Source organism: Haliotis asinina, chromosome 14 (genome assembly GCF_037392515.1).
Source record: "Haliotis asinina isolate JCU_RB_2024 chromosome 14, JCU_Hal_asi_v2, whole genome shotgun sequence".
NCBI classification, from domain to species: domain Eukaryota; kingdom Metazoa; phylum Mollusca; class Gastropoda; order Lepetellida; family Haliotidae; genus Haliotis; species Haliotis asinina.
This window is the reverse complement of record NC_090293.1, coordinates 21,780,056-21,924,234: the sequence shown is the minus strand read 5'-3', so window position 1 is coordinate 21,924,234 and position 144,179 is coordinate 21,780,056. Positions and strand designations below refer to the sequence as shown.

The 144,179-nt window shown below is 38.3% G+C and overlaps 4 protein-coding genes across 5 annotated transcripts; 1 reads left to right on the top strand and 3 right to left on the bottom strand.

The window, feature by feature from the left end:
- Positions 1-40,980: 40,980 nt before the first annotated feature.
- LOC137261369 (microfibrillar-associated protein 1-like) lies at positions 40,981-49,754 on the bottom strand. The gene is made up of 10 exons (XM_067799110.1): positions 49,372-49,754; positions 47,730-47,964; positions 46,992-47,121; positions 46,194-46,259; positions 45,408-45,538; positions 44,725-44,833; positions 44,180-44,340; positions 43,445-43,604; positions 42,169-42,258; positions 40,981-41,803 (listed from the first exon to the last, which is right to left on the bottom strand). The coding sequence occupies exons 1-10, from the start codon at positions 49,436-49,438 to the stop codon at positions 41,630-41,632; spliced, it is 1,323 nt and encodes a 440-aa protein (XP_067655211.1). The 5' UTR covers positions 49,439-49,754; the 3' UTR covers positions 40,981-41,629.
- A 1,336-nt stretch (positions 49,755-51,090) lies between these two features.
- LOC137261341 (membrane-associated tyrosine- and threonine-specific cdc2-inhibitory kinase-like) lies at positions 51,091-69,816 on the top strand. Its single transcript, XM_067799083.1, has 16 exons — positions 51,091-51,342; positions 52,028-52,157; positions 53,021-53,118; positions 53,706-53,788; positions 53,921-54,046; positions 54,640-54,715; positions 55,956-56,078; positions 56,838-56,932; positions 57,763-57,869; positions 59,554-59,657; positions 60,169-60,210; positions 61,044-61,209; positions 61,354-61,453; positions 65,175-65,279; positions 66,332-66,479; positions 69,316-69,816. Exons 1-16 carry the CDS (start codon positions 51,253-51,255, stop codon positions 69,346-69,348), a joined length of 1,626 nt encoding a protein of 541 aa, XP_067655184.1. The 5' UTR covers positions 51,091-51,252; the 3' UTR covers positions 69,349-69,816.
- A 15,522-nt stretch (positions 69,817-85,338) lies between these two features.
- LOC137261620 (sulfotransferase 1B1-like) lies at positions 85,339-129,887 on the bottom strand. 2 transcript variants are annotated; one of them, XM_067799400.1, is made up of 7 exons: positions 129,675-129,887; positions 93,720-93,799; positions 93,079-93,277; positions 90,730-91,050; positions 88,872-88,975; positions 86,982-87,144; positions 85,339-86,761 (listed from the first exon to the last, which is right to left on the bottom strand). In XM_067799400.1, the coding sequence occupies exons 2-7, from the start codon at positions 93,753-93,755 to the stop codon at positions 86,631-86,633; spliced, it is 954 nt and encodes a 317-aa protein (XP_067655501.1). In that variant the 5' UTR covers positions 93,756-93,799; positions 129,675-129,887; the 3' UTR covers positions 85,339-86,630. The 2 variants fall into 2 exon arrangements, with proteins under 2 accessions (XP_067655501.1, XP_067655500.1); XM_067799399.1 differs by lacking the exon at positions 129,675-129,887 and having other exon boundaries at positions 93,720-94,233.
- Positions 129,888-133,986: 4,099 nt separating this feature from the next.
- On the bottom strand, positions 133,987-141,076 carry LOC137261621 (sulfotransferase 1B1-like). The gene is made up of 6 exons (XM_067799401.1): positions 140,945-141,076; positions 139,472-139,670; positions 138,423-138,743; positions 138,111-138,214; positions 137,315-137,477; positions 133,987-134,634 (listed from the first exon to the last, which is right to left on the bottom strand). The coding sequence occupies exons 1-6, from the start codon at positions 140,969-140,971 to the stop codon at positions 134,516-134,518; spliced, it is 933 nt and encodes a 310-aa protein (XP_067655502.1). The 5' UTR covers positions 140,972-141,076; the 3' UTR covers positions 133,987-134,515.
- Between the last annotated feature and the right edge of the window lie 3,103 nt (positions 141,077-144,179).

Here is a 144,179-nt window from a genome sequence, read left to right as displayed (position 1 = left end):
AAAAAGACAGACGATTGTGACGGCCATGTTGAAAAGTGCATAAACTGCGCATGAGATGACCCATCTTTCTCTAAAGAATGTCCTGTCTGGAAACAACAAATGGCTATTAATAGGAAAAAGTTTATACAAAACATCAGTTTTGCAGATGCAAAAAAATGGTCCAGAGCTCAGTACAAACAGAAAGCTATGCTTCCGTTGCGAGACCAAACCCAGAAGCATCATCCACAATAATGAAATTATCTGCAAGCTCTCAGGCAAACTTGACTTGGGTGAACACGGATTCCCCTTAACCTCTGTCACCTGCCATATCTAGTCAAACTGCAGAATCATTTCCTGGTACATCTCAAATTGAATCAGCAACATTCCCTGATCATGACATATCTTCTCAGTCATTAACAAGGTCTCAACCCAGTGAAACAAAAACTAAACAGCTAAATATTTTTGAAAAAGCTAAGCGGTAGAGCCCCAAAAGGTTTAGAGAATAAAATCCAAATATTTAACAAATATGGATCATGGACGAGTCTGAAAACGCCCACCAAATAAGTGAGGGGTAGATCAACAATAGCGCTTAAAAGAAATCTCCAAGCTGTAGCTGTGCGACTTACATTACAAGTTGCATTTACGCTTTGTTCATTGTATATTCCACCTTCATCCACTGTCCAGTTAACTGACCTACAAGCTCTTTACAATGAACTTCCTAAACTCTGTATAATCATGGGCGATTTAAATGGCCACAACCAACTCTGGGATGGTACTACTACGAACACCAAAGGTAAATTACTTGGGGATTTTCTTTCAAATAATGATCTCTGTATTTACAATGACGGGTCACATACATATTTACATCCTGGCACAGGAACATATTCAGCCCTTGATTTATCAGTTACTGTTTCTAATCTTTTGAATTTGAATAGCTGGTTCACGATGACCTGTGTGAGCGACCATTTCTCTACAATACTACAGCTTATAAACCCATCTGATGTACTTCCATCATCACGATGGAATTTTAAAAAGGTCAACTGGACTCTATTTGAATCTCTCTGTATGCAAACTTAATCCCGAATGTTTTATTACTGTACCTGATGCTATTAAATGTTTTTCAGATGTACTCAGTGACATTGCTGACGAGTGTATCACAAAGTCTTCTGCAGAAAGGAAGGCTAAGAAAAAAACAGAACATTATTTCCGTCGCCATCCTATGGTGCATAATTTAAATAAATTCAAAATGTTAAATGCTAAAGCGCGGCGTACCTCTAAATAGAGCAAACGCCATTCTTGGAAAAAGGTATGTATCTAAAATAAATTCTCGGACAGCCATGTCCAAGGTATGGAACATGGTCCAGAAAATTAAAGGTAAATTTACTAAATGTAGCATCCAACATCTTAAACATGGAGAGCAATTACTTACCGAGGAATCAGATATTGCAAATAAATCGGGTGAACCTCTGGCTAAACGCTCTGCCTCTTCTAATTAAGTGCCTAAATTCCAACAATATCAAAAACAACAAGAAAAGAAAACTATTTGCTTTAATTCAGATAATGGGAAAGATTTTAATAAACTATTTTCTATTCATGAACTCCATACTGTTCTTGGTCAAGCTCATGGTACTGCTACCGGAGCTGATAATATACATTATCAACTCCTGAAGCATTTACCAGAATCCTGCCTTGAAACTCTTCTAAATATTTTTGATGATATTTGGAAATTTGGTAAATTTCCTCCCTCATGGTGTGACGCTATAGTAGTACCAATACCTAAACCTGGACGGGATCATACGGATCCGTCCAATTACCGACCTATTTGACTAACTACCTGTGTTTGCAAGACCATGGAACGCATGATAAATAATCGACTTGTTTGGTACTTGGAAACAAATAACCTTATAACAGATAAACAATGTAGTTTCCGTAAAAACAGAAGTACTGTCGATCACTTAGTGCATTAGGAATCATTTGTAAAATACGCACTAAAAAATAAACAACACGCTGTGTCTATCTTTTTTTATCTTGAAAATGCATATGACACAACCTAGGAACTTTTAACTAAAGAGATTTACATGATTTCAGTGTGCGAGGTCGTTTGCCTGAATTCATAGCGAACTTTTTAAATTACAGACAATTTCAAGTCCGCGTGGGTTCTACCCTGTCTGACCATTACAGTCAGGATCAGGGTGTTCCACAAGGCAGTATTTTGTCTGTCATACTGTATTAAGATAAATAGTTTATCAAAACCTTTAAACGATTTTTAAATCCACTTTATGAGGATTTGTACGACAAGAAGTCTTCTCTTGTTCCACCTCTAGGACACAGAATTAAAGCCTTCCTTTCGTCGCCCGGCATTGAGCTGGAAAACATGGCTCCCTCCCGTCTTCTTTCTTCTCCTTCTTGGCAGTTGGTTAGGCCACAAGTCGACCTAACTACAATATAAACGAGAATATAATCAGTTGAAACATAGATAATGCAATTATAAATCCTTATTTACAGATGGATCCAAGGACGGTAGCGCAGTGGCTTGTGCCACTGTCATTGGATCCAGAACGACATCTTCTAGATTGCCAGATATCAGTTGCAAACGCAATACTAACGGCTCTTAAATATATTCAAAGACACCCTAAACGCAAACAACATATAATCTGTTCAGACTCTCTTTCTTGTCTTCAAGCGATTAGAAATGTATCATGTAGTGTGTAAACATCCACTTTTAATTGAAATCATTGGCAAAGCAGCACTCAACAAATCTGTGACAGCACTTCTTATTCCATACTCTGAGTACAAAACTAGCATTAGAACTTACATCCGTGATCTGATGCAGAAGAAGTGGGAAACCCAAGTGGGTATACATAATTACATGAAATAAAACCGTATACTGGGTATACCAACTTGGGTTTTCAGTCCAGATTTGAAGAGGTTATTTTTCGACGATGTCGTATTGGCCATACACGATATACTCATGCATACCTATTGAAAGGTTAGGATCCTCCGTTTTGTATCCCTTGTGATGAGAGAGTCATGGTCAAGCATATTTTGCTTGACTGTGTTGAATTCTCCATCGCAAGGGGTAAGTATTTTACAGTTAAAACAGTTAAGGATCTTTTTACCAGCGTTAGTTCCCATTTAATCATTGTTTTTTAAAAAGAAATTGATTTTTTGCTTGAATTTTGAATAAAATGTTCTATATTTTAATGATTGGTAGTTGGATTAGTGACTTGAATTGTTGGTGGCTGTACCCTCAAAGGGGGTTTTAGTATTGTACAATTATTGTCCTCCTGAGAGTCCAAAAACTTTCAGGTCTATGTGAACTTTTCGGGCTTTTTAAACGTAGAATTCTTGTTGTTTTAATTTTGGTGAACTTTTCCTACAAACGTCAGCAGCTGAAGGGATGGTGTAAATCCAACTGGGGTCCATGTAGGTATCAAAGGTATTGTAAGTCCCCATGGTCCCTAGTGTGGTTACCTTCTGTTGTTGGCGAACTATGGCCTGTTTTTATATTGTATTGTCTAAATAGTGATATTAGTTTTAACTTTCCATGCTAGATTGAATTCAAATTGTGATATTCTAGTTGTTTTACTGTCCTTCGTTGACAGATTTTACCACATGCATATATTTCATTTAAATGTTAAATGTTGTCGCCACGATATGGCTGGGATATTGCCGGTGTGACGTTAAATATTAACTCACTCACTCACTCACTCACACATTGCATCTGTGTCTGTGACGAACTGTGAATAACAATTTGTCTCTTGGATCAGATGAAAACTTGGGGATAAGTGCATCATAAGTGCATCACTATCACAAAAACAAGACAAATTTCAAATACCACATGCCTCATTTAGACGCGGTGATATGTCTGGCATTAAATGGTATGATAACAGCTTGGGGTAATCTAAAAGGAATCTACACTGAAAACACATACCTTAATTATAATGATGATAAGTCGTCTTTTATGGTGCACAGTGTCCAAACACCAAGTGATTGTTCGCGGCACTTGGCAATTGGGACAAAAATGAAACAAAAATATCTTTATTCGTTCTTTTTGTAATTAGCCTAGCCGTGAGGTTCCTAGTTAGAACTGGTTTACAGTAGAGTCGACTAGTCGTAAGATGCGGTTAATATAATCATGAGGCCAGGCTCCTTGACTTGGCTGATTCATGTAATCGTACCCTACTGACGTAGATCGATTCTCATGATGTAGATTGATTGTTCATGATCTTTGGATCATACAGCCGGAATATTCAGTCTTCCTCAGTGTTCACATTCAGCATAAAAAACGTCAGCTAAAATTCAAAATTTGATGCATTTACGGCTCGTAAGCAGCTTAAATCAGTGTCACGTCATCACTTTCATGCAAATATAACCAATAAAACCCGTAAGAAATTACAGCTGGAATGAAGGTCCGTTTTACAAATGAATTAAGCGGCAAAAGAAAGTAAAAGATGGCATAAAAATGCCTGAAGAAATAAGACACGCGGTGAACAGCAGGTATTCTGTAGGTAAGTACAGATGAGGGGGTGGGGACGGGGTAATAACGTGGCCGAAATGCATAACTCACGATGCCATGTTTGCACTTGAAATTGGTAAAATGGGTTTTGTATCTGCAGAACGAAATGTACATGCCTAGGTGGTGTATAAATATGATCACCGCACATGATGGTAATACAGGTGATAAAGGCACAGACGAGACTTGCCGAGATTGACAGGCGAGGGGAGACAGCGGGAAATTGCTGTGACCGAAATGGAGGCAATACAGGGAGCAGATTGCTAAAAGCCACCCAACGTTGCCAGCAGTCAGAAAGGACCGAGGACAGGCCGAGAACAGGAGGACCACCACCTACAACCCCACGGGAGGACCCAGATGGAGAAGTAGCAAAGGAGTCCCCTAAATGTCTTCAGACGCCTGACGTCATCGATGAGACGACGAGTTGCTGCATTCATTGAGGCACGTGGGGTTCATAAACGGTATTGAGATTATAATTGTTTCTTACATGAACTTCTGGTGACTGTGGCAAACATCGTTGACTATTCACATATCGCAGGAAACAACATTTTCAAACCCATCAATGCTCACACTTCACGTGTTGTCAGTATCTCGTTCAAAATGTCACAAAAGTGTCATCTGAAACAATTCTCCATTTGATAGTATGCTTGAACCCAATATCTTGTTTTGTGTCTTTTTGCGGATCATCACATTGGACCTACACTTTTTTGGCTGCCTAGTTTACATTTTGTATTCAATGAGCAACTACTAGGTATTTACAGTTTTACCATGTGTGTATGTTTATCCGCAAACAAGATGATCGGCGTGGCTTAGACATGATCCAGACAGTATGCATACTGTTTACATAACACAGACGCATGACACACGTTGAGAAGCAAGGGTTCAGCAAATACATCTAACTGGACAAATAATAAAAAATAAGAGGTCTCCCAGTACCTTGCCTAGTCAATGTAGGTTATAGGAAAAACATATCTTATCCCGTCTAGCTCAGGTGCAGCTGCTTTAGTGCAATGATAATGTTTACAAATCATAGATACGGTTGCTGTGACGAGGGCGTTTGTTGTCAATAACGATTTTATGGTGCGATGACAGTTACAATGTAACCTGTTCATTGATGTGTAATGAAGTGTATGATTTGTGGTCTATTAAAACACGCAGTGCATTGCCCTATGTACAAGGTCAAATGCATAATGGATAGTGTGAATGATGGTGGTGATTTACTACCATGTAAACTGATAGGCGTGAGAGGTAATGTCTTGGTGATTCACGTGCAGGTTCGGTGTAAACCAGAGTTTAACACCCGCGAGGTCAAGGGCAGACTGACACATTCAAAAACGAAGTTTAATCAGGCACGATACCTCTCCTCCTCCCGCTCGCCCCCACGGTAAGCCGCATACGTCTACTTGTTGTAATGACAGGATACGCTAAAACAGGTCAGTCAATGTCAGCTAGCCCAACCTGTCTCATTAGCGACAAGATAGACAGGCCAGAATACCTCCCTAAACAGTGAGGGTCCATCGTATCGAAGAACACTCTGGACCTGTTTGGAAAAGAACTCCCAGCTGATGCTGACATTATACGTAACAGTTCTGTGTAACAACAGGAATCCTTTTTTACGAAAACATCAAGGATACAAATACAAGAACTTTCAGATTCTGCGAACACGTTGAATCAACCCCATAAATTCTTAACAAAGGTTCCTATACCTCCATTCATATTTCAGTAAACCTAACCATGAAATATGTACAGAGAGATGGACACGAATAAGGGAACATGAGCAAGTGTTAGTACATTCTTTTTCAGGTTTCCTACCATGATTTGATGTGGGTGGAAATCTGAAAATAGCCAACATGACATATGTACTTTCATGGTTTCCTCATTTAGTATTCGTTCAGGATGTTTAGGGTATTAGCCAACCATAAATCAAGCGTAAACCTTTCACATAATTGTTCATACTTTCTTGTCCAAGCAGTCTCCACATTAAGACTTTAACAAGAACAGATGGCTTGAATCACTATCAAAAACACAGGTCTCAAACATGGATACAAGTAGCTTACCGAAAACGTCATTATGATCGTGAAGCATTTCAAAAGTGGAAGTATTGTGTAAGAAATAAAGCCAAAATAAAAATAAAATTACAGAATGTATCTGTAACAACAGGCGGTAAGGTTTTCTTTGAGGCTTTGTCAATGCGCATTGTGCAACTGCATATGTCATGGAACAGCATCTGTTCACTTTTGTTTGGATCTCTAGTGATCAAAGGACATGTGATATTTACGTGGTATTTCAAACAATCGCACCATTCGGGCGTAATATAACAATCGGATTTATGACATCAAGATATCTTTTTTTATCTTAATTCCTTGTATTTTTAATACTAGGGGATCTGTTACAATCACGTCTCCCTGTACAACGTCATTTGATAGGAGTTTCTGTTTTCAAATAATTGTCATATCATCGTGAGGATATACGAGAATATCGTTCTCTAACAGGTTCATGATATAGTCATCGTTCACTAGTCGTTCAGTTTAACGTACAAGACGATAGCAATTTATATCAATAACCAAATAAAACACTCACTTAAAGCGAAGGCCGAATTAAGAACTTGGTGAAATGGGGGTGTTGTGTGTGTGTATATATATGTATGTATGTATATATCGTGCATAGTGCGAATTTAGTAGTTCTAGTTGACCCGTGCTTGATCATAACCAGTTAAAGAGGGGTCATCTGGCAAACAGTCTTCTTCCTCACATTTAAATAGAAGACGCCCACAGGCGATAACAGAAATTGATTATGTAATATTCATCTACGATACTAAATGCTTCTATGAATGTCATCCGAGATCAAGATGCCGGAAGGCCCCATTATCGACATACCGAGAGACCGGCGACAAAGTGAAAGCGTCCTGTTACAATCAACTCGAGATAATGCATTTAAGATGAATTATGGGCCCGCGATACGCAGTCTGACGAAGTCAATTTGCATCATTTCAGTTACCGTCGCTTTGTAACAATGGCCGCCACAGGCCCTGATTTCCCATGGGGCTTATATCCGCTTCCGGTTCTTGTAGGCAGACATATTTGATGGCCGTTATAGGGCTTGGTTCAGATTTGCGGTAACTCAGTCATCACATTGGAAATCACGATCCCTTATTGCGATTACCTGGTGTAATTCAGCCTGTTGAGGTCTTATTAATGACATTCATTATAATCTCTTCAATGGATAAGGAGTGGCAATAATTAATGCATGTACAAATAGGTTAATCATTGTCCCTGTGTGTCCCTTGCGCATTGGGTGCTTATTTTCGGCATACCTGTTCCAATTTCACTTCATGTAATTAGAAACGACCCTTTCTGTTTGAATCAGTTTGCAATAAACTGTCTTCACGTGAGAATCGTTACTCATAGTCATGTGTCAACAACACTTGCAATATTGAAAATGAACAAGGTGGCTCTGCAAATGTGTCTGTTGTTTTAAGCTGACTCAAATCTAACAAATAAGAAAACCTTCGTCATGATGAAAAATGTTGCATTTAATATTTCATTAAGCGATGTAGAATTTTCTGAATTTTCCGGTAAGACCGGAAGATTGGGTGGGAACATCCTTATCGGGCATCACTTATCGAATTCAAATGACGTGTTGTGATGATACTGACTCAAGTAAAGTCATAAATATCTAACATCGCAAAAACCATAATAACCAAAATATACAGACTGTAACTTCAGTATTCAAACTTTTATATCAGTCTCTCTCTCTCTCTCTCTCTCTCTCTCTATCTATCTATCTATATATATCTCTCTCTCTCTCTCTCACACACACACACACACACAGAGGCAAGATAGAGCTTAACACAGAGCTTATCGTATAAAATAAGAAACTGTTTTGGTCAACACTTTTAACAATTAATATTAAGAAATTGGGAACTGCCCCTCACATATGTATATGTCATACAACAGTTTGTAAACGTCCAATATCTTACAAATATGACAATACTCTGGTGTCATGTCAATTGCTTCGTGGAACTCTTCTTGTTCTGTTAAGTTTCTTTAAATCCTGGATTGTTTAACTTACTGTTTATATATCCATAATGCAAGCATTTGATAAAGACGTTAACACATCTGTAAACTCGGAGTGCTTTGTTACAATCCGTTTGTAACCACGACGCAAACGATTTAAACCGTAACAACACGTTTTTACAAATAACAAAACACGTGTCTTTCCACAGAATCTTATTCGCAGCTTATAGATTCTGAGTGAGGTTTTCAATTTTGATGGTGTTCAGGAAGTCGCCTGCGCTGATACTGTGCACACAGAAGTTAATGTCTTTCTTGGTATAATTCTCGGTACTTTTGCCGACACTTCCTGAACAGTCTCCAGTTGGTATCCTGCTCACCACTAACCCTACTATAAAGCCAGACAGCATCATTCCTGTGACATGTTGTCTCAGTTGCCAGTGTCTCACCGCTAACCCTACTGTAAAGCCAGACAGCATCATTCCTGTGACATGTTGTCTCAGTTGCCAGTGTCTCACCGCTAACCCTACTGTAAAAGTCAGACAGCATCATTCCTGTGACCTGTTGTCTCAGTTGCCAGTGTCTCACCGCTAACCCTACTGTAAAAGACAGACAGCATCATTCCTGTGACCTGTTGCCTCAATTGCCAGTGTCTCACCGCTAACCCTACTGTAAAAGTCAGACAGCATCATTCCTGTGACCTGTTGTCTCAGTTGCCAGTGTCTAACCGCTAACCCTACTGTAAAAGTCAGACAGCATCATTCCTGTGACCTGTTACCTCAATTGCCAGTTTCTCATCACTAACCCTACTGTAAAGCCAGACAGCATCATTCCTGTGACCTGTTGTCTCAGTTGCCAGTGTCTCACCGCTAACCCTACTGTAAAAGTCAGACAGCATCATTCCTGTGACCTGTTGTCTCAGTTGCCAGTGTCTCACCGCTAACCCTACTGTAAAAGTCAGACAGCATCATTCCTGTGACCTGTTGTCTCAGTTGCCAGTGTCTCACCGCTAACCCTACTGTAAAAGTCAGACAGCATCATTCCTGTGACCTGTTGTCTCAGTTGCCAGTGTCTCACCGCCAACCCTACTGTAAAAGTCAGACAGCATCATTCCTGTGACCTGTTGTCTCAGTTGCCAGTGTCTCACCGCTAACCCTACTGTAAAAGTCAGACAGCATCATTCCTGTGACCTGTTGTCTCAGTTGCCAGTGTCTCACCGCTAACCCTACTGTAAAGCCAGACAGCATCATTCCTGTGACATGTTGCCTTAGTTGTCAGTTGTTTATTGAAGCATGCGTGTTCCACATAAAACCCTCAACGAGTGGTTCGTGGTCAGTCTTGCAAATTTCCAGTGTGAAAAAGGTGCAATTAAACATTGCAAAGATGTCGGAAAGGTTAACACCAGTTAAATCCTTTAACTTGTAAACAGCATGCATCTCGCCAGTAGGTGCCATTATAGACTACCTGTTGGAATGGGTTTTTTTCCTTTTGAAATCGTAACGGTCATGTTCATATATTTTGATACAGTTTAACAGTGAGTGTCAACCCCGAACAAGGCCAAATAGCACAGAAATACAATACCTTGTAGCATTTCGAGGCAAACGTTTCAGGTACACATACGTGTGTGTTGCGATATCTTTAGCAACTAAAGAAAAAAATATAGAACATCAGAAGCTATTCAAAAGTAAAACAAATCTGTACTTAGAAGGTTGTGTAAACTCTTCTTTCCTTATGCAAACCTACAAATCCTCTAGGTAAGCAAATACTCTGATGTACCCTCCTATGAATATATGCAGTATGTACATTAATGTTTAACTACAAGAGGCTTAACCAGTAAGAAATGATTGATGGCAAATGCATTCTTGGAAATATATGATAACGAGGTTCAGTGAGGTTCTACGTTGCTTTTGGCAATATGACAGCAATATCCCAATTAGGTACATCAGGAGTAGGCTCCACACATGTTACCCATCTGGTGAATCGAACCCGGGTCTTCGACGTGACGAGCGAACGACCTAACAAATAGACTACTTAACTGCCCCCCACCCTCAACCCCCACCCCACTGGTTTGAAAAGATATCCCATGTGCATGCAAAACTTTTGTGGGTACGAAAGTGTTACATTGGACTGGCGACTAACTTTACCATCAGTGCGGCATGGCCTCGAGAACATAGAAAATGAAGTTATTTCATGATTATCATCAGCTCCTTAATTCCCATTTGCGTTCATAATTAACGTCTTGCATGTGTTGATGACAAAGGTAATGGGTATGCTTATATATATCTATGTCCGGTAACGGATAATTATCACCCTGAATATTTTCCCCTGAGACTTTGAAGTGATGATCGATATCAGTTCATCTCTCTTTGATTGGCTGCGTGGCAAGCCAATATAATTCTATATTTATTGCTAGGTAATGATATCAACTAGGTATGTAGACCACTCATAATTGTCAATAGATTTCTTTTTGCGTAGATCTGGGAGAGAAACACAATGGCAGCCACGAACTGATAGATTAAATACACTGTTATCCCTGTCTGACTAGATTGTCAGTGGAAGAAAGCAAAGCAGCAGGAATAAACAGTACATTGGAGCACCACCTAAAGTTGGAACTTGGTGGTAATTTTAGCTAGATGGGTGAAGAGAGCACTAATCCCAGCTTTTTGGCTTCCGTCTCGAACAGTAATAATCTCCACATTTTGACCACAAACACTCATGCTTCCACATCAACCATAGCTATACCATTCTGTGTAATTCGTGGTGTGCTTCTGAAAACATCCTTCTGGTAGATGAAGTCTGAAAGCGCAGGTTCCTCCTTTCGATCCATTTGTAACTACTCGTCGCTTTCCGCGACCTACAAGAAGACTCGTACCTTTCTCGTACGCATTCATTGTCAAGAATCGTGCCAATCCAATCAAATCGCAAGTAGCTAAAACATTTCAAAACATGAAAATGGCGGAATCGTTGAACTTCGCTGAAGTATGCAAAGCGCAATTTAAACATAAATTTTGGTTTAAAGGATGAACAACTTTCAACTTTCACAACCCACGAGAGGGGTACGAGACGCCATCCGGCTTGCCGAAATAACACGAGTAGTTACGAATGCTCTCCGATCTTATCCGTAAAGATCCGGGGTAGGATAAGTCTTTAGCAACCCTGTTGCTTGTCCTGATCCTTATGTTATATCTCCCGTGAAAATACGACCAAGAATCGGTCGTCAAGAACCCATGCTTGTCAGAGGCGACTAACAGAATCGGGTGGTCAGACTTGCTGACTGGCATGACACACCACATCGGTTCCCAAATGCGCAGATCAATGTTCATGCTGCTGATGACTGGATTGTCTGGTCCAGACTAGAATTACTCATAGAGCACCGCCATGTAGCTGGAATATTGCAGAGTGCGGCGTAAAACTAAACTCACTCACTACAAGCCTGAGGTGGTAAATAGCGAAACAACCAACCTCTATTATCTTGTCCCGCAACGTTTTGATGCGCCTCTCCAACGGACGGTGTGATCCACAATATTACAGTCGCATCTTATCATATCTTGACAACGGCTAATTTCCCTTCATCACAATAATCCGTTTTAAATAACATATGAAAATATAACACTATCTCAGTGCAGATTCTCGTATGTTTGTTTGAATTCAAACCCTCACTTCACAATGACAAAGTGCAATCCCAAATATTACATCCCTTTCTAAATGTCATTGTGTATTCATAAGAAAAATGCAAGCTTTCAGACTTATCCAGAGATCTTTGTGAAAGTTATGAGCCATCGAGAACACTGACGTCATGTAAACAACTTGCATTCTTCGTGGAGCACTGCCGCAAAACACTATTCAAGGATTGGCCTGCGCGCGCACGCGCGAGTGTGTGTGTGTGTGTGTGTGTGTGTGTGTGTGTGTGTGTGTGTGTTCGAATTCAGTGTTTGATTCAAACTAATGTAAACGAAATCCGCACTTTACTGAGTAAGTGTAACCCAAAATGTAACATGCTTTACTTGAGACACAGCCGTTCAATGATGTACATCTCGTTTATGCACAGTCGTGCCGTCTCAGTACTTTGCAATCAGAATTTAAGGCTATGTAAATGTTTAGTTTTTTTGGTTTGTTGTTGACATGAGAATGGGTTCAGAAGGAAATTGACAGTTAAATATTTGCTGAGTTGTGTGATGTCATAAATCTCCACCTAATGGCTGTCATGTCCCATTATCCCCTGTGCCTTTTTAAGTCTGTCACTGTCAAGACCGAGGTAATCTTCAAATTGATTGTTATACTTCTGAATATCGCGTATTCGCGTCTATCTAGATTTCCCGTGAGTGACGATCCAGTGCGCGCCCAGCCAACGAACAAAATGCATAAAATGTGGGGTTATTTATGATCCAGCTCCTATATTATAGTTGATATATGGAATTAACTTACATAACATAAGCTGGATTGTTTGTTGCTTTGCACCGCATTGAGCAATATTCCAGCTTCGTGGCGGGATGTGTAAATAATCGAGTCTGAACCAAACAATCCTGTGATCAACAGCATGAGCATCGATCTACGCAATTAGAATACGATGACATGTGTCAACCAAGTCAGCAAGCCGATGTCGTCAGTCGCCTCTTACTAGCTTAGCATAGAGGATCGAATATATTTACGACCAATCAGGGATGTACTAGTCTTCCAAAGATAGGTGAGAATGTATTATGCAGCTAACGGGAAGGCCTGACAGCGCGGCCTTGTGCAAATCTCGAAAACAAACTCTCAAATGCATTATTTCATATTTAGCAGAAGTGCATCTTTTTCAGAAGAGTTAAATTGTCCTTTTTTCGACCATGCCGAAATAAACCAATAACAGTGATGTAGATAAATAAATAAAGGTGGAAATGAAGTCCTGCTTTGAGACAAAGATAAAATCCTTACAGATTCCATTTTTTCAACTATTAAAACAAAACACAACTGTTGCAGAGTGTTTAAAAGAATCATTCCTGTGATATCAGTATTTTAAAACCTTCTCTGCTGATTTGCATTAGTGAAAATGATTTTTATACAGTGAAAAAAAGTGTTAAGGGATATGTCAAATTATACTTGTTAACATTTTTGGTTGCAAAGTAACTTTTTTTCATTTTTTCTGTTTACACATGACAATACCAGTCGCCAAGACGATGCAGCATTCAAGCAATATTTACATTCATTCCACGTGTAGAGTGATTGTATAGGATATAAAGAGAGACTAGAATGTATATGATACACTAGTACGAGATATGGGCCACGATAAACAGCTGAAGAGAGAGGAACCATTGGGATGGTGCAGATATGGTATACATACATTGTCGTTGCCAGCGCTCTCGGACGTCACTGTTTCAAGGTTATAAAACTTATTCGATGCTACAGACAGACTGGGGTCACCGTAGACAGACCAAGATGTGGACGCCCACGCAACACAACGCTAGATGAAGATAGGTACCTCCTTCATTAAGGAAGGAGGATAACGTTTCTTTTGGCGTTTAGTATATGTTTTGTCAGTGTCTATTTGTGATAGAGCAAACCAGTACAGTGGAAGCTGTCTAAACCGGCACTCATTGGAATTGAAGAAAGAGTCCGGTTTAGACAATGTGCTGGATTGTAGAGCTGATGATAAACGTCCAAGTCGTGGACGGGACTGAGATTTTATGCCGTATTGGACAAATGCAGGTTTTGACAGCTTCCACCGTATATCTGAGGGAATGGCCATGTCGAAAGTTTGCTCCACTTTCATTGTAAAGGTATAACTTTCTTGGCCGTATTTGATTTGTGTAAAAATTAAAAGCGCGCTGAGCTGAAAACCCCCGTGATATTTATTTCTGATGGAAGCAACAAACAGGTGCAAAACAGGTAATAAGTAATTTCATGATTCATTCGATATAAGAGAAATTATTTTAGAAACAGTGTTCGCACCAAACTGTTCTCTCGTCCACTGCTCTTCAGTTATTGTTGACACCCATATGTTTGTCAAAGAAAACACACAAAAGACACCATCTACAAACCATTGCCATGTTTAAAAGGAAACAAATGGTACCAGTGATTCTGTAACTACGAGCAGAATTGAACCCAGGCCTTCCATGTCAAGAACGTGCTAAACAATGGACTACAGCCCCATCTCATTTAAATACAATAGACAAAGGTGTATATTATTGTCCAGGAGTCGTTGACCTTACCATAACACATCATGGCAGCATTGTCATGGTTACACAGAGACAGTCGTGTCGTTGTTGTATGGTCTATGACATCACCGACATACACACAGCTTCTACAGAACCGGAAGTGCGTTTACTGAGGTGGTGTTGTGTGGGCAGTCAGGTCATTCCCACTGTACTTTATGACCCAAACAACTCAAACATTCATTAGCTCATTCCCTGTCATCTATATAGACGACAAAGCACTACAGCAAATCAAAGACCAGGTGTTTCGAAGTGGAATGTTGGCTCCCGCAATTAAACCTAATCCCAAGTCACACACCAATTACGGAAGCCTTCACTCCGCCATATAAACTCAGAACAATTCTCCTTCGTGATGTTTGAACAGGGTCCAGTTAGTTCAGCAATGAGATTGTCAGACTACATTGTTAAAGCCGCACACACTAGCGAAGGATGGAAAGCACTGGAGCAAGCGAAACTATTGCTAGAACAAACATATTCCATGCACTGTGCCTGCGCACTCGGTGCCATCCGGGTCGTTTGCTCCCAAAGCGGCAGTGCGGAAGTTTCGTATTTTTGTATTACCCTGTGCTATTTCGTTCTTGCCATGGAAACAACGAAGGCATGAAGTAGAAACGTATGCCTATTACCCTTTTACTTCCAACCAAATGGATCCTCGACGCATTATACATGTAAAATACACCTGCCATACAACCCGTAACAACTTGTGGATTGTGTGTATAATTAAACGTGGGTGTGCTTTATGCGTTAAGTGTTCAGAATGCAATTTCTCCGTGAACTGTTGATTCATTACGAAACTACTCAGTCTTATAAAAAAAGCCTCGTTCATTAGTAAACCGCTTAGACACAATCCTATTCCGTTTTAGTGGCAATACGTCTGTGATTAAGTTATTGCGTAGGTAGCACACTTGGGGGGTTCTTTCAAATTTTATTAAGTAGTAATAAGGATAAGGACTTTGGGAAATCAATGTGTTGTAAAATATCATGTTATATAAAGGGTTAAGTAGTAATAAACATGACAACACGCCTTACTTAGCGTTCATAACAGAATCAGTAACCTTTGATGCAGCTTAAGATATTTGAGAAAACAATCGCATTTAAATATTAACATCAGTTAATGAGGTTCTAAAGATCTATTTACAGTCATTGATCAAAACTACCAACCGTGAATCTTCTCTCAACGAATAATTGGCTCAGCTAAGCACGGTTAAGGCATAAGAAGGGTTAGCGTAATGGCATCATCCCATACTGGTGAAGGAAATAGTGACTGAGAGAAGAATATCCATTTCAGATCTAATTGAAAATTGAAACCATTGATAGAGATTTTCAGCCATGCCATTTGCATAAAATATAATGCTATTATTTAACAATATGACAATGGGTTGTTTTACCAGCGACAAGATTGGATAATGTATATCGCATTTGCACGTTTACAGGATCATCGCATAATGTTATAATGTTTACGCATTATTCTTCAACTTTATATTTTTGAATTCATTATTTGAGATTTTCTGAGACGTATATAATGAAACACATACATACTGTAAAGTAACAGAAAGACTATGACTGTTTGTTTGTTCGTTTGTCTATTGACGCAATCTAATCTAGTAGCAGCAGCAGCAGTAGTAGTAGTAGTAGTAGTAGTAGTAGCAGCAGCAGCAGCAGCAGCAGCAGCAGTAGTAGTAGTAGTAGTAGTAGTAGTAGTAGTAGTAGTAGTAGTAGTATACTATCTAACAGACAGCGCTGTCATGAAGAACTACATCTGAGCACTTTGCACCCGTGAAAATTCGGGGTAGGATAGGTCCCCTTACATGACGTTACTACAGTGCTCTGGCGACAGTTACGTAACGTGTGTGCGGTTTCTGCGGGCGAGAGTGATGGAAGTGACTTTTGGCAGCCTTTAACCGCTGGGTATTAATTAAAACCCTCAACGAGTGGTTCGTGGTCAGTCTTGCAAATTTCCAGTGTGAAAAAGGTGCAGTTAAATATTGCAAAGATGTCGGAAAGGTTAATACCAGTTAAAGCCTGTAACTTGTAAACAGCATGCATCTCGCCAGTAGGTGCCATTATAGACTACCTATAAAACAAATTACATGTTGGAATGTTGTTTTTTCCTGGTCATGGTCATGTTGATATATTTTGATACAGTTTAACAGTGAGTGTCAACCCCGAATAAGGCCAAATAGCACAAAAATACAATACCTAGTAGCATTTCGAGGCAAACGTTTCAGGTACACATACGTGTGTGTTGCGATAACTTTAGCAAATATAGACAAAAATGATGTCACCATACCTTTGCGTTTTTTCAAACGTGTTAGAACTTCAGAAGCTATTCAAAAGTAAAACAAATCTGTACTTAGAAGGTTGTGTAAACTTTTCTCTCCTTATGCAAACCTACAAATCCTCTAGGTAAGCAAATACTCTGATGTACCCACCTATGAATATATACAGTATATACATAAATGTTTAACTACAAGAGGCTTAACCAGTAAGAAATGATTGATGGCAAATGCATTCTTGGAAATATATGATAACGGGGTTCAGTGAGGTTCTACGTTGCTTTTGGCAATATGACAGCAATATCCCAATTAGGTACATCAGGAGTAGGCTCCACACATGTTACCCATCTGGTGAATCGAACCCGGGTCTTCGACGTGACGAGCGAACGACCTAACCAATAGACTATACTTAACTGCCCCCCATCCTCAACCCCTACCCCACTGGTTTGAAAAGATATCCCATGTGCATGCAAAACTTTTGTGGGTACGAAAGTGTTACATTGGACTGGCGACTAACTTTACCATCAGTGCGGCATGGCCTCGAGAACATAGAAAATGAAGTTATTTCATGACTATCATCAGCTCCTTAATTCCCATTTGCGTTCATAATTAACGTCTTGCATGTGTTGATGACAAAGGTAATGGGTATGCTTATATATATCTATGTCCGGTAACGGATAATTATCACCCTGAATATTTTCCCCTGAGACTTTGAAGTGATGATCGATATCAGTTCATCTCTCTTTGATTGGCTGCGTGGCAAGCCAATATAATTCTATATTCATTGCTAGGTAATGATATCAACTAGGTATGTAGACCACTCATAATTGTCAATAGATTTCTTTTTGCGTAGATCTGGGAGAGAAACACAATGGCAGCCACGAACGGATAGATTAAATACACTGTTATCCCTGTCTGACTAGATTGTCAGTGGAAGAAAGCAAAGCAGCAGGAATAAACAGTACATTGGAGCACCAACTAAAGTTGGAACTTGGTGGTAATTTTAGCTAGATGGGTGAAGAGAGCACTAATCCCAGCTTTTTGGCTTCCGTCTCGAACAGTAATAATCTCCACATTTTGACCACAAACACTCATGCTTCCACATCAACCATAGCTATACCATTCTGTGTAATTCGTGGTGTGCTTCTGAAAACATCCTTCTGGTAGATGAAGTCTGAAAGCGCAGGTTCCTCCTTTCGATCCATTTGTAACTACTCGGCTCTTTCCGTGACCTACAAGAAGACTCGTACCTTTCTCGTACGCATTCATTGTCAAGAATCGTGCCAATCCAATCAAATCGCAAGTAGCTAAAACATTTCAAAACATGAAAATGGCGGAATCGTTGAACTTCGCTGAAGTATGCAAAGCGCAATTTAAACATAAATTTTGGTTTAAAGGATGAACAACTTTCAACTTTCACAACCCACGAGAGGGGTACGAGACGCCATCCGGCTTGCCGAAATAACACGAGTAGTTACGAATGCTCTCCGATCTTATCCGTAAAGATCCGGGGTAGGATAAGTCTTTAGCAACCCTGTTGCTTGTCCTGATCCTTATGTTATATCTCCCGTGAAAATACGACCAAGAATCGGTCGTCAAGAACCCATGCTTGTCAGAGGCGACTAACAGAATCGGGTGGTCAGACTTGCTGACTGGCATGACACACCACATCGGTTCCCAAATGCGCAGATCAATGTTCAAGCTGCTGATCACTGGATTGTCTGGTCCAGACTAGAATTACTCATAGAGCACCGCCATGTAGCTGGAATATTGCAGAGTGCGGCGTAAAACTAAACTCACTCACTACAAGCCTGAGGTGGTAAATAACGAAACAACCAACCTCTATTATCTTGTCCCGCAACGTTTTGATGCGCCTCTCCAACGGACGGTGTGATCCACAATATTACAGTCGCATCTTATCATATCTTGACAACGGCCAATTTCCCTTCATCACAATAATCCGTTTTAAATAACATATGAAAATATAACACTATCTCAGTGCAGATTCTCGTATGTTTGTTTGAATTCAAACCCTCACTTCACAATGACAAAGTGCAATCCCAAATATTACATCCCTTTCTAAATGTCATTGTGTATTCATAAGAAAAATGTAAGCTTTCAGACTTATGAGCCATCGAGAACACTGACGTCATGTAAACAACTTGCATTCTTCGTGGAGCACTGCCGCAAAACACTATTCAAGGATTGGCCTGCGCGCGCGCGCGCGAGTGTGTGTGTGTGTGTGTGTGTGTGTTCGAATTCAGTGTTTGATTCAAACTAATGTAAACGAAATCCGCACTTTACTGAGTAAGTGTAACCCAAAATGTAACATGCTTTACTTGAGACACAGCCGTTCAATGATGTACATCTCGTTTATGCACAGTCGTGCCGTCTCAGTACTTTGCAATCAGAATTTAAGGCTATGTAAATGTTTAGTTTTTTTGGTTTGTTGTTGACATGAGAATGGGTTCAGAAGGAAATTGACAGTTAAATATTTGCTGAGTTGTTTGATGTCATAAATCTCCACCTAATGGCTGTCATGTTCCATTATCCCCTGTGCCTTTTTAAGTCTGTCACTGTCAAGACCGAGGTAATCTTCAAATTGATTGTTATACTTCTGAATATCGCGTATTCGCGTCTATCTAGATTTCCCGTGAGTGACGATCCAGTGCGCGCCCAGCCAACGAACAAAATGTATAAAATGTGGGGTTATTTATGATCCAGCTCCTATATTATAGTTGATATATGGAATTAACTTACATAACATAAGCTGGATTGTTTGTTGCTTTGCACCGCATTGAGCAATATTCCAGCTTCGTGGCGGGATGTGTAAATAACCGAGTCTGAACCAAACAATCCTGTGATCAACAGCATGAGCATCGATCTACGCAATTAGAATACGATGACATGTGTCAACCAAGTCAGCAAGCCGATGTCGTCAGTCGCCTCTTACTAGCTTAGCATAGAGGATCGAATATATTTACGACCAATCAGGGATGTACTAGTCTTCCAAAGATAGGTGAGAATGTATTATGCAGCTAACGGGAAGGCCTGACAGCGCGGCCTTGTGCAAATCTCGAAAACAAACTCTCAAATGCATTATTTCATATTTAGCTGAAGTGCATCTTTTTCAGAAGAGTTAAATTGTCCTTTTTTCGACCATGCCGAAATAAACCAATAACAGTGATGTAGATAAATAAATAAAGGTGGAAATGAAGTCCTGCTTTGAGACAAAGATAAAATCCTTACAGATTCCATTTTTTCAACTATTAAAACAAAACACAACTGTTGCAGAGTGTTTAAAAGAATCATTCCTGTGATATCAGTATTTTAAAACCTTCTCTGCTGATTTGCATTAGTGAAAATGATTTTTATACAGTGAAAAAGTGTTAAGGGATATGTCAAATTATACTTGTTAACATTTTTGGTTGCAAAGTAACTTTTTTCATTTTTTCTGTTTACACATGACAATACCAGTCGCCAAGACGTAGCAACATTCAAGCAATATTTACATTCATTCCACGTGTAGAGTGATTGTATAGGATATAAAGAGAGACTGGAATGTATATGATACACTAGTACGAGATATGGGCCACGATAAACAGCTGAAGAGAGAGGAACCATTGGGATGGTGCAGATATGTGCTGGATTGTAGAGCTGATGATAAACGTACAAGTCGTGGATGGGACTGAGATTTTATGCCGGTGTGGACAACTTGCCGGATTGGACAAATGCAGGTTTTGACAGCTTCCACCATGTCGAAAGTTTGCTCCACTTTCATTGTAAAGGTATAACTTTTTTGGCCGTATTTGATTTGTGTAAAAATAAAAAGCGCGCTGAGCTGAAAACCCCCGTGATATTTATTCTGATGGAAGCAACAAACAGGTGCAAAACAGGTTATAAGTAATTTCATGATTCATTCGATATAAGAGAAATTATTTTAGAAACAGTGTTCGCACCAAACTGTTCTCTCGTCCACTGCTCTTCAGTTATTGTTGACACCCATGTGTTTGTCAAAGAAAACACACAAAAGACACCATCTACAAACCATTGCCATGTTTAAAAGGAAACAAATGGTACAGGGATTCTGTAACTATGAGCAGAATTGAACCCAGGCCTTCCATGTCATGAACGTGCTAAACAATGGACTACAGCCCCATCTCATTTAAATACAATAGACAAAGGTGTACATTATTGTCCAGGAGTCGTTGACCTTACCATAACACATCATGGCAGCATTGTCATGGTTACACAGAGACAGTCGTGTCGTTGTTGTATGGTCTATGACATCACCGACATACACACAGCTTCTACAGAACCGGAAGTGCGTTTACTGAGGTGGTGTTGTGTGGGCAGTCAGGTCATTCCCACTGTACTTTATGACCCAAACAACTCAAACATTCATTAGCTCATTCCCTGTCATCTATATAGACGACAAAGCACTACAGCAAATCAAAGACCAGGTGTTTCGAAGTGGAATATTGGCTCCCGCAATTAAACCTAATCCCAAGTCACACACCAATTACGGAAGCCTTCACTCCGCCATATAAACTCAGAACAATTCTCCTTCGTGATGTTTGAACAGGGTCCAGTTAGTTCAGCAATGAGATTGTCAGACTACATTGTTAAAGCCGCACACACTAGCGAAGGATGGAAAGCACTGGAGCAAGCGAAACTATTGCTAGAACAAACATATTCCATGCACTGTGCCTGCGCACTCGGTGCCATCCGGTTCGTTTGCTCCCAAAGCGGCAGTGCGGAAGTTTCGTATTTTTGTATTACCCTGTGCTATTTCGTTCTTGCCATGGAAACAACGAAGGCATGATGTAGAAACGTATGCCTATTACCCTTTTACTTCCAACCAAATGGATCCTCGACGCATTATACATGTAAAATACACCTGCCATACAACCCGTAACAACTTGTGGATTGTGTGTATAATTAAACGTGGGTGTGCTTTATGCGTTAAGTGTTCAGAATGCAATTTCTCCGTGAACTGTTGATTCATTACGAAACTACTCAGTCTTATAAAAAAAAGCCTCGTTCATTAGTAAACCGCTTAGACACAATCCTATTCCGTTTTAGTGGCAATACGTCTGTGATTAAGTTATTGCGTAGGTAGCACACTTGGGGGTTTCTTTCAAATTTTATTAAGTAGTAATAAGGATAAGGACTTTGGGAAATCAATGTGTTGTAAAATATCATGTTATATAAAGGGTTAAGTAGTAATAAACATGACAACACGCCTTACTTAGCGTTCATAACAGAATCAGTAACCTTTGATGCAGCTTAAGATATTTGAGAAAACAATCGCATTTAAATATTAACATCAGTTAATGAGGTTCTAGAGATCTATTTACAGTCATTGATCAAAACTACCAACCGTGAATCTTCTCTCAACGAATAATTGGCTCAGCTAAGCACGGTTAAGGCATAAGAAGGGTTAGCGTAATGGCATCATCCCATACTGGTGACGGAAATAGTGACTGAGAGAAGAATATCCGTTTCAGATCTAATTGAAAATTGAAACCATTGATAGAGATTTTCAGCCATGCCATTTGCATAAAATATAATGCTATTATTTAACAATATGACAATGGGTTGTTTTACCAGCGACAAGATTGGATAATGTATATCGCATTTGCACGTTTACAGGATCATCGCATAATGTTATAATGTTTACGCATTATTCTTCAACTTTATATTTTTGAATTCATTATTTGAGATTTTCTGAGACGTATATAATGAAACACATACATACTGTAAAGTAACAGAAAGACTATGACTGTTTGTTTGTTCGTTTGTCTATTGACGCAATCTAATCTAGTAGCAGCAGCAGCAGTAGTAGTAGTAGTAGCAGCAGCAGCAGCAGCAGCAGCAGCAGCAGCAGCAGCAGTAGTAGTAGTAGTAGTAGTAGTAGTAGTAGTAGTAGTAGTAGTATACTATCTAACAGACAGCGCTGTCATGAAGAACTACAGCTGAGCACTTTGCACCCGTGAAAATTCGGGGTAGGACAGGTCCCCTTACATGACGTTACTACAGTGCTCTGGCGACAGTTACGTAACGTGTGTGCGGTTTCTGCGGGCGAGAGTGATGGAAGTGACTTTTGGCAGCCTTTAACCGCTGGGTATTAATTACCCACGCGTTTTTAAGAAAGAACTGGTGTTCAGCTTAAGACTAACCACAAGTCTTTCATATGTAGTGGTTAATAGAGCACGAAAATGTGGGTTTATTCGTTCTTTAACTAGAATCGTTTGCGGAGCGGAGGCGTTCTTTCAAAACGCACAGAACACAGACAATGGGTTCTCAGAATACAGACAAATCATTTAATGGCCTTGAAGGCTAAGCCGTAGATGTTTATAGGCAGTCTTTACGTCCGCCCGCCTCCACCCCTACCCCAAATGTATAAAACAAATATGTACAAATTTCTACACTCTACTGTTTGATTCCTGAGATAAGAAAGCCTGCCTCTAAAACAAACAATACAATCTGTGAAGACCATTCCTGGTGTCCCCGCTATGGTATTGCTAAAAAGCGGCATAAAACTAAACATTCACTCACTCTAAAACAGCACTGGCACCAGGCCATATGTGGTAATGGTTTACAACATAGACACCACTATCACTGACACAGTTTCACTATAACAAATCTCAACACATGCTGGGGCTTAACCCACTATTTCCTTTAAGAACTAATAACTGCCTCATCTTGAACATAAAATGTTGTGTTACAGGACAACCGACTGAATGGTGTCAATTCTCTTTATAGTTGGCGGTATCTCGTATCTCGTACACTGACAATGGATGATAAAACTAAACATCTCTCGGGGTCCCACGTCACGGAATGTACGTTTCGTTTAGTTTAATGTTGCATCGTTTTTCATTATACAACTGTTGCACTAACGTTATTGCATGTTACGACAAAATACCGATCAATATTTGTCGTAAGCTACAGCATTCAATAAACAATTTATCAAGCATTTACACTCAGAAGAGCCACTCAAACGATCTCTAACTTTAGCTGTTATATTCTACGACACAGTGATGTAAGTACACTACCGGACTAAAGAAGCATACGCTTCAAAATTGGATTGACCGAAAATCACTAACGTCACAGAAACGTTATGGCGCTGAAGAGAGTTACCAAAATACAGTGTCACTGTGGTTCGACTTACCACACGGGTATAACGTCGGAAGCCCACTTCTGGTGTACCCACACCTCGAAATTGCTTATACATTGCTAAAAACAGCGTACATTCTCACTCACTCACTCACTCACTCACTCACAAGTGTCCACACAAGGTTTAAACACTGACGTCCACGGCATATACATTTCCGATAATTAATTATTCTTTCTTTTTCTCCCATGGTCCCTAGTATGGTGATCTGCCTTCAGTTGTTGGTGAGTTAAAACTTTCTGAAATGCTCTAAGGTTTATACCTGTCAAATTTTGTCATTTTGTAGCTTGACTGGCCTTGTTGTTTCAGCTCAACAATCAATCGTTTCCTAACAGTTCGGGAGGACGCTGTAGTTGTATTTTGAGTCATCTTTCACTTCTTGAGGACGATTTTCGGGGCCGCCCACTTCTCAGCAACAATTAAACGAACCGCGCTCCCGAGAACGCCTTAGAACGTTCTGAAATGTTCTAAGGTTTATACCTCTCAAATCAGTCATTTTGTAGCTTGACTGGCCTTGTTGTTTCAGTTCACCAATCAGATATCTTTGATCAGGTGTCAGTTAGGAGATAAACATTTGGAACCGACGGTGTCAGTCGGAGGTTTCAAATGAAATATTCCCGTGCTTCAAATACTCAATAACACCCGGAAATTCGCCAACACATGATTTTATCGACACTGTAAACAAAAACGTACACCGAAGGGTTCTACTGTCCGCGCTCGTTTACATCGAGTATGGGTACAGCAGTGAAGTGTCATCAGCTGGTTCACATGGTAGCATCTGGAGCTGCTCATTTGTGACGTTATACTGACTTTACGTCACAATATGATTTGAATGACGTCACCACTGTTGATGACACAACAAAACATGGGTTTGCGATCTTTCTACGTATCAATACGCAGCGAACAGTCTTGCATTTTCCAGGTATCAAATCCCATTTGATCATGATTTTCAACCAATCAGACTACAGTACACGGTGACTTTTGGTTTTCAATTCTCGTTTGACAGGTGGCATGATAGCAGACGACGAAAACGTAAACATGAAAAGGGAGGTAACCACGTATTATTGGTTCTAAGCATATTTTGTGACCGGTGAAACTGGTACCCCAAATCACATTACGACTGACACAAAACACTTTCAAAGCCAGCCTTCCGTTCACAACATGGGCATCCTAACATGTTTTGCGAGCAGACCTGTGGCCACTGACTGTAGTCTGACTGCCTGATCTACCATGACGCCTCTTGGATGCTGGGTCCAGTTTTAACCCGTAATGCCCAATGTTGTCTACAGATGAACGTTCCTGAAATGACTCATGACAAGGCAGGTTTATGGAATATGGGATTATCACTATTTGCTGATGTTTTTATTCTATTCCCTGTCATCAACTGTGGGTTTCGAAATCGTATTAATGTTCTCGAACAGCATTACAAGCAATGTGATCTATATTTAATCACAGACAATCGGATTCTTGTGTTTAGAAATGTTAGCATCCTTAGTAAGCACTAGAAATGGTAGTTAGGAGGTAAATTAATTAATTGTGTTTCTTCACATAGATATTTGGAAAAAGTATTTTTACAAACATTGTCCTGGCATAAACATTTGAGAGCTCTACTTTAAAATGCAAAAAGGCTTTCTTTGGTATTGTGAAAAGTTGAACAAAATCGGAACATATTCTTTCAGATTTTGTGACATTAAAGGAACGACTATTTTGTTTCATGGTGTAGAAGTATGAGACCTGCTCATCCATTACGCTGTAAGTATCTACTGTCTTGAACTTTGTAGGCCTACTCACGTTATTCTACAGATTCGGGAGATATCCTGTGTGTGTCTTTGCGAACAAACGCCGCATTCTGTTCTACGCGTTTTTTCTAACTACTTTTATCATTAATTATTGGTACATGCATCGAATAGTAAAATTAACAGGGTATCAGGTTTGAAGAACTCATTGAAGTCAATGGGTTTAGATAAATATGGGAAAATGAATTTATTCCAAATAACAAACTTCATATTCCGAATTCATATTTAGAGCACAAAACACGTATTTATAGGAATTGCACTCCTCACTGTCTAATGGCTTCCAAACCTATTTATATTCCCGACTTGAATGTATTATTTGGATTTGACCCGATCTCCATTGTATAACTATCAAATGTCGTATTACCATGACGAAGTGGAAGTGTAGATCACACCAACTGAATATATAAACTGGTAGATCTACAAACAAACAAAATGTGTAAGACTGTGTGAAATGGGATCTTGTAACTAGGTAGAAATTAGTACCATTCCATCTTGACACGGTCTGCTAATGATGATCTATGTAAACGTACGGTGCTAATTTCGCTTATCCGACGTAGTAACGTAGGGGCTAACGCTTACGTTCTTCACGTCGGAGACCCGGAATCGAATCCCCACCACCCTTGGAAAACTTTGCCTTGGAAAACTTTGCTACTCTGAAAACATGTTCTGAAGACCTTAACAAGTCTACCTTTCTTGGAGGATATGTTCAACATGGGAACAATTATTGAGTACCCTGAAGACCGGTTATGACCTGAAACAAGCATTTGATAGTACGAATGTGTCTTTTTTTCAACAATGGGATGCTGTAACTGTCAATTCTGTCCGATAACAAGTACAGTGTTATCTCATACTCATTCTGTATAGGGTAAATACCATAATGATAATTAGTACAGTGTCTGTTTCCACGCTCGCTCAAGCGTGCTCAAGGCGTTAACACATCATAACCACGGCGCTTGAAAGTTAACAGTCATATGACTTATCCCACGTGGTACTCATTCACTGCTGGGTGAATAAATTTATGAACAAACTGTCCTGCATGGGGTAAGACAACATGCGTTATTGGTGTTTCTTTCGGTGAACATCCTGCACCTGTTCATGGTACTGTGTATGTACATTGTTCGTGGGAAAAAAGATATGGCATGTATTTTCACCTGTGGTAGAGTATAAACTATATGGCATAAGGTTCTATGAATGCCGTCTGTCTGGGAACATGTAAGTGGTACTCAGAAGGCCTAGTCTGTCAGTGAACAGGTGCAGAGTACTGTGAAGGGCTAGTCTGTCTTGGAACATGTACAGGGTACTGTGAAGGAGGGCTAGTCTGTCATGGAACATGTGTAGAGTACTGTGAAGGGCTAGTTTGTCTTGGAACATGTACAGGGTACTGTGAAGGAGGGCTAGTCTGTCTTGGAACATGTATAGAGTACTGTGAAGGGCTTGTCTGTCCAGGAACAGGTGTAGGGTGTTGTGAAGGCCTAGTATGTCGTGTAACATGCATAGGGTACTGTGAAGGGCTAGTCTGTCTTGTAACGTGTATAGGGTACTGTGAAGGGCTTATCTGTCTAGGAAGATGTGCAGGGTAATGTGAAGGGCTAGTCCGTCTTGGAACATGTATAGAGTAATGTGAAGGGCTAGTCTGTCGTGTAACATGCATAGGGTACTGTGAAGGGCCTGTCTAATGGGGAACAGGTGTAGGGTACTGTGAAGGGCTAGTCTGTCGTGTAACGTGCTTAGGGTACTGTGAAGGGCTTATCTGTCCAGGAAGATGTGCAGGGTAATGTGAAGGGCTAGTCTGTCTTGGAACATGTATAGAGTACTGTGAAGGGCTAGTCTGTCGTGTAATATGCATAGGGTACTGTGAAGGGCCTGTCTATCGGGGAACAGGTGTAGGGTGTTGTGAAGGGCTAGTCTGTCTTGTAACGTGTATAGGTACTGTGAAGAGCCTGTCTAATGGGGAACAGATGTAGGGTACTGTGAAGGGCTAGTCTGTCGTGTAACGTGCTTAGGGTACTGTGAAGGGCTTATCTGTCCAGGAAGATGTGCAGGGTAATGTGAAGGGCTAGTCTGTCTTGGAACATGTATAGAGTACTGTGAAAAGCTAGTCTGTCGTGTAATATGCATAGGGTACTGTGAAGGGCCTGTCTATCGGGGAACAGGTGTAGGGTATTGTGAAAGGCTAGTCTGCCCGACAACAGATGTGAGGTACTTTTAAAGCCTTGTCTGTCCTGGAACAGGTACAATGTATACGCTGTGGGGACTTTGGGTATGGGTATATGAAGGCAATGAATCGAGGCATTAATAGCAATTATTCGATTCCAGTCGGCTTCTCATAGTTATGGAGACAAGACTGTCCGATCAAGCACAACATGAAATATAGCGATGACCAGACTCTTTGATGGAAGGATTGTTTCGTACAGCAGTTTATTGCTTTCAACAAGGGTAATTAAGGGTAATTAAGGGAATTTATATGTTCCTTTTAAATAGATATTTCCATGTATAACGAGTCTACGCATCGTTGTGTTGCAAGGATAAGTACTAAATGAGTCATTTAATGATGCGAGTTTAGGTTGATGACGCGTAAATAGAAGGATGGAGCATGTTACTTGAATTACACAGAACCGAAGTGTGAAGCTATTTCTGAATGTGTTTACTCTTCTGATTTAATATACCTGCATGGATGACATTTCCAAAATATCGTCACTCAATCACTGTCTTAGGAGAAGTGTATAAGGGACTGATTTACTTATTCAGTTTTATTACGCAGAGATACCACCGTTTCAAAATGGTTGCAGGTCCTTCAGTGTATACATGATTTTTCTTCTCGTCATAAAGGATGGGTGGGTAGCATGCTGGTTAAAGCGTTCGCTTGTTAGGCCGAAGTCACAGGTTCGATTCCACATATGGGTACAATGTGAGAAGCCCATTTCTGGTATCCCGGCCCGTGATATTGCTGGAATATTGCTAAAAGTGGAGTAAAACCCAATTCACTTACTCACTCCTCATACCGGGTTCCACTCCCAATTCATGGCTAGCCGCCTTGGTGAGTGGCGACTGGTCCAGATTCGATTTGAATGAGTGAGTAGGTGAGTGAGTTAGTGAGTGAGGGAGAGGGGGCGGAGTGAGTGACAAGGGCGGACAGGGGAGGGAGGAAAAGAGCGGGCGAGTCTTGATCTGTGCCGCTGACACAATTCACGGGTCTTATTTCATTGTCCTGAGGCTCCTTTCACAAAGCACTAAGGTGATCTTAAGTCACTAAGGCAACCTTAGTGCAATGTAAAAGAATGGGAGTTAAGATTCACCTTAGTAAAGAGAGATATGGTCAGGCAAGCTGTGGTGGACAGCATGAACATCAACGTCGTCGTTTTTGAACGTCAACCCATCCTTTCCAGATAAAGGAACGCTACTCTGGTGCGGTGTTATGTTGGATTCTTATGTTAGATGGTGGTGGATGGTGCGGTAGCCTAGTGGTTAAAGCGTTCGCTTATCACCCGGTTTCGATTCCCCACATGGGAACAATGTGTAAAGCCCAATTTTGGCGTCCCCCCGCCGTCAAATTGCTGGACTATTGCTAAAAGCGGCATACAAATAAACTCACGCACACAGACGTGTAAGTGAGGTGCATTTGACCGCCTGACAATCACGTAATGACAACCTGTGGGAGGAAACTCTCAGCTGACGTTCCTGAAATAAATTTTAGATCTTCATATAGCTTCATCGTATTTAACTATATAATGCTACGGCCAATAATGGCCGGGCTGAAATGCTAACTATGTATGACCTCGTGGCATTTCATCTTGTATAACATGAATGATGACTATGCCGGGATTGTCCGTCCGCTCTCTCTAGCCTATAAACACGCTCATGACGTGTGTTACTCAGATTATTCAAATATTAAACAGTAGTCAGTAGTTCAAAAGAGTATCAGTATTCCGAATACCCTTAGATCCTCCTGGGCGGTGGGGTAGCCTAGTGGTTGAAGCGTTCGCTCGTCACACCGAAGACCCGGGTTCGATTCCCCACATGGGTACAATGTGTGAAGCCCATTTTCTGGTGTGACCCACCGTGATATTGCTGGAATCTTGCTAAAAGCAGATCTTCCTACACACTAGATTATAAAGAGACACGGAGAAACTCAGGGGTTAGTGTTGGTCCGGTTAATTACATTGATTATGTTAATCAAAAATTGGTTGCTGTGCCTATCCAACCAAACAATCGATCATGTTTTCTCATAAGCGAACACAGACAATTTTTAAACACCTGTTCGCATTAACAACATTTTTTAAATTGGTTTTGTCTGTGACATTTCTAAACACTACAAGCTCGTTGTTTGCGAGTCATGATTGAATTTATCTAAAGACTAGAATTTATCTAAAGACTATCAAACTTACGTTCCTAGCATACGGTAGTCATCTTTTAAACAAGTGAAATTTGCAAATGCAGTTTAGTGCAAAATCAGCCCTCCCCCACCCTCATACCAATGAACTATCTAGGGTTTTTTCTTTATTTTTTGTGCATTGACAAACAAAATCAGGAAAATTTCATTAATGGCGCTAACCAATTATTTCAGATGATTGATCGGTTGGTATGTACTGATCATCAGTTAAGAGATTTTAGCCAGTTCTCTTCACGAACACACAGGTACCGTACAAACAAGTACCACACATATACACCACACACATATACACGCACGCATGCACACGCATACACGCACGCACGAACGCACACACGGACACACACATACATAAACTCACCTGCAAACACATACCCATGCAGTATTTCAATACAGAATAAAACTCTTCCTCACGGCTGCTTTTATCTTAGATTCGATCTCCAAGCTAAAATATATCGCACGAAATACTTTTGTCTAAGTTGCAAAAACAATCAGTTTAGATGGGTGATTAAGGTCTGAAATCACCCAAATTTCAGCTTCGTACGCATTTGTGTTTGGAATTGGTTGCAATATTACATCTGAAGATGGCTTCATACCACAAATATGGAAACTATTGGTTAGCGTTATTTTGCAGAGTTTCCTATACAGTTTGTTATTGCAGATAAGTATAACATTGTGTAACTTAGTACATCAAAGTGATGGCCAATATATCATGAACATTAACATCCTGGAGTCTTCAACAAACATTCAACCATGACTTGCGAATACGTAAAGTGAGTTTACTGAGAGTTTTTCACGTGCCCAGGTCTTGACAACTTCGAAGATACGTTCCATCGGCAAGTGTTTCAAAAACTAGAACAATAGTTCCAAAATCGTTAATCTTCGACTATGAGAAATGTTCATTGCGACCAATCATCGATTATTTCAATTAATTCGATCACTGCTACTACGAATCCCTTTCGATGCATTTCAGCTTTGACTTGAGCACTAAAGCATATCTCTTCTCATACTGAAAACAGGATTATGCCTTTTCATCGCCCAATCTGTGCACTCGTTACAAGGACATCATCGACCGACAACGTTATACATTAAACGGCATGTACAGTAAGCAGAATTTTACTACAAAACCTGTTATAAATGTAATAATGTGTTTACAGGTGATTAATGTTTTTCAGCTTTCTTGAAAACCATTCCCAGATTCCCTGTTCTGTTAACGGGCAATAAAAGAAAACGAATTCGGAAAATGTGGAAATTAATCGCCTATTATCTTCTTTGACGAATTTACTGGAATTTCGTTTATAGTTCCGATGACAGCTGTTTCTGTCGTTTGGCTATGTGTATTGTGATGTGTAATGTCAACTTTCAATTTATGGCGGGCAATTGCTGTAACACATCCAGCATTGGGTGTTTAGACTATTAAATCGAGTACGCTGGGTTCACCAAGATTTCAAAGTCATGCGAATCTTGATCAGATGCTATTGGATCAAAGTCATGCGCATTTTGGTCCGATGTTCTTTGATCAAAGTCATGCGAATTGTGGTCCGATGTTCTTTGATCAAGGTTACAGCATGTAATGCGGCAGTAAAAATAAAAATTACGACAACAAAAATTATGGCACGCCTGTAGAGGACATATCCAAATATACTAACTAGTGCTGGTACTGGCATGCAACTTGCGAAATATTACATTAGGGCCTATGTTTTCGAAACTGTTGTAGCGCTAAGATACTCGTAAGTGCGATACTTTAACATTAGCTTAGAGCTAAGACCGCTTCGAAAATATAGGCCCAGGACACCAAAAGTTTAGTCACGGCGATTTATTGCCAAAGGATGGTGCACTGAACCTGCGATACGATACGAATCCCTATATAAAGAGTGGCGATAATATACGTATCACGATACTAAAATCCTTACATCTATAACAACATCTATAAAACAACTTAAGATCAGAGGAAAAACATTTTGATGTATTTAGTCAAATTCCGCCAGCATTTGTCAATGTTCACTCGGAAACGAGACAATTCAGTTTGTGTACGAATGTTAAAATCATGCGAGCGCTATGTCTGACACAGTTCTTGACGCGAGACGCAGTTCTTGAAGCACGGGAATATTTCATTTGAAACCTCCGGCTGACGCCGTCGGTTCCAAACGCATTCCCGTGCTTCAAGTACTCAATGACACCCAGAAATTGGCCAACACATGAAGTTTATCTCCTAATTTAAACACCTTAAACAGCTGATATGTATTCATGCGCGTATTAAATGTAACTTCTTCATGAAGTGGTAACAACATAACTACGCTCTGGCAAATAGTACCTCTTAAAATGGCTTTAGAATACAACAAATGTATCTTTTATGGAATACTGTATTAACTTTTGTTAACATGATCTTTTAAATGCAGTATCACTAAACATAATAACAGCGAAAACGTTATTTGATCAAGTCAGTGCGCCGGAACATCGTTCATTCACCGTTGATATCCTGTAACGGGTGACGGTGTAGTGTTGAAACACACTCAGGGAAAAACCTGTCAATCTTGGTAAAAGTCAATGTTGAGGAAATTAAAAGACAACCATTCTATGAATTCATCTAGAAAAAGTTTTGTGTCAAGAAACTCAAAAAGGTGGAAGATGAAGCAACATGTCGTTCTGTGGAAGGCGTGTTACAGTTGTCTCATTCCAAGAAGGATAACTCTCGTCGGAATCCGTGTCAGTGGGAAGAATACGCTTCTTTGGAGCAGGAGGTCGACAGACAGGGGAGTCATTCAAGCTATTATAGCTGGAATTGGGAAAGGCAGGAGCCATGGGCCATTTTGGACATTAGAATGAGAAATGGCACATTAAAATTTGGAAAGTTACTATTGATACAAGGCCCTATTCAAAATTCAGGAAATGACTATAAATCCTGAAAATGGCCCATTGACAAAGTTTTCTTTCCCATAAAGTGGAATACACCAGCACAAATTGGACCTGAGAATATTTTATCAACAGAATGAAGATTTACAGCTTGCGACAAAGGCTGGTGCCAGACAGAGGCAGAGGATTGATCGATTGATTGATTGATTGATTGATTGATTGACTGACTGATTTTTATTTATTTAAGGTTATTTATAACGCCATTTTATTGCAAAATATTGTGTATTAAAAAGAATGTGCAAATGCATAACCTTTAGATTTTCTTTTTTTAAAATTCTGAATGTCTAAGTACAGCACGTTCTAATTATGAATGAAACGGAAACAGCTGTCAATGAACCTGATTCTTGAAAATCATATTTCTTCTCGGCTTACCTGACCTATCAACGTTGAGAATCATCGAAAAGGACAGGTGCGATTACCACAAAAAAATTGTAGCATACGCTCCCCAAATCCTTTCACGCCTTTACGTGTATTTTTGCCCGGAGCCAACGGAGGGGCAGGTTACGCTCACCTTTTCTTAAACACCCGGTGTCAACAATATTTGATTTTGATACGTTAACACATATGCTCATGTTATACAGCATGAAGGAATTGGACGCATCGTATCAATTGGGAATGGTTCTGTCGCTTTTAATCATATTTATATGCGTAGGTTTAAAATAAGCATTCATTCAAGTCTGACAAGGACCCCCAGATCGCCACAAGGACATATATGTCCTTCCTCTTCACCACTCATTTTGAATTCCAATAAAATTATAAACATATCATGCACATAAATATACTTCACAGGTTTGAATTCTTCGAGAAATTCCCTGTTCCTTGATACCATCCACTATTATCTGAGACGAAGTTAAACTGCTTAAAAGTGCCTTTCAAAATATGCTTCATCGTAAATGTCCTCATTTTTCACACTAAATGTATACAAAATCGCAATTCGGAGCGTCATTTGCTGTGTGTTTTGAAATGTGAACATCGGATAATAATACACATATAATAATACACAGATAGTTAGAATCATTCTGATGACTTACATCACGTATTTATGTACAAACAATCCCCGAATCAAGGAAATGGTTCTCGCAAAATACTGTATACCTTTGTCAGCAAAGCCGCCATTTTGTAAGAAATCGGTCATCGGTAATGCGTCAACATGGATTACGCCATTTCTTTGAGCTGAAGGTCGGCTGAACAAGAATAAACACAATGGTCATGTCTTTCCGATTACACTTTCACTGTCATGATGTGTATTTTGCGTATCGTTATCGTGTAGTGAAACTAATTTCAGTCACTGTATCTACATTTAGCCTTACAGAGCTCCAGATATTTGCGTATTTTACTCAATAAAAATCACAATTACTCAATTAATTACAAATCTGGGAGTATAAAAACGCTTCAGAATCACTTACAACCTAATAGATGGTTAATATCTTGCGTACATTACGCAATTACCTGAATTGGCTTGCGTATGATTCCATATAATATTGTAGCCGTATAAGTGGCCACTGTCCGGGATTTACTTTAAACCCCCCCATCCCCCGACAGCGCTTGTTTGAAATGTAAACAAAGAAAAATTCCGATTTTGCACTGCGTACTGGCTAGTGACCAGTTATCGCCATATTTTAGCGGTCTTTCGCGATTTCCCCAGTATAGTTCCTAAACCAAATGAAATAAAAGTTTTCATGGTGATAGATTAGCTATCCACCGATGTACTCTGCTTGCGTACAGTCGCCGATCGTGTTTTTCTATTACGCGGCCAACAGGAATTTGGCGGTAGTACATACTGTGCTTTCCAAACAACCAAGAGGAACAGTTATCACCACTTTCGAATAGTTCACGTTATTCACCAAATATTACATAAAATTCGTAAATAAATTGTCTTTCTAACCTTGACATCCTGAGCATATTTCATAAATCGTATTTTATTTTAGAAATGAAATTTGAAAGAGCAAACCCTACTCTCGAGCACGAATGCTGATATGAGATGATTTTGTGGACGTATTATTAACCTCATTGAATTGTTTCTAACTGTCATATCGAACTGAAATTTTGTTTGTGGATATGTGTTAGTGAAAGGAAACCAACATGTAAATCACGCCAGATTATTTAAGTTTTAAGCATGCAGCTTAACTGATATTCCGACCTTGGACCACCAGATGTATTTTCTCTTTATATTAACTTGTATTGACTGTCGGTAAATTTCGTAGACAAAACACGTGCGTATTCCAATAGATTGGTAGGCGTTTGTATACTAAATAAAAGAAATACAGTTATCATTTTTTAAATAAGATTTGTATCTGTTTCATGTTATTTTAAAATAAAATAAATAAAAGATCTTAAGTGGGTCGTTGTGTTTTGTTGTGGTCGATGTTATTACAAAGTTGCAGTGAAATAACCGGATGATTGTTATGGAATTTTTATTAGTTGAGTCTTTTGAAACAATATGCAAATCTGGTAAGTATTTTTTAAAATTTAAGTTCACACAACGCAAGAACATTACAAATTCAACTGACCATGACTGAAATCCGCGCAGATTAGCAGATGTCGGATGTCAGTAAGAAGAAGAAAAAGATTGACAAAAACGTGGACATGTTCAAGTGGTATTTATCTTTTATGTGAAGTCTTATACAAAACCACATAGGAAAATGTTACTTTGTAACTAGAAACACAAGTTATATGTCGGTGTAACGTTTTAAGACTCTTTTTAAATGTTACAGCCCCACCCTATCGATGACGTGACATCCCCCCTACCCCGCTGTTACAATTTTAGAGAAAAACAATCTTCTACCTATTAGTTTGAATATTTGTTTACTAACCATGGAAAGGTTTTAGGGTATCCAACATCTATCTGAAAATTCTTCTTGGAAAAACAATGAAATTGACACGGTCAGATCTGCGCATGCGCTGTGTCGAGAAAGTGGCGATAACTGGTACGCGGCGATAACTGGAAATTTTCCAACATCCAACCGTGTAATCAATGCTTACAATGGCTCAATACGCTTAGAATATTCAGGGGAAGAGTATCGTAGTAAGAAATAGCAAATTAAAATTAGATACAATGCAATCATTTGATAATTCATAAGAAACTGTCAAACTCTTAGGGCAGCTTGACCCCATGACTGACGCAAAAATTAATCACGCTGAACTACAACGGTACTTGCCGGTATTTCTGGCTTCTTCCGCCATTTACAACATATAACAATACATAGATAATCAGATCAATTCTGATTACTTATATCTCACATTTATGTACAAAGATCCCCGAATCAAGGAAAGAAATCGGTCATCGGTAGCGATGTGACTCGTCAACATTGTTGCACATATTAGGCAATTTCTTTGAGATGAAGGTCGGTTGAACAAGAGTAAACACAATGGCCATATCATTCCGATTGCACTTTCAAAATTGTGACGTATATTTTGCGTATCGTTCGGATATTTTTTCATGAAACTGATTTCAGCATCTACATATATCCATGTTTAACACCATATCATATGTAGATATGAGGTATATGTTTTTATTCTTTGAAAGCTTTTGATTGTTTGAATCATATTTACATGGGACATTGACTCAGTAAGTGTACTATACCACATCATAAACCTCTGCACAAGGGTTGGAAGATCACACGAAGCCATTACTGCAACATGTGCTTTAGGTAAGTGTGATGTACAGTATTCAAAGTGTTGGGATGGATATTGCAGTTTCATGTGAACAGGTTAGTAAACAACGTCCAACTTATAAGTAAAGCTGATAATGTTTATGAAAATGATTTGTACATTTTATGAAATGTAGAGGCACACATATTTAAAGGAATTGTCTTGTTCATTGCATTGGTTTGTGTCGTTTTTATAGACAAAACAATTATGAATATTGACTTACCTGGTGCGAGTGTGTCAAACACGTTTTAGATAATAAAGTCATAACAACAATAATCATTGTTGTAGATAATAAAGTCATAACAACAATAATCATTGTTGTAGATAATAAAGTCATAACAACAATAATCATTGTTGTAGATAATAAAGTCATAACAACAATAATCATTGTTGTAGATAATAAAGTCATAACAACAATAATCATTGTTGTAGATAATAAAGTCATAACAACAATAATCATTGATGTAGATAATAAAGTCATAACAACAATAATCATTGTTGTAGATAATAAAGTCATAACAACAATAATCATTGTTGTAGATAATAAAGTCATAACAACAATAATCATTGTTGTAGATAATAAAGTCATAACAACAATAATCATTGTTGTAGATAATAAAGTCATAACAACAATAATCATTGTTGTAGATAATAAAGTCATAACAACAATAATCATTGTTTTAGATAATAAAGTCATAACAACAATAATCATTGTTGTAGATAATAAAGTCATAACAACAATAATCATTGTTGTAGATAATAAAGTCAATTCAAATTCGATTAAAACATATTTGATGGCAGAATATCTAACTCAAACAATATTTATACGAAAATTGTTTACAAATGTATAAACCAGGTCATGTCTTAATTTGGACAAACCATAGGGCCATATTTTAATAGTTCCATACTAAAAAAGCGATCTCTTTGTACCTTTCGTTTCACACTTATGAAGTGAAATAATTACATACTCATAAGAAGGAAAGTCTATATCCTACATGAATATTCAATGAATATTCAGGTTGTAAAATTTTCATTTGCGCTAAATTGATGCCAGACAGGAGCGCGAGTTCCTCACAATATGATATGTAGTAAAACCGTCTAATTGTTGATATATTCCGGACACTATTTCAGTGGTAAAACCATTCATTTTATGTTTTGTCTAAAAAGTGTTGAATTCTGACACAGACACCGAGATCTTTTACACACTGAGTGGACATTACGTTAGATATAGACTAATCAGCAAACCAGTGTAGTCTTTTCCCGACGTCACAAAAAGCACAATACATGCCATGACGTCATCTGCAATGTGACATTATTTTCAGTTATTTCATTACATTATTTCACAACAGATGTGGCTGTTACTCTGTTAATAATGATGCAAAATTAATCAAAATACATCTACACAAACAGGAGAATATCGGAATCTAAGAACTAAAGAATGTATCGGATAGGGCCATCCAAATTGCTATTAGCTTTCTGATGTAGGACATTGGCATCTTTTCCTACAAATTGTGAAACTACCAAAAGGTATCCTCTCACATTGGTGAACTTTGTACTGGAATAGTTTGGTTCACTGTGAACAAAACATAACAAAAATATAATGTCCGTATCCAAAGCAAATTCTCGCCTTGTTATCTGAGTTACATTGACTTAATGTAAAGCATAGCGGAGTTACGCCCCCTTATCTTTATACGTGCATGACCTCTCTGTCGACGTTTGACGTCATAGATGAAAATCGATTTTTTTTTACATTTATTGCGGGTCATTTGTATTTTTATTATGACGTAATATATTAGCTCATAAATCCATTTCATATACACTTATTTATGTCGTTCAGATGTCAAGATTTTCTTCGCTCACACTTTCCGTAAAGATGCCAAATTATAAAAAAAAAATCGTAGCCGAGGGCTTTTATCGGTGCACGATAAGACACGGAGAAATTGACTGTTTTTAACGCATAGAACATTTTGGACAACATTTAGCAGTATCTATTCCTCAAACCGCTGAGATAGTTACTACCAACGGACAGGAAAATTAACATTTTATATTTCCGTGTGATTTTATAACCATGCGCAGTTTCAGGATCACGCAAGCGCAATTCTCGCACAACGAACACTTTTCAAACCTTATGAAATTGTGCGCCTGAAAAGAAAACTCGGCATCCAGGAATCATCACGAGAATAACTTTAGAGACTTGAAAAACTTCTCGAAAAACTTCTTAAAAGAAATAGTGCGTGAAGTAAAGAAAGTAGTTCGAAAAAAATAGCGATTCAGCGAACAACTTCAGTAACAAACCAAACAAACAACGCGCTATGTTTACTGGTTAAGTAAGGTGAGACAATAGAACTGTGTGTGTGCGTGCGCTTGCGTGCTTGTATTACATGTATTCGCGGCTATGGTCCCCGTCAGAATGACGAATTAGAATAACAAATTAGGTTGATCGATTATTTAAGATAGCTGCACGTGTGTTCATTCTTGTAAACCAGCCATTTCAACCATATCAAGGGAGTTTACATTTCCAGTTATGTCAAATAGTAATAAATGAGTGAGTTTAGTTTTACTCCGCACTCAACAATATTCAGCTATATGGTGGCGGTCTGTAAATAATCGAGTCTGGACTATGTGTCATCCAAGTCAGAGAGCCTGACCCCCCGATCCCGTTAGTCGGTCTTACAAGCATAGTCGCCTTTTATGGCAAGCATGAGTTGCTGAAGGCCTATTCTACCCCGGGACCTTCACGTGTCATATTATAAAGTACACTTTAAGAACCAGCCATTTGTCTACCTATAAACATCATTTATCCACATTTTTAAGAAGAATCGGCGGTTATCTGGGGCCAGACTTAGCAGTGAACTGGGGAACTATACACAACAGGGGCGGTGGGGTAGCCTAGTGGTTAAGGCGTTCGCTTGTCACGCCGAAGACCCGGGTTCAATTCCACAAATGGGTACAATGTGTGAAGCCCATTTCTGGTGTCCCCCGCCGTGATATTGCTGGAATGTTGATAAAAGCGGTGTGAAACCGAACTCACTCACTATACACAGCATATGGACGCTATTCTTTGTCAGTTGGGGCTGGCAATGCAATTTAACATCCTGTGCGGTAATTTGGCACGACGCTCTCTCTCACCACCGAGGTGGAGAAGATATATCTGGAAATCCAATACGTTTGCGCCAGCAACAATTACTCTATACTATCTCCTCACAGATTAAAACGTATTGTGATGTTCTGAAGAGTATGACTGGTGATGAAAGCATGCAGTGTAATTTCTCCATATAATAAAGTGGTTTGAATTTATACCATGTCAGTGTATTATAATTCTTAGCTAAATGTTGTGAGTAACCCGCATATCTGGGATCACTGAAAATAAAAGCAAGCTGAACATATTGATACTGAATGTGCAAAGGGACATAACCAACGCGTATTTCAACAATTATTACTTGTTTGCTTTGGGATTTCTAGGCCGCGGACAGCTGCAGTCTGTAGGTAATTGAGTCGGGATCAGACAATCCTATGATCAATATCATGAGAATCGATCTGCACAGTTAGGATGCAATGACGTTTGTCGCCTCATATCGCAAGCATAGGTTGCTGACCACCATTTCTCCCCAATCCTTCAACAACATACACCCACAGCAAATACGTATTTCATAAGAGTGTTGCTACCTAACAGAGGGTAGGCCCCCAGAAGAGTGAATGTTTTCCATAACTTCTCACGGCCTGTATTTTTTTATAAGTGAGCCAGTAATATCATATCTAATAGTAATCCAGTAATATCATCAATATCATGGCAGTAGACATCAAAATGGGTTTCACACATTGTACCCATGTAGGGAATGAACCGGATCTCCATCGTGACAAGCAGACACTTGAACCATTAGGCTACCCCACCATCCCTCTAAAGAAACTGAAATTACTGTGATCTTGTGCACCCATTTGACTGGCTTGTCAGCTGTGCATCTCGTACAAACTTGATCACTATCACAGACGTCATAGATGACAACAATATATATCAATTTTGATCCATACAGACAACATAAACTACCAGAGTACCACAGGTTCCAGGAGAAGAAAACACACGTTTTACGTCTTGTCTTTTTATTTCATACAATGTATGATAATGTTATGTACAATGCTTGATTATTAAAATGCAAACGCTTCATTTACAAAAAATGTAAATACATGTAATAGGTCCTTGTGAATTCCCTTGAGAATCATAACCTGTCCCGATTTCAGTCAAGAAATCAGGAGTAGAGTAGCTCAGAAATATCTCTTCCAATCTTACAAATGCCTTCGTTATTCATGATCATGACTAAAACGTATGGTCGGTTCCTTGACTCTCATACCCATAACTATATATTGTCAACTATTATTGCTGTGAAGTGGTCTTTACCCCCACCCTAAAATGTACATCCTGATGAAAATCAACATAAGCCCATTTGAAGAAATATCGTACAGTACAAGACATCTTTTGACAGGCTTCTTTTGGCCTTGACGCTGCACTATAGGTTGTTCCAGTTTCACAACACATCTCCTCTCATGTAATCCTGTAGATAAGGTCAGGAACACAATGGCCACTTCTCTTCAAAGGGCTCATTTGTTGTTAAACCCCTCACAAAGATATATGTATCTGATCTCAACCACGTCCTTTTCGACCCAACAAAGACCACATAACATACTATAATGGCCTTAAACAGAATGCAGTTAAAGCTCAATGTGCAGAGAGTCTGTTACTTCCTCTTGACAGTGGGTTTATCAAAATGTTGCTTCATCCCGCCACCCTTGGCAGCATGGAACTTGAGATTCTGAGCAGTGTCAGATATCCAGGGGGAATCAAACTGAGTAGTGTCCTGGTCAAGTAAGTGTGTGTACTTCGTCCGACCTGAACGACCAAAATTCTTGACCTGCAAACAATAGCAAGGACATCAGTATCACCTACAACTGTAATACAAGCAGTACTATATCCACTGCAATGACAGTGTCACTAAGGTATGGAACATTGTTCCAACTCTCAGTCAACAAAGTATGACACAGCAAAATATGACAGAGCAATTTTGATCAGCAGAGCACAGTACTAAATGACCAGTTTCCAAATGGATACTATGTCCAGCACTTCAACCCATTTAACCTCATTAATACTCAAACCTTCCTATCTAAGTCTGCAGCAGCAATAAAACACAAAAATATATTGTCTACTAACTGTCCCGAAATGGATGTCTCATCATAGTAAATCTGACTCTATTGCAGGGTTGACAATCTGAGTACATACCTGCATGACTTTAGGCAGGATAGTCTTGTCAAAGTGATCCTCCAGCGTTGGGGCAGAGAAGTCTCTCTTGAAGACACCTTCATCATCATCCTACAACACAAACATAAAGTGATATAACAAGGTATTGATTCATAATAACAAGATTCATACTATTAAATGAGAAACATCCTTTCCTTGGATATTCCATGTATCATCTGTCACTGAAAAGTGTAGGTTCCTACTGGCACTGTTAAAATAAAATCTAATGCCTGAAGACGATGAATGATTCATTATGTATTAATATTTGTACAGCCTCAATATCCAGTTCAACTGATCAAAGGCGCCTTGTTTTCTCTCAATCACTGGATGGCCATCACAATGGCACATCATATTTTCAATCTCAACTCCCTGAGGTTCATACAACTCTTGCTGTTCACTAGGTGCACCAAGTTAATGTGGCTTTCCCATCATAACAAGGTAAACATTTACAGCAGGGTGGACTGGGACACATAGTCACAGTACTTTGTTTTAGTTTACAGCAAGTTGCTGTACACACAACTAAGTGCTTGCACATATTCCTGTGGCTATCATCTGTCCATTTACCAAGGGATTTGTGTGTTCTTTTGAGTGCACAGGATTGTGTACTGTACACAAAGGGTTGTGACAACTCTGAAAGGGTCTGTATATCTAAGGTTTTTGACACACAGTCACATGGGCTCTGTCCCGGCACCTCCAAGCTCCCTTGACTACTAGACTGGCACCTTAGATTGCCCACCCCTTTAAAACACTAGTGACAATGACCCAAGTTTTAATGCAGGTTTGAGCAATATTCTACTTATAATGTGATGTGTCACATTAATATGGGACAAAATCCAAAAGTGGTGTCAGATGTTTTCCATTTTGTTGAAAACGAGAAATGGTATGGATCAGACAAACCAGAAAACATAATCAAGGAAACTGGGAATCAAACTCATTATCAAGGGGCACAACTCTACACATCAAATTACAGATTTAGACAACAGACCCATTGGTCAAATAAGAGCACAAACAAATAATTATTTTCTTTTCTGCTCCAGTTTCAAGTTATAATAAATAGGTATACCCCTGCTAAGTATATAGCAAGACCTTTCAGTTCAATAGAATTTTGAACACCAGAAAGAGTAGTATCTTAAGCTTCTGCTTGTACTTTGAATACTATGAATAATGTTACTCAACCCTGATTATCAATCTGCATATTGTGAGCTATAACCAGCACAAGTCCTGTCCAAGTGATGCAGTAACAATATCTTGCACTGACCATGAAGAAGGCGCCTCTGTGGTAGTACTTCTGCAGGAATTTGTACTTCCCCTTGGGAGCCTTGTTGGTGACCTGGCGGGGATTGTTGCGGAACTCCACACGACGTTCCTCCTCTGTCATACCTCGGACCTTCTCAATCTCAGTCTTCTCCTTCTCAGTGCTGGAAATACACACAAAGTTACAATCACATTTTCTAGCCTGACACTGCAAATGAGTGTTTCTGGATTTTGCACCTTGGCTTGATAACGATAAGTCACGCCTTCAGTAATCAGTTAAAAAAACATATTAAGACTTGGTGTTAAATTTGGGGACTGCATTTGAGAGGTTTATTTTAGTGTCAAATATCTGAAATGTCTCAGTAGTCCAGTGACATGGAATCCCCTGACTACACTATCAAAGTTCACTATTCACCATGTTCTTTTACCAAGGGACATCACTCCCAACAAATAAATATGAGAAATCTTAATTCAGGCCCAAGGGTCTAGAATTGGGGGCAATGGCCATTTTCAGGCACATGGGGTGTATTTTGCATGGGTTTAAATTCAAGAAATCTTGGTACGAAGAGCTGTGGGTGATTACATTTTTACAAATATTACAACGGCAGATGCACTTTTATGAGCAGGTACCCTCGATCTGTGGACTTGTTAGCAGACACTACTGCAAGAAATACTCTTTTTCATTAGGTGACAGTGATAAGAGAATCTCCCATTAATCTCTTAAACATCCAATACTTACTTTTCTCTCTCTTCTCTGTCTCGCTTGAGTCTCCTCAACTCTCGGACCTTCCAGCTCTCGTATTCCTCCTCATCGTTCTCATCATCTGTGGGCACCAGGTCCAGGGCATCCTTCATCTTGTGCTGTTCCTCCACCTCCCGTCGTGCCTCGTCCTCCACCATCTACAGCAACAGATCAAGTATATTCAGAAGAAACAAGAGTGCAATGGATAATTAGCAATACAAACAAAACTCTGCACACATTGTGCAACTTCAACTTGTCTACAGTCTGATATGTCTACCACTGCCATTATGAAGGCATTGTCTGCAGATGTTTTGGGTCTGTTACGCCTTCAACATTTCAGTGTCTAGAACGTTGTCTTGTGTCTACGTCTGCAACTGACCAGAGTCTGCAATATCAACAAGTATCCAGGGTCTGGAACTGTTCAGGCTTCAACATCTGCAACTGTTTTATGTCTGCAATGTCTGCAACTGCCTAGTGTCTGCTAAGTCTCTAAAACTTGCTTGCAACTGAACTGATAATGTGACATGTGTTAACAGTCTGACCTTGAGAGTCTGTTTCCTCCTTTCCTCGGCCATCTTCTTCATGTCCGTCTCATGGTCTCGATACTTCTGCTCTTCTCTCTCCTTCTCCTGGATAGTGATACGATCTCTCCTGAAGGACATCACACCAATAACACCATGACTACTCAACTCAAACAGATCTACCCAGTCAACATTTCAAATACACAGAACAAACTACAGAATACTGGATACATACCAGCCATATTGCTTGGTGCCATGTCATCCTAACCCTAATCCTAAACTTAAACCTTACCCTGAGCCTAACTAAAAGTAAACTCGCTTTGCAATGAAGGTATTCTGTATTCTGTAGTCTTACTCCTCATTCAGATATGTTTGTACCATAAAAATAGTTCCCCATAATCACTAAAGGTGTAAAAGTTTCCTCAAATTACCAACTATTTTGACTTGTGCATTGTCTTGTACAGCCATCCCGCCTACTCCCCCCCCACACACAAACACACAAACACACACACACACAATTTACACCTGATTCAAAATCCTGGGCCTAGATTTTCGAAGCTCTCTCAGCACTAAGATAGCTGTAAGTTAATGATAATGTATGGCACTTACGACTATCTAAGACCTAAGACAGCTTTGAAAATCTAGGCCCTGGATAAATAGCAGACTTCTAACACAAGTAAAGCCGACTGAAGGTTGATGCATACTTTCTGACAAAGACAGGTTTCAGCCTTGGTCCTGTCTCCTCCTCAGAGTCTGTGTACTCTTCATACTCAGATGACTCCTCTTCACTTTCTCCCTCGGACTTCTCGTCCTCACGACCCAACACCTCCTCTTGCTGGAAAAACAGAACTTCACAATATTTTCGACAGCTTTGTACCGGTTAGACATTGCCATCAACTGTTTGCTAGCAATTTGATAATTTTTATAGTAACTAGCAACAGCAAAATGTGCTCTTTTGTTGATAAGCTGATTGCTTGTAAAATATGAATAAGATGTCACTGGATTGCTTAACATTAAGTTTTTCACTAGTTCAACGAACATGGCAAGATGTCAAAAAAATCAACTGTAACCACCATCTGCATTTGAACTGGCACTAAGTAAGATCAGTGTGTGAAATAAGCCTAAACCCAGCCAAACACAAGGGTTGACAACTTCAAAATGCTACCAGCCCACAATGAATTTAACCACACCTGTCAATCCCAAGAAAATAACCAAATTGTTAGTTCATGCTTTGAGCTTGTGATACGATAGTTCAGTGTTCTGATTTGTCAAGTATATGTCAAGTCTAAATGTAATGCTCAATTTAAAAAATATGAATAGATTTTAAAATATCTTGAATTTATTCAAGTTTTTACCAGAACAATGGGCTGGCTAACTGTTAATGTAGACTCTCTCGGGCGGTCCCATGGACCTTAGATTATATACTGGTAGGTTGGTTTCAAACATCATCATATATGTTTCTATGTTAAGAACGTCTCTCCTACACATACCTCCACTTCATCTTCTCTTCTCTGCAGCGCCCGCTGCCGCAACAAAGCTCTACGGCGCTCAATTTCCTGAAACGCAAGAAGTTTTGCCATTTTGTCATAATCAAAACACATCTATCTACATACAACTTTCATTACAGTTAACTCTGACATTACTATAGAAGAGACCAAAAATTAGTTCATACTGACTGAGTTAATATTTTAAGTCACATTGGCAGCACTTCAGCCACATCATGTCTAAAACAAGTTAACATACATTTATGATAAATGAACAAAAAACATAAAAAGATGTTGATGAAGGGTAGTAAAAACAACTAGAATATCACAAACATAAAGGCGTAAAACTAACATGTAAATCTAAAACTATAGACAATACAATATAAACAGGCTACCAATTGCCAACAACTAAAGGTAGGTCACTAACCTAAGGTGGGGTTACAGCCTTCATTATGTTCATACTGAATTTTGTACCACCAATTCATCGGAATGTTTTAAAGTCACCATTAGATTCTGCAGTGCGAAGTGACAGCATTGACATATCACGCACATCTTCTCATTTTTATTTTTAATGTGCTACCTGCTTACATATATATGTACCTCATATAAGAAACTAGTACCATTTCCAAACACTTCCCTTGCCTCATTAAGATGCCAGAGCCACAAACTAAAAAGTGTCATTTCTGCCTGTCATCAACTTTTCCATGCTCACAAATAGGATGAAACACATGTTATGACACATGAACAGAATTATACCATAACTATCAAATAGAAAGATTGGACACAAGTAATCCCAGCTCTTACCTCATCATCTAGTTCCTCCTCTTCCTCACTGCTTTCTTCTTCATCCTTACCACGGCCTCGATCATCATCATCCTCAGACATATACTGAATGATCTCAGGTTCGATGACCTCCCGGCGATGACGTGCAACTCTGTGAGTATGGACATAGAGTTAAATGTGTGCAAAAGTGTGAATACCATTTCCAATCAAACAGACAAAATCTTGTATTATTAATAATATTTACCATGTTTTCAGCCATGATTCCAGTCATATCTTCACAATGATCAATGAAATATTTGGTTAAAACCAGTATTTTACTCACTTCACTGCCCACAAAACTTGTCATATGCTTGTAAAAAATACAGACACAACTTACTGTATACAATGCCAACATGTTCAAGCTAATCTGCATGGTCGTCGTCACATATGGCAATGATGATTGGTGGACATCACACATTTTACAGATAAAAATGATCTCTCCATTACAGCAGTGAAAAGTTTTACTCTACAACATGGTTCTATAGCATAATTAATCTGACAAACTGACAAAGGCTACTGAAGATAGACATTTTGGACCAGGAGTTGTGAAGAGGGTCAACACTAATATCAGTTGGATGATTTGGGTTGATTAGTTCATTCAGCACGGTTCAATGATTGACAGAACTTGCAAATATGAATTAATTATTTTTATACAACAGCCAAATTGTTAAATAAGCTAGAAACATATCACATATACAACATCTCATAAGCCATATCAACCTGTCATCTTCATCGTCACTATCATCGACCACTCTTTCTTGCAGACGTCTCAGTCTTCTGTCTTGAATTTCATTTGCTGTTGTTTCTACTTCTTCAGTTTCCTCAACAACCATTTTCTTCTTTTGTGCAAGTTCAAACTGTTCTTGTTCTTCATCACTGCTGCTTTCTGGAGCATAGTCTGGCCGTTTACCAGTCACATATCGTGTGACCTTCACCTTCTCCATAGCAATGTCGCCTGTGTGAAATAACAAATGGCTTCAAATTCTTTGGACATGTTTGACAGGACATGGAAGAAGTAATCATTACATTGCCCATCTGTTTTGAAATAAACATATGTTTGCAACCACAACAAACATAGGTATGGGCAAAGTGTGTCAAAAAAAACCTTCTCAAATTGTCACTAAACACTTGGTTCACTTGTGATATTTAAGAGTTTAATATAGTTAGTGAACAGTCTGTTCCTTGCCCTTGTCAGCTTGTTTGTCAGAAGCAGATACCCAGGGAACCCATCTCATTCACAGTTTTTTAGTTCATATACCTTCTTATGCAAAACAGCTGGTTTATCATATGTGAATGTATTGGGAATTGGGGCTTAAAAACAATTTTTTTCACATTAACCAATGGTCATTTTGATGTTATGGAGGCAGCTCGTGGAGGCTGATGTAAAATCACCATCAGAACAAAATGAGTGAATTTAGCTTTATGCTACATGTATTCATGGCTCTGGCATGATGAGCAAACATATTGCCCACTAGGCCAGCCACCACTCTCCCACATCGGAAGAGTGTTGCAGTAGAAGAACTATCATTAACCTGTAGTTGACTATCAATAATATAAGCAATGAACGGCACAGCTACAGCCAGACAATTAAAGGACACAGCTCCAGTGCTGAATTATCTCTGTATTACCCACTAAACAAGGATTAAGGGCTCTTTGACTGATATGATTGTATTTACTTTTTCATGCTTCCATTGCCATACAGCATAGGATACCAATCATGTCATTACAGCTGCCATAAACCAAAATTCCAACCATGGATCATTTGCACTGATGTACGGCACTTTGTGTACAGGAACTAAAAGGTTAAACCTGACAAAGTTAGGACATCACTGTTGTTAAGTCATGCTCTGTTACATCCTCTCTTGTCAACATAACATAAACCCTGAATCAGTTGGAAACTGAGACTTATTTCAAAGAATTTAATACGAGCATGTTCATGCTCAAACTAGGAGCCAAGTCAGTGGCCTTAAAATTAACATGTCCTGGGATTTGAACCACAAACCATATCTCTAGTTTATTGCCTTTAACTAATCGGCAGTCTGTGTGATGACTCCAGTTGTGTTACGATAAGAGTTACGCCTGTATCCCCAACCCCAATCAAAAGCCAAAATTACAAACTAACATGCATACCTGACCCTAAATATACATTCGATAAACTAGAACAGATATAGAAAAATACAATCAATGAACTTATTTCAGTGTTGGAATATTACACCGGGGAAGGTGGAAATATTCTATGTAAAAAGAGAGGTTATGTGCGGAACTCTTTCCCCTGTTACTCTATAGTATACCCACACTTTTTACCTGACTTGAGCTTTTAGATGCTATGAATGAACATCAAACTGAAAAGAAATATACGTACCTTTTTCATTCCGAATAGGAATGGCCCCAGCTGTAGACTGGATAGGAACTTTGGGTCTGTTCGCCATTGTGACGTTTCAGTTACTTCTAAGTGAAAAGTTCACTGCTGATATAAAACAGATCTAAACCAAGAGAAAAGAGAAAATGTATCTTGCACGACAAGACAAGTATACGGCGCTTCACGCCTCTCTTCAGTTACACCTGACCTCAACGCATACGGTCAAATCCGAACGAGAGAAACTATTTTTGGATATATTTAGACATAATTAAGATATGTGGTATCTCTTCAGGACAAAAGGTAACTAAACGACAAACATCAACTCACGGACGAGTTAATATTTAGCGGAAGTAGTGAGTTGCCTGCCCTTGGAACATTTAAATTGTGAATTTGTTTTCAAATTGAAAAGAAACAAAAATCATTTTGGGCATAAATTATACATGCACACGTCTATAACTATGAGATAATAAACAATAGTTAATAGTTCAAATGATTGTTTCGACAAAATATAAATATCCCTCTAACAGAGTGGCGTACTTTTCGCTTATACATGCCTGACTAATGAGAATTTCTACTACATCCATGGACTTAGCCTTCTGTGTATCATATGTTTTCATAATGAATGTTCATTATATGATCCATACACCAACACGAAGTGCTCCTCATAATACAGAAATTGATTTCAATAGCTTTCCCTCGCTCCTCCCGTCCTTCTGTAAAACATCTGAACATGTTGGATACATTATACCTCTACACATAAACATTTCAGTTGGTGTTTATACATTCTCAAGTATTGACGTTCCTGTAATCATGGCGGAATATCCTAGATTTGGACCTACCACCAGTCGGTCCGGGTACTCTAGTTTCAACATCATTGAGTGGAAACGTGGGGAAAAGGTACAAGGAAGTTGAACAATATTTAATAAAACCAACTAACATCCGAATAGTAAATGACTGGAAAACGCTAGTCAGTGGCAGCATACTTACAGAAACCAACAATTTGCCGTAAAAAAACTCATTGAATTGCTTTTTGATGAGACCGTTTTCATGTATTCATAGAGAGAAATTGTTACTGGACATATCATGATATAAACCTGTACTCCTCCAACGACAACAAATTGATATGTTGTCTCCTTTGACATTGAAATGAAGACTTATCCAGCCATATCATTATGTATCATCAATATAGGACCGTCTGGACACCATTTACAATTATAGTCTTTGATTATATTTCTTGAAAATAAATAATGCGTGCTCGAATCTAAGTACATAACTCGGTGAAACACGAACAATCTGTGTCCTCAAGGATCGTATCAATTTTAACTTAAATATCGATAAAATATTTCGTCTATCATGAAAATTAATGTATGGTTTAAAATTCTAATTTTCTCATGAAAAATTGTGTTAGCTATTCCAAGTTTCTACAACAGTTCGAGACGACTTAGTACAAATAATCGCAAATAATATTTCTTTTGAAGTAACCGTTTCGTGATTTTACACAAATCCGTTAAGTCGCGGCCTGTGATTGGTTAGACACATGATTCGCCGCGGATCGATATATGAGAAGTTTAGTTTTTAATTCTGGATACGTTTAATTTCAGTCAGATATATATTGCCTCGGTGAATTTGTATTTTAAACAACTACGTTCATAATGCGAGTTTTATATCATAACTTAAAGCATCCAAATGTCATTTTCAACCAATGAAATCTCCTGGCTCGAAACAGCGAAAAAGACCGCGAAATAAGCAGTCGGAAAATAAACACTCTGGCTGGGATGCAAGCAAAGTCTACTTTGATGTCCTAACGAGGAGATGCGACAGCCTCTCGTTAATTAAGTTTAGGATGTACTTAAGTTACCAACTGTACGAAATACATAGAAATAGATGACTAAGTGGAAAATGGATGCGGCTTTTTCCAGCCCAAGACCAACGCCTCAATTTTTTCAAGAACTGCAGACGTTCTCAACGAAAAAGGTTTCATTTTCCTCATCAAGTTTGACATGAGTCTTGTCTGTTGGTAACCACATAACAATGCTAACGTTGCATGATTACGTAACCTTTACCCATCGTCTGCCTACAACATAAACCGTTTAATGGCAGTGTTTGGCTCAGTCAAACAATTTTGACAGCTGTCATTTTTTAGTTGTCTTCCCCGGGTGACATGATCTAACATAATGGCTGCTCAATAATGCTAGAACCTTTATCCGGAAACTCGTTTACGTTATGGGCAAACTTCAACTTCTTTGAGAGTCCTGTTTTAAAACTAAAGTCACACACTAATTTGAATCCCTATGACCAGTACCAGTTCTTTTCTCGTCCTCATTGCTGACTTTGCTGTCCAAAGATAATGATTTGTGTGGATAGAGTTATATTGTGGTTTCTCCAGACTGTGTTAAAGACACCTGTTCTTACATTTGCATGATAGGTATTCTCAAGTAATAATATGGACCATGAATCAAGAACCAATCAGCAATGATTGCTTTATTGTCAATACAATACTACTAAGTTATCCTTGTCCACCAGAAATTCTTACCTGAATGGTCTACAAGTACACACCAGCTATAATAACACGATTATATCCGTTAAGTCTTGAGATAGTTTGATTGATGGTATATCACCTTTGTCTCAATGATCCCATTGATCTTGCATTGCAATCTAGCAAAGAGGAACACCACGTGACTCCCTGCCTCCAAAACCACCAGTGAAGAGTGCACCTCCTGTCAGTAGAATCTTCCCTCACAGACCAGTGCAGAGAGCCCAAGTTGTGTCTTTCCGAAGAGAAGAGAACTGTATCCATTCCACATACATAAGTTGCTCTCAAGACAGAGAGTCTCATACATTAAGATACAGACTTATCATTGATTTGGATTTTTAAATTCTACAGAATTAGTTAATTTTGATATTCTTAGGAATTTGCTTGACATGTTTATCGTTGAATTTTGTGTTTTAGAAATGTTTGAAAATATGTTTCAGAAAAACTGTCTTCATGCATAATTGATAAGAAGAAGCACAAGGAGTTAATCTGAATAGAAGGTTTGAGTTGGATATACAAATCCAGATAAATAGCAAGTGAGAACACTGTACCACTAATGGATACAAAAGGACCGAGATGTGAACATTTTGTGTGTTTTGGTACGACAATATGGTCCATGATGGACCAGTTATTTTGTTCCTACAGGATGATTAACTATATTTCCATGTACAATTATGACTAGTATAACATGTATGGAATGAAGTGTTGCAACATGGGTTGGTCAACCCTCAGTGTTTGTTTGTGTACCCTGTTGCCAACCAGAAGTATCAGACAAGTTCCCACAGTTTGTTGTTTTTGGAGGGTAACACGCTTGTAAACAGGGTACATTGAGTGGCACAGACAATCAGAATACAACATTTATTTCTGAAGTAAGATAATGCCAGGTATCTTACCTGTACACCCTGTCAAACACTTTGCACTCTTGTACATTTGTATTAACATTAATAACAACTAGCTGGAATACTGCCGAATGTGGTGTAAAAGCTCACAAGCTCTCTTGTATTTGGCAAAGGTGATTGTAGTTATTGAGGTCATTATTTACACAGTTTTGAGGTACAAATTCTTCATTGGTAGTGCAAAATGTGCTGTCATTGTTACCTTTCCTTGACCAGAACCTAGCATTCCTCAGCACCAAGTACAATGAGCACTGCCGGGATCTCTACTTCAACCAGTGCTTTGAAATAATTTCCAAGCTTGGAGCTGGTTCATTTGGAGAGGTAATGAAGTCATGTCACAGACCATCACAGTGCCAGATGCCTCTACATTTTATGTATGATCTTTGGGTTAATTTTAAGATTAATAAGTATTCATCAGGTATATCATAAGCAGCCATGAAGGTCAAGGTGAAACCTGGCCTTCAGTAACCCATGGTTGTCGTAAGGGGCTACCAATGGTATAGTGCTGACTTGGTTGACTCAAGTCATTGATTCCCAATTCCACATATGGATGCTCATGCTGTTGATCACTAATTTGTCTGTTCCACACTCGATTATTAACAGACTGCCACCCTATTGTTGGAATAATGTTGAGTGTGGCGTTAAAACTTAAACTCACTCACTATGTCATACATTTTCCTTTGTTCAATATCTGATCATGCCCTAGCTTGTCCAGTGTAGTCAGGACCACTAGGAAATACAACTACTTGTATTGAACAACATATGTGACTACTTTGGTATGAATATTTTTGACAAGCTGGAATTAACTCATGGGGTAGAGCCATGTTTGTTTATAGACCTTAACATTTGCATTCACACCCAAATTATTTGTCAGTTTTCCTCACACGAATAACCACTCTGTGTTCAAGGTTTTCAAAGTGCGCAGCAGGGAGGATAGCAGGTTGTATGCAGTGAAGAGATCGCAGGAGAGGTTTCGGGGAGAATCCGACAGGTGAGGCAACTTTGTGGTAATTATGTTAATCAGTCTACTTTTGAGGACATTTTCATCTACAGCTGTGAAAGTTGCCATTGTTTTAAGTATCAATCAGAATCATCAGACACTTTAATTATTCAATGGCTGCAGGCGCAGAAAGTTAGAAGAGGTAGCCAAACATGAGAAGCTGCCACCTCATCCAAACTGTGTCCGGTTCTTCAAAGCATGGGAGGAAAGGCAGCATCTGTACCTGCAGACTGAGCTCTGTATGTTAAGGTAAGGAGTCTTTATCTGTTCTGGACTCCATGTTCAGAACTCACCCCACCAACCTCTCATGTTGTACCTTCTCACTCAATGTCGGTGTATTTTCATTTTGCAATTCAATTCCTTATGGAGTCAACCTGAGCTTTCTCTTTGGCCAGTTCTGTCAGGGACTGTGGGTTGCTTGTTGAATCTCACATTGACAGTGTTTTTCAGTTATGGTTTGTCAAATCCATAAGTACTGACGGATGACTTGGGTTTCTACAGTCATCAGTGTAAAGGTATTGAGTCTAAAGCAATGCAAATTACTGTGCAAAATGAGTTCCTTGAAAATGTATGGATCCACTGTTTGTGGGTTTGAATCCCAAATCGTAAATTTGTCATCATGTCAGGATCATTAATATCATCCTTACCTGGTGTCATCTGCATCTTGTGAGCCCTCTAAGTAGCCAGCCTTCATTGCAACTTCAGTCAATCATTGGTGATTTCAATTTTGCTACTTTTTGCCAGTAATATTATTCATACATGATTTTCATCTATTTGCAGTTCATACAATGATACCTACATGTACATGTTTGTGAATTTTGACATATACACTTTCTTTGCAGCCTGAGTAACTTTGCTGACTCAAATCATGAGATTACAGAGACAACTATATGGAACTACTTGGTTGATCTTCTTATGGTGAGACTTCTAATAGCATACTCAACTAGGGACTGTGCTGTTGGTGTCATCAGCCATAGTCCATCATGAAAGACTACAGTCAAGTAAACATTTAGTACAAAACCCATTCTCGATATTTACAGCATGTCAGAAAACTTAGCTGCTCACTTTTAAAGTAAACCATATTGAACATGAGCAGAACTGGTATGTGTATTGATACTGTTAAAATTTGCCATGACAAAAGGTATTAGAAATCCCCTGAGAACCAGCAAAATATAACACTGAGAAGTCTTAAGTTTTTCAATAATTTGTATTCAGCAAAGGCAGCAAGATACAAAGGTACCCAATAGAGGTTTCATGTACAAAGCAACTGAGTCAAGTCTAAAGTAATGGGTCACAAATATAATGTCAACTCACAGAAGTCTTAGTGTGAGAGTGAGAAACAGTTTTACTTAGTGTAACACAGTGAGCGGTCAGGCAGCGGTTATGTAGGTTGAACATTGACAAAGGCAGGCAGATAAATATACTCCAGTTAATCTGTGTGTGTCTGTGTCAACACGACAAGCAGCTGTTATATATAAAGTCACCGACTCATGAATGTTCGAGCACGTACGACCATCGCCATCAACATAGAATTCTCTAGTAGTCTCCCAGAAGTAAACAATCAAGGTAGGCAACTCTAGAGCACTTCCTTAAAGGCCTGCTGCCAAAATACTAAAAGCACTGAACATTTATGATACGAAATGTGACCCATAATAATTATCACTTTAAACTTGAAAGATTGTGAACCAAATAATAATTATTACAAAATTAATAATACAATTTACAGAAAATACAATTTCGTAACAGTATAAATATGTATAATGTTACAATTGAGAATGAGAAGCTACCTGTAGGATATTTCTACGGCAACCCATACAAGAAATGATGAAATTGATTGGGTTGTTGACATGGTTGATATGTCCTGATTGCATAATTGATTACTGGTTAGCTGGTCTAGCCTGTAATGAGCATAGTTTTGATATCTTTGTGTGCCTCATTCAGTGTCAACAATTGTCAATATCTGTATTCAACTTTGTTATGAAATTGGAAGGAAAGTTAAATTCATTTGTGTTATCCAAAGTTATGCTTAACTCTTCACATCAATTATCCATTCACAAAACAAGAGCAGGGTTTGCAAGTGGGAGCCCGAACCTAATAACAGGTTGTTCCTTATGTGCTCATGTGTTTGGTGTGATGTGTCAGTGGCATTGTCTTCCAGGCAGTGAAACACCTCCATGAACACAACCTCATTCACATGGACATTAAGCCAGACAATATCTTTGTCTCTTTTGACGGAGTCTGCAAGCTAGGAGACTTCGGATTAGTGCTAGATTTATCCAAGGTAAGTCATTATGTTATTTTTGACATGACTTACATATTTGCCAATCCCTTAAATCTGAAATGTTGACAGATTCCTGTTTATAGATATCTTTTTTGTCAAGCATTCTCACTCCCAAGGAGACCATGGCTGTGTTATCATTTAAGCGTTTTATTAGTGTACTTGTATCAACGAGTAAAGTGAGTCTTCTTCTTGTAAATAGATATTGCAAATTTGAAAGATCTAAATGTATTCTGATCAGTGAATTTCCTGTATTGGCCTTTAGCAAGGATACCATCCTGAAGGTCCAGGTTAGATTTGATCTTCCATTGCCCATGCTATGATTAACTTTATCGGGTGGTCAGGCTAGCTGACTTGGTTGACATATCATCATACCCCAAGTGCTTGAATCAATGCTCATGCTGTTGATTACTGGATTGTCTTTTCCAGACTTTATTATTTACAGACCGCCAGCATATTTCAAGAATGTTGCTGAGTTTTGAGTAAAACTGATTGGACTCACTTGCTAACAAGGAAACAATCATAAGATAATGTTGAAATCAATAGGAAGTGACAGTGATGTTAAGATTATTTATTCAGTTATCTACAGACCGCTCCCATATAGCTGGAATATTGCTGAGTGTGGAGTAAAACTGAACTGACTCACTTGCTAACAAGGAAGCAAACATGAGATAATGCTGAAATAAATCTATGGAGCCACATCTGTTTACGTAGAAATTTGAGTGAGAAGTGTAAAACAGTAGAAGACACTTACTGTTGTAGAGCCTTGATATGTCTGAAGCTCAAGAAGGGGACCCCAAGTACCTCTCCCCTGAACTCATGGAGGGCAAGTTCGGAAAACCTGCTGACATTTTTAGGTAACATTCATTGGATACTAGAGGTAACTATTGAGGGGGAATAGTGATAGTCTGTTGCAACATACTATTGAAATAGTCTTTTGTGACCAGTCATTCCAATACTGTTGCAGTAGGTTTTGTCTCTCTTTTAATTGTCTCATTTGATTCTGAAGTCATTTCCGAAATGAATGTATACTGTATCAAACATAAACAAGTTGAAGTAGTTTCAGTTCCTTTTAAGAACTGACTGGAAGCTTGATACTCAGATCAAGCAAACAGTTAAAACAAACCCAATGGAGCTGCAAGTCTGCACCCAATTTCCTGTATTTTGTTCTGAACATTTATCAACGGAAGTCAATTGCTAAATATGTTTGACTGGTATTTTAGAAGCTGAAGCACACAACTCCTGCTTGACAATGATGCAAGAAACTGTATGGAAACATCACACTCACGAAATTAAAAAGTTGATATTCATAAAATTTGTTCTGTACAGTTACTAAACTGTTGACAGTTATATACAATTGGTACATGGATAGTTTTTCGCTTCCATCAATTAATTAGTATTGGTGACTCAGCAGTTGCAATCTATCAAAAGCTCAATGCATCGTTGCAGCCCTACTGGATATACGTCTCATTTGTTATGTATCAACATGGTGACATTTTGGTATGTTATGGGGAGGTCTTAAGCAGCTGTGGTCAGTTTTAAGACAGTAAATGGTATGGTAGTCTCAAGGATTGGTTTGATCTTGCAGACATTGATATACTTCTTTTCAACAGTTATTGAGGGATTAGTTTTACTGTTATATGTTTTGAAACTGGTGTCATAACTGTGTTAACTGTTCTTATTATAGTTTGGGAATGACGATGTTAGAAATGGCAAGTGATCTTGACCTACCTCGTGGAGGTGAAGGATGGCATATTCTCAGAAGAGGAATCCTACCTGAAGAATTCTTGCGGGGTAGGAATATTGATTAGTATATGACAGATGAAATTTCAAATGTATTATGTACCAGTTAAGTAACATATCAATATGTAAAGAATCAGGATCTTCCTAAAAATTCTACTTGTGGAGATACTCACAGAATTGGTCTTCCATAACCCATTCTTGTCCCAAGAGGCGACTTACAGGATTTGTTGGTTAGGTTCACTGGCATCGTGGACACATTCATCATATTCCAATTGTACAGGTAGATGTTTATGCTTTTGATCACCGAATTGTCTGGCCCAGACTTGATTATTTACAGACTGCTGTCATATTGCTGGAATACTGCAGAGTACGGCATTAAACAACAACCAACCAACCTTTTAAAACAAAACTGATGTTAAACAAGCATTTTGTTTATGTGTTCACCTGTTGTGAAGTACTGAAATGGGGATTCTGGTTGCTAACTGCTCCCCAGCATCCAGTGTTGGTAGAAGAGGTAACCAGGGCCCACTTGCACAAAGCAATCTTAGCGTTACGACTGTCTTAAGCCTATGTTGAAGAATGGGCGTTACAATCATTGTAGCGCTAAGATTGCTTTGTGCAAGTGGGCCCAGATGAATCGGGTGATCTGAATTCATGCCCTTCTTATGTGATCTGGCTTGGAATTGTCCTTCAGCAACTCATTGTCATTGTATCCCAACTACATAGATCAACTACATAGATTGGTGCTCATGTTAATTACTAGATTGATGCTCACAATCTTGATCACAGGCTTGTCTGATAAGACAGGATTATTTACAGCTGCTGTCACATAGATGTAATATTGCTGCGCGTGTTGCTAAACAGCAAGCAAACAAATGTCTTGCAGTAGATTCTTGTTTTGATTCCAGCATTGGTACAATATGATATCCTTTTCAAGTCTGCAAAAAATCAATTGCGTGGCTACAGTACTTACACAACACGGCTTAGAGAGATCAGTCAGGGCAGTCCATCCAATACAGTGTTAATTGTCCAACTCGTTTCAGAAAACATTGTCGAAAAAGTGTTTTTGCTAACAAAAGAGGACAAATGGAGAGAAGCAGGCTATTTGGATTACTGTTGATGGAAACATTATTGCTATCATAAAAGACTTCAGTTTGTTAAAGAAGAAACATCATTCCAGGAGGAAATTTACTGTGGGGATATTTCTCTGTTTACACTTTCAGCCAAGTAACATAACCATGGTAACAGGTAAATTTCTATAAATGGATTTTGTTACACAAAATAATGTGAGAAAGCTTCTTTCAGTTTACCTGTGAGGGGATTCATTTGTAAGTCCAGGATTCACACTGGTAGACGATGAGACTTCAGTTGACTTATCATGACTGGATATGTTGATGTTTCACATCTCTGTCCTTACTTAGGGATTAAGTTCACCTTGGACTCTTTCACACAACTTATTTGCTTGCTTGCCACAAAAGGCAACTATGCTTGTTGTAAGAGGCAACCAACGGGAGTCAGGCTCACTGACTCGGTTGACACAGCATCGGTTCCCAGTTGCACAGATTGATGCTTGTACAGTTGATTGCTTGATTGTCTGGTCCAGGCTTCATTATTTACAGACCGCCACCATATAGCTGAATATTGCTGAGTGCGGCATAAAACTTAAGTCACTCAGTTATTCTTTCTTGACCACTAGGACAGAAACACTCACTGACCTCTTTTCAATACCTTACAGACAAGACATTTGACCTGAAGTATGTTATCAGTCAGATGTTAGACCCAGACCCCAAGAGCCGACCCACTGTAGATCAGCTGTTAGCATTTCCATGTGTGCGCAAGGTAAGAAATAAAAAATTAAAGCACATGTCTAATATGATGCCTGCATTCTGTCAGCTACTGAGAGAAATGATAAACTCCACTTTTGTTTAAATATTCATAATTATAAAATGTAGGTGTGAATATTTTTAGCTCAATTCTTACCTAACTTGCAGTATACTAAATCTGTATCTATGAATACATTGTTGAGAAGTATAATTATTTCCTTGTACAACTATTAGGGAATGATTCTGTGGGATTTTTTTTTGTTTCACCTGATAGTTGAGTGTCAGCCATGTGTCTGAACTATGAGATTTTCAGAAAAAAATTATCAGATATTTCTATATTATTACATAGTGTAAGCATGCATAAGTAATAGGAATGTCTCCCCATGTTAGAATTTTATTGGGATATTTTGTATTTCAGTGGGTAAAAATCCCATGTGATCCCTGAGATTCTGACTGTAGTTTACTGTATAGAGTAGATTTCACTCTAAATTTCTGTTTTCTTTGACATTCTGTAGTCTGTGTTTTAGGTGTGGAAAAGAAGAATGAGGGACTACATGATCAAAAGTGCTGTAAGTGCTTTTTTGTTATGTTTGAGATATTGATTGCCAGTAAGGTCAACTGATTGTAGTCTAATTGACAACGAGACCTCTTGAACTCTTTTCAGACGTCTTGTGATAGGCTTAGAAACAATGTCGTAAATAGATGGGTAACACCTGAACAGATTTATCTGGGCCTTGTTTGTCGTCACAAGTGGATATTTGAAGTTTACAGTAAATGTCAGTGAATTTTCCCCACTGTATTGAAACACTTATCAAGGAAACATTCTTGTTATGTTGTATTTACCTGTATAACTAACACCGTCTATCAAAGGTGAAAGAAAAATCTGTACGAATGCACTTGTTTGCTACAGGTAGACTGGCGATTAACCACATGCAATACATGCTGACCATGGCGTGAAATCAATACCGCTACCATTTAACATGTGTCTTGTAGAGACACCATCATGACACGATTCACACAAGGAAATTGAACTTTTCAGTATTCAGACGACAACCTGTTTCCCTCTTGTTTCGAATGGAATGCCCTTGAGGGGCTTCCCATGTATGCAAATTGGGGTCATTTGTCAGGTCGTGGCTCAAATTTGTCAATCAGTAATACATCATGCCAGAGAGTAATTAGCTACTTTTATGATTATGAAGCTGTAAATGTTAAATCACACACCAACTAAATGATAAAGACTAGTCTTAGATGAGGTGAATATGCCAGTACATATTTGAAGAAAGATACTAATTATGGCAGTGATAATCAAGAATATAATATATGCCTGAATAGTTCATGATTCACAAAATTTGTCAGACAGTCGTCAGTATTAACATTCATGGTTACATGCATCTGCTGGCAGGTATCTCAAGTGAAAGCTTTCTTCTCCTCATTCTGGCACGGTTTCCTGTTCCTGGTGTCCATGCTGTTCTTCCCAGTGACAAGGTTCTTCCCAAGCAAGACTTCCCGTATTTCACTTCCCAGTGACAGCACTCAGTCATCCCATGCAGACCACAGCATCTCAGATGGTAGGCTGTCCACAAGATCTGGTCACTATAAAGTAAAGTGAATATGCCTCAATATATAGTGTGAAGTTTTTATGCTTGATGTGAATGCCTTGGATCATGTTGATAATTCTAGATACTGATTCAGTGATGTGAAACTATTTCCAGATGACTGTTTTGATGATTATGACATCAGCATCACCAACAACTCTGTTGCAACACCCTTGGACTGTTCGTCTTCATCACAGGAAAGCTTTGCTATCCCTTTGTAAGTAAACATTGATGTGACAGTAAATTTAGATTTGTTGGAGATAGATTGGCATAGGCGGCTGTAAGAGTGTTTAGATTGATGGACTTGCTTATCATTAGTTTGAATGTATTGTTGACGATTGTTTGCTTGCTCGGGGAATCGCCATCACTCTTAGCATTCCTCCAAGTTTGCACTAACGTGTCTTGACTGCATGAAAGTTGTTCATAGGCGTTTGTTTTCCTTTTCCTGACTCATGCTGTATTGTGATGAAGGAGAGAGTGTTGCGAGTTCCCCATGAATTCTTATCCTGACTCATGCTGTATTGTGATGAAGGAAAGAGTGTTGCGAGTTCCCCTTGAGTCACATGGGACTCATTTGGTGGGAAATGGGAGGCCACTCGCTAGGTGAGTGATTTTGCGATTCTTCAGGAAACTTAAGGGATTCAAGTTTTTACATGTTGAAAGGAGAAGGAGGTAAGCAGTGCAGCATGAGTCAGAATAAGTATGGGTGCAAATAGGCTTTTTACTGGCCCAAGTCGCCCTAAAACTGTAAAACCAACCACCACCTGTCAGAATAAGTATGAAATGTCCATTTTATCATTAAAAAATACATTTTGTCTCATTAGTCCATTTTAACATGTTTCTACAGGCACCCATGAGAGATGAGTTTGATTTCTACAGCAACTTATTCTTCTTGTGCCCAGAGTTTGGAAAAGCAGGAAACATAGAAATTAACATGTGTGTTAGTCTTCCATCTAATTCCCGTTTCTGAAACAAGTTGTCAAGTTGGACTTAACTGAATATGAGAGTAGGGATCATATCCAGAGAAGAACTCAAAAACAATTAAATATTTGGGAATGAAACTTGTAGTATACATCAGCCAAGTAGTGTTCTTAATGATTTGGAATTTCTACTTTATTTCATTTTTTAATGTTATCTTAAAAATTAGAATTTTCTGAAAGTGAGGATAGTGTTGATTTTCAGAGTAAGACCATTGAACATTTGTAGATGTAACTTGATACCGAGACGAGTCTAGTTTTGATTTGGAATATTACAGATGAAAAATACTGATAAGGATGTTTATTTCTACACTGAACTGGAAGTATTCAATTGGAATGAATAAATCTGGGTTGTAGTGAACCAATACCTATTTTTGAATTATGTCCTATCAAGGTGGTCTAATATTTGAGGGGTAAAGCTTTGGTTGATGCATGAGATCATGTCACGTGCAGTGATGTATAAATGTAGTTCAGTGGATTGAATGATTTATGCAACCTGTAGTTTGGTTTAATTTACTTCCGTGTTACATTGTTTATAAGACACACTCGTTTTCAAATAGCACTAACCTTACAGGTCACATGCAACGTAAAACACATCTTTGCAGATTCTGATACCTTTCTGTATGCACTTACCGAAACAAATCATCAAAAATGCCAATTCAAACTATGAAGTTGATAAAAAAAACTGTATGAAAAAAAGTCCGCAAAATCAGATTTCAAACGATTCACTAATTACCCCAGTGCTGGGGGAAATGAGTGTACTGTGCTCATAACGCACGCGCTGTAAATAGGTTCGCGGAGGTTGAAACAGTATGCCTGCCTGGAGTATGAGGTCATGAGCCGTTGTCTAATCTTGGTTGTGTAAAAGAAAAACATGTGATAAGCAGACTTTGTCATAGAAAACTCAATGTCTGGTTTATTGACACATATGTCTGCCTGTCTGTTTGCTAATGACAATATGCAATGCACAACTTGAATCACTGACCACATACAGTTAACACCTATCGGGCGTTTAAGCCATAAACAAAGACAGGTCTAAGCATATCGGCAAATGAACCAGTGGCCAATGAAAAACTGTGTTAGAATTGAGTGCACACCCACCAGCTCTCACTGGGTTCTTCTTTATCACAGCTGCTTCGTTTCAGGGGAGGTAAACCCAAGTACAATATATCTCTCATTTGATTTGCGACTGTGCGATTATAATTTTGTTTATTTGTATTTTGTTAATCAGCAATGCATTTTATATATCATGAATAAGTGATAACTTAATTATGTTTGAATTTTTTTTGTTGCATGTGACCTTTAAGAATTTAAGAATTCACAGAAGGAATAAAGTGCACAGTGTTGGTATATGTGCAGAATTTAGCATTAAAATATGCCCGACAGGCCCAGTTACTTATCTAGGTTATGACATTTCAAATTTTATTTTGCAAATGTCTCAATGGCATGGTACAAAGGAATCCCTGTTTCTGTACGATCATGTCCATTAGTCTTTTTCAACATGTGTGAGAAAGGTTTGTTTAATGGCTAAAACATATGTCTAATGCAACATGACTTCATTAATAGCAGAGATTATATAGTGGGGGAGAAAAAACTGCTTGAAAAGCCCCTGAACGTATGCCACGAGTCATTACGTAACCAGTGTATCCAGTATGGAGGCAGCTTAGTATTTAAGATTGAGCCCGGTTTATTTTCAACAGCTGATTAAATTCGCTGAGTGTTGTGACAGCTGAAATCCTGCATGTAGAAGATAAGTTAACTATTTTGTCACTTCAGTTCAAGTCAAATAATTGGTATTAGTATCAGTTTTAGGACAGTAGATTTGTAGTAAAGTTTCAAGTCAGTATGTTAAAGCTCACTAGCATCCATTCTCGATTCACCACGAACATAAACTAAATTGTGCCGATAAAAACTCCTTTCACACATTCACTGAAGTTTTAGAAGTTAAACGTGCCTTTAGTTGAAAGGTATTTGCAAGTACTAGTGATAGTTTTATGACTTAAATAAATTGTTAGGGTATATTTGAGGTGTGTGAAAAATATGACATATTGCCGATCTGTTCTGATCCGCCATTGAAATGCTACATGCCGTTGTTTGACTGTTTCTAGTTATTTCTTCAAAAACATCTTTCACATTCACCTGTAATTCTTATGAGGGGAATATGCAATAAGGTGAAATGTGTTTGCAAGTAATAGTGATATTTTCTTTTGAGGTTTATGAAAAATGAGACATGTCACTGATCTGATCTGATCCGCCATTGATGCTTGAAGGTTATGGATCCAAAACTTTGTTCTTTCTTGTTGATCTTATTATTTGACAAAACTGGAAAGGTGTTTACAAATCATTAAAATATTGTTTTGCTCAACCATTCAAAACTGGATTAGAGTTTAACACTCAGAGAAACCTTTTTCGTTCGGAAATATTTCGTTTCTCATTCCAAAGTCACATGAATGCATCTGAATGTTTCACTTCCAGCTGCACCAAAAAAGCAATCTGACCTTTCATTTCAAAACAGTTTGTAATTTATGATCCTAAACTTACTGAAACAAAATGTAAATTCAAATTTATTTGGCTGTCCCTTTATCATTGGCTTGGCTATGATTCAAAAGGTTGCAGAATGCTTTGTCATGTGTGCAGATCCAGCAAACTTAATCATTGAACAGTTCATTTTAATTTGTTTGTCAAGTTTCTTTTTGTTAAAGTATTTTCACCATGAAAAATGTACTCTTTTGGGAGCAGTTAAGCTTAAGTATTGGATTTGGGAAGGTTTTCAGATGTCACCATTTCAATTTCACATGAAAATATCAAAATTCGCTCCCTCGAACAACATAAGGTTGTTAAGTCCGCTGTGCACATGAACTCGGTGGCAAGACTTATGGCCCACTACAAAGAACCACTGTTAGCCCATAGTCATAATTTTCCAGAGGGCTCCCTCCTGACACACATGCGGTCTGTTTTCAGCCACCCAGCACCAAGGCGAGCATTCACTACCCCAGTTCTCAGACATCGACCAAACAATGTGCCTACCCCACTCAGCTCTTCACCAGTTGTGCCTTCCAGACAAACGTAAGTACACAATGTCTACTTCTGAGCATTTGTGGCCCTGGTGGCATTTAAGATCTGCTTGAAAAATAAACATCTACAGCTCACTGAAATATTGGGTAAGCAGCATTAAATCTGCCTGTCTACCTCAGTCACATACCATACAATAATTTTGGGGACCATATTTTCCAAAACCAAAGTCCTCTATCAAGAGTAACCATAAGCTATAGTAATAAATTAATTTTGGGCATGTAGACTTTACAATGAATGCAAAGGCAGAAATTTTCATTCTGCAGAATTACAGAAAATTGTCTTAATTTTAAAAGTAAGAAAATATTTTCCTGAATTTATGTTTTCACATTTAGCCTTGTAAATTTATTTTAATGTTTAACCTTATTAAATATTAGAAAATGACAATTGATTTGTGAATTTCTGTGACTGGGCTGATCAGTGATAAGAATTCAGTACTCAGGTTATTGATATGTCAGAAACTCTTATAAAAAAGGTTTCAGTGACCAATGAAAGACTTGCAGCAATTGAAAGATAATGTTAACTTTAGTTTGGCATGAAATGCATGTGTAGCTGGTTTTTTTATTTTTTTTTTGGTATATAGCTCTTCATCCAATGATCCAATTGATCTCAAACTTTGCAAGTGGATGCTTTGACAGACAACCTAATCATATTGTAAGTCATCGATTTTATGCCTTTGGATGAAAGAATCTGTCTATGTAACTTTCAACTAAATGAACAGCAGAACGCTGACAGCTTGCAGAGGGAGGGAGCCAATGACCTGTAATAGTGGCAGTGTTGGGTCATAAAGGTAAATGCATGTGCAGTTTTTACCAAAAAACAGGTCCACATGCATTTCATGCCAAACTATATGCCTCAACAAAATCAAACGTGTCCTTTACCAACCAGGATAAGTACTGAAGATGTTGATGATATTTAGGATAATGATGATGAGTGAAAACACACTGCCAACACATGCTACTGTTACATTAATCAAGTGCGGCATGCATACATTATGTTGTTGAATGAAGTATCCATCATCAGTGTTGTCATTGCTAATTCATCAGGAGGATTATTGGGAGTCCATGTTCAAGCCTCGACACAAGTATTGACAGTGACCGATCACTCACTCCAGTCTACAACATCGAAGGACCCTGTCTGGAAGATCTCGAAGAAATTGCAAAGCCAGGCATTGAGCCAAAAAATCTTCTAGGGGTGAGCTTGATTTATGATCTTGATTCCAAACAACACAACTAAACCATATAGCCTTAACAAGACCTCGCACTTACAGTCAGGCCTCGTTTATCCTACCACTTTGGTTTTTTATTGAATTCTTCAGACAAACAATCTTACTACAAGTCTTTATTTAACATAGTACACATCTTTATTTAACTAACATCTTGCTTAAAATAACATGACATCACATCACATCACATCACATCGGTTTGAAAAAGTCTTTGATGATTGTTGACTGAGTTGTTATTCACTGGTTGCAATTTTAAAAACAGCCCCAGGTTTGTGAGGTTGCTGACACATCGTCAATGTGAAATCTTGCCTGATTTGATGTTAATGTCTGTCTGGCTGGTGTATTCTTCTCACAATCTTCCTATTCTTTATCATCACTTGGATTTTCTTGTGAAACAGTGCTGATAATGTCCTCATCCAGTTTCCTCATTGTGACTGTTATCAACATATTCACACATGGTGATGGGCATGATCTCAGTCTGGCAAGCATTTGCACTGATTCTGACTGAACCATGTCATCTTCTAGATCATCGTTGTTGTCGCTTTCATCTGGAATGATGTTCACATGTCTGTAACAATTTGCAATTGTCTTTGAAGTGACCACTTCCCATGCCAACTTGACCATGCGCAGTGCTTGTCTCAAATTCACAGTAGGGGTGCCATCATGTTCTATTCAATCCAAGAAATGTTTAACCTCATTTTTTCTGTAATGTGCTTGAAAAGTCTGTATGATCCATGCATTCATTGGCTGGATGTATGCAGTTGTGTTGTGTGGCAGGAAAGGAACAGTCATGTTGGTCAGTTTCAGATTTTTGCAGGTTTGACTAGTTGCATTGTCAACAAGCAAAATGACCCACCTTCCATGTGACCTGACCTGTCGATCAAATCACAGAAGCCAATCACAAAACAGCGTTGCTTTCATTTTCGCTTTTGTGTTGTTTCTATATTTTGCATATAGCTCAGGATTGAAATTGCTATCAAAACAACTGGGCCCATGGGACTTGCCAATAACAAAAGGTTTGACTTTTACACTTCAAGTAGAATTAGCACAGTGCTACAGTGATCCTTTCCTTTGACCGCATAGTTCCACTTACAGGTTGTGACACCAATGTGTGATTAGGTCCCAATTCACAGAACACCCCAGTTTCATCAGTGTTGAATATATCTTCTGGGTCATATTCATGGAACACTCTTTTAAATTCCTCTTGACCTGTTACAACAAATCTTTGTTGGCTCTAGCTACTTCACCTTGGAAATTCTTTTTTCTTTTTTCTTTTTCTGACACTATGATGATCTTTGAAATGCATGAGCCAGCCTCTTCAATGGGTGAAGTCAGAAATATGCACTTTGACACCAATTTGTTTATTTTGTGGTGGGGAAAACGGGGAGGGTTCCTGTGGGTGAGTGTGATAGTATGTCCCCTTCAAAAGAAGGGAACTTAAGGGATTTCAGGTTTTCCACTATCATCGCATAAGGGGAAGAGATAAACAAATAAGCACGAGTCAGGATAAGAATGAAATATCAGTTTTGTTCAGAAATTTACATGTTTTTTCTGTTAACATTTCATCATTACTGGCAAAATTTCTAGTGTTAACATCACTTAGCCAAAGATAAAGTGCTTCCTCAAGTTTCTGGTCTTTTGCATTTCTTGAACTAGTCAACTCGTGAAGGTACCGGGGGTAGAATAGGCCTTCAGCTGACTTGGTTGACACATATCATCAGTTCCCAATTCTGCAGATTGATGCCCATGTTTTTGATCACTGGATTGTCTGGTCCAGACTGGATTATTTACAGACCACCACCATATAACTGGAATATTGCGTAAAACTCACTCACTCTTGAACTAGTCAAGTCAGCCGAATCAGATGGAGTCTCAAGCCATTTTACTTTTAATATGACACTGATAGTTGTCTTCTAATGCTATAGCTGAAAGGCGTGGTAAAATGGTCTTTTATAGTGTCCAAACCAGCTTTGGGATTAGCCTCTTTGTAAATGAAAATTTATTTCTTTTTCTAGGCTGTAATGGCAGAATGTTTACATGTAGCAAGCGTACTACCCATCTTGCACTAATGCACAACAAATGACCCCTCTGTCTTTATTTATGCTTACTCAATGACAATTCAAATCAGTGTCAACTCAGTGTCAAGCTTTAATTGTTTCTTTTCTGATTAACCTACAGGGCCTGTGATAAATATTGAATAAACAATGAATTGACTAGCAGCCAGCATAATGTTTTGACAAGCAGTAGACATGATAGACTTTGTGTTTTGATACCTCGCTGAGAACAGACCTTGGGTTTTCATAGAAGATTGATCAAATGTCAGTGCAATGAGCACTTTTGAGGAGCGGTAAACTGTACTGTTAGCAATACAATCAGACAAATAGCCACAAACATGTACATGTGTATGAATAAAAATATCTTAAGAACTGTTGGCTAGATTCTTTTCATACTTCGTAAAATATTTGTTTGTTTAAACAGCTACAGAGCAAGATATCAAGAGAGGTTGACTGGTCATGTTTTTGTTGACATTTAATTTCATCTTAAAGTACGACCTTCACTTTCGTTACTTTTTAAGTTTGATTTGATAATTTGTGGGAGGTTATGTTGCCTTAGTGACAAATGTTTGTTTATATGGTTACTAGATTTGAAGTTCTTTAAAACATTGCATCTCATTTGCACTGATGAGTCATTTTAATGATTTTGATGAAAAACAAACAAACATCAGTTGTGTCAGTGCCTGTCTGCACAATAAAAATGACACTCTGAAATATAGTGTATTTTATTCCCTGCTGTGACATTCCACAGATGTTTGAGGCTGCCAGTGATGAGGAGGATTAGATGATTGCTGCTGCTGCTGCTGCTGCTGCTGCTGCTGCTCACACTGCCTGTTGAGACCATGACTGATTGCCCGCTGTGTTCATATGGTGCTGTCTGCTGATCACTGCCTCTACTGCTGCCTTCTACACTCCTGTATTTCACTGTCTAGGATTCTCTAATTATCTGATTAGGATTCTCTAAAAATCTGTCAATGTGTGTGAGTTAAAGCATTTTACCCCATAAGGTATCAAGTTGACATGGATTTGTTTGTCAGTCAACCCAAAACTGTGACGTTCCTAAAATTTGTGCCTGCCCTATTAGGTCTTGGTTTGTTACCAAAAACTATTTTACATTATTATTACAATATGACACATTTAACCATGTGTTGAAGAAATGCTGAGTTTATTTGTGTCACCATTATTAGTGAAAGCAACATTGAAATCAGACTGTTTAAAAAAATTAGTGTTTAACATCATGACTCCCAATGAAGAATTGAAAGAGGAAGTCTTATTTGGAAACAGTCTGAAATATTATGTTTGTACAAATTATATTTAATGAACGGATAAATTATCCGTATAGGTTATACTCCGAAAATATGGATGTGGAGCTGTGTGTATGATCTAATCTTGTGAAAACAGACCCACTGACCAACTCTCTTTACTCGTGTGTTATATTGGTCAAAACAGTTCTGTTTTCCATAGGTTAACTTCATCTAAACTGAGAAAATCTTTCCCACCTAATGTAATTTTAGGTCTATATTTCAGAGCTGATTGTATATGTCTATGACTCGTGGTTCTATTTATTCATAGTACACTGACAAGATGACCTCATGATTTCAAGTATTGAGATATCATTGAAGGGAAGCGTGTAATGTGTGTATATAACTTTATGATAAACTTAATTATTCTGTGTGTGTATACATAAAGAGTACAGATATGAACTTGCATTTAATCAACTTAATGCAAAGTATTATAATAACTGATCCATTTAACATTTTTTATATAGTTCTCTGCCTTCTGTGTCCCCTTTTACAATGGTAATCTTAAACAAGCGTTTCTGTGGCATTGATCTATGCTGGTAGTAGTAATCATAAATTTGTAGTGATGGGTATAGACATCCTCAATATCTCCAGGGTATATGTTCCAATAACTCTCCACTATAATCTGGCTCAGCCTGATAATTTTGTTACCTCCCTTTGCTTGCTCCACATTCTTGCAGTAGCTAATCAGCTAAATAGTCATTCCAATCGAGCTTACCAGTGTCAACAAAGATAGTGGTGCTCCCTCTACCTTGTTCATAGTACCTCTGCATCATTGGTGTTGCCAAGTTTAATGAGTTAGATAATTTTAAAAGGCTAAAGAGAGTCAAGACTGGTTCCCTCAAGTTCCTAGTGTAGACACCTGATTGGATAAAATGCCAGCCAAGGGAGGTAATAAATTCTTCAGACTGAAACATAGATGCCTCAAGGGGTATAGTGGAGAGTTATCGGAACGTACACCCTGGAGATATCGAAGATGGAATATAGACATCAAGACATATTGTTAGATCAGGATCATGCTATTCAGTAACATCGCTAGTAGCCAGCCCATGAAGTTTATGGACATACTCAAATACTCAGATCTCACTGATTCGTATCACTTAGGTCTTTTTGTGATTATCCCTTTCCAGTGTGCATGACTAGATTGGGTTGGTAAAGAATTAATAAAGTTTAGGTAGCTCAGTACTTATTACTTGTACCGGTTGTTCAATTTAGTGGGCAGAAAACTATATACTGATATCTTGTATGCAGAATGCTTGGTATTTGGAAAGCGAACTGCACAACATGTATTTGATCCTTTTTAATTTATAAGTTCAAGGTTACTCTGTGTTTTGCTATTGTTATTTTATTTCTCATTGCTGAGTGGTGTAATCGGTAAGCCAAGACTTGAAATAAAGTGTAACGGGGAAAGTACCAGCAACAGTGACCTGTAATCACAGACAGTATCTTCCTTGAAGGAACATTTCCATGTGTTCATGAAAAACTAGTCACCCTGTAGATGCACTGCAGTGCTCTAATTGAGCCTGGAAGCCCTTTTTAGTTCTTGTCTTAGCCAAGCTAAACTGTAACCACATACATGTATTTAGTCCACAGATTAGTATTTTTTCCTGAGTAAATCTCATAGTGCTCAGGACACCCATTGTTTTAAGCCATCTCAAGAACTTAAGACCCCTTATTTCTGAGCATTGCACAGTATATGATTGCATATATTTGTATGATAGTTATTTGTAGTTCTGTATATTATAACCCCTATAATCAGTGACACCAGTTAATATTGTGTTAATACACTAAGATCGTGAAGCTTTAGCTTTACTGAAACTGTTAAATTTTGGACTTGTATGCTTTGCTTTAAGCCACAAGAGTGTTCAATTTGCTGATGCCTCTGTTATCATAATTTTGCCTTTGGAGAACAATATTTCTTGTTCATAGAGATCCTGCTAGGGGAACATACAAGCAACAGTGTGTATCAAACAAGGCAAAAACATATTTGGGGGGTGGCAGCTGGGGGTTGTTAACTGTTGTATTAATTTAAGGTGGACATTTAGCTTATATGTACCCCAAGGAGGACTCAGTAATATGCAACCTCTACAGGTTTGTTCAAATTGTTCTCCTGAAGTTTCTGATGGCATACCAGCAGTTTTGACAGGTCAGTTTAAAGCATTTTCAGAGCTTCACCGTTCATATCAGTGTGTATGGAAAAGTGACTTTCATCAGAATTTTTTATAAATATGTTTCTTGTTCTTCATATATGCTCCGGTTGGTTGGGTTTTGTTGGGTGTGTTAGGTGAGGCTTGTTGCCAGTTATAGAGGGAGTTGTCTCTATTACCCAACACGTAATCTGACAATCAATATGTCAGAATTCATAAAAGTGAAGCAGTCTGAAATATTTGAAAATGGTATTAAGGCAAACAGAAATATTGGTAAAAATGCCAGCAAAGCCATTATCATCAAAGTACTTGTGTTGGATTTGGCCAGTAATTCCTCTCCAAATTAGTATAACTATGGCATTTTACAACAGCAAGGGAACGAAGACATTGAACAGCTGGAATCACTGAATTGACAGCAGATTCTTTTTATTTATATATATCTTATCTTATATTATTAGGACAGAAGTACACCGTTTCTAAGTGAATCCAAATATTTTCAGGAGATGAAAATACTGCACAGATAATAACAGATTCTCGTAATGGAATATCATATTGTGGATACTTTGACTTTTTTGACTATTTTGAGTATTACAGTAGTAAATAAATAATAATTATAACATTCAGCATCAGTATTTAAATTCGCTTAGCTATTATACACACTTTGGCATTGAACTAATTTTTACCGACCACAGTTCAGATATTCCATGTCTCAGGTTATAGCCCTGGGTCTAGATATTTTAAGCCCTCTTAGTGCTAAAACAGTTGTAAGTGTATGACTATCATAGTGCTAAGAGACCTTCGGAAATCTAGGCCCTCAGCACTTGCAGAATATGTAAACCCTAGTCTCAATTTCTCGAAGCAGACTTAAACCTGAATTTGACTCAAGTTTGAATTTTTACTCAAATTTGAGAAAACTCAAGAAAATAAATTTCCCAGAATGAAATGAAATCAATATTACACTCAAACATAATAGACAATTTGAATTTGGTGGATAGATTACTTAAATTGTTTAGGCATTTTTATGTTTATAACTGCAGCTGCTTTAAAATTTCAACTGTTTCAAATTAGAGTAAAAACGTACGTTTGTTTTTAGAAATTAGGATCTGGGGGCTCCTTTCATGAAGCAGCCTTTACTAAAGTCAGCCTTAACTCCCATTCTTTAACTTTGCACTCAAGTTACCTTAGTGACATATCACATAAGTGCTTTGTAAAAGGTGGCCCTGGTTTCTATGACAGCTGTTTGAATTATTTTTACTAGTATGTGCGCATGTAACTCTTTGTTGTCAGTTTGTGCATTTTACTACACTTGTGCCAAAATAGGTGTATCAGTTGTTATGGACAAAATACTACTTAACCGAAAAAAGAATTGTATTTTATTTCTATTTCTAATTCACTGATATATTGATGAGTAGTCAGTAGGTGATAGTTGTTATTATAATATGTAACAATATTGACAAGTACTTATATAATGGTTGTGAACTTTTATAACCTTTCTGGTCAAGGGCAACTAACAAGATCAGATGGTAAGGCTCGCCGACTTTGTTGACACATTTCATCGTATCCCAGTTTTGTAAACAGATCATCATGAAGTTGATCTGGGGATTGTCTGATCCAGGTTTGATTAGTGAGAAGTCCATTTGTGGTGTAGTGTTATTGGTGGAATATTGCTAAAAGAAGCATAAAACCATAAACACTCACCCAAGACTTGACTATTTACAGAAAGCTGCCATATTGCTTGATCTTGCTGAGTGCTAAAGTGTTAAAAAAACATAGATAACCTTTGAATAGTTTGTTACAGCATTTGCAATTAAAACTGAACATAAGGTGTCCCTTCCATAGTACTAATACTGAACATAAGTGATTGCTGCACTCGGCAATATTCCAGCTCTATGGCTGGACCAGACAGTCCAGTGATCAGCATCATGAGTATCGGTTTACGCAACCGGGATATGATTACATGTGTCAGACAAGTCAGCAAGCCTTACTACACACTTTACACCAGTTATAACCTGGATCTTCAGGGGTCCATGAAGGTCCATAGCCTGCCTTCCTGCAACCACCATCACCTTGCCATGTCTAACACTATTTGTCACGCGAAGGCTAGTGATTACTATGTATGACCCAGATTTAAGTCATTATTCTTGAGGACAGTAAGTCTTACCTGTTTTGGTTTCGAGAGGGACACTGTATTGTCAAAATGTCATGAAAGTGCAGATTGACTTTGTGATTCAGTTTATCCCTGATCAATGTCTTTCCAGCCTGTAATTAACACCGTACTGTGTATTTCTTATTCTCTTTGATTTGAATTGGTGCCATGTTTGTCATTTTCCCGAATTGTAGTACACTTGCAATGGTTAAAGAATTATGTCTTGTACTAACCTTTTTGAGATGACAGTATGAGTTACCAGATGATGCATTCCATGTTTGTACACATATTACCCTTTCTGGAGTAACGTTCAATCTGATTTTAGAAAAGTTGGGAACAAGTCAGATACTGTCTCAGTGTTGTGAGGGAACTTGTTGTTTTCATTGGCAATATGAAGATAAGGGCATTATTGACTGCTGGTAAGTTTCTATTTTTGAGGTATCAAGAGTATATGTACTGAAAAAACTTCTTTAGTAACACATGCCTTGTTTTTCATATTTATATGCCAAATGTTTGTATTTGTACAGAATTCAGCCTCATTTTCAGTTGATATTTTCTTGACAACAAAATTGGATGTAAACAATGTGCCAAAAATATTTACCATTTGCAGACGACAGTTCATCTTAGAGTGAGTAAAAATACTTCAACATGTGTTCATTATTATATGTCATATTATATGGTTATTGCTGAATATTGCTGAGTGTGGCATTAAATGACAAAAACAAAGTGTTATTCTTGGCAGTATATCAACCATTCTTTCCTACACTTTGTATATACTTTGTCAATGTCAAAAAGATATTTGTATGACATTTTGATGTTGACAGTTCTCCTCTTGCCTCATTAGGGATGCTTTATGGGTTTTGCCAGTTCATTTTTTATGTAAAGCAGTAAAAGGTTATTTGGTAATAAAAGTTCTGATAGTTATAAGATTATTTTCCTTAAACATATATGTGACTGATGGTAAGAATACACGTGTAGTTCGTCTTCATTAGTGTGATGTAATAAGTTTGATGACATTTTGCATTTAAATTATGCCACAGTTAAATGTTTTGTACAGATGGTAGCAGAATTCCCAGTTCCAAGTAAGGCCTGTTTTACTATTTACTTGGTCTATGGATTCAAAAGAAAAAAAAATAGATTGATAGGGAGAGGGAAAAAAGGGGAATGTTAAGATGTTATATGCACACTTGAGTAAATCATGGTGTTACGAGATCTGATGATTTGTGGGATTTTCTTTTTAAAATATGTTTCAGAAAATATTTAAAAAGTATAATTTTCAATTTTCTATTTTTCTTCCTTTTGTTTAATTTTGTTTTTTATCAGGTTGATGGCATATAATGTCAAAAACAGTAATAACGATCTTCAGTGGATCTGTAAACCAAGTAATGAAAAAAGGGCTGAAGGATATATAGTTCCCGTCATTCCATGAGAGGCATCTGTTACAAGATTCCATGAGGAATTGTGATGGTGTTTTTGCCCTCTTGTTTAAAGATGCAGACTCATCACTTTGTTTCAGCATAACATATATTGTATATTACAAGAACATAATGTGTATGTATAGATTTGACATGCATGGATGAAGATGTATAGCTGACTCTTGAAGAGTATGTATCCAAGTGCTGTAAACATGAAGTAAGTGCTATATTGCTCCTTGTCAGACAGTGAAACTTGACCAGTGTGACTGAAAGGCAGATAAATGCATCAAGTGATCCTTAACATTTTCTGTGTAGTAAATGTACCCTGGGTGCTCTGGTTACCATGTTTTGAACATAATGTGAATATTTTTGCTCTGTTTGGGTAGGGGAGGGTTATAGATTAGTAAGTCACTTCTAGAACTAAGTGGAGCCTAGTGGTTAATGCATCCCAGCGTGGCTACAGTATGTGAAGCCTAATTGTTGTGTGCTTGCTGTCATGTGGCTGGAATATTGCTAAAAGCAGTGTAAAACCATACTCACTCACTTTAAAACAAAGCTTTGATGGTCAGAGGGTCCAGGACATTTATCACAGAATGGAAGTACAATGCACTTGATAACAAAAGATGGGCTTTGTAAACAAACAACTTTCGTTGTATTATGCTTATGTATGTCATGATTGGTAGGATTTGTAGTTTCACGTTATTCCCAGGGCAATATTTTCATAAATGACATGTTATGTCAAAGTTTTGACACCGAGTTGACATTTCACAAATAAAAGAAATGAAATAATTTTGGTGTTTCTTATTATATTTCCTGTTAGTATTAGAGAATCTCAAGTATCAAATGCCTCAGAGTAACGTCTGCAGACGGTATTACACCAAGATATGTGGACTTAAAAAAATAAAAGACGGAAGAACAATTTGATTCTTTCTCAGAAGACCTCCACGAGATACATATAAGAATTTTCATGTCCTTAAAATCTCACGACAGACGTGACCATACGCAATGAAATATATAGAAAACAAAAACCTTGCAGGGTCCCCTACAACCAAGAGCAGATAACACTAGCCGTCAACCTCGTTCCTTACTTTTCATGCAGTCGTTCTAGAAGATAGACGTTTGTGGTCCAGAAGCTTACTTCGCCCTCGATACATTATGAGCGAGGAAGAGTCAACCTGTATGGTCGTTTTCTTCCGCACGAGCACTAGGTGGAATTTATATGGGCAATGGACCCACCCTCCAAAAAAGCAACGGTAAAAAGTCTGCTTCGTCTGTAGTCAGTGCTTGGGTTAAACGGTCTGAGATACTGGATAAAACCCCTTCTTCTCCCATCCCTTCTACTTAGGCACCTCTACCCACTACTGCTCTTTAAGTCTTAACGATATTTCCTCTATATTGCAGCAGCATGTCCCCCTTCGACCCTATCATGTCGGACGCGTTGTCCGATTTCCATGAGGAGATATGCATCCGTCTGGGGGTTAGTGGCGGTTTGGGCTCATCTGTTGGGCACCCCTTCCTCTAGCTTAGGCTCCGGATGGGGTATTGCCTGGGGGACCGCCTACCCTGAGCTTCGGCTTTGGTGATGGCCTTTCTGCTGGCGCAGCCGTGTCTGGCCAGGACCTTAACTCTGGTGCAGCCCAACTTGCCAGCCCCAGTCCATATGGTGTTGCACCTGTGGCCAACAGCAGCACATCTGAGGGTATGCGAGCCTCGTCGCCGCCAGTTAGCTCGCTACCTCGCGTTGTGGTGGGGAACCCTGCTCCGGCAGGTATCCCCTTGGGATCATTAGAGTCATCCTCGGCCTCTGGCCTAAGGTTTGGCGGCCCAGACACCTCAGCTCTTCTTGATCCTTTGTCGTTGACCCTTGAGGTTATGAATTCAGTCCACCAACTACGGGTTTATATAAATTTTAAGAAAATATTTGACACAAACCAATTCATGCTGAAACATGTGGAGAAATGTTTGCCAAATTGTCTGAAAAAAAGAAACGGACAAAAACATAACGTTACACCGATAACACGATGGCCAAGTTTGCTGCTAAGGCAGCACTCAACACATCTGACACCATTTGGAATCTTATACTCCGATTACAAATCTGTCATTTGATCTTTAATCCTCTCAATGCTACTGTCGAACCCAATTAAAAATGTGATCGCCAAATTTCTCGGCACGGAGTCAAAAATAACGGCCAAGGTTGACTTCAAGCACACCTCGTCGAGTGGTACCCAGTTTAATATTTTCTTCATAATAAAACATTTTTTGATAGTTTAATCAATACGTTTGTTCATTGACGAAGAGAAAGTTCATATGTTTCCCATTTGCTAAAAATTGATAACTTTCTGCTTAAATAATTATAAACAAAACTAATCTCAATGGTACATCATGGATGGGAGAAGAAGGGGTTTTATCCAGTATCTCAGCCCGTTTACCCCCAGCACTGACTACAGACGAAGCAGACTCTTTCTGGACGAACAGGAACGATCATGGCAACGGCGGTAAACAAACAACTCTACATGCATCGTGTTGTCGAAGAAAGTGTGTCATCCTTTTGATATATCCAACTATTTTATCTGGAATTAATTACACGGTGTGAATAGGTAACTGTTATTGTCTCTGCACAGAAATTACCATATGTAGCGAGTTTACTTTGATTTTGTTTGATAAACTTTCCAACATTCACAATGTTGACAGCCGTAGGTGACCCGAAAGGGCGTGGCCAAACTCGCGTTTTTTTTTCTGACAGGAGGACACGAAGGATGTTTCAAAATACGCGTTCATAAGCAGAATCTGAACTCATATACATTGAAAGAAAACGACTCAATACCTATATAATGCAGATCATGAAACAATATCACAATATTTGTAATTGTACCCACCCTTGATGAAACCGGAAGCACGTACACGGCATGGCACTCGAAGAGGTAAAATATAAACGAGTTGGAAAACGACAATGATACATTTTCTAAACTGATTCAAATTCCCGTAAGATCCATGCTATTCACCAGAATTACCTTTCAGTCATCTTCAATTGTTTACTGTTAGTTCAGTTCAATAACAGTTGCCATTTGTTGCTTGTGTTGTAGTATTTTCCCCGCCGATGCGTTGATCTTTAGTTTAGCAAATCCGAAGTCGATGACTTTCGCGGTCGATTATATTCAAAGAATGTTCTGACACTGGGAGACTTATAAACTGTCAGTGTGTCATAACAATAACATTACAATGTTCTGTGTATATCGTCACAAGAAGTACAATTTTTATGATTGAAGATGTCATGAATGAAATATTTTTTCCTTTCGCAGAAACGAACGAAAACAGAGTTAGTGCGAGAATGTAACGTAAAGGATTTCATAAAAATTAATGACTGCATAGAAAACAAAAGTCATCTTCTTTGGGAATCAGTATTTATTTTAGACATTAAAACAGCTAAACATCATATCTTTTGTTCACGAATTTGGAGCAAAATTGAAATTATTCTGTTACTTCATAAAACAGAGCTTTCTTAGTTAAATTCTACCTTCTGTACTGCAGGTAATTTTTCAGATCAAATCGTTTGACGTGTGTGCATATTTGTTTAAAAAATCATGTCATGTGAATCAGTCCGTGGCTCCACAGAACTTTTAGATATTGCACTAGAGCAACCTGAACAGCAAAATGTACCTCATATTCATGGCCATACTTTTACCTACTTGCACACTCATGTTCATATTTTACTGTTGAAACAGACTTCATCTGGGAACCAGATTGCTGATCCAAACTCTTGGAGCAATATCTTTGATAGGCATTCTAGAAGTTGAGTAGATGAAGAATGAGGCCTATGATTTATGGATATACAACTTCTTTTATTCAGTGAGTGAGACGTTTCGACATATATATTAATGTCGTTGTCAAGCAAAAGCATTAGTATCTATGTCGAAACGTCGCATTCACTGACTAAAAAAAGAGCTTGGAGCAATGACAAAGAGAAACTCATAGAAATTATCATAATTATGTTGTAGTGATGTTGTGAATATGGAATATCAAAACTACAAGTGATAGATAATTAATTGTTGAGCAGGAGAGGCAACCTATACTAGTCTGTGGCATCAAGGTAATCATGTAAGGTGGCACCAGGGACAAAGAGATTTCTTTTTCCTAATACTGTGCTCTGCAGTGAGTGGTTGTTGTTGTCCAGCTTGGAGCTATTTCATTAAGATTTCAATCAGCAATTTTTCATTGCCATATGTATGTGGCAAAGACATATATCAGATGCTTCCAGATCCTAAACGATCCAAGTGCTTAGTCCTTGGCAATTTGTTTTCCAACGAAGACTGTTCTTGACATTTCTTGTTGGTTTAGGCTATTGAACACTAAATAATTGGAGTATATCATTATCAGACACTTCAGCAAACAGAAACAATCCTTGACAGTTCAACAGCTGTTTACTTTCACCAGAGACAATATAACTTATTACATGTATATAGTTTTTGTTTCGTTTCTTTTTTCATCAAATGATAAAAGTTTCTGATAAATATACTGTTACTGCAACAACGTAAATGACATTAGTCATATGTGATTCAAAATAATTTACCAAACAAAGAGGTACTGTTGAAAACAAAAAATAGTTCATCACCCATTTGTATTTGATGTACATTTTAGCAAGATATTATAAAGAAATAAAATACAGAAAATAATATGAAACATCTATCCATATATTTTATGCTATACATGTAGTTGTATTATAGAATTGTGTAAAATTGTCCACATCACTGAAAGACATTAATTAAAATTTGGTTATTTACACGTTGCTAATGCATTGACAGATCCTAGGTGTCTTTGCCCACTATTTGGGAGAGAAAAATACTTGTCATATTATCAATATCAATTAACATATGAAAATATAAGAAAAGATTTAAAGTTGTAACCTGCTATGAAACATAAAGCATTGAAAAATCTATCATAATTATTCAACAAGAACGTCCATTTATTGCATAAAATTATGAATATAATTCAACTTGTTCTGAAGTGAGACATATACTTTTTGTATACATGTAATATGAACGTAATATTTATTAAATCATCCCCGATTTCATGTGAAACTATAACTGAAAATATATTTCAGTTTATAAAATATGTATCTTGCAGTTGCTACTACACTACATCGTCACAAAAAGAAAAGCATAAATGTTATTTTGAAACACAAATGCCACGCCCATATCCGCGCACCTGTTGTTGATGTTTGTAAACGTTTTTGTGTCGGACCATGTGAAAAAAAGAACAAGCTAGGTTCAACTCGCATCACAATTATATCTTTGCTTAATATGAACAAAAATTCAAATAAAAGATTGAAAAACTTGCGTCTGTTGTGTTGATCGACTACTGTTTCCGGGTCACGGGAGCAAACAGGGTCACACTGGGCTATGTGCGAATGATATAGTCAAAAATACACCATGAAATTGCTGTGAGTTCTGATTATTCATTAAAAAACAGTAATTTGTGCTACATTTGGGTTTGCCAGACAAAATATCTCAAACATTTCTGTTAATATTCAATAACGAATGAACTTCATCAGGAAATCCTTGTCTGTGACATCACATCCGGTGACCTTTGCACTCACTAGAAAACAAGTTAGATTTCACGATCTTAATTTTCGTCTGCCTCTCGTCAAACTAAACGGAAAATGATAAATGAAACACTTGTAGAATGAGAAATTCCCCCTCTTTCGCCAGGTCTTACACAGAAGAGTTCTGTAAATTTTCTTCTGACCAAAATAGGTATACTTTATGTAGAAGTTGGACGAAGAGCGCCATGTTTGTTTTTCGTACGTGTAACACGATCTAACACCGGCTTTTTGTCGGTTTGTGCAAAAAGTAATGAACCAAATTAGCACTCATGAATGTTTATAAATTATGTATTTTATTCTGCTATTTTCATGACATGACACGTTTAAATAAACGTAATAGTACCATTTCAGTAAGACCTGTGATGACAGCGAAAATATGATTCGTTTACGACGAACGTTTTCGATTATTTTTTTTTTCGGCATTAATTTTTAATTTGTCTTCGCGCGGATATTTGCCGATACAAATATACGAAATTAAAGTCAGATACTTATGAAATCTCAGTAATAAGAATACTGAAATTGATTTGTGCTAATTTGACAAAATATTCGGTTCCTAATATAAAACGCATCCGACAGTCAATCGAGTAATTCAGGTATATTCAGGAAAATTTACTTTATTTATGTCTGTCTCGTAATTAACCTCTGTACGTTTGAAATTATCTGGATATTTTTTTATAATAATGTTTATTTTTCTATCTAGTATTAATGAGCCGAATATTCTTTCAGTTCCTTATTTAGTGACACACCGACTATTTGAAATCACCCACCCTCTTATCAACGCCCTATACTGAAATTAATTCAGCAGGCTAAAGGGTTACTCCGTGATCGAATGAAAAATACATGGGACAAAAATAAACATGCAGTCGAAGCAACCATCAGTCACACATCCTTTGGTTGTCAGTCCAAATTCAGAGAGGTCATCATAGTGGTCACGCAAGACATACACGTAATATTTGCATAAAGGTGCAGATTCTCCGTTGTGCATCCCCCCTGAGGAGAAAATCACGTCCAAGCATGTCTAGCTTGACTGTACTGATTTTACCGTAACAAGAAATAAATATTTCAGTGTCAATCCGCCGATGTGACTTAGCATATTAACTCACTCACTCACCCAGTTAACTAAATTATTAAGTAGCCATAAAACCAAACAAACTTCCTGCGGGATTCTTGTATGCGTGAGTCACTAAAACCGCAAGAACTCTCAGCACGACATCTGTACACTGTACAAACGGATCGGATAGAAAATTGCTATAACACCAAACAAGTTTCTAATCCAGATAACACAGTTCCGGTTCCAAAATCAAGATCAGTATCTACAGTGTCTGTAACATCCGTGAAAGTCGTTGAAAAAGATTGAAATGAAATTTCAAAAAGGCATGTCACTTACAGACTCACACTTACTAAATGAATTTGAATGGCCAGTCTCTGATAACCTCAAGGTAGTGACCATTTCCCAAGACTGCTAAAACCTGCAACCCCATATGATGTTTCTCCATCAACGAGATGGAATTTTCAAAGGGCAAACTGGCCTTTATACGAAACGCAGTGTGTTGACAAACTTAAACCAGAAAGTTTTAATAATATTCCTGATGCCATAAAACGTTTCTTTGATGAAGTTACTTTCTTTGCTGACGAGTGTATACCGAGGTCCTGTGCAATTCCATATACATTTGAAAACCATGGTTCAATGATGAATGCAAACAAGCTAGAAAAAGGCAGATCACTATTTCCGTCGACACCCCATCGTGCTTAATTTGAATAAAGTCAAATTTGAAATGCTAAAGCACGGCATACTTTTAAACAAAGTACCAATCTTGACAAAATTATGTATCAAGCATTAATTCGGGTACACTAATATCTAAGGTCTGGAATATGAACCAAAAAATCAAGGGGAACGACTGCATGGGATTACAATGAGATATTTTCTATTGATAAGCTCTACACTGCTCTTGTCCAGGCTCACGATACTGCTACCGGAGCTGTTAATATACATTATCCACTCCTGAGGCGTTTACCAGAGCAATGTCTGGAGACTCTCTCACATATTTTGTCTTACATATGACGACATTTGGACATTTGGAATATTTCCTACTTCACGACCTTGATGATGTAATTGTCCCTATTCAAATCCTGACGTGATCTTAGAGATCGTTCCAATAATCGACCATGTTTGTTACTAGCTGTGTTTGCAAAACCATGGAACGCATGATAAATAATAGACTTGTTTCGTACTTGGAAACAAATAACCTTATAACAGATATACAATGTGGTTTCCGTAAACACCGAAGTCTTGTCGATCACCTAGTGCGTTTGGAATCATTTGTTAAAAATGCTTTACTTAATAAACAAGACGCGGTCTATCTTTTTTTATCTTGAAAAAGCAATCGACACCACGCGGAAACATGGCATTTTAAAAGATATGCTGAGTCTCGGAGGCCGTTTGCCTAAAGTTATAGCCAATTTTTTGAATGGCAGACAATTTCAAGTCCGCGTGAGATCTACCCTGTTTGGCAATTACACTTAAGATCAAGGTGTCCCAGGCAGTATTTGACTGTGACTTTATTTAACATCAAGATTAACAGTTCAAGATCATACTTGTGAATGATCTTAACATTTATTGTCGTGGGACAAATATGCAAAGAAAGTGGCACCCCTATCAAAGTTGTCAATCAGGCTAAGTTCTTGGGACTTATTTACGATTCACATTTGACCTTTTGTCGCATATTAAATCCTTTAAAGCAAAATGCCTGAAGACACTTGATTTATTAAAGCAAACTACTCTGTTTCACTTATACGTATCACTCATCGTTGTAAACTAGATTATGGCTTCACTTTTGTATATGGTTATATGGTGGAGCCTGCAAAAGTAACCTAAAACTATTACTATAGATTCAGTCCATGACTTTGTCTTGGATCTTTAAAAACCTATCCTATTAACTGCATTTACGTAGACGCTGATTAGCCTTCTCTTACCCAGCGCCGTATAAAATTATCTTTGCAGTATATCACTAAATTATATTCTAGTCAATCGACCCCTACATATAAGTGCGTCTTTCATCCCCTCTTTGAGGATTTCTACAATAAGAAACCGTCTATTGTTCCGCCTCTTGGGCTCAGAATTGAACCTTTCATTTCTGCTGCTAAGACAGCCCGCAACAAGCCTTTGGCGCCACTTCTTATCCCAAACTCTGATTACAAAGCAAGCAAAGCAATGCAACTGACGATCTGATGCAGAAGTGGGACACCCAGGTATTTATCAATAGTTTACATGAAATAAAACCCTATATTGGTCACACCTACCTGGGGTGTCAGTCCAGATTTGAAGAGGTTGTTTTACGACGATGGCGTATTGGCCATACTAGATATACTCATGTGCACCTGTTAAAAGGTGAGGATCCTCCGTTTTGTATCCCTTGTGATGAGAGAGTCACGGTCAACCATATTCTGCTTGACTGTGTCGAATTCTCCATCACAAGGGATAAGTATTTCACAGTTAAAGCAATGAAGGATCTTTTTACCAGCGTTAATTCACATTTAATTATTGTTTTTTTAAAAGAAGTTGATTTTTTGGTGGAAGTTTGAATATTGTGTTGTGTAAATAGATGCGACGATGACGTATTGGCCATACTAGATATACTCACAAATATTTGTTAAAAGGTGAAAATCCTCCGTTTTGTATCCCTTGTGATGAGAGAGTCACGGTCAGGCATATACTGCTTGACTGTGTTGAATTCTCCGTCACAAGGGATAAATATTTTACTGTTGAAACAGTTAAGGATCTTTTTAACACAGTTAGTTCTCATTGTATTATTGAATTAAATTGTTAAATTGTAGAATTCTGAGTAATATGTTCTGTAGATAGATAGATGTATTTTAATGATTGGTAGTTTAGTTCAGGAACTTGAATTGTTAATGGCTGTACCCTCAAAGGGGTTGAAGTATTGTAAAATTATTGCCCTCCTGAGCGGGTACTTGAGTCCCAAAACGTTCAAAGTCAATGTAAACATACCAGGATTTTTAAACGTAGTATTCTTGTTATTTTAATTTCTAACAATCGCCAACGGCTGAAAGGATAGAGTTAATCCATCTAGGGTCCATTCAGATAGCAAAGGTACTGTAAGTCTCCATGGACCTTCTACCTTCAGTTGTTGGCAGTCTATAGCCTATTTTATATTGTGTTGCTCTTGTAAAAAATGTTTCACTTCAGATTTCATTACTAGTTTTACATGTTTTTCTGTGATATTCTAGTTATTTTACTGTCCTTCGTTGACAGGATTGTATAATCTCTCATTATTGTTAATCTGTACATTGTTTTAGTCATGATATGGCTGAAATATTGCTAAAGTGGCTTTAAATTTTAACTCACTCACACACAACAAACTATACATACATACTTCCCATCACAGGTTGTAATCACACTAGTTTGACAAGGGCGGTACAATCTGCACTGAAACAACGTCCATCTAGGGTCTAGTTGTCATTCAGAAAGTCGTATGCCTCTTTATTGAAAACATATTCCCCAGAGGGCCGATTAGGTAACCTGATAGGTGTTAACAGTTCACGTTGAGGAAGGGTGTTTCAGGCTTGAATGATGAAAATACTCTGAAGGAATGAAGTGGAAGTTCGGCTCACAGAAATTGAAGGTGAGAAAGAAATTAAGGTATGGCAAGTTGCTTTACAAAAAAATCCAAAACCACATCTTACTCGGAACCTAATCAGGGATAAGTCCTGTTTATTTGGTCCTGCAAAATGTTTGAGATGGCTTGTGAATCATTAGGCCTTGGTGTTGCAAAGTGTATTTAGGGGAAAAACCCAGAAAGTCTATACTGCTTTACCTAATTAAAGAAATCTAATAACAACGACGTAATAATCATTGCCAATTGTTTCAGATCTGTATACTGTAGAGATACACCCATACCATCAATGTTACAACACCAACGCGAAATATTCATCTAAAGACAACGAGCCCAAGCCAACCTGAACTGTTTGGGAGAGAGCTTTTCATACCAATAACAATACATTCGTTTATGATATTTTTGGGGAGAGACTGTTATCCATTCCAATAAAATAATGTCTTGGCAAATGGTCATGGAAAAGCCTATAGAAGCATTTTGGCATATAATCCGAATATAACGATATATCTGAAAACCTGGCCCCGATTTCTCGAAACAAACTTAAGTCTGAGTTTTGACTTAAGTCAAAGATTGTACTCAAATTTGAGAAAAGGCATTTCTCTGAATAAACTGAAATCGGCACTAAACTCAAACTATTGGAAACAATTTGAGTTTCATGAATAGATTACTTAATTTGTTAGCGTTTTTTCTGTCAAAAATGCACTTGAGTTAAAAAATTCAGCTGTTTCAAATTGTGAAACTCAGTGTCAGATTTGAGTAAAAACTTAAGTTTGTTTCGAGAAATTGGGCCCTGATAGTGCACTGACCGAAAATAAACCGAAAGATCAGATATTGTGGTCTACACTCCTTGCATAAGTATCATAGAATCTGGAGCTCGCCATCTTTTCGTCGTACACTCTGTAGTAATCGTCCAGCATCTGGTCTTTGAACCAGTTCTTCCAGTCACCAACGATTCCTGGAGTATGATGCAAACATGAGATAGTCATAGATAGAAAGTCTCGAAAGTACACGGTTGTTATCAGAAAACACATTACAGCACACATTTACTCTTTTATCAAACACTGTTTTCAAATCCTTGTCAATCATTAAATTTTGCAAATGATCTTTTTCGTGATTTGTTGTGATGTTCGTTTAACGGTTGCTTTACTTTAAAAGACCAGTTTTCATGAAGTTACCTTTCCTGTACAGGAAGTGTTCCCCGCCCACTGTTATTGAAAAGGGTTCCTTATCTTTTTTCATTCTGGAGAAGCTGCACTTTTCTGCAATGGCTCGGCACAGATCGTCATTTCTCTGAAGTCCTAGAAAGTCTGAGAGTGCTTGTACAGAACGTACAGGATCCTAAATAAAGAAAGTAAATATCACACCAAGGTGCATTCTCTTCCCACAGAGGTTACTTCTGTCATATCTTCCTACGTAACCTCTGTTCTAACACGGCCATATTTCCCGGTCCTCGAGAAATCCCCTTGCGGCAAAAAAATCGCAACAGGAGTTGTCTCCCATGTTACTATCCCATCAGAACACGCGTTAAATAGACCTAGCTCCATTATGGTGCCCCCCATGCAGTTGGTTCATCAACGTGCGAAGGAAAGTGGCGGTATTTGATGTTTAACTGAAAATCAGAAACTGGCAATAGAGAGTGCAGGGATCAATCGCCAGAATGTGTTTGTAAACAAAAACTGGTAGTGGCAAGTTTTCTCGATGCATTCGGAAATTACGGAGATCGTGCGAATTATCACGTCTCTGATTGCACAACTCCACAACTTGAACACTCGCACCATGAAAGGGCCGTATTAGAACAGAGGTTACGTAGGAAGATATGACAGGAGTGACCTCTGTGGGAAGAGAATGACCAAGGTGCTAAAATGCACAAAAGTTGTGTTACCATGAATTTCATGAATTTTACAACATCTTTTTAATATGGGCACGATTTTGTTGTCATGTATGAATATGTACATGTCTGGAATGTTAATGTAATATTCTAAGGCAATAAAATTGTTCCAATAGAGAATACTAATTTACGTCCCATGTAATACCATATTTATGAAACGAGTGAATGGTTTGGTATGTAACGATCGAAATAAAGTATTTCATTTGTTACTCTCCCAACATTAGCAAAATAATACCGAGCAAAGTTTTTCTTTCCTAAGAATTCCACGAGTGTGGTGACGCTCAGCTTTCCGGGAGTCAGCAAGGTCTAATACTAATGAAAAGAGGATTAGCATTGTGACGTCATAGGTTGGACGTCATACATACGGCATCACGCGATGTTATTACACATTGTAAACCAAAAGTCACCGTGTTCTGTAATCTGATTGGTCGAAAAACATGATCAAATGGTATTAGATTCCCGGAAACTGCAAGACTATTCACTGCGTATTGACACGTAAACAATTGTTTTGTTGTGTCATCAACAGTGGTGACGTCATTCAAATCATATTGTGACGTAAAGTTAGAATGACGTCACAAATGAGCAACTCCAGATGCTACCATGGGAACCAGCTGAAACGGCCAGCTGATGACACTTCACTGCTGTACTCATACTCGATGTAAACGAGTGCAGACAGTAAAACCCCCTTGGTTTACTTTTTTGTTTACAATGTCGATAAACATCATGTGTTGGCCAATTTCCGGGTGTTATTGAGTATTTGAAGCACGGGAATATTTCATTTGAAACCTCCGGCTGACGCCGTCGGTTCCAAACGCATTCCCGTGCTTCAGTAACACACGGAAATTGGCCAACACATGATGTATATCTCCTAAATGAAAAATGTTCATCTCTGAACACAGCAGTGCCGTTAGATTTGCATTGCAGCGATGTCATAGCATTGTGACGCCATGAAGTTCATGACGTCATAGCATTGTCAGAGCAAAATCTGTCCAAACAATATCTCTCAGGAGATATCATTTGATCTCACAAAAGCGATATCTCCCGCAGGACACAGTTTCGGATGGTAAGCGTTTATTGTGGATCACATTGCACGTAGCATTCTTAATGTTCATCCAACCGTTACATTTCGGTAATGAAAGCCATGGCATCATACAACCTGTGGAATTAGTCTGTCTACCTTGATGGTTTCCTCATAACTTTGAAAGTACACCGGGATTTCAGGATGGTCAGTGAAGTATTTCTCGGCGTCTCGCCAGTGTTCAAATATGCCATTATTGTCGACTGAAACACAAGCAAATCACCATGATTTCCCCCTGTTGTTGCCTGGTTTTGGGTGTTGAAAAGTCGTTGTTTGTGTTTCAGTGTGACATATTTAATAATGTACAAACGTGTGGCATAAGCTAGTCTTTAAACATAAATCTTTAAATTGTATAGCTATAGACTTATTGTCGTCTTATGGCTGCATTGATGCTGATACGATGTTTGAATTTAAACAAGTAGATCACTTTCTCGTTAGCAATAGCAGGAACAACAAAATTACAAACACGGAGAACTTAACTAAAACACCGTGCAATCAACCAGGAAGAACTATCTCTAATCTTCTCGTCACTAAATCTGAGTTTAATATATTAGCATCGCAATTCTTAAATTTCTACCATGTGGGGAATCGAACCCGGCTCTTCGGCGTGACGAGCGAACTAGGCTACCCCACTGACTTTCTATCATTATGGTAGGCTTCGATAAGTACAGTTTCCGGCCATTTTCACAATATCGAGGTAGAAACCAGAAATGAGCTTAGCAGGTTTCAACGTTACTAGCAAATAGTCTAACCTCCACAGACCTCAGTGCGCATTATCTATTTCCATGTCAATTGTCTAAAACGACATTATGGAAGTTTTCACATACAGTGGTCTGTTAATAATATATTAAAGATATCATGATCATCGATCAACACAATTTAGCCTCATCACTCAAATCCATCAGTCGCCTCTTGCTAAAGGTTTTTTTTGGTTTCGTATTTATTTGTTTTCTTCTTTACTATTTACCTGATTGTCAGAGTCTTACTGATAAACAAATATGAAGAGGTGAGAAATGACTGCACTTTAATTTAATTTTATTTATTTAATTCATATTTTTTCCATATTTCTGAAGCCAAACGTTATGTATATTATCCAAAATAAGAGGAATATTGTTGTAAATGCATCTCCATGTCTCGTAGCTTAAGTAACTTTTTGAAATCTTCACTAATTATGTGGTACCAATGCAAGCTATGAGATGATCATGGATGCTGTTTCACATAAACCAACTTACATTACTCTATACTAACGAGCAGCCATTAAACTATCTTTGGTTTAAAGGGTGAAGGATGTTTCCAACCCACGTTGGAGGTAATGCTAAAAGATTCCAAAAGACATGTAACAACACAACCGTCCTAGCATTCATAAGTGCTATATCAAACAATAAAGTGCAGTCGAACTATGAAGTAATTCTAATCCTTGTCACAACAGGGTGAAATCTAATTACCGCAAGAATTGACACATGCACTGGAATAGCAAGTATTATCAACATGCTATTTCTGGGCATTTGTACCATACACGTGAGTTGTTGAAATGAAATTATGTCCTCATATAACTGTAACATATAAGAAAGAACATGTTTTCACTGTGTTAAGTATTCATACAAAAGCATCTTGTTTTCCTGGATTTTTAACGGAAACTGAAGGGTAAAGAAACCTGTTCCATTCAACAAAAACTTTGAAGATAATTCTGAAATAATCCCTTGTACCTTCTGGAGAGCGACGGTGTGTCTGTAGAAATTATGCATGATTCCGAATAGTAGGAGTTATTGGTATACTGTTCTGGGGCATTTCTATCTTGCACTTAAATTGTGGATATGAAATTACATCCCCTTTATCGTTAACATTTTTTTTCATTTCCAAGAAGTCCGTCGCACTGTGCGAATAGTTCATGGAACATTATCTCGTTTACTGAGTCTTTTAACACGCACACATCTGAAGGGTTAAGGAAGAGGCAAACCTGTTCCTTCCATGAAGAGGTGAAGGAAATCCTCAAAGCGTCCATTATATGTACCAGATGGAAACGTTCGGTTATGATAGAGTTTGTACAAAGAGACGGCAACGTCCTTTGGGTCACGTATAGTGTAGATGACTTTGCACTTCAGAGCTGTTACATCATTTGGACAGTCGGACATCTTCATGTGAGTATTGACGATGCGTGGTGACGGCAGCTTTGCAAGTTCATCATGAGGAGTTAACTCCATGAGATCCTTGGCTTTCGGGATGGTTTCAGCTTTTCCGTTCAGAAGCATGCGTACCATTTCAAATGTCCAGTTTGTCCCTTTAGCAAAGAAGAATAAAGACTAACATGTTAAACACCAGCTGAAATATACTGTGGAGGACTGAAACATTGCAGTGTTTATTGGCCGCACACTGACTAAAACAATTTAAACGTCAAACACTGTGCAATAGGTACAAATGATTTTACTTGGTAGTTCAATGAGAGGCATGTTTACCTACAGCTTTTCATTGAAGTGTCATTTAAGGGTTTGCAGTCAATGTCCCCGTCAAGTTGTAAGTCAGGTCTGTAAACCTTGCTGTGTATGTCAGGTAGGACACAGACTGAAACAGTTTATCTTCAAACACTGTGCACATGATTAAAAGATATGACTTGGTAATTCAATAAAAGGCACAATACACTTAGAACTTTTCTTTCAAAGTTTTGCAATCAAAGTCCTGGTAAAGTCATTCCAGAAATGTTAAGGTAAATATGAAGTGGAATATAATATATTGTTTGAGATGCGTACGTTAGTAATAGGAATGAATATCTACTTTTTATGTAGTTAATATGTGAAATATCTCTGACACTAACTACAGTCTCGTAGAAACGTAGAGATAGAGATATCGGCTAGCATAGGATCATTTTTAGGGATATTAAACTGTGAAAATAAACGGCATGTGATAACAATTTACAAATAATACCCAGTCCTGTCGATCTCCGCGTGTTCATGACATCTTTACACGTTGAGACATTTATCACGATGACTGATCCAGGCTTTTCTATGAGTAGCTTACTCTTTGTACATATTTCCACAATTACTTTATGAACGAAAGACACGCAATGGATGAGACAGAGCCAATGGAAGAGACAGATTCAACACACACGTGAAAGCATAAACAAATCTGTGAGATGATCACTTGTGCGGGTAGGCAGCACAGGTATTTCATACCAGTTCAGTCGACGTGGCGTCATCATACCTGGCTGAGCGACCTACTTTTTGTCTATTTTTCTACAGCATGTATTCCTACTTTTTCTACGCTTTTGTTTAAGTTTACGAGTGTGCATGTTTTTCTGGATATCCTATTACACATGTCAATGCACGCCCGGTTAGGCCGAAGTGTGTCATTTCCACATAATACTTCGTAGCACTGTGTTGACTGCTATACGGAATTTTAAGCGTCACGTGTTTAATTATTTCTTATTTTTCAATGAATTACTAACGATAGAGACATAAAACCCCGTATACCCCAAATCATTATGATGAAAATTATCTTACCGAATGTGTCAACCTTTCATTACGTAAATATAACACTAAAATAAACTGGGGTTGTGGCTTTTATCTACAATGCGTCTGTTAAGTTTCTTGTAGTGAATATATCAAGTAAATTTAACATTAAAATAAACTGGGGTCGTGGCTTTTATCTACAGTGCGTCTGTTACGTTTCTTGGAGTGTAATCGTGTTGTTTACAAATCTCGCTTTCACGTGTTGTTTACAAATAATGTGTTACTCCCACCCTCACTGGTAATCCTATTCTTCGTGTCATTTTCTTGCTTCTAGTTGTCTCATGCTTCATTGATAATCATCTGTTTTATCTTCCACTGTCTTTGTTAGCCCACATGTACTTGTAGCCAATATGTAACCTGCTGTCTGCATACCGTACCCCATGGTTAAAAATGGTAATTGTAATCTATGCCGAAACATTCATAAATATTACACATTTATTTGTTTATATGGCAGAACGTGAGGGACATTTGATACATAAGTGACAAACATGAAGTCGGCTGAAGTTCACTATTTCCCCATGGAAGACATGATCCACGCTTTCAACCTTTCAAGAATGGTGAGGGCCTTTGCAAAATCGTACAGAAGAAGTGGATATGACGAGATTTATTGTCAACCTGGCGCGTTTGTGATTAGGGATAGCAAAAAGCTAGTTTAGCAAGAAGGGCTATCGCATTCTGGTTTACAGGGTTTCATTCATATAAAGTTCATAGCTTTTTCTCTACTAACTCCACAGGAATTCAGTGTTTAGATAATGGGGTCCAATTAAGTTGATCGCGAGTTGGAGCTGACGTTTAGAATTTACCTGTTCGAGGATATCCGGGGAAGTATATGTCATCTGGCCTCATGTTGAAACCTTTGACGTGTTGGAGTATTTCGACTTTAAACACTGGTGCGTAACGTACCCCTTGGAATATGTGATAGACTATGGTGTGGCCACCTCGATCTGTTACTTCAACCAGGTGCTGCCCGCTGAAATCCACGTCCAACGCCTTCCCAGATACCTAGGAAACAGGTGCTCGTTTGTATCTTTCATGTAAATGTAAAATATAACAAGGAATGTTTAATAGTGTCCTTATATAGTACGTAAAACAGAACCTGTCAAAATACAAACATGTGCTTACACTTTCAATAAGCGGTCATTACAGATGTCATCAATGTTTACTTTGTTCAATGTTGGCCTCATTTCCAAATATTTTCAGTTCATATCAGTCGGGACATATATGATAAGACGATTCCAGAACTTTATTCCAACTGGTACATCAAACCGCAACAATAATTACTGCTTAGAAGAGACCTTTTTCATTTTGTTGCCATGAATGAGCATCAGTGAGAGGAAATGGAAGGCGATGTATTATATCAACGTATCTGTGATATCGAGCAGCTGAACGTTACTTTTTCAGTAACACTGTAATGAGAAACACGCTTTGTCAACAGTTTACTTACAGTGAATGTCACCTCTTCACTTTTAGCCTCATCCATGTTCACACTGTGATACAGGGTTTATCCGCACAGTTCTGTCTCGGCTACAAGATAGCGACAGTATGTGGAAGTGTGTCGTCGTGACGTGGCTAAAAAGCGTTACCGTGCGTCTTGTGAAGGGTAACCAGGTCGGGTGAATGGGTTGTACGTAATGAGGTGCATTAAGGTCGTGAACGTCATGGTCTACCTGTTGTATGCAGTGTCGGCGTAATGACTAGCTAAGATACATAGCGTTCACTACATGAACGCTATGCCGCACCTCCATAGGCCGCAATGGTGGAAATCTTTTGTCGCACTTTCGCGCACTCGTTACGACTATTGCGCACGAAAAACTTATATCAATGGCTTCTTTGTACTTATACCTACATGTGCGCCCTAGTTTCGTTATCAAAATATTAAAAAATAAATATTTGCAAGCCATCAAACATCTCAGTCGATCGATCGCATATGAGCGCCGCCATTTTGAATCACGTGACGCGAAGGGATTCCCTCCCTAAAATAGTAACACACCTGTTCCAGACCTCGGTGCTTGTTCATAACAAATTTTCATACATTTTTAGATAATCAAAAGGATTGTGTGGGGACTTTCTTTCCCAATCAAGACTGACTGACCACCCAGCCCTTTCAACAACTGTTTTGAAAGGAAGTGCTCTGTAGTTTTCAATGCTTTCTACAATATTCATTATACTGGATCATTGCTGCCACCTTGACGGTGCATTGGTGTTTCTGTACTACTCCTAAACGTTTGACGACAAAACAGTTTACTAATGAGACATATTGAATGTAGGAACTAAATAATTAACGAGCTATCGAAATAATTATCTCTAAATTCCAGTTATGCTTAAAAAAATTAAAAAACAAAAAACAAAAACGTTAACACTCCTCAATTCACATTTCTACTGCCTTGAATATCACTTGTAATATTTCCATGTTGTGTTAGGTTTCAAGCACCCAGCTTCAATCCTTGCTGTAATCTCTTCTTTTCCATATTAGCAAACAAGTAGCAAAACAGTGTTTGTTATATTTCAGTTATAAACAAATACCAAAATATGGGGAGACATCTAAGAAGCAATTTTTAAATGGGGAAGGATCATTCAAATTCCGGCACAAAGGCAAATCGCATATTTAAACTCTTGTTCATACATCATTGATGAGAAAGGTTTTAGTTTTTAAGTCACTTATATACTTCAATGAAGTCTCAGTTGAAGAAACTCCATTTGCAATATGACAGTACCTCTTCCTCTTTGACAGCAAAAATAGCAGGATTTCCAAATTATCAGTAAAGTATTAGTTCAGAAAAGTATGCTTTTCAAGGTGCAAATTTTATTGACTTATATTGAGAACTTTAACAATGATGAGTATATGAAATTGTACATGTACATAGCTCTGAAACAAGTTGTTACTTTTCGGCATAAATTGGAGTAAATATGGATCAGAGTCTAAAGTGGTGCCTTTTGCTATTTGCAGATTTTTTTCATTTTTATTTTTCTTGGTTGTTATGGAATTGATTGGACTAGGTGAAAAAGAGCAGGGTCAGTCAGTGTAAATTGGAAACGAAAGTCTCCACACAATCCTTTTTATTTTTTAAGAATGTATGAAAATTTGTTGTAAACAAACAGCGAGGTGTAGGACACGTGTGTTACTATTTTAGGGAGGGAATCCCTTCGCGTCACGTGATTCAAAATGGCGGCGCTCATATGCGATCGATCGACTGAGATGTTTGATGGCTTGCAAATATTTATTTTTTAATATTTTGATAACGAAACTAGGGCGCACATGTAGGTATAAGTACAAAGAAGCCATTGATATAAGTTTTTCGTGCGCAATAGTCGTAATAAGGGCGCGAAAGTGCGACAAAGGATTTCCACCATTGCGGCCTATGGAGGTGCGGCATAGCGTTCATGTAGTGAACGCTATGTATCTTAGCTACGTAATGACAAAGTAGGCCTATGATCTGGAAGTATGCTACCCAGTACAGTTGTGTATTCAGCCACACACCATGATCATATGGGCCATAATTTACCTGGTATCTTCCAGTTTTATATGTAAAAGAGCAACTGAAAATATTATCCAGAAGCATAAACATTGTGAAATCAGTTACACATGTGGAATTAGATTGTTGAATATTTCGACAGTCCAGCTGTGGTGGGTAGCCATGTGGCACTGACGCCGACGCCCCTGCTTCGAGTCCCCACATGGGTAGATTGGGTACAACGTGTGAAACCCATTTTCGGTGTTCCTTGGAACTGTTTCAAAATGAAACTAGCCGTTGGCTTATTTACAGTCATGAAACCTTGGCTGTAATTAGGCATTGTACTCTCACTGTGATATTAATTGAAAAGAGTACCTACTAACGAGCGCAACAGGCATCTCATATCATAATGCAACTTGTGTTGTTACGGTTTCACTGAAATTACTGAGATAAATGTCCTGTGAGCCAATATAGAACACAGGCAAGTACAAACAAGATTACAATGAATGGCAGTACAATATTTCCAATGCAATAAAATTGAGCCAAAAAATTTATAGCAATTTCAGTAGCGACACTGGCATGGCAATCCACATTTATCGTCCACGCGAACTTTAATATCGCTTGAAAATTGCGATTATTATACATTCATATTATGTCTCTTGACAGTTGAAATATTGTAATAACATTACAACTGTAATACAATTATTCAGAACACTTGATCTATTGTGTATTCCAAAACATAAAACATAGAACAAGGTGAGCCTCAATTTATCACAGACTATCACAAATAATGATATATTAAAACAATTTTTAATTTGTACTTTCACAGTCCTGTATATTATTGTCACTTTCTACTACATTGTCCACTTGACATCAAATGTCATAAACAAAGCTCTGACAAGGTGTCTACATCCTGTCATACACACATCACAGTGACACTAATTTCATTACCAACTTCACCAACATCTATAAAAATGCTTATCCAACTTTTATCAACATGATAAATAGTAACAGTGACAGGGCTATACAATATTATAATAAACCTGCTCTACAAAACTGATGAACACGTTAACAGACCTTCATTACCCAACCACCCTGGTGAGACAATGAACTGGACAACATTAAACAACAGAAATACACAGTTCTAAGGGCACCTGTTTAGAAATTTAAGAGAAAACCTTATTAAAGGAAAACAAGGAGTACTTTGGGAAACGGAAAGATAGACTTGTAGAGACAAGAAAGGACCCTAAGCTATTTTGGAAAATGCATAAGGAAAACCGGATTTGAAGGGTTTATCGAACCAAATGGCAGATGAGCAGTGGGTAACATACTTTGCAGTGCTGCTCAGTACAGATACGCAAACAGACTACACCTCCCACTGCAGTACTTCTAACATGGACCCCTCGTGTACACAGAACAGACCAATAACTGAACATGAAATATTAGTGATATTATATTATATTATATTATAGTGAGTGAGTTAATATTTAACGTCACATCGGCAATATCTCAGCCATATCGTGACGAGAACATTCAACAATGAAAAAGAGCATATATACATCATAAAAACCTGTCGACGAAGGACAGTAAAACAACTAGAATATCACAATTTCAATTAAACCTAGCATGGAAAGTTAAAACTAATAGCACTATTTAGACAATACAATATAAAAACAGTCTATAGATCGCTAACAACAGAAGGTAGATCACCACACTAGGAACCATGGGGACTTACAATACCTTTGCTACCTACATGGACCCTAGTTGGATTTACACCATCCCTTCAGCTGCTGGCGATTGTACGAAAAGTTAGTCGAAATTAAAATGACATGAATACTACGATTAAAATCCTGGTAGACGTAAATTTACTGTGAATGTTCGTGGACTTGCGTACCCTCTCAGGAGGACAATAATTTTACAATACTTCAACCCCCTTTGAGGGTACAGCCACTAACAATTCAAGTTACTAATTCAAACTACCAATCATTAAAATACATCTATTTACACAACATAACATTCAAAATTCCATAAAAAAATCAATTTCTTCTAAAAAACCAATAATTAAATATGAATTAACGCTGGTAAAAAGATCCTTCATTGTTTTAACTGTAAAATATTTATCCCTTGTGATGGAGAATTCAACACAGTCAAGCAGAATATGCTTGACCGTGACTCTCTCATCACAGGGGATACAAAACGGAGGATCCTCACCTTTTATCAGGTGCACATGAGTATATCTAGTATGGCCAATACGACATCGTCTTAAAATAACCTCTTCAAATCTGGACTGACAACCCAAGTAGGTGTAACCAATATACGGTTTTATTTCATGTAATTTATTTATACCTACTTGGGTGTCCCACTTCTTCTGCATCAGATCACGGATGTAAGTTCTAATGCTCGCTATATAATCAGAGTATGGAATAAGAAGTGGTGTCACAGATTTGTTGAGTGCTGCCTTGGCAGCAAGCTCGGCCATTGCGTTACCGGAAATGCCAACGTGGCTGGGTAACCAACAAAAGACGATGTCGTATTGGCCAGTGGCAAGATTATTATACAATTCAAGAATGTCAATTAAAAGTGGATGTTTACAAGAGATATTTTTAATAGCCTGAAGACAAGAAAGAGAGTCGGAATATATTACATACTGTTTACGTTTCGGGTGTCTTTGAATATATTTAAGAGCTGTTAGTATGGCGTTAGCTTCTGCTGTAAAAATAGAACTCTTATCTGGTAATCTAGACGATATTGTTCAGGTTCCAATGACAGTGGCACAAGCTACTGCGCCACCATCCTTGGACCCATCTGTAAATAAGGATTTATAATTGCTATATTTATGTTGTAATTGATTATATTCTTGCTTATATTGTAATTCATTAGTTCCTGAATTTTTCAATGTGGTCAATGTCAGGTCTACTTGGGGCTTGACCAACTGCCAAGGAGGAGAAGAAATAAGACGGGAGGGAGCTATGTTTTTCAGGTGAATGCCGGCACCAGAAAGAAAGGGTTTTTATTCTTAAACCAAGAGGCGGAACAAGAGAAGATTTCTTATTGTATAAAACCTCATACAGGAGATTGAAAACACAGTTATATGCAGGGTTTGACTCATTTGAATATAGTTTTGTTACATACTGTAAAGCTAATTGTATACGTCGCTGCTCAAGAGATGGTTCATCAGCCTCGACATACAGGCTGTCAACAGGTGAAGTTCCAAAGGAGCCAAGACAAAGTCTTAGACCTTGATGATGTACTGAATCTAATAGTTTTAAGTTGCTTTTGCAGGCTCCACCATAGACAATGGAGCCATAATCAAGTTTAGAACGAACGAGAGATCGCCATAGATGGAGAAGGGTAGCTTGATCCCCTCCCCATTTACAATTTGAAACCACTTTCAACAAGTCAAGTGCTTTCAGGCATTTGGTTTTAAGTGATTTAATATGCGGTAAAAACGTTAAGTGTGAGTCAAAAATGAGACCCAAGAACTTAGCTTCCTTCACAACTTTAATTGGTGTGCCATCTAGAGATAGTTCAGGGTCTCTATGTGGTTTATATTTACGACAAAAATGTACACAGTTAGTTTTCGATTTAGAAACTTTAAAGCCGTTTTCAAGACACCATTTATTAATCTTGTTTAAACACAATCGTTCAATGGTATTTATATTTTTACCACGACAAGAAATATTAAAATCATCCACAAATAACGATCCATCAATCGTTTAAAACTTTTGATAAACTGTTTATCTTTATACTAAAAAGTGTGACTGACAAAATACTGCCTTGTGGAACACCCTGATCCTGATTGTAATGATCAGTCAGGGTAGAACCCACGCGGACTTGAAATTGTCTCTTATTTAAAAAGTTGGCTATGAATTCAGGCAAACGACCTCGCAAACCGAAATCATGTAAATCTCTCAAAATGCCAAATTTCCAGGTTGTGTCTTATGCCTTCTCAAGATAAAAAAAGATAGACACAGCGTGTTGTTTTTTAATCAACGCGTTTTTCACAAATGATTCTAAACGCAGTAAGTGATCGACAGTACTTCTGTTTTTACGGAAACCACATTGTATATCTGTGATAAGGTTATTTGTTTCCAAGTACCAAACTAGTCGATTATTTATCATGCGTTCCATGGTCTTGCAAACACAGCTAGTTAATGAAATTGGACGATAATTGGATGGATCCGTATGATCACGTCCAGGTTTAGGTATTGGTACTACTATAGCATCACGCCATGAAGAAGGAAATTTCCCGGAAGTCCAAATATCATCAAAAATTGACAAGAGCGTCTATAAACAGGATTCTGGTAAGTGCATCAGGAGCTGATAATGGATGTTATCAGCTCCAGTAGCAGTGTCATGAGCCTGATCAAGAGCAGTATGGAGTTCATGAATAGTAAACGTTTCATTATAATCTTCCCCATTATCAGAATTGAAATTAATAGTTTTCTTTTCTTGTTGTTTTTGATATTGCTGAAATTTAGGTGTATAATTCGAAGAGAAAGAGTGTTTAGCGAGGGTGTCGCCCAGTTTATTCGCATTCTCTGATATATCAGTAAGCAATTGATCTCCATGTTTAAGATGATGGACAGTAGATTTAGTACCTTTACCTTTGATTTTCTGGACCATGTTCCATACCTTGGACATGGGTGTCCGAGAATTTATTTTGGATACATAATTTCGCCAAGATTGGCGTTTTTTCTGTTTAAAAGTACGCCGCGCTTTAGCATTTAAAATTTTAAATTTATTTAAATTATGCACCATGGGATGGCGACAGAAATAATGTTCTGCCTTTTTCCTTGCCTTCCTAGCTTGTTTGCAGTCATAGTTTGAACCATGGTTTTCTTATGTGTGGAACTGCAGAGGACTTTGGTATACACTCATCAGCTATACAGTTCAATTCATCAGAAAAGTATTTAATAGCATCAGGAACGTCAATAAAAAGTTCAGGTTTAAGTTTCTCCGCACACAGTGTTTCATATAAAGCCCAGTTAGCCTTTTTAAAATTCCGCCTTGATGATGGAGGAACATCAGATGGAGTTACACATTTTAGTATAGTAGGAAAATGGTCACTTCCACAGAGGTCATCGTGGACTGACCATTCGAATTCATTTAGCAGCTCTGAATTTGTGAGTGACAAGTCAAGAGCAGAATAGGTCCCTGACCCAGGGTGTCAATATGTGTTGGAACCATCATTATAAATACATAAATCATTGTCAGAACAAAAGTCCTCCAACAATTTACCTTTAGTGTTTGTAGTTACACTACCCAAGAGTGGGTTGTGCCCATTTAAATCTCCCATTATAATACAGGGCTTCGGGAGTTGGTCATATAGAGCTTGAAGATCAGTTTTAGTGAACGTCGAAGACGGCGAAATATAAAGAGAGCATAGAGTAAACGCTACATGTAAAGTAATTCTCACAGCAACAGCCTGCATATTAGTGTTAAGTGAAACAGGGCTTTGAATAACGTTTTGTCTGACTAAAACGGATGACCCGCCAGTAGCTCTATCACCCGGAGGTGAAAAAGAATGATATGCATTAAAATGACGAAGGTCAAATGTATCTGTTTGTTTTAAATATGGCTCTTGGAGACATATCGCTGAAGGTGTAAAATCTTGGACTAATAGCTGTAATTCATGTAAATTAGTACTCAATCCTCTGCAGTTCCACTGTAAAATATTATTGGAATAAACTATCTTTTGGGTAGATTTATTGGGGATCTACCCCGCACTCTTTTGGAGGGCGACAAGCTATGTGCCCTAGAATGGACGTTTTCAGAAACGTCCATGTCTTCAAGAGACCCATATTTTTTGAGCAATTGAATTTTATTTTGTGACCCTTTAGGAGCTCTGCCACTTTGTTGTTTTGAAACATCAGGCTTAGGCTTAGATTTACCTTTAGCAGTTTGTTGTCTATCAGTTGTAGATTGAGACTCAGTGCGTGACTGCTAAGATGATTTATGATCAGAAGAAGACTTTGATGTTCCAGGAAGTGATTCTTCAGTCTGTGATGACATAGCTGGGTATAGAAGTTGTGGAGAGTCACTGTTGACCCAAGTCAAGGTAGTTTGGCAGCTTGTAGATGACTTTGTTATTTTAGAGCTGCGCACAGATAATGCGTTTGCTACTGTAGCATAACTTTCTGTAAGGTCAGATCTCTTCACCAGTTTTTTTGCTTCAGAAAAAGAGATGTTTTGGGTATATTTTATTCTGTTTATTTCCATTTGCTCTCTCCAGATTGGACACTGTTTCGATGAAGATGAATGGTCACCTGAGCAGTTGGTGCATGTTTTAAAATCACTGTCACAATCTTCTGTTGTGTGTGTTTTCTCACCACAGCGAGCACACACAACGGACAATGTGCAAGTATTTACGCCATGCCCATACTTTTGGCACTTGAAGCATTCTCAATGGATTTGGAATGTACGTTTCCACTTTGAGTTGACAGTAACCAGCCTTTATTGATGTAGGAGCAGTCGGAGTAGAAAAAGAGAACAAATAGGTGTTTGTTTGTTGGATCTCATTGTTTTTCCGGGTAGTGAAACGTTTTACATATAGCACACATTGTTCCTTCATTTCTGAGGCAATATCAATCTCCAGCATATCAGCAAAACGGCAGTCTCGGTCTCTCACTATGCCTATGCTGGTGTTAAGTGTTCGGTGGGCAGAGACTGATACGGGAATGCCGACAAAAGATTTAGTTGACAGGAGATTAGTTGCTTGTTGTCTCTTACTGCATTCAATAAGAAGAGTCCCTGAACGCAAACGGCTAACATTTTTAACATCTCCTGCTATGCCTTGTATGCCTTTTGAAATGGCAAAAGGGTTTAGCTTCAAGGGTGTCTTGTCAACGGTCTCAAGTACTATGAAACGTGGCCAATGGTCAATAGATGTGGAGGGTCTTAGTTCATTAATATCAGGTTCTGTGTCAAGAGGACGTTTATTCTTGGTGACAAGGGTTTCGTAAGCCATGGCTAGTGCTTTAAGGTTCATCACCCGAGCTCCCCACCCACCACCACGGAGTATCACAAGGACAATGCTAATAGCAAGTGGGTCTCCAACTTGCAGCACCAAGGACACTCGGATGATATACTCCAGCAGAAGAGCTATAAATAACAAATGTACCAGATTGGCCCATGAGCCACCGCCTTCTTGGCATAAGACTCTAGGCAAAGTTCAAAACATCAGTTTGAAAAATCGTGAACATTTGACATAAACAAATGTACCAAGTCCAAAAGTAAAACATTTGCAAATTAAATTTGTGTAATGACATACAAGTCCATACACAGGGCTTGGCGTGACCAGCCGATTGATAGAATCGGGCCGACTCTACCACCCGTCTAGGTGAAGTAAGGGCCAAAGTGGTGTGTTGAGCAGCAGGAACAAGGTTCAGGCTCCTACTGCCCTCAACCACCAGACTACCTTCCTCTACCGACACGGGACGCAACCCACGGCAAACAGGTTGCCCAATTCGGTCACTCCTTGCGACCAGCAATGGGGTGCTATGGACCTAGTTGACCCGGGTTCACACGGGGGTTTGAACGGCTCTTGGCGTGACCCAGCACCCACCACGAGGAGGTGGCCGTTCACGGGTGCCTATTATATTATACATACAGGATATTTCCGTAACAGCTGGGGAAAGAGCACCAAATGTCCTTTATATGAGTTAGGAAATAAGCATGAGACAAACAATTACAGAGGCATCTCACTTATTGACACACTCTGTAAGATTTTCACCTGAGTTCTTCACACACGGCTACAAATTTGGTGTGATTATTAGCTTTAAGCGTGTATCAGAACTATACATAGCCTTTCATCTTGTTTTAAATGTTCTGTGGGTACAAGAATCATTCTAAGCCCACAGATGATTCTTATATTTATTGATGGTCTCTATAAGAAATTCGAATTGGAGGGAGGTCAAGGAGTCTCGAATCTATGTGCACTTATGTTTGCAGATGGTATATCAGCATTATCTGACATGTGTAATTTGCTTCAAAGGAAATTAAATGCCTTAGAAAATGTTTGTAAAAACACAGGGATGAAAGTTAACTTAAACGAACCAAGATTATTGTCTGTAGAACATTATGAGAAATGGCTCTATAATGGTTCCTTAGTTGAAATAGTTTCTTTAATAGGTATTTAGGTTTAGTTTTCACGCCCAAGCTTGTCTGGAGTAAAGCCCAGACATGTGTTGCATCTCAGGCCTCAAAAGCTATAACGTCTTTGAATGGTTTCCAGACGAAAACTGGCTACCGCAAAGAGCTATCTCCTCGTGGTGGGTGTTGGGAAGACTGCACTAGCACTTTCAATAAATGCGCAAATTGTTCAGGCAATCATTCATCTTTTTCCGCAGAATGTCCAATATGGCAAAAAGCAAATGGCAACAAAGCAAAATTCACTGAAAATGTTAGCTTTGCTGATGCTAATAGGATTGTGGAATCAAAACTACCTAATGCAACTTATGCATCAGTCGTCAGATTACCTTCTGAAACCATACCTAAACTATTCACTTATCAATTGTGTGTCAAACAAACCTGACTTGGCTTAAATCTGATAACTCGAAACTTTTCACGCCTGAACAATCTATTCAGACTTCTGAAACAAATTGTCACAATCTACAGAACAGACTAGATCTGAAATAAATTCAAAGTCTAAAAATACTGTCAAACCGAGATCAGATAATGGGGAAAAGACTGGACCACTAAGGGTTCAGAGAATCGCACAAAATTATTCAATAAATATGGTTCATTCGAGGACATGGATATGTCAGAAAACATCCACCCCAGCGCACATAGTTTGTCGCCCTCCCCCAAAGCGAGGGGTAGATCCCCAATCAACCCACCAAAAAGATAATGTCTTCCAAACATATAGTACAATGGACCTGTAGAGGATTGAAGATTAATTATGCTGATCTCTGAATTATAACGATCCCTGTGGAAGTGATCACTTTCCAACGATATTATCTGAATATTCTCCGACTGATTCTTCATCTTATACAAGATGGAATGTTTCTCAAACTCTGTGCACATCTAAACTAAGGCCAGAATGTTTCAGTGATATTGTTGATCCTTTTCAGGTATTTTCTGACGTTATAAATGGAATTGCTGATGAGTGCATACCAAGGTCCTCTGCAACTCCACATGTACGAAAGCCATGGTTTACGACGAACTGTAACAATGCTAGAAAAGCAAGGAAAAGGCAGACTTCAGCCATCATCCAACTGTCAATAACTTAAACATATTTAAAATACTGAAAGCAAAGGCGCGTCGTACCTCTAAACAAAGCAAGCAACAATCTTGGAGGAACTGTGTCTCCAAAATTAATTTATGCACGCCAGTGTCCTAAGTATGGAACACGGTTCAAAGAATTAAAGGGAAAGGTTCAAAATCTACCGTTCATCATCTCAAAGATGGTGATAATTTAATTACTGGCAAATGTGAAATTGCTAATAAAATTTGCGAAACTCTTGCCAAAAATTCTTCATCTGAGTTTCAGAAATATCAGAAACAACAGGAGAAGACAAAAATAGTTTTGAATCAGATAACGGTGAAGACTATAATGAAGTGTTTTCGTTACGTGAGCTATATACAGCTCTTGAGCAAGCTCATGACACCACAGCGGAAGATGCCAATATTATCAACTATACCCTGCTATGGTCCCTATACCCAAACTTGGCAAGGATGATACTAATCCTTCCAATTACAGCCCGATATCTTTAACCGGCTGTGTCTGTAAAACCATGGAGCAAAAGGTAAATAACAGATTAACTTGGAAATCTGGAAACAAATAACGTCATTACAAATATCCAATGTGGTTTTCGGAAGAATAGAAGCACCACTGATCATTCAGTACGTTTAGGATCCTTTGTCAAAAATGCTACAGTAGATAAACACCATGCTGTATCAATATTCGTTGATCTTGAGATCGATACCACCTGGAAGCATGGCATCTTAAAGGATTTACATGAAAAGTTTTGGGAGGTCGTTTACCTCATTTTATATCACAGTTTGTACCGACACACAGTTTCAAGTCCGAGTGGGTTCAACCCTGTCTGACCATTCTCATCAGGATCTAGGTGTTCCACAAGGGACTATTTTGTCTGTCACATTATTTAGCATTAATATCAACAGTTTATCCAAGGTTTAAAACGATTCCATTGACGGATCACTATTGTGTATGATTTTAATATTTCTTGTCGCGATGAAAATATGCATACTATTGAATGGCTTAAAAATTTCAAAGTCCAAAACTAATTACATACATTTTTGCCGTAAATACCACATACAGATCCTGAACTATATTTAAATGGTACACGTATCAAAGTTGTAAAGGAGACCAATTTTCTGGGTCATATTTTCGGCTCCCACTTGACGTTTTTGCCGCATTTAATGCCCTTAAAGCAAAATGCTTGTTGGTACTTGATTTGTTAAAGGATATCGCTAATTCAAAGTTGGGAGGGGATCAAGCTACCCTCCTTCACTTACACAGATCATTAGTATGATCTAAACATGATTATGCCTGCATCGTATGTGGTGGAGCCTGCATAAGCAACCTCAATATTCTTGATTATGTGCACCACCAGGGTCTAAGAGTGAGTGAGTTAATATTTAACGTCACATCGGCAGTATTGCAGTCATATCGTGACAGAGCATTCTTAAAGAAGGAATCTATGTATGTGATAAAACACCTGTCGACGATGGACGGTAAAACAATCAGAATATCACTATAAGAAATAAAACTAGCGTGAAAAGTTGAAACTAATATCACTGTTCAGACAATACAATATAAAAACAGGCTATATAGATCACCAACAACTGAAGGTAGATCGCCATACCAGGGGCCATGGAGACTTACAGTACTTCTGCTACATGCATGGTCCCTAGCTGGATTTACACCATCCCCTCAGCTGCTGGTGATTGTATGCAAGATTAGCCACAAATTATAATGACAGAAATACTACGGCTAAAATCTTCAAATTGTTTTAGGACTTACGTACCCTCTCAGGATAACAATAATTTTAAAGTGCTTTAACCCCCCTCGAGGATACAGCCACTAACATTCTAAGTTACTTATTCAAGCTTCCAAGCATAAAATATTTATCTATTTACAATTCATTTAGCAAATCTTATTCTTTTAAAATTGCAATAATTAAATGAGAGCTAACATTATTAAAAAGATCCTTCAAAGTTCGTGAATTAAAATATTTATCCCTTGTGATGGAATATTCAACACAGTCAAGCAGGACATGCTTGACTGTGATGTTTACAAGAAGTATTTTTAATAGCCTGAAGAAAGAGAGTCAGAATACATTATGTACTGTTTATGTTTAGGGTGTCTTTGTATGTATTTAAGAGCCGTTAGTATGGCGTTAGCTTCTGCTGTAAAAATAGAACTGTTATCTGGTAATCTAGAAGATATTGTTCTGGATCCAATGACAGTGGCACAAGCCACTGCGCCACCGTCTTGGACCCATTTGTAAATAAGGATTTATAACTGCTATATTTATGTTTGAATTGATTATAATCTTGTTTATACTGTAATTCATTCGTTTCTTTAAATCTACTTAATGATAAGTCAACCTGTGGCCCAACCATTTGCCAAGGGGGAGAAGAAAGAAGAGAAAGACGGGAGGGAGCTATGTTTTCCAGCTGAATGCCGGCTGAAGAAAGAAAGGGTTTAATTCTGTGCTCTAGAGGTGGAACAAGAGGAGACCTCTTGTCGTACAAATCCTCATAAAGTGGATTGAACACACAGTTATATGCAGGGTTAGATTCATTAGAGTGTAATTTAGTAATGTATTGTAAGGATAATTTCATGCGACGTTGTGTAAGAGATGGTTCATCGGTCTCAACGTAAAGACTGCCAATAGGTGAAGTTCTGAAGGACCCAAGACAAAGTCTTAGACCTTGGTGACAGAATCTTATAGTTTCAGGTTGCTTTTGCCGGCTCCACCATATACGATGGAGCCATAATCAAGTTTTGAGCGGACGAGTGATCTATATAAGTGAAGGAGGGTAGTCTGATGCCCTCCCCACTTTGAATTAGAAACAGCCTTTAATAAATCGAGTGGCTTCAAGCATTTGGCTTTAAGGGATTTAATATGGGGCAAAAAGGTCAAATGTGAATCAAAAATAAGTCCAAAGAGTGAGTTATAATTTAAAGTCACATCAGCAATATTTCAGCCATATCGTGATGAGAATAAACATGATTATATAGAACATGTAGAGATTATAAAACCTGTCATCAAAGTACGGTAAAATAACTAGAGTATCACAATTCGAGTCTAACCCTAGCATATGAAGTTAAAACTACAGCACAATTTGGACAATACATAATATAAAAGTAGGCTATAGATCACCAACAACTGAAGGTAGATCACCATACTAGGAACCAAGGGGACTTACGTTACTTTAGCAACCTGCATGGTCCCTAGCTGGATTTACACCATCCCCTCAGCTGCTGGCGATTGTAGGAAAATGTAGCCGAAATTTAAAATGACAAAAATACTACGTTTAAAATACTGGTAAGTTTAAATTTCACTTTGAAAGTTTGGGGACTTATGCACCCTTTCAGGGGGACAATAATTTTACGCTGCTTTAACCCCCTTTGAGGGTACGGCCACTAACAATCGCAGTTGACAATTCACACTACCATGTTTAGAATATCAACTTTCTATTTACAAAACATATTATTCAAAATTTATCTAATAATTCTATTTCCTTTAAAAATTAAATGATTAAATGATAATTAACATTAAAAAGATCCTTCATTGTTTTGACAGTAAAATATTTCCCCCTTGTGATGGCAAAATCAATACAGTCAAGCAAGATATACTATCTACGTGATTGCTTCATCACAAGGTATACAAAACGGAGGATCCTCACCTTTAAGTAAATATTCGTGTGTATACCGCGTATGGCCAATACGACATCGTCGCATAACGACCTCCACAAATCTGGACTGACAGCCTAAGTAGGTATAGCCAATATACGGTTTCATTTGATGCAATTTATTGATACCCACCTGGGTGTCCCACTTCTTTTGCATCAGATCACGGATGTAAGTTCTAATGGTTGCTTTGTAATCTGAGTATGGAATAAGGAGTGGTGTCACCGATTTATTGAGTGCTGCCTTAGCAGCAAAATCGGCCATTGTGTTCCCAGAAATGCCCACGTGGCTGGGTAACCAACAAAAGACGATGTCATATTGGCCAGTAGCAAGATCATTATATAACTCAATAATTTGTATTAAAAGTGGATGTCTACAAGATAGATATTTAATATCCTGAAGACAAGAAACAGAGTCAGAAAAGATTATATATTGTTTATGTGCAGGATGTCTTTGAATATATTTAAGAGTCGTTAGTATTGCATTTGCTTCTGCTGTAAAAATAGAGCTATAATCAGGTTTTCTAGAGGAGATTGTTCTGGATCCAATGACAGCGACACAAGCTACTGCGCCACCATCCTAGGACCCATCTGTAAATAAGAATTTGTATTTATTATATTTATGTTTTAATTGAATAAATTCTTGTTTATATTGTAATTTATTAGTTTCTCATTTGTTAAACTCTGTAAGTGTTAGGTCAACATGTGGCCTCACCAATTGCCAAGGAGGAGAAGAGTGAGTGAGTTTAGTTTTACGTCGCACTTAGCAATATTCCAGCTATATGGCGACGGTCTGTAAATAATCGAGTCTGGACCAGACAATCCAGTGATCAACAACATGAGCATTGATCTGCGCAATGGGGAACCGATGACATGTATCAACCAAGTCAGCTAGTCTGACCACCCGATCCCGTTAGTCGCCTCTTACGACAAGCATAGTCACCTTTTATGGCAAGCATGGGCTGCTGAAGGCCTATTCTACCCCTGGACCTTCACGGGTCAAGGAGGAGAAGAAAAAAGCCGTGAAGGAGAAATATTCTCCAGCTTAATCCCAGCTGCAGTAATGAATGGTTTGATTTTTATCCCAATAGGTGGAACAAGTGAAGTTCTTTTATTATACAAATCCTCATAAAGAGGATTAAAAACGCAGTTATGGGCAGGATTGGATTCATTAGAATATAACTTTGTGATATATTGTAAAGATAATTGGTGATAATAAGACCTTGGTGATGAATCGAATCTGATAGTTTTAGGTTGCTTTAGCAGGCCCCACCATACATTATGGAGCCATAATCAGGTTTTGATCGGATAAGAGATCTGTATAAATGAAGGAGTGTAGTTTGATCCCCTAACCACTTTGAATTGGACACAGCCTTTCATAGATCTAATGCCTTCAGGCATTTAGGCTTCAGATACTTAATATGTGGTAAAAAAGTTAACTGTTTGTAGAAAATCAATCCCAGAAACTTGGCTTCCTTTTCAACGTTAATAGGAGAGCCATCCAAGAACAGTTCGGGATCTTTATGAGGCTTATATTTCCGACAGAAATGTATACATTTGGTCTTTATCTGTGAAAATTTAAAGCCATTCTCAAGTGACCATTTATGAATTTTATTTAAACACATCTGCAATTGCCTTTCGATGGTATGTATATTTTTACCACAACATGAAACGTTAAAATCATCCACAAACAATGACCCATCTATTGAGTCATTTAATGCTTTCGAGAGACTATTGATATTTATACTAAACAAGGTAACAGACAAAATACTACCTTGTGGAACTCCCTGATCCTGATTATAATGTTCAGACAGGGTTGATCCAACGCGAACTTGAAATTGTCTGCCTGCTAAGAACTGGGATATAAAATTAGGCAAACGGCCTCTCAAACCAAATTCATGTAAGTCTCTCAAAATACCATGTTTCCATGTTGTATCATAGGCCTTTTCCATGTCGAAAAAGATTAAACCAGCATGCTGGTTATTTACAATGGCATTTTTAATGAATGATTCTAGGCGAACAAAATGATCAACAGTGCTTCTGTTTTTCCGAAAACCACACTGAATGTTAAAAATAAGATGATTGGATTCTAGAAACCATACTAATCCATTACTGACCATGCGTTCCATGGTTTTACAAACGCAGCTTGTTAAAGAAATTGGTCTATAGTTAGATGGATCTGTATTGTCTCGGCCAGGCTTAGGTATTGGTACAACAATGGCATGACGCCACGAAGGAGGAAAGTGTCCAGTAGTCCAAATATGATAAAAAATGTTCAAAAGTGTCTCAAGACAGAAGTTGGGTAAATGTTTCAGGAGCTGGTAGTGGATATTATCTGCTCCTGTTGCCGTATCATGAGCTTGCGCCAAGGCAGTATTCAGCTCATGCAGTGAAAAAACTTCATTATAGTCTTCACCATTTTTGGAATGAAAGTTGAGTTCCAACCTTTCTTGATGAGTTTTATATCTCTGAAACTTCAGAAGATAATTTGATGAAGAAGAATGACTAGTTAAAGTTTCACCCAATTTGTTGGCAATGTCAATTTTATCTGTTAACATATCATGTCCATCTTTAAGATGATGAACGCTAGAATTTCTACCTTTGCCCTTGATTCTCTGTATCTTGTTCCGTCATTGGTGTACGTGAATTACAAAAGTCTTCCAAGACTGACGTTTACTTTGTTTAAAAGTACGGCGAGCCTTGGCAATATTTATTTACACTATTTAAATTGTGAACTGTAGGATGTCGTCGAAAGTACTTCTCTTCTCTTCCTTTTTCCTGCTCTTCCTTGCCTGTTTACAATCATCAGAAAACCATGGTTTGCGGCAATGATGTTTAGCAGAGGACTTGGGAACAGTTTCATCAGCGATATCATTCAGTGTATCCGAGAACAACTGAATAAGATCAGGAACATTTACAAAAATTTCAGATTTCAATTTTTCTGTACAAAGTGTTTGAAATAAAGGCCAGTTGGCCTTATTAAAGTTCCACCTTGTTGCAGGTAGGTCATCAGTCGGATTTTAAGCGGAGAGAATTGTCGGAAAATGGTCACTACCACAAAGGTCATCATGGACCGAACATTGAAACTCGTGATAAATATTTGGATCTGAGAGTGATAAGTCAAGTTCAGAATACGTTCCAGTTCCAGGATGTAAATATGTGGCTGATCCATCATTAAATAGGCATAGATTATTGTTAGAAATGAAGTCTTCGAGGATTTTGCCTTTATTATCAATATTAGTACTTCCCCACAAAGGATTATGTCCGTTCAGATTACCCATAATTATAGAGGGTTTGGGAAGTTGGTCAAATAGATTCTGAAGATCGGACTGCTGAAGATCAGACTGCTGAAGATCTGAAGAAGGGGAAATATACAAAGAGCAAAGCATAAATGTTATCTGAAGTGTAAGACGGACGGCAACAGCCTGAAAATTGGTTTTAAGATTAACTGGACTATGAATAACACCCTGCCTCACGAGTATAGAAGCACCACCCGTGGCTTTTCCATCGGGAGGGGAGAATGCATGAAAAGAATTGTACCGACGCAATTCAATCATGTAGACTAAAAGCTGATGGTGTAAAATCTTGTGATAATAACTGTAATTCAGTAAAATTGTTCCTGAGGCCTCTGCAATTCCATTGTATTAATTCCATAAAAACTGCTTAGGGCGCTTCAACTGGAGATCGTGAGCGCGTGGCAGCGCTACCCCTACACCCTGTTTGAGACGGAGTTATTTCCATGTCAAGCGGTTCGAACAGATTTTGAACCGCCACAGAAGGTGTTAAATGAGAAGACTCTTCTAAATGCTTAAGGGCTCTGGTCTTTCTTCTCAACTTTTTCTTTTCTTTATTTGTGAGTTTCTCAACGCTCTGAGTATCTTGAGTTAAATTAAAATCAGATAATTGTCCTGGCTGACTGTTCTCAGTTTGTGAAGCTGATGATCGCTGACAATCTTGTGATGAGTGAGTGGCGTCATCTAAGGTTATTTGAGAATCCTTTATCCAAAATATTTCAGTCTGACAAAATGTTGAAACGAGGGTAGCTTTTTTGACAGAAGAGGGAACAGGAGAAGACACTGTGGCAGAATAGGTAGGAACTGTTGCTGGTTTTGACTGAGCCTGAATCAGTTTCTTTGCTTCGAAGTACGAGATATTATTATTGCACTTCAGTTTTAAGATTTTCTTCTCATACTCAAATTTTGGACACGTTTTCGATGATGCCATATGCTCACCATTGCAATTGGCACACTTTATCTCATTAGTACATTCAGTGCCTTCATGGTTTCCACTACAGCGTGAGCATACTGATTTACCTGTGCAAGATCTTGCACCATGTCCAAACTTTTGACACTTGTAACACCGGAGTGGATTTGGTACATATACTTCCACTCCAATATTACAATACCCAGCCTTTATGAATTTTGGAAGAGTTGTCAGACCAAACATGAAAAGATAGGTATTTGTTTTGACTAAAGTTGATTCATGTTTTCTGCTGAAACGTTTAACAGAAGTAACTCCCTGATCTTTCAGTTCTGCCACAATCTCATCTTCTGTCATATCGTACAAACAACGTGCCCTGTCTCTAACAATACCTCTACAGCTGTTGAGAGTTTTGTGAACAGAAACAACAACCTGGCTGTTTATAAACTGCTTTACTCCCAGCAGATTGACAGATTGTTGCCTACGTAAACATTCAATCAAAAGAGAACCATTTCGTAAACGTGTGACGTTTTTTACCTCTCCACAGATACATTGGATGCCCTTGGAGACGGCAAAAGGATTGGTATTTAAAGGATGGCCATCAGAACCAAAAACCTTGGCCAGGAATCATTTGTGAAAGTAGATATCTCTTCATCGGATGACGAAGACATGACAACGTTTGCTCGTTTTAGATGAACCAGAATGAGCGTTTTTAGCCATGGTGTATTAGTGTAATTCAACAACCCTGCCCCCCACCAGCCATGGAGTGTCAACAAGGACGGTACCGCAGTGGAAACCAGACTGCAACACCAGGGTTACAGGGATGTCATACTCCAGAAAATACAGACTTGAAAAGCCATGGAATCTTAAAGAATAAGTGTCAGACTGGTTCGGTCCATGACACTGTTCTTAAGAACACGGAATTCAGAGGTCTATATAACCAGATTGACCCATGAGCCACCGCATAGGACTCTAGGTAAGTAAATGTATCAATAATGTGTACACTAGATTTTAAAATGACCAATACCTGAAAATGTAAGTGCAAAATGTAAGCAATTTCTATGCACAGGGCATGACGTGACCAGCCGATTGATTGAACCAGCCGTTCAACCTCCCGTCTAGGAGAAGTCAGGGCCAAAGTGGTGTGTTGAGCAACAGGAACACGGTCACAGGCCCCTGTTACCCTCAACCACCAGGATCCCTTCCTCCACCGACACAGGGCCGCAACCCACGGCTAACGGGTTGGTGGACCAAATATCCCCCCGGGTCCACTACGGGGGTGTCGGCGAGCTCTTGGCGTTACCCAGCACCCACCACAAGGAGGTGGCAAGTCCCAAGAACTTAGCCTCCTTGACAACTTTGATAGGGGTGCCACTTAGAAATAGTTCTGGGTCTTTATGAGGTTTATATTTACGGCAGAAGTGGATACAATTGTTTTTTGATTTAGAAACTCTGAAGTCATTTTCAAGACATCATTTATCTATTTTGTTTAAACACAGCTGCAGTTGCCGTTCAATAGTATGCATATTTTTCCCACGACAAGAAGTATTAAAATCATCCACAAATAACGATCCATCAATTGAATCATTTAAAACTTTTGATAAACTTTATACCTAAAAGTGTGACTGACAAAATACTGCCTTGTGGAACACCCTGATCCTGATTGTAATGATCAGACAGGGTAGACCCCACGCGGACTTGAAATTGTCTCTTATTTAAAAAGTTGGCTATGAATTCAGGCAAACGACCTCGCAAACCGAAATCATGTAAATCTCTCAAAATGCCAAATTTCCAGGTTGTGTCTTATGCCTTCTCAAGATAAAAAAAGATAGACACAGCGTGTTGTTTTTTAATCAACGCGTTTTTCCCAAATGATTCTAAACGCAGTAAGTGATCGACAGTACTTCTGTTTTAACGGAAACCATACTGAGTATATGTTACAAGGTTATTTGTTTCCAAGTACCAAACAAGTCGATTATTTATCATGCGTTCCATGGTCTTACAGACACAGCTAGTTAATGAAATTGGACGATAATTGGATGGATCACGTCCAGGTTTAGGTATTGGTACTATTATAGCATCACGCCATGAAGAAGGAAATTTTCCGGAAGTCCAAATATCATCAACAATTGATAAGAGCGTCTCTAAACAGGATTCTGGTAAGTGCTTCAGGAGCTGATAATGTATGTTATCAGCTCCTGTAGCAGTGTCATGAGCTTGATCAAGAGCAGTATGGAGTTCATGAATAGAAAACGTTTCATTATAATCTTCCCCATAATCAGAATTGAAATTAATAGTTTTCTTTTCTTGTTGTTTTTGATATTGCTGAAATTTAGGTATATAATTCGAAGAGGAAGAATGTTTAGCGAGAGTTTCGCCCAGTTGATTTGGAATATCTGATTTATCAGTGGGTAATTGATCTCCATGTGTAAGATGATGGACAGTAGATTCAGTACTTTTACCTTTAATTTTCTGGACCATGTTAGATACCTTGGACCTGGGTGTCCGAGAATTTGTTTTGGATACATAATTTCGCCAAGATTGGCGTTTGGTCTGTTTAAAGGTACGCCATGTTTTAGCATTTAAAATGTTAAATTTATTTAAATTATACACCATGGGATGGCGACGGAAATAATGTTCTGCTTTTTTCCTTGCCTTCCTTGCATGTTTGCATTCATCGCTGAACCATGGTTTTCTTATGTGTGGAACTGCAGAGGACTTTGGTATACACTCATCAGCTATGGAATTCAGTTGATCAGAAAAACATTTAATAGCATCAGGAACGTCAATAAAACGTTCGGGTTTAAGTTTTTCAGCAGAAAGTGTTTCATATAAAGCCCAGTTAGCCTTTTTAAAATTCCGCCATGATGATGGAGGAACATCAGATGGAGTTACAGCTTTTAATATAGTAGGAAAATGGTCACTTCCACAGAGGTCATCGTGGACTGACCATTCGAATTCATTAAGTAGTTCTGAATTTGTGAGTGACAAGTCGAATGCAGAATAGGTCCATGTACCAGGGTGTAAATATGTGCTGGAGCTATCATTATAAATACATAAATCATTGTCAGAACAAAAGTCCTCCAACAACTTACCTTTAGTGTTTGTATTTACACTACCCCAGAGTGGGTTGTGTCCATTTAAATCTGCCATTATAATACAGGGCTTCGGGAGTTGGTCATATAGAGCTTGAAGATCGGTTTTGGCAAACGTCGAAACACAGAGAGAGCATAGAGTAAAGGCTACATGTAAAGTAATTCTCACTGCAACAGCCTGCATTTTAGTAGTAAGTGGAACAGAGCTTTGAATAACGTTTAGTCTGACTAGAATGGATGATCCGCCAGTGGCCCTATTACCCGGAGGTGAAAAACAATGATATGCATTAGAATGACAAAGGTCAAATGTATCTGTTTGTTTTAAATATGTCTCTTGGAGACATATCGCTGAAGGTGTAAAATCTTGGACTAATAGCTGTAATTCATGTAAATTAGTCCTAAATCCTCTGCAGTTCCACTATACAATATTAATGGAATAAACTATTTTTTGGGGGGAGTTATTGGGGATCTACCCCGCAGTCGTTTGCAGGGCGACAAGCTATGTGCCCTTGTTTGGATGTTTTCAAAAACGTCCATATCTTCTAAGGATCCGAACTTATTAAAAGGTTGGATTTTGTTACTAGACCCCTTTGAGACTTTTTTACTTTGACCCTTTTGTGAAGATTCATATCTAGATTTAAGCTTGTTTCTTCCAGTTTCTGTCATATTTGATTGAGACGTCCGTTTTGCATTTGTCTGAGATAATTTCTCCTGTGTACAAAGTACACCCTGAAGACCTATGGGCGCCGGAAGTACGTCAGTAGTTTGAGTGGATGATTCAGGTAGCACAGTCTGAGGAGTGTCAGTATTAACCTATGTTAAGTTGGCTTGACAGCACACAGAAGACTTGATTACATTTACGGTTGGCGAAGGCGATGTTCTGGTAACAGAAGCATAAGTTTCTGTTAAGTCTGATCTTTGGACAAGTTTTTTTGTCTCTGCAAAACTAATGTTTTGAGTATATTTGATTTTGTTGATTTGCATGTTCCGTCTTTTGAGAACGACAAGTGACTTCCGGCGCAGTTAACCCATTTTTTAAAGTTGTTGGTACAATCTTCTGTTTTATGTGTCTGCTCACCACAGTGAGCACACGTGACAGACAATGTACAACTATTCACTCCATGTCCAAATTTTTGGCACTTAAAACACCTTAATGGGTTAGGAACATAGGTATCAACAGCGATGTTACAGTATCCAGCTTTCACAGATTTTGGAGCAGTTGGCGATGAAAAAGAAAACAAATATGTGTTCGTTGGGACAGTTTCTTTATTTTTCCCGGTTGTAAACCTTTTGACATGCACGACACCTTTATCTTTCATCCCTGTCACAATATCTAAGTCCGTCATGTCCGCAAACCACTGATTACGATCTCGAATTATGCCTTTGCTAGTGTTGAGCGTCCTGTGAGCTGAGACTGATACAGGAATTCCTACCAACAATTCAGTTGTCATGAGGTTTGTAGCTTGCTGTCGTTTACTACATTCAATGAGAAGAGCTCCGGAATGCAAGCATCTAACATTTTTGACATCACCCGCAATGCATTGAATAGCAACTTTAGGGTGTCGTATCATGAATCTCGATCACTATAAAGCGTGGCCAGTTGTCAATTGATTGGGTCGGTCTGTGTTCATTATCATCTTCATCAGTGTCTAGTGGACGTTTTGCTTTTTAATGGGTTTCGTAAGCCTTAGTTGGTTTTAAATGGTTCATCATCCGAGTTTCCAACCCACCACGGAGTATCACAAGGACAATGCTAAAGCAAGCGGGCCTCCAGCTTGCAGCACCAAGAATATCCGGATGATATGCTCCAGCAGAGAAATTAAAAGATTAATGTCTTCACCAGATTGGCCCATGAGCCACCGCCTTCTGGGCATACGACTCTAGGCAAAAACATATATGATGGATTTCAAATTACAATCTCCAAGTAGCCAAGCATGAAAAATCAAATTATCAGTTTCATAAATTTTGAGCATGAAATAGTTATAGCTCAGGGCTTGGCGTGACCAGCCGATTGATAGAACTGGGCCAGTTCTACCACCCATCTAGGTGAAGTAAGGGCTAAAGTGGTGTTGTTGAGCAATAAGAGCAAAATGGTTCATTCTGCTAGTGCCCTCAACCACCAGACTACCGTCCTCCACCGACACGGGACGCAATCCACGGCAAACAGGTTGCCCAATTTGGTCGCCTCTTACGACCAGCAATGGGGTGTTGTGGACACATTCTGTCCCGGGTCCACACGGGAGAAGAGCACTTAGCGTTACCCAGCACCAACCACGAGGAGGTGGCTCTTCATGGGTGCCCCAGGGTCTAAGATTTTGTCTTGGATCGTGTAGAACTTTTCCTGTTGACAGTCTCTGTGTCGAGGCAGATGAACCATCCCTTACACAACGCTGTATAAAATTAACTTTAAAATATATAACAAAACTGTACTCTGTCGAATCTAACCCTGCATATAACTGTCTCTTCAATCCTTTCTATGAGGATTTGTATAACAAGAAATCTTCTCTTGTTCCGGCTCTTGGGCTCAAAGATAAACCATTCATTTCCGCTGCCGGCACTGAGCTAGGGATTATATTTCCTTTCCGTCTTATTTCTTCTCCTCCTTGGCAACTCGTTAGGCCACAAGTTGACCTAACATTAGCAACTTTTAAAAAAATCACAAACTAATGAATTACAGTATAAACAAGAATATAATCAATTAAAGGGTAAATATAACTACTGCAATCCTTATTTACAGATAGGCCCAAGGACGGTGTCGCAGCAGCTTGTGCCACTGTCTTTGGGGGTCCAGAACAATATCTTCTAGATTACCCGATAACAGCTCTATTTTCACAGCTGAAGCAAACGCCATATTAACGTCTCTTAAATATATTTAAAAAAACCATCCTAAGCATAAACAGTACATAATCTTTTCAGACTCTCTTTCTTGTCTTCATTCTATTAAAAACGTATCCTGTACACATCCACTTTTAATAGACATTATTGAATTGTATAACGGTCTTGCTACTGGCCAATTCAACATCTTTTGTTGGTTACGCAGTCATGTTGGCATTTCTGGCACAGTGGCCAATCTTGCTTCCAAGGCAGCACTCACCAAATCTGTGACACCACTGCCTATTCCATACTCTGATTATAAAGCTGTCATCAGATCTTACTTGGGACACTCAAGTAGGTAATAATAAATTACATGCTATAAAACCCTATATTGGTTACACCTACTTGGGCTGTCAGTCCAGATTTGAAGAGGCCATCATGCGACGATGTCGCATTGGTCACACAAGATATACACATTAATATTTGCTTGAAGGTGAAGATCCTCCGTTTTGTATCCCTTGTGATGAAAGACTCACAGTCAAAAATATCCTGCTTGACTGTGTTGAGTATTCCATCACAAGGGATCAGTATTTTAATTCACAAACTATGAAGGATCTTTTCGCAATATTAGTCCGTGTTTAATTATTACATTTTTAAAGGAATTAGATTTGTTATATGAATTGCAAATAGATAAATATTTTATAATTGGAAGATTAAATTAGTAACTGAATATGTCAGTCTGATAGTATTATGGACGGTGCCTCTCTATTGAATAAATACTGTCTGTCTGTCTCTTTCTTTCTCTGTGTGTGTGTGTGCGTGTGTGTGTGTACGTATGTCTGTATTATGCTTTGTAGTAGAGCAATATATGCCTTGGTATTAGCAACTTACATTTATTTTTTCAGAACAGTTCAACATTTGCATGTGAACTCAAATACCTATCGTTATATACAGTAAATGTATTGATAAATAATAAATTGTTACAAACGCCATGGATGTTATTGAAATGAATATATTTTTTAAGGCTGACACATTGTATTTATACAACCAGACACAGCTTCACAGACAGGTTACTGGGCTCTTGCTGTTTTAACAAACATCTGACACAGACCTGATCGTCGTTTAGTTAAAACCGTTAAACCGCGTATTTTAAGGTGCCCTTATATGTCCATATTTACCACAATGTCTCAATGTATAACAGTGAGTATCATTAAATTTAGAATTTTGAAATGGGTACTTCAGAAACACATTTTTCTGTTTCAGAACATTTTTAATAAGTTATTCTTGACGTGGGGGAGATATGCTATGACTGAATGAAATGCATTAAAGTATCCCAAGGTTATTGTAAATATTATATGTTGTCAATATCACATAGTGTTGGTGCCTATCCTAGACATAGACAAATCCTGTCAGTGCAAGTAATTTCAATGCGACACACACACATACACAATCCAGTGATAAACAGCATGAGCATCGATCTACGAAAATGGGATACCAAGGTAAGGGTCAACCATGTCAGCGAGCCTGACCACCAGGTCCCGTTAAGGTCCGTTCTCACGGCGCGACTTGTAGTAACAACCTGTAGTATCTAAATGACTTGATACGACTCGGAATCTAGTGTTAATCTCTTCCAATGAAAAGGGCGTCATCAGGCGACACGGTGACGCTGGCGTTGATAGCCATACATTCGGTAAATGAAAAACCAAGAGTCTTCAGAAGATGACACATCTCCCCGACCCCCACATATTTGAAAGGACAAATCATCGGACAGTTACTTATTGGGTTTTTAGACCAAGTCTGAATTGTTTCCATGGAATTCGTGAAACTTATAAATGCCATATATCTGTAATCAGAAAAAGTCACCATTTCAAGATCTGTCTCGTATATCTGCTAAGATCTTTTGAAAGATATGAAATGGTTTTCGAGTTGTGCTCCGGAAACGAGGTCAGTGTTCATGGAACCGAGAAAATAATACATCATAAAAACCTGTAAATAGCAAAAGGCACCACACATATCTACCAAGTTTTAGTGACAGATTTCAAGAAGTTTTTGAGTTCTGCTCCAGAAACACACTTCTCACTTTTGAGAGTAAGTCCGAAACGTTTCCATGGAAACCGATAAAATAATAAATCACAAAATCCTGTAAGTAGCAAAAGGCACCACTTTAGGTTCCGATTGATGTATCTACCACGTTTTGCAGAAAAATATTGAACGGTTTTTGAGTTCTGCTCCGGAAACGAAGCCCATCCCTCCATTTTGAGACAAAGTCCGAAACGTTTCCTTAGAAACGGAGAAAATAATAAATCAGAAAAACATGTAAATAGCAAAAGGTACTACTTAGGGGTCTGCCACATACATCTACCAAGTAACACTGACAGATATTAAGAAGTTTTTGAGTTTTTTGCTCCGGAAACCAAACACACCTCTCACTTTCGAGACAAAAGTGATGCTCCGGAAACCAAATGATTACAGACGGACGGACGAACAGACGAGCCGTCGACTATTTCCCCCCGCATTACATGCCGGGGGCATAAAAAGAGAAAAGAAACCCAAATTCGTCTGGGTTAGGCAGTGGACACTGCACAGACCTACCGTGGGCGCGTATCATTCCCTTTTACAGGAACTGCAAGAAGAAGACCCTCCCCTTCTTCGGAATTTTCTGACAAAGGATTCGAGGAACTTCCATGTTTTATTGGAATTAATTCAAGACAAAATTGCAGTCATCCCCAATGAGGAACTCGATATCCGCAGGGGAGAAGTTAGCAATTACTATGCGTTTCCTAGCAAGTGGTATGTTTACTTATATCTGAATTGAAAAAAAAAAGTTATGTACAAAGAGCTTTATTTTGAAACAACGTGTAATATTATAATATATTACCTTTAAGTAATTTTATTTGTTTGTATTGGGAGATAATCTGCTGTCAGGAAGAATACCTTTTTCAGCACTGAAGCGCCATAAAATGTCTAAAATTTCCTTTGGATATAATAGTGATGAGATAAATTGATTGTGGTGATGAATGCAAAAAGTTTTTAGATTTTTCTTTTTTTCATAATATCTTATGTCTATACAACTGCTGTTTACATTTTTTATATATTGCCAACTTTTCGTTACCAGGTGAGAGCTACAAGTCACTAGAGTATTTGTAGTGCATGCCGAGAAATCTGTCAGTTCATTCCCAAAGTCTGTCTGGCCATCTATGAAGCACACAGTCGATGATTTAATACCGAGTCCATATTTATGCTTAGAAGTATCCACGGATCATTTTCAAACTGATATTCGAAGATTAATGACTGAATCTTCAGTTTGAGTTCTTGACGTTTTCTTTCGTCAGGAACCTTCTTTATTTCTAATCCTACTAGGTCACAGTGATTCTCTTTCCTGTCTGTCTTTTCACTGATCTGAGTTAAAGTCTGTATGATCAGTTTGTTAATCCACATTGTCAAGGCTTTGTCTCCTCTTCTTGCAAGGCGTGACCATATGTGACCTTATAAACACCTCATTCTTCTCAGTGGTGGACTGCAACTTAACATAACTTCAAAAGAAGAATGTAGCATTTATCTACTTGGGTGTTACACATGCGTCAAATTTCATGTTTCTTAATAATGTTTCAGGTACAAAATTCAGAGGAAGAATGGCTTAGACTTCAAGAAGAATTCAGGTCCAAATGGAACTTTTCAAACTGTATAGGAGACATTACTGGGAAACATGTTGCCACCAAGCCACCGAACAACACTGGCACAAAATTCTTCAGTTACAAGTTCTTCATCATCATCATCATCCTTTCGGCATTAGTGGATGCTAACTGTCGATTTATATATGTTGATGTAATTGCAGATGGAAAGGTAGGTGAAGCTGGAGAATACGCCAATTCTGCCTTATCCCAGGCATTAGAAAATAATTCACTTCATATGCCAGAACCAAAATGTCTCCCTAGAAGACAGGAGCCGGTCGTTGTTAGGGACGATGTATTTGTGTTGAAACTTTGTCTCATGAAAACCTACCCCAGGAAAGATTTATTTTTTTGAGAAAAGGATCTTTAATGATTGCCTATCAAGAGCCAAGAGAGCGTCAGAAAATGCATTTGGCATTCCTCACAAACAGATTTGTCATATGCCAGAGGCCCGTATAAGTTTCAACTGATACCAATGTATTAGCTGTGTTTGCATTCACAACTTTCTTAAGAAAAGAAGTGATGCAGTGATGAAACTGACATGGAAACAGGTGCATGCAAATTAACCATGTTTCAGCAACAAGGGGTATAAAAGAAATGCTACATGTTGCTCGATGTTAACTTTCTGATTACTTTCTTACCAATGGCCAGGTAGTGGGACATGGTATAATACAGTCGAACGGATACAGTTGTACGGATATCTTCAGTTGAACAGCTGAATGTGACGAATAAGCTGAAATAACCAAGGTGTTTCATATATCGATATGCTGAAGATATATGAATTTACCTTTGTTGGTAGAGTGCAGGTACTGCATGTAGGCGTGATGCTCTCAGTGGTCAAGGTCTCTTGTTCTGGAGTGATCTTTTCAGCTGAGTCTGTTTGAAAATAAATTGTATTGCTGTATTTTCACGTAGAAAAAAAGTGGTATTTCATGACATGTATTTCACGACATGTATTTCATGACATGAATCACTGTAAGCAATGAATCTCTCAAGAAGAATATTAGTACACGTGGGGCCTTCATAAAGTCATTTCTCATTACTTCATAACAATAACATAATGAGTAGGTTTCATTGTGGAAATCATGACAATCATAAATCTCATTACAAACAATACTAGTTATGGCTAGGGTATTATAAATGTACTTAACAAAACATTGTTGGATGATATCATGGTACTTCCAAAGCCACATATATAGACACTTGTGTAAGTATAGACTTTAAAAGTTACAAATCCTAAAATTCTTGAAACTAACACTATTTACCATATTACTCACTGAAGGTCTCTCTCGGAGTCTGAGCAGTGGATCCAGGAGATGAAAGAACTCCCACTGGGAAACATACAAGTCAGATGTGGCAGTCCCACTCTTCTTTGAGCTGTTCACCTTTCTCAGCTCCCTCCCATAAAATGTCCTCAGTCTCAGTTTTTCAGATACTTGATCAGTTGCGAAAATAGATGGTAATTTTATAAATATAAAACCTGTCCCAAAGAAGCGTCATAACAATTTGTTTATATTTGTGACATGTATTTACTGGGCAAAAGAACTTAATATAAACGGAGTGATTGTCATGATCTGGGTCCTGTTCCACAAATGTCTAGGCTGATCATAACTCACTAACGTAACCATAGTGTAATGATAAATGAAGACTACTAGTGAAATATGAAACAAAACCATATCTTACATTCTGTGGGTGAGTGAGTGAGTTTAGTTTTACGCCGTACTCAGCAATATTCCAGCTATATCGCGGCGGTCTGTAAATAATCGAGTCTGGACCAGACAATCCAGTGATCAACAACATGTGCATCGATCTACGCAATTGGGAACCGATGACGTGTGTCAAGCAAGTCAGCGAGCCTGACCACCGATCCCGTTAGTCGCCTCTTACGACAAGCATAGTCGCCTTCTATTGCAAGCATGTGTTGCTGAAGGCCTACCCCGGGACCTTCACGGGTCCTAACATTCAGTTCTTTTTGTAATTTGTCAAAAGATTGAAATAGCACGCGACCTAAGTTAGGCTATATGATAAAAACTAGAGGTGAGATGATTCAGAAATTTCAAGATTTCTTTACAATACCTTGTGTCCATGGAAATCATAAGAATGCGTAAAAACCTGCAAATAACCAGGGGTACTCGTAGTAAACGACAATGCGACTCTCACAAGTCATTCCTCGACATCAGCATCTGCAATGCCGATCGCTGATATCGATGTTGCTGCTTGTCGAACGGCAGTCTTTGAATAATGTTTGTGGCCAACATTCCACAATCACTTTTGCGACAACTAATAATTAATGAAATGATCGGTGTCAGTTTTTGACAGCAGGTCATGACATCTCTTGACATCCATATTTACAAAGGAACAGAACTCTTGTCTTACTGTTAACAGTGTTTCTGATTAGTCAATTCCATACGATTCGTCGCATGAAATAGGGAAGTTTCTATTTCTATCAAAACTCTTTCGGCAGGTTGAGAGCTAGTTAAAGTTGATGTGATTTGGGTGTTCTCACATTGTAACCAGTAGTGACTGCAAGTCACACCGTGAGAACTGGCCTTTAGATGTCTCTTACCACAAGTATGGGATGCCGATGACCGATTCATTCCAGGATCTACGGCTAGTAAAGTTAATATTGTATTTGTATCACCTGACACTCAAAGTATCTTTAAATCTTTGTATGCTGCTTGGTCAGGATCGCTGACCTCTTTGATTGTGTGTAATCTGCGGACTGCTAAAAACATCTATTCCCTTTGGTAAAAAGCTGAGCCCTAGCATTTTTGCTCAGCCATGACATATTTGGAGTGAAGCTGAATGAAAAGCCATGACACGCATGACCATTTGATGTCAGCTGCGACAAATGCATCACTGAATTAATAATAATAATAATAATGGATACCACTGTTATTGCGCTAATCTCCGAAAGGAAAGTGCGCATTTCTCTCACAAAAATTGGATGGAAAAGTACACATTAAAGGAAAGCCTGTTTAAATACGAATGTTTTTAAACCAGTCTTGAATGAACTTAGAAAAGGGGAATTCATTTGGAACAGCATTCCAGACTGAGGGCGCACTGTATTTGAAAGAGCGCTGTCCTGCTGACTTTGAGTTGTATTTTGGGACTTTCAACAGTTTCCCACTGGACGAACGGAGAGTTCGTGGAGCCTTGTATGTAGAAAGTTCTCTGGACAGATATGGCGGTAGTGAACCATCAAAATGGCGAAACACAAGTGTTGCAATCTTGTATTTGCATCGAAATGTGATAGGCAGCCAATGCAGATGCTGCAGCATGGGAGTTACATGATCATACTTCCTTCTCTTCATCAAGAGACGAGCTGCACTGTGCTGTATTCGTTTGACTCGAGCGATCTTGTCAAGAGGGAGACCAAAGAAAACTGAATTGCAATAGTCCAACCTTGAAGTGATAAAGCAACTTACAAGACTGGTTGCTGCATCTTCAGTGAGATATGGTCTGATGAAAGCAAGTCGGCGCATCTCAAGCAAGCAAGCACGTGATACACTGGTGATGTAGTTGTGGAGAGTTCGTGATTGGTGCACCCCTAGTTACCTCACTCAAGGTTGGAAGGGAAGATCGCTCTCCCCAACCACAGCTGACTCATCTTGAATGAGTTTCAGACGGTTTGGTGCACCAACTGGCATACGTTCTGTTTTTTCAGTGTTCAATTTCAGTTTATTACTGAGCATCCATTCCCTGTCCTGTGGAAGACCACTTTTTCACAGTTCGGTGTCGTCTGCATATTTCTCAAAATCACAGTCATGGAATTCCCCGTACATTTTAGAATCAGATTACAAATGGGCTTTGTCACAAACACCAACTGTCTACATAAAACGAAACGAAAGATATTGATTCTGAAACCGAACGCTGAGTTCGAAAACAGCGCTTGTTTGAAATTCAAACAAAGAAAAATTCCGTTTTCACACTACGTAGCATTTTCGGTAATTTTCCAGCCGTCCAATCTTTGCTTACTGTGGCTCAGTACTTTTAGAATATGCAGGGAAAGAGTATCGTAGCAACAAATAGCAAACTGAAAAGAAATACCACGCAATGATTTGATAATTCTTAAGTAGTTCCCATGCAGCGTGACGCCATGACTGACGCAAAATCACGCTAACAACAATGGTGGTTATTATTATTCTCTTATTTACCATGAAAACGCTAAAATACACATAACCATACAAAGATAGTCAGATTCATTCCGATTTCTTACATCGCATATTTATATACAAACGGTCCCTGAATCAGTGAAGAGTTCTCGCAACGTGCTGTGTACCCTTGTCAGCGAAGCCGCCATTTTGTAAGAAATTGGACATCGGTAGTGATGTCATATGTCAACATTGATGTACACGATAGGCAATTTATATGAAGTGAAGGTCTGTTCAACAAGAGTAAACACAATCGCCCTATCCTTCCGATTATACTTTCGCTATTATGATGTATATTTTGCGCATCGTTCAGATATTATTTCATGACGATAATTTCAGTATATCTACATTTAGCCTTAACACATGTGTCAGAAGATTACACGTAGCCATTACTGCAACATGTCCTTTAGTTCCTGTGATGTACAATATTAATTGCAGCCATTGCTGAATATTGCTTACAAGATAAACAGATTTAGGCAAGCTGGCGATGGGGGTGGTAGGCGGGAGCTACAACGTGGATATGGATGAGTGTCCAGATGAGTGAGTGAGTGAGTTAATACTTAACGTCACATTGGCAATATTTCAGCCATATCGTGACGAGAACATTTTGATACTGAAATGAAATATGTATACATTATAAAATCCTGTCGTCAAAGGACAGTAAAACCACTAGAGCATCACATTTACAATTAAAATTGGTGTGGAGAGTTAAAACAATTACCACTATTCGGACAATACAACATAAAATACGGGCTGCAGATCGCCAACAACTGAAGGTAGATCACTATACTAGGGGCCATGGGGACTTACAGTACCTTTGCTACCTGCGTGGACCCCAGATGGATTTACACCATCCCCTCAGCCGTTGGCGATTATACTGAAAGTTAGCCATTATTAAAAACAACAAATATACTACGATTAAAAGTTTGGTCGTACTAAATTTACATAGAATGTTTTGGACTTACGTACAGTCTCAGGAGGACAATAATTTTACAATACTTCAACCCCCCTCGAGGGCACAGCCACTAACAATCTCAGTTATTAATCTAGACTACCAATAATAAAATATTGATCTATTTACAATTCTGATAATAAATCTAATTCTTTTAAGAAGGCAGTAATTAAATGAGAGCTGTTATGAGTAAAAAGATCCTGCATAGTTCGTGGGTTAAAATACTGATCCCTTGTGATGGAATACTCTACACAGTCAAGCAGGATATGCTTGACTGTGATTCTTTCATCACAAGGGATGCAGAACGGAGGATCCTCACCTTTCAAAAGGTATTCATGAGTATATCGTGTATGGCCAAAACGACATCGCCTCATAATGACCTCCTCAAATCTGGACTGACAACCCAAGTGGGTATAACCAATATAAGGTTTTATTGCATGTAATTTATTTATACCCACTTGGGTGTCCCACCTCTTTTGCATCAGGTCTCGGATGTACGATCTGATTGTAGCTTTATAATCAGAGTATGGGATAAGAAGTGGAGTCACGGGTTTCTTGAGTGCTGCCTTGGCAGCAAGATCAGCCATTGTATTGCCAGAAATGCCTACATGGCTTGGTAACCAACAAAAGACGATGTCGTATTGGCCAGTAGCAAGATTATTAATTAATTCAATTATTTCTATTAAAAGTGGATGTTTACAAGAAATATTTTTGATGGCCTGAAGGCAAGAAAGAGAGTCGGAAAAGATAATATATTGGTTATGTTTAGGGTGTCTTTGAATATATTTGAGAGCTGTTAATATGGCGTTCGCTTCTGCAGTAAAAATAGAACTGTTATTTGGAATTCGAGAAGATATTGTTCTCGATCCAATGACAGTGGCACAAGCTACTGCACCACCGTCTTTGGAACCATCTGTAAATAAGGGTTTGTAATTGCTATATTTAATTTTTAATTGATTATACTCTTGTTTATATTGTAATTCATTAGTTTCTGATTTTTTAAATGAAGTTAATGTTAAGTCGACTTGAGGTCTAACCAACTGCCAAGGAGGAGAAGAAAGAAGACGGGATGGAGCTATGTTTTCCAGCTCAATGCCGGCCGAAGAAAGAAATGGTTTAATTCTATGTCCTAGGGGCGGGACAAGAGAAGACTTTTTGTTGTATAAATCCTCATAAAGGGGATTGAAAACACAGTTATAGGCAGGGTTAGATTCATTAGAGTATACTTTAGTAATGTACTGTAAAGCTAACTTTATACGACGCTGCTCAAGAGATGGTTCATCAGCCTCAACGTAGAGACTGTCAACGGGAGAAGTTCTAAAGGACCCAAGACAAAGTCTTAGACCTTGGTGGTGGATAGAGTCTAGTAGTGTTAAGTTGCTTTCACAAGCTCCACCATATATGATGGATCCGTAATCTAGTTTCGAACGGATAAGTGTGTCCAGATGACATGATGAATTAGAAATCCAGCTCAGCAACTTATTTACTAACGCACTTTGCAGACAAAGAGGTAAACTCACAAACAGGATCGGAAATAACAGTGCCAAATGTTGTGTTGACTACGTATTTTAATATCATTTTAAAAAAATATATTACGCTGACAAAATCTGGCCTGGCACCTTTCGAATACTGAATGAGTGAGTTTAGTTTTACGCCGCTTTTAGCAACATTCGAGTAGTATCACGCCAAGGAACACCCGAAATGGGTTTAACACATTGTACCCAATCTATCCATGTGAGAACTCAAACCAGGGTCTTCGGCGTGACCGGTCACTAGACTATCCGATTTTCGAATAGAGCAGCTATCGTTGCTGAATTGAGAGTAGGACTCTCTGTCGAAATATTCAACAGTCTAATTTCTCATCCGTTAAATGATTTCACAATGTTATATTTCTGGATAATATTATCAGTTACTGTTTTACATATAATTGAAATGTACTAGGCACATGATAGCCCATATAATCATGGAGTTCCACTGAATAACCACCTGTACTTGGTAGCATACATCCAGACCATATGGCTCCTGTGTCATTAAGCCGACACATAATCACTGCCTAGAACAAGTAGACCTTACATCGAAATGTTACAGTCACACCCCGGGCTAGAAGTATTACAATATCATTTATCCATGGTTACCCTGAGTATATACAGTGGAAGCTGTCTAAACCGGTACTCACTGGGACTGAAGAAATAGTCTGGTTTCGACAGCGTGTTGGATTGTAGAGCTGGTGATAAATGTACAATCCACGGTTGGAACTGAGATTTTATGCTGGTGTTGACAACTTGACGGATTGGACAGATGCCGGTTTTGACAGCTTCCACTGTACATACATGTGTAGTCTGCCTTCAGTACACGCAATTGTCTTGTGTAGGCGAAATATACTCTGTGTGCCCCAGACAGAAGTTGGGACCTAAGTAGGTCACATCGCTGATGAAAAACCCTCAAATCCTTGACACTCTCGTTACGTACAACCCAGGTTACGTCGACACGACCTAACTATTTCCCTTCATTTTTTTCTGTTCGATTTATGTGCATGTGTATTATGGGATTCAGGAAGTAGTGAAGAGTAACTGTGACAGCATAAAACCAAATATAGATACATGGTCGCACCAGACAAGGCCTTGGATGAATTGAAATGACTTAGAAATGTAAACATTGACTTAGAAACGTAAACATTGACTTAGAAACGTATAATAGAAGGAAATAGGGTATGCTGGTATAAACCGAGAGAGCTGTCGGGGTCAGAATGACCTAACCCTTCTTTGCACTTGTTTGTAATCACACGTCCTTGTGTAGAAAGATGAGTACTTCGACCTTGGGAGAATCTGTGGGGAAATCATGCGTGGAGTGAGTGAACGTTACATCAGCAATACTGCAGCCATATGGTGACGAGAAATATTGCAGATACACAATAAACACATGTAGTTAAAGAACCAGTCATCGACGGACTGTAGCATAACTAGAGTTAAAACTAGCTAGCATTTGTATTTAAAAGTAAACAAGAAACTATGTTAGATAATACCATGAAAAATCGGCTATTGATCACAGAAACTGAAGGTAGATCACCACACTAAGGGCCATTGCGACCGTCGGTGCCTTCTTACATGCATGGATCCTAGCTGGGTTAACAGCATACCTTCAGCTGCTGGCGATTGCAGGCAAGTGTTGCCACAAATTAAAATAACAACAATAATGCTATAATTAAATAAGTGGAAGATTAAATTTGACTTTGAATGTTTGGGGACCGTGTCAGGAGGAAAACAATTTTACGGTACTTTAACCTCCTTTGAACATACTGCCATTAGCCATATTAATTGCTAATTCATCTGCCAGGAATGCAAAACATCTACATCACAATGTAACAGTTAGTTTCAATTTCTTTTAAATATTCAATAATTGAATAATACTTAACAATTCTAATAAGATCCATAACTGTGCACTGAAATGTTTCTCCCTTTGTGATGGAAAAATGAATACAATGAAGCAGGACATGCTTGACTGTGATTCTCTCATCACTGGGGTTTCTGGAGGATCCTCACCTTTCAATAAATAGTCATGAATATACCGGTTATGGCCTATGCGACATCATCGCATGATTACTTCTTCCAGTCTAGACTGACCCATGTACGTGTAACCGATAGTTGGTGTCATTTCATGTAATATATTCTATACCTACTTGAGTATCCCAATTCTTTTTCATTAGATCACCGATATAAAATCTAATGACAGCTTTGTAATCAGAGTATGGAATAAGTTGTGTCACAGACTTGTTGAGTGTTGCCATGGCAGCAGAGTCCGCCATTGTGTTGCGAGAGAGTCCAAAGTGGCTTGGCAACCAACAGAGGTCGATGTCGCATTGGCCAGTAACAAGATCATTATATAACTCAGTTATTTCTGTTAATAGTGAATGTTTAGAAGAGCGATTTTTATAGCCTGAAGGCAAGAACGAGAATAAAATAAAATAGCACTAAACTGAACTAAACAACACAGTTTGTATATTTTACAGAATAGCGAGAATACTAAACGCTGTCTTAGTTAGAGTTGATCTTCTTTTTCCAAGCTGTAACATAATTAGCATTGTGTGTTAAACTTTAAGATTACATGCATGGCCCGTCCCAACTCTATAATTCGTCAGTGTCGATATGCGCTCGTCTCTATTGCCAGGTTTACTTGATAAGCGTTTTGTGCTAATCATTAAGGCAACAGGTCCGGAGAGAAAAGGAAGTAATTACTCCATGATAACACACTGTTAGAAAGTATTATCTGAAAGAATGTCTAGTTTGATTGATGTTGTATCATCTGAGTTGTGTATTATTATTGTGTATTTCTCAGTTGTGTATTATGTATCATGTGTGTCATGTTTTCCGATGTAATATGAAGTGTCCTCACTTCCGTGTAATCTGTGCAATTGTTTATTGTGCGGTATATTGTCAGAAAGGTTCATGTAATTATTAATTCGCATGCTTTTCATATGTATGAGTTGTATAAGCTTGAAATATTGTTAATGGTTTATTAAATAATGACAAGAAATGCACCGAATAAAGACTGGTCACTAATCGAAGCTTTTCTTGGTTAGTGGACGATGTTGCGGTCACACGCTAATTCCCCGACAATACATTCTTGGTATTACATTTATCCTAGACCGCACATATACCCAAAAAGGTTACTATTAGGTCAAGTTTATTACAGAATGATGACTACATATATAGTTGACTTAGGGTGCCACGTGTTTTTGATACAGTGCTGGAGTATCAATCACACAAGCGAGTGTGAATATTTTAGCACAGTTCGCTTTTTATAACCTTGTGCGCGTTACTGACTGTGTGCCCCCTAAGGTGCAAGGGGCATGCGTACTATTCCATGACCTGCATTCCATGACCTGGGCACAACAATGAACATGTCTATAGTATATATTAAAACCGAGGTTTCAGACACAGTCATAGCGAGTGATTTGCCGATATTTTGCATTATTGATCACCCGTTGAATATGTCACTTTAATAAATGTACAATGTTATTACACACTGTGTGTAATAACATCGGGTGCCGCCGGGACTTTTTGCGATTGATCACATGACAAAAGTAACGTGATCAAAACAAAATGTCGGCTCTTATTCACAACATTTTCTCAAAGATATCTGAGATATTATTTTGCTGATGGAGTGTGAGTCATAAATATAATGCTGAACGACGATCCGTGTAATATCCTATTTATGAGACGAGTGAATAGTCGCGTTTCATAAAACTGGTATCACACGGGACTCTTTTTAGTAATCACTGTCATTTCAGCTCATGTTTCTATGTACACTCCACACAAATAACTTTGAATGGAATGAATTCTCTGCAATGTTTCATGTCTTTTGTGGCGACTGACACGAATCAATACTCAGCATTTTCTAGCTGAGGTCAAATTAGTTTTATATCGTTAGAAGTCATGATCCTCAGCGCATGAAGTGCATCCATATTCAGAAAGTCATGTGTTTGTATGTCTCTGTGTCAGTTTGAGACACCTTTTGGGTGATAAGTCTTCAATGTCCCTCGCTAATATCTGGACAAAATGTTGACGCTATGTTCACTCAATCATTTTTGCAAACATTCCGCCCGTGAATGTCCAGGGTAGAAATAGCTCTTCACCAACCCATGCGATTGTGCTCGCGACTAACGGGATCGGGTGGTTAGGCTCGTTGACGGATGTCATCAGTTCCCAGTTGCGCTGTTCGATGCTCATGCTGTTGATCACTGCATTGTCTGGTCCAGACTCGATTGTTTACAGTCCATCCCCATATAGCTTGAATATTGCTGAATGTGGCCTAAAACGAAACTCACTCACTTGCAAATTTTTCATCTCACCTTTTAACTGGGTTGATAACATGTAAAATCACGTGTATGTCTTGCATGGACTATTACCAAACAAGCATCCTGAACATAAGTTACAGGCAGGTCATGGAAAACGTCCTAAATCAACGATTATGTCATGTGTCCAGTTCGCATCATATCCGTAGGGTTTCAAAAGATCTACCTAAAACATATTCTGACGTTTTCGGTCATACACATACACAAAGTGTTGACAAATATGAATTTCTATGAACAAACCTGCATCTCCGCAAAATGCATTTGCTGATCGTTGATGACTTTTGAAGGATCCTTACGGATAGTCCTGTCTTTAGGTATGCGTGAGAGGCATCCTACTTTTCTTACTTGTATTTCATTTTCACTTTATCACATGTAAAACCAGAGTTGCTGGTGTACAATTATTATTGAATGTTTGTTGGGCAATTTGTTTTCATTAAAAAGGATCCCGTGGCAGAAGTGTTTTGTCTGATTTGATTGGGCTTGAGAGAAATGATGATCTGTGTCATGCAATCGCAGTAAAGTGTAGCTTCGCAAGGTCGAAAACTGACAAGGACAAGTATTGTATGAAAGTTGATGGAAACAAAACCGTTTTGTACAGGAAAGGTATTATAACAAGACAAAACAAGTCCAAAGTAAATACTTTCAGACATAATGTAATTCTGGAAAAAACGATGTAGTCAGTTAGATTCTTGAATAATACAAAAGCCATTGAACTGTATCTATGCCATGCGTTACTGTGTATTATCTTGTTGACAAAGAGAAAGAAATTATTTCTAAGCCAGAATGTATTCCACTAACAATGCTTTCACTAAAGCAATGGTTAACTAAACAGAACACCTACTAACAATCTAAGTTACGAATCTACACTACCAATCTTTATAATATACCTATTCACATAAGAATTTCCTCAGAATTCAGTAAATAAATCACTGTCCTTTAAAAATAAGAAATGAGGATGAACAGTAGTTTAACGATGCTTCATTGTTCTGACATTGGTTAATATAGAAAAAAAGGGAAAAATAGTTCCATTTGAAAAAAAAAATTGACAGATAATTTACTGAAGGCTATAAGGGTCTGCACATGTTTGAAACTGCCGGCCCGACACAATAACAACCAGCGTTGGGCCTACGGGTCGCCGGTTATTTCGAACGCTGATATGACATTTTTCATGCGTTTCGACCGTACAGATTGTAGAATCTCGAGCCGGCCATTTTTTCTTCATACACTTGATAGTAGTCGTCCAACATTTGGTCAGTGAAATAGTTCTTCCAATCGCCAACGATACCTGACAATCAATAATAATCAACATTTCAAAATTTAATGAACGTTTGCATACAGATAATAACGTTAATATAACGAATAAAGAACAAATACAGGCAAAATGTTGAGAATCACAGTACACGTGTCAGCAAAACATATATTAACACATATATTGCAGAGATGCAAGCAGACGGGAGATTACTTACGTCCACCACAACTATTTTGCATTTTTATTTTTCCCCCTTCAAATCAGTAGACACAAATGCACAAAATACATAATGTGACAGTGCAAGTACACAATAGGACATAAGTTCATATGGGTAGACACTCACTCACTCACTCATATGGGTAGATGTTGTACATACTGGAAATATTTCAGTAGTGGTGACCATTTTTGGTCAAATTGTAATATTTTATTATTCATATTAGTAGTAAACTTTTCAGTCTTGAAAATATCACCTAGTATTTTCAGAAATGTAGCCAGTCATAACTAGGTGTTTTAATACTTGATCCATAGATGTATTTTTTACAGCAAGAAGTAAATGGTTCATTAGGTCAGTATTATTTCCGCCAATTAAGACTTTATTTTGTCAGGGTAAATTTTTCTGTTGTTTTCTCTTCGATATATTCTTTGAGTTTCAGACAGAATATTTTCAAACATTCACATTCACAATAAATGTGTATCAAATTTTCGGAAAACTAAGTTACAAGATGAGCGAAGTTCATCATCAACTAATTTCATTTTCAGTAATTCTTTTTTCTTTGTATATCAAATATTATGAATACATTTAAATTGAAAGTCAACCAATTTCTTATATTTTGGACATCTTCTATAATTGTTGAAAATGTTCAAAATGTATCAAAGAGTAGTTGCCATTTTTTCTCATGTAGAAGTCGAGTTTTCAGTACTTATAAGTTTATCATAGAAATATCTGGATCTGTTTGGAGCTGAAAGTAAACCTATCAGTGATATGCTAAGATAATGATTATGAACAATCAGCAGAGTATTTCTAATAGTATCTTTCCATTTTCGTGGTATATTTGATAGAACCAGATAATAATCAAGAACCGTATCTTTGATTTTGTATGCTTTCCTAAGTTCATTAAATGAAAATACCTTGATCATTACACAATACTTTGTGAATACCTTGGAGATACCAATGTTTTATAATAAAGTTACTGTCTTGGAATTGATGGTTGAACCATAAGGGTTCGGATAAGATTTGATCAATATCTGTAAAATCACTTTTATGTTTTCTATAAAATATTCCCCATGCCGCCAACATATCTTTACAACAGGGATTCATTATATTCACATAATGTTCAATATTGACTCCAAGCAGAAGTATATCCTTGAATGGAAAGGTACAAGAGCTAGTATTTTAGATAGTTATTTAATACTCACAGTTTTAATGAGTTTATGAATACATTAACATTAACCATTCTGAGTCCCCCTTCCTCATATTTTCTAATAAGTGTTTATCTTATCCCTCTTATCATTCCAGATGAATATATAAAATATGTCGTTTAATATATAAATGAATTCCTTTGGAGGATTTGGGAGTGAAGTGAATATATGCACCACTGATGAGAGTGCTAAAGTTTTAACAGCAGTTATTTTCCCTGTTAATGTCAAATTTCTTTTCCTCCAATTCCCTAAAGTTGTATTAATAATTTCTAGTAATTTTTGTATTAATAAACCAAAGGTTGTTCAAGTCAGGGTTAAGCTGTGTCAATCAAGTTTAAGATCCTGCATAACATCATGTTACTACCTGCCGGAGGTTTCAAATGATATATTCCCGTGCTTCAAATACTCAACAACACCCGGACATTGCCCAAGACATGATGTTAATCGACATTGTAAAACAAAAGTAAACCAAAGGGGGTTTACTGTCTGCACTCGTTTACATCGAGTAGGGGTACAGCAGTGAAGTGTCATCAGCTGGCCGTTTCAGCTGGTTCCCATGGTAGCATCTGGAGTTGCTCATTTGTGACGTCATTCTAACTTTACAGTATCATTATTCCTAAAATTTCTGCCACTAAAAGAAATATGTAAGGAGAGACCGGGTTGCCTAGTCTACAACCCCTTTCATTGTGAAAACAATTGAGATAAATGACCATTTTGTATAACACATGATGCAGGATTACTGATAAATATTTTGATCCATTTTTCCATATTGGGTCCAAAGCCAAACTTTCCTATTGTTGGAATAATAAATTGTTTAGAGACAGTGTCAAAAGCTTTTTGAAAGTCGATAAGTAACAACAGTCCCTTTTCAGCTTGGAATTTTTTATAACAGTCTAATGCTCTCACTAATACTCTTTCCAGGGGTCAACCCTGTCAGAGTTTCATAAATGACAGTATTCAAAGTTTTCTTTTGTAATTCGATATGCTATATGTGTGCTGCGTGTTATATACACAGAAATCAGTAGGGAAATTGGACGCCAGATTTTTAACAACTGTCTGTTTTTGTTAGTTTTTGGAATGCATGTGATGACGCCCTTGTTAATTGTTGGCCTTGGCCTTGGACTTTGATCAACTGAAAACTGATCTCGTTTTAGCTGGATTGAATATCACCTGACGTGTGTAGTTTTCAAACAGCTTTTATGGGCAGTCATGTTTCACATGAAACAATAATTACTCTACTTTCACTGGCAGGCATTTCATTCTTCTGGAACATGTCAGACGAAATGAAGCTATTTACCTTTTCGATATAGCACGTTTTTCCCATGAACTTGAAAAGAGTATTTGTCTTTATCTTTTCTCATGTGAGAAATGTGACATTTGTCGGCAATCGCTTGACACAAGTCATCATTTCTTGGCAGACCTAGGAAGTCAGAGAGTCTTTGCACAGCCACCAGGGGATTCTACTGACAAAGAAAAATAGTTGTACTTGGTTATCACGTTCAACACCTTCATCATTCAAAACAACTAGTAAACAATCAGTTTTTTTTATAAGCTTCGACTTTACTGCGTCACTTTACGCTTTCATTCCACATGAGGGTGACATACATACTTGTCCACTCACAGAAAGATGAAGGAGGACACCACTCTTAATTTCTTTTTTATGCTATTATTAGTAGGTAACACGTCTTAGCCTTTAAACAAAAGAGGAGGATGTTAATTAAAAAATGGAAAGTAAAAATCGATTAACAGATTCAGTTTTGTTCTGGAATTTACAACTCCAATTCATAATAAGTACAACAATAAGAACAATAGTGATTTGGTAATCTGATAACTTGTATCAAAACGTCGCAGTCACGAAATGAAAATTGTCATCGACAAACTTGGGTCAATATTGTACACCCTAACTTCTAAATTGCCAGTCGACAAGATACAAGCTTAACACACATACTAATGGTTTTATACCAATGACAGAGACCAACGATTTCAGTTAACCTTTAATCCCATCAAATATGCATAACTTTTTTTCAATTCCACGAGTGCGACGTTTCGTTACGGAGGCACAAGGCTAACACACATTTAACTGCTTTACCCACCTTTAAAGTTTCTTCATAAATATTCAAATAAACAGGAATGTCGGGATTCTTTTTGAGAAACTCTTCAGCATCGAGCCAGTGATGAAATAGACCATCGACTTCAACTGAAACCAGACAGTAGCACTTCAGCTTCAGTAACCCAGTCTGGATGTGTACAACATAAAGCAGTAATAAAGTATATTCGCTCAATTATGGTGTAGCTAATTAACACGGTTTCTTTCAAACAAAGTGAATGCTTTGTACTTGGAATTTTCTCGAACTTTTTCTGATGTAAAAAGGATTAGCGTACACTCATATAACTATTTAGCGCACCTTTTCCTTCCAAAAACAGGTACCAAAATCCCTCGAAAGAACACTCGCATTCGGAAACCTTCAGATCGATATAGGCGTGATAGACAGACACAGCAACGTCTCTCGGGTCTCTAAGATTGTAGATAACCTTGCACTTCTTTTCCTTCATCGCCAGTGGTGCATCCGACAACCGGAAGTGGGTATTGACAAGTCGTGGAGAAGGTAGTTTACTCAAACGCTCGTCATCCACAAACTCTAATTGTTGCTTCCCCTTGAATTGCTGAATGGTTTCAGCCTTGCCTCCCAAGAGCATATTCACCATTTCGAATACCCAGTGAGTTCCTGTGAATGGATCATTATTTAATCTCTAAAGCATTTATTCAGAAAAGTGTAGAACATATATATTATGCCATGTGTATGTGTACTTATCATGTACAGTGACAGTACTGATGGTGACGATATAGGCGCCAACATGCAGTAATTTGGTCAGCGCGGATCAATGCCTCATAATTAGTTATTCGGAGAATACCACAAAATGAACTAACATTAGGTTATTTGAACAGCCGTCATGGCGGAATAGGCTACACCATTTCAAAAATGGTGAATGATTACTTCTACGAAAAGAACTATCTGACATTTTAAATTAACTATTTCGTGCAACAAGAGGACAACGTCCATTGGTATCTATCGATGGAAATGATAACTGCCATTCAATACAGTGATGTGCTTTCCCAAGATTACCATTACTAATATGAATACTAAAGATAAAAGATATCCCAGCTTTGCAATCCTCGTGTCTACTTCCTCTACAACTAATAAACATTTTTTCTGTTATTCTATTTTTGACACCGGTTCTGTTTTTATATATTATCTTCCAGTTTTGACAAGTGTGAATACAGATTTTATCGCATTCCAGCTACCCAATAAGGCATGTTTGCAGACTCTGAGTTTCACTGTACCAAATTGGGAGAACACATGACTTCTCTGACATCGGATGTACCTGTGGACATGTTTTTAATATTGTTACTATCGGATATAATGGTTATAGTAGAAAAAGTTTTACAGATTACCTGTTCTCGGAAAGGCACAGAGGAATATATCATCAGGCCTCATAGAAACGTTCTCTATTTGTTCAAGAATTGACGGTGCATATGCTGGAATGTAGTGGCGGCCCCTAAACACCATGTACTTGATGGTCTTGCCAAACTTGTCCGTTTCCATCTTGATGTCCATTTCACCCTCGTCAACATTGTGCGCTTGTCCTTCAATCTGAAATAGACACACAAGAAAACTTCCAATTCTAATTTGAATTTGGTGCAAATACCTGTATAGCGGGGAGCAAACAATTGCGAACTCACACATTTTGTGGTCACAATTTGCAAGTGCAAGTTCCGTCTCAGACTTAATATCCATTTCGTACTCGTCGACATTGTTCACTTTATGCCATCTGAAATAACACCAGAGAACTATTAGTTACTATTTCAAATCAGAAAACATATTCGATTCCAACGTATTGCTCATGGAAAGTCATTGCTCCTGACACAATTTGAATTCACAATTTGCCAGGGCTTGGTCAGTCTGGATAGTTGCTTTAATGTGTTACTCTTCTTGATGTGGTGGAAAACGTCCCGTTCATTGTAGTGAAGATCTCCATATATTGTTATCCTTCCTTAACTGTACAGTCGTATTTCTGTGTGAACATCGCAGACTGATCTTGTAATTCATTCACTCATTTAGCTGTAAATATCGTTTACGCAACGCCAGGATTTGCTGAAAGTCAGTGACTTGACACTGTGGTTACAATTCAAGCAGATAGGGGGCAAAACAAAATGAGTCATTTTCATGGTCTTTGAAACTCGGGTGGTGAGGTAGTCCAGTGGCTAGGGTTCTATTTACCACATGTGCCGCACATTGCGTGAAACCAATTGTGAGTGTACCCTGCAGTGGTATTGCTGGAATATTGCTAAAAGTGATTTTAAACTCGAAGTGCCTACTTATTCACACATTCATTGAACTCAATGTCATCTCGTAAAAGGTACACCGGGGAAGCAAAGGAATGCTGCCCAGGCTGGACGTCATGCCAAGAAGACAGACGTATTTCGTCAAAGCGTAACTGAATAGAACCAAGATGCCAAATATACAGCTCTACACAAGCAGTTGGAGTCATTGATTGGTGGTGTCGCACGCCACGTTATACAGCTCGGACATTTGACAATACGCTCACTTCTGCTTCCATTGTACCACCAGGCATGCTTAAAATGGTGACCATCTGGACAGCACTGGCGGTAATCAATAGTTCAACAAGCATCCTGAAAGACGTTTTGAAGACGCTTGCATTTCATTGTTTCTTCAGTTTTGAGCAACACCAAGACAATCTAGGATAATCTCACTTACTTCAGAACACATCGATCAGACGAGTTTTCAAATATCAGAACTCTCCACATGAATCACTGTTATTTGGTGTAGCCAATGTACAAATTACTGTTCTTTGAATATCATTTCATTTCAGTCCTGCCCTGCTGGACACTGAAAACGTTACTCACGGTAAGAATGTGCTGTGATGTAGCCATCCTCTGTTATATTATGCAAGCAAATAACATATACTTCTTGATGCACTGACGCACTCTGCAGTAGACTGATACAAGCAATGTTGAACATTCCCTGACCTTGGATATACTCCACAGTTACACGTGTACACGTGACCTTCACCGTGATAATACAAGGAAATAAAGCATACTCGTATTAGATTCAACGAGATTCCTCGTTATACAACAATGAAACGTACCCAGCTCCTTTATATTTGAACTTATCTGTAGGGTTACTCCATTGTCCGGTGTGTGCACGCAAAACACCTTTTGGGTGAACATGTGTCAAATATAATTACATTTGGCAATATTCTTCGTTATAACTACAAGCGTCACACTCTCCAGCAACACTCCCACCGCCCCAGCTGGTCAAGAGAAATGTGTTCGTGATAATTTAAATTTCTTAATCAATTAGTGCTTCATTGCACAAAAGGCCATAGGCCCATATACAAAATAGTTACATGTATATGTCAGTATAGAGATATGCATGGGTTGAACAGAAATATAATTATTCAATTAACAGAGCAAAGTTTGTCTTCCTTTGTTGACCTCCAGTCGGAATCGATTATTCAATCATTTTAGGAAGCTGGCGAAAAGAGATAAAAAAAACAACATTTTTCGTTTGCATTTAATTTTACCTGCATGGTAACAGAGTTGAAGGCTGCACCTTTATTCCAGCTGCCTGAAAAATAACCCGATATTGTGCAGATGTAGTACGCAATGGAATCATAAAGATGCAGGGGGTGATCACTGATTCGTCTTCAGTTACATTATTTGGTTAGAAATATTGTTATAGGGTAAAATTGTACCCGTTAGACAGGAAACGTTTCACAAATCTGTTTTCGTCATAGAATCAGTGCTATTGCTGCTTTGTAATAAACTAAGGGTTAAAGAACAGGATAAATGTCAGTAACATATGACCCTGTTAAAGTAGTAATTAAACGGATATTGATGTCCGATCACGAGGCACGACAGGAGACCACGGAATGATGTAACTTTAAATGAATCGGAGGTATTTTATCTGGTCAAGTGACAAGGGTGGAACAAACTCGAACACCTTAGAAAGATGGGGTAGCACTAGAAAATGCTGCGGGTAGCAAAGTCAGCAGAACGTTCGCATTGCAATCGATCAGTTCCATATTTGGTAAAAATCTTGCCCCATCCTGTCTAGGCCACGTCGCAATGAAGAGAGGGAGCACAGTAATGTGAATACAGAATCTCCTGTTGAGTTATTCATTGTATGCCAGAATGCCAGTACATGAATGCAATGTTTCAGTTAGGAGTCCCGGTCGTCAGGTCTCTCATTCCAAGGCGCAACAGACTCGGGCGGATCAAGCGAGTGTGTAACTTGAACTTACATCACCCATGACAATGAGAAACGGGTAACTGGTAATACGAGGACTGGTCAAAAAGTTCTAAGCCTACATAGCTTTTAGACTGGTGATATGACTGCAATATTTCAGCCATATCATGACGAGAACATTTTGATACTGAAATGAAATATGGGGATGCAGAGGATCCTCACCTTTCAAAAGGTATTCATGTGTATATCTCGTATGGCCAATACGACATCGCCGCACAAGGACCTCTTCAAATCTGGACTGACAACCCAAATGGGTTTACCCAATACAAGGTTTCTTTCCGTGTAATTTATTTATACCCACTTGGGTGTCCCACTTCTGCATAATTGTAGCTTTATAATCAGTGTAGGGGATAAGAAGTAGTGTCACAGATTTATTGAGTGCTGCCTTAGCAGCAAGATCGGCCATTGCGTTACAGGAAATGCCTACGTGGCTGGGTAACCAGCAGAAGACGATGTCGTATTGGCCAGTGAGTGAGTGACTTAATATTTAACGTCACATCGGCAATATCTCAGCCATATCGTGACAAGAACATTCAACAATGAAAAAGAGCATATATACATCATAAAAACCTGTCGACGAAGGACAGTAAAACAACTAGAATATCACAATTTCAATTAAAACTAGCATGGAAAGTTAAAACTAATAGCAGTATTTAGACAATACAGTATAAAAACAGACTATAGATCGCCAACAACTGAAGGTAGATCACCACACTAGGAACCATGGGGACTTACAGTACCTTTGCTACCTACATGGACCCTAGTTGGATTTACACCATCCCTTCAGCTGCTGGCGATGGTATGAAGAGTTAGCCGAAATTAAAATCACATGAAAACTACGATTAAAATCCTGGTAGACTTAAATTTACTGTGAATGTTTGTGGACTTGCGTACCCTCTCAGGAGGACAATAATTTTACAATACTTCAACCCCCTTTGAGGGTACAGCCACCAACAATTCAAGTTACTAATCCAAACTAGCACTCATTAAAATACATCTATTTACACAACATAACATTCAAAATTCCATCAAAAAATCAATTTCTTTTCAAAAACCTATAATTAAATATGAATTAACGCTAGTAAAAAGATCCTTAATTGTTTTAACTGTAAAATATTTATCCCTTGTGATGGAGAATTCAACACAGTCAAGCAGAATATGCTTGACCGTGACTCTCTCATCACAAGGGATACAAAACGGAGGATCCTCACCTTTTAACAGGTGCACATGAGTATATCTAGTATGGCCAATACGACATCGTCTTAAAATAACCTCTTCAAATCTGGACTGACAACCCAAGTAGGTGTAACCAATATACGGTTTTATTTCATGTAATTTATTTATACCTACTTGGGTGTCCCACTTCTTCTGCATCAGATCACGTATGTAAGTTCTAATGCTCGCTTTGTCATCAGAGTATGGAATAAGAAGTGGTGTCACAGATTTGTTGAGTGCTGCTTTAGCAGCAAGATCAGCCATTGTGTTACCAGAGATCCCTGCATGGCTGGGTAACCAACAAAAGACGATGTCGTATTGGCCAGTGGCAAGCTTATCATACAATTCAATAATCTCAATTCAAAGTGGATGTTTGCAAGAGATATTTTTAATAGCCTGAAGACAAGAAAGAGAGTCCGAATAGATTATATATTGTTTATGTTTAGGGTGTCTTTGAATATATTTAACAGCTGTTAATATGGCGTTAGCTTCAGTTGTCAAAATAGAAGTGTTATCTGGTAATCTAGAAAATATTGTTCTGAATCCAATGACAGTGGCACAAGCCACTGCGCCATCATCCTTGGACCCATTTGTATATAAGGATATATAATTGCT

What these genes read in the sequence shown, in the direction of transcription:
- LOC137261621 (XM_067799401.1), bottom strand. Translation starts at nt 140,971, where the DNA reads ATGGCTACATCACAGCACATTCTTACC. An exon ending in CTGTGCCTTTCCGAGAACAG is followed by an intron (nt 138,744 to 139,471) that starts GTAATCTGTAAA and finishes ATCCATTCACAG; the next exon opens with GAACTCACTGGGTATTCGAA. An exon ending in AAACGTGCTATATCGAAAAG is followed by an intron (nt 134,635 to 137,314) that starts GTAAATAGCTTC and finishes ATTGATTGTCAG; the next exon opens with GTATCGTTGGCGATTGGAAG.
- LOC137261620 (XM_067799400.1), bottom strand. Translation starts at nt 93,755, where the DNA reads ATGGATGAGGCTAAAAGTGAAGAGGTGACATTCACT. An exon ending in CCCCGGATATCCTCGAACAG is followed by an intron (nt 91,051 to 93,078) that starts GTAAATTCTAAA and finishes TCTTTGCTAAAG; the next exon opens with GGACAAACTGGACATTTGAA. An exon ending in GTTATGAGGAAACCATCAAG is followed by an intron (nt 87,145 to 88,871) that starts GTAGACAGACTA and finishes TTCTTTATTTAG; the next exon opens with GATCCTGTACGTTCTGTACA.
- LOC137261341 (XM_067799083.1), top strand. Translation starts at nt 51,253, where the DNA reads ATGACTAAGTGGAAAATGGATGCGGCTTTTTCCAGCCCAAGACCAACG. An exon ending in TTTCGGGGAGAATCCGACAG is followed by an intron (nt 53,789 to 53,920) that starts GTGAGGCAACTT and finishes CAATGGCTGCAG; the next exon opens with GCGCAGAAAGTTAGAAGAGG. An exon ending in ACCTGAAGAATTCTTGCGGG is followed by an intron (nt 57,870 to 59,553) that starts GTAGGAATATTG and finishes AATACCTTACAG; the next exon opens with ACAAGACATTTGACCTGAAG.
- LOC137261369 (XM_067799110.1), bottom strand. Translation starts at nt 49,438, where the DNA reads ATGGCGAACAGACCCAAAGTTCCTATCCAGTCTACAGCTGGGGCCATT. An exon ending in AAACCTGTCTTTGTCAGAAA is followed by an intron (nt 44,834 to 45,407) that starts GTATGCATCAAC and finishes GATGTCCTTCAG; the next exon opens with GAGAGATCGTATCACTATCC. An exon ending in GACAGAGAAGAGAGAGAAAA is followed by an intron (nt 43,605 to 44,179) that starts GTAAGTATTGGA and finishes GTGTATTTCCAG; the next exon opens with CACTGAGAAGGAGAAGACTG.